Genomic DNA, 121,896 nt, shown 5'->3' on the forward strand with positions numbered 1-121,896 from the left:
GGATAACTGCACTGAGTAAAACCCATGAAGCAGGATTGTTGAGTTAGCTGGATAACTGCACTGAGTAAAACTCATGAAGCAGGATCGCTGAGTTAGCTGGATAACTGCACTGAGTAAAACTCATGAAGCAGGATCGCTGAGTTAGCTGGATAACTGCACTGAGTAAAACCTATGAAGCAGGATCGCTGAGTTAGCTGGATAACTGCACTGAGTAAAACCCATGAAGCAGGATTGTTGAGTTAGCTGGATAACTGCACCGAGAAAAACCCATGAAGCAGGATCGCTGAGTTAGCTGGATAACTGCGCTGATTAAAACCTGGAATCTTCCTAAATCTTGAACACGGACTGATAAAATGTGTCCGGGACCGGCCTCTCTCAGGCATGTGTCGTTTGCCATTGTTGGCTGTAACTGCATGTCTTTCTGGCTCGTGTCCATCCTGAAATGTTGCAGGCTAGCTTTGAATATGCGCCTTGTTGATATTTTTGGACCGAAGAAGAGTTTGTCAAGTTATGACCAACGATAGGAGGTAACCTGAGGACAAGAAGAGGAGCGAGAACTAGAGCTCAAGAGCAGAGACGTCTAAGCAGCAGAGAATACCAGAGACCATCATTGGATCATCAGTCAATAATAATCAAAATAAATTGTTCAAAGTGGAGAAATGTAAACTTTTTTTATTTCGCTTCAAAATCTCAATATATGTGACATGGGACAAAGGGTCAAAAATGCTGTGTAGTGCAATGTAAAGCAGGACCTGGTCACTCTAGCAATAGTATTGCTAGGGGAGAGCTTACAACATCTTCAAGGACATCAACTGACCAGCAGCAGGAACAGCTCCTTACCCCCATTGCTGACAGCAGAAGCAATGTTGGCAATGTGGCTTGTGTGCAGTATCAGTACAGCTCAATACTCCTTTATACACCTTCTGCCCTTGCACTGCTGTCTAGAATAAATCCACTGGATTTCAATTCTTCACTGTTGTGATAACAGCTCAGTCAGCTGCAGCTAGCAAGGACTTGCGTGAAGGACTTAAAGCCAGGACTTGAATTCACTTAAAATTCAGTGTGGTACTTCATATGTCATATGTTGCAGTTTATAGCTGTTGGAAATAGCAGATTTTTTTATTTATTTTTGTGCAAGATAAGCACATACTGTACAAGAACTGTGAGTATTGGAGAAGCATATGGCGTTTACCAAATGCACTTAGAGGGCAAAAACTATTTCTCAGTTAATAAGACTGGATCTTTATGTGCTTCCCCACCAAAAAAATAGATATAGAAACAAAATTCAGTGAAAATAAATACTGTAATTGGCCCTTTAAGGCTGTTCATACTCGTTACATCACCGCCAGCGAAATGTGGAGGGGAAACGGATGCAGAGATAAATAAATAAACACATCCAAACCCTTTCCCACTTATCTGCCATCTGGTTTTAGGGAACTGTTCCACATTATCAGGGTAAATCCATGGGGCCTGTGTTCAACACACTCCTGGCCTGTAGACCAGCTTCTTCATTTCATTTTCACACCATATAGTCCTCCCTGTATTTCATTTTTTATTCACAGTTTATTTTTCACTCAATTGCCAGTCAATATGTCATATTGATACAATATGCTATAATGTATTATGTTCACATGAAACTGGAGGATATATTCTAGAAGATAATTTGACTATGTAGCATACTTGAAATTGTATCAAACATAATGTCATTATTTTGTGTGTGGAAAATTAGGTCAGATTTGTTTACTATGTGTTAACCTGCTCTTGGATGTTCTACGATACCTGTGGAATGGAGTATACATTTACATATAAATGTAAATTTGTTAAACTCAACTATGTTCTCCTGTTGCCTCAGGGGCAGTGTGGAGAATCAATGTTTAGAAGTAGAGAGCCAATCCCACCCTTTGACAAATTGGCCTTGGCCAGGTCCATGTGGACCATCAGATTCATCTCTACATTGAGAACATGTTGCAAACTTCAACTGGCACACGTGTAGAAAAGAAAACATCCTGACCACAATGCCACAGACCAGACTGAAACAGTGCCCTTGTTCACATGGACTGCACTGTTTGTATGTTGTGCCTTAGATTCATTCATCATTTCCCATTTGTGCAATCGTGGAGAGCGGGAAACACTGACCGCAAAATCTGCCTCTAGCTAAGCTATTAATCTGGCACACACCGATCTAGAACATAGCTTAGAGAGCTAAGCCTATGGCTTTGTGTGTATCGCGTGAATGAGCGCAATGCAGTGCCTGACTACTGAACAACTTCTCAGGCAAAAGACCAGCCTGTCGCGTGTCACTTTACGATAATTCACAACGAGGGCATCCACGCTCCAGTTGTTGTGTACAGTAACATTTCACTGTCAACAATGTAGTAGGTCTGTGCGAAGTATAGCTTAATATTGCCACTAGGTTTTTCAGGTCACATAGGTTTTTGGTTTTAAAAACCTCATTAGAGCTCCAGTCTGAATACAGTAAGTTGCTGTTTTTGTTCAGTGAAGTCATGAGACAAGTTAAGTCACATGATCATATTTTCATGCAAAATGTGGGGAACTCTGGGGTGGGGAGTAACCATTTCTCAACATTTTTATTAATCTCCTTAAACATCAATTAATTCTACCTTTGAGGAAGGAGAATGTGCAGGCAAGGGATAAGAAAATATATTTAAATATCAAAATTATTCTAAAATACTAAATAATAAGCATATTATTTTTCCTGAACATGAAACATGAACAGAGAAATTATAGTACTCTCATTTTGTGCACAAGAAATCCCTGTCACTGTATCTGCCAGTTCTTCAGTGAAAACCAGAGTTGAAGTTGAACATGAAAGGTCAGCTGATTATTTGCAATCCTCTGACTTAACTGTGCCTGCAGTTGCTTCTTGTTACATAAAACAGTAATAGGGTGGTTTCCTGTGTTCTACCTACTTGATTGGGGGGGTTAAATGTCGGCCATTGTACAATATAACAGGAAAAGCTCCCCAATTCTCCCTTGGGCACTTCTCTGAGAGAATTTGCTTTCCACAGCACTAGGCTCAGGACAGCTAGAACACTTTGACACCTCATTGTGTTTGCACATATCCAGGCCTGCTGCTTGTGAGAAATAGACCACACTGTGTCAGATAGCACAACCCAAGTCCCCTGGGATGCTAGAATAATAACAAAATATGCATGTGGTGGGTTATATACATCTGCCAAGTTTAGAAACTGGCAAGGGATTAATACAATTCCACAGCAGTTTAAGTGTTTGAATTTGGGCGTGCTGGTGTGTATATGTGTCTGTGTGTGCATGCTTTCATTTGAGTGATGAGAGAAGGGAGTTATTTTGTCAAATAAGATGAATTGGATTATTAACACTATCCATCAACTGTCCTTCCAGAATTCAAATAAATATTTTGTTAGCCTCTTTAATTTTAGGCCAGCTATAACAGATTAGTTGTCTCTGGTAAATTGCCACAAACCACATTTTAAGCCGCATTGCCTGACAACACTCAACGCAAAGTTTCACGAACATTACCACGGCCTGTGTCTACAGTAAGAGGATGAACGCACACCCTTCTGTACAGTTCTGTGTAATGAGGGCACATAATTGCTCCCTTCGTTATGAAGCAGTGGCCGGGCAATGTCTTCCAGGGGTGGGCTCCTTTTATCGTCATTACTCACTTGTGAGGCTAAATTGCTCAAGCGCTCAGTGAATGACTGAATGTCTGTCTTGTTTGAAGATGAGTGGAACCTAAGGAAACAGTTCAGCGATGGATTAAACTAATTTGGCATGGGAAGTAAGTGTAAACAGTACAAATGTTTTGTTACACTTTAAAATAAGGTTCCATGAATTGGCATGAAATAATCTAGTTGTTAACTGACGACTACTGATAAGTTAATCTGTACAGCTCTGTTTATGCATTTGTACATCATTAATTCATGTTAAGAACTACATTGGTTATTGCCAATTCACATTGATTAAAAGTGAATTGCATGAAAGGTTAATTGCATGCTCAATTAATGTATTTGTCATCATTAATTCAAAATGTTAACAAGTACATTAGTGAATGCCAATTCATAATTATCATTATCATTATCAATCATTATTGTATAGTGTAACCAAATGTTCTCTAATAACAAAGATAAATACTGCGAGCATGCATTTACTCATTCATTATATTCATCAATACATTTTAATTCATTTATACATAGTATATTGTCTGTGTGTGTGTGTGTGTCTGTGTGTGTGTGCAGGGGGGGGTTGGTTAAGAGCCCAACAGCAGCACCCGCAAGCTCAAGTCAACGTGCACTTGTCAATTCGATGAACATGGATGTGTCTTCAATTAGAGAGCATATTTAGCATAAGCATGTTTAGGTTCATCTGAACCCTGGCGTTCACGTGCGGCAGGTTCAGCATTGATCTTCAGGTGCAGGCCGACAGCCACTCATCTCATGAGGGGAAAAAGGATTGCTTGTTCAGTCCACCGTTTCAAAAGACATTCGCAGAATGGCGTCTGCGCGCACCGCAGTCACAGCCCGTGTTAAGGAACACACGGGGGCTTCAGTGTTGATTTAAAAGTGTGAGGGCATCGCTCCTTTCAGTGGGAACCCACGCCGTCGACCGGCGCAGGAACACGGTGTGAAAACCCGGGCTCTCCAACACCTAATCCCACTGATTTTTGCGACTTTGACAAATTGCACCCTGCTAATGAATTGCCAAGGTGATCCTTTGTTGTAATGAATACGCGTTTAATGTGCCAGTCGATGCAGCCGTCATTGACTGAGACAGATGGTGGAGAGCGTCAGGGAAGCACACACATGCAGCGGGGTGGTTTTTAAAGATTCAGCCCGATGACAGCTGATATCTCTGCTCGGAATGCAGGACCCCACAGGCTCCTGGCACGCTGTGAGTAAGGACAAGGTTGTTATTGTTTCTAGATTTAGATTATACCCATAGTAACCTAAATACTGTGTTAATCAGCCAGCGTGCTTCATTTTTTTCTTTGCCCCAGCATATTTGATAGAATCCGAGTATTAACGTTATTACGTGTGTACTTAGTGTAGACAAGACCGTCTTTAATGGCTCAACTTCCCAACGGAAACAACATGTTCAATCCAACTGCAATTTTTCTTGGTGCACAGGGAAATTGGCTTGTCAGCAGCTTGGACAGTACCCCTTATATTGATGACTTCACACTAAGCCATTCCTGATGTTACAGCAGTGATAATTGCTGTGGCAGCAGAGTTCCTGACAAACTGTCCCAAAGCTGAATGTTGACAGCCATGTAAACCCCCGTAATCCCTCATTGGACCGTGATACAGTACCGCTGCTTGAGTGTAGGTTTATAAACAGCACACCAAACTCTCCCCTTTCCCAAATCAGTGGTGTATGTCTGAACTGCAGAGCACAATCTCAGGGTTTTACCATGGGTCACGAAAACAGTCATTCTGTATTTGTCAGAGGGTATTCTATATTACATTCCAACAATAAACAAAAGTCTCCCTGTCACCATGGGAGTGTGGTGACCACTGCATTTGACTGCCACCATCTGCTTTGTAGGGAAATCAGTGTTTAGAGTGACATTGACAAGCCCTGCTCCCATTGACTGATGGAAAGGGTATGTGGATGTTTTTCTTACCAAGTAAGCCCTGCGAAAGAAGGTCAAACAGAACAGGTCTCGACAGTGATCTTTGAAGAAGTATTTTCACTTATCCATCACATCTCCATCTCTTGTTTTCTACACCAAGAGACATACACACCTGGTGCCTCCCTGCCAATATTGGGTCATTGACAGGTTAGTATTTCCTGGTACAGTGGCTATGGAATGTCCCTAGTAAGCAGGGTCCTGGGAATGTTGGAGTACAGAGAGGCATGTCAAATTGAGTTGTCTCTTGCTGATATGAATCACATTCTTTTATTTTTTTCATAGGCTCATGCAGTGATTTGTTTGATGTACTGCATTTAGACATTTTCAGCTGTAAAAAAGCTGTAATGAACCTGCATGTGAGAAATACACAATGCAGTATCATTAAACAGTAGACTTTCCTAAAATACAGCCATACATAAAGACACATTGCTCAAATTGCTCTTTTTACAAGCAAAATCATTATATTACATTATCTGAATGGAAGACAGCAACTTCATTTAAGCATCTGCAGTTTATGCAGATGACTGTACCTAATCACACCCAGGCTTAAGCAATGCCACTACAAGGGCTTTAATGGCAAATGGCAAAAGGATTAAATTCCACTACAAATCTTACGGATACATTACAGTTCATGCATTCATTTGGAAGGCTGAAGGTTTTCGTTTCACCCAAAGCAGTAGAATGGATCTCTGTACTGAGAACAAAGGGCTGAAGCTTAACTGATTTCAGTCCTATGACACAGGCACCAGGAAGATCTAACCTACGAATAGATGGTAGGTTGTTTTTACCCCCATATCATTCTCACATCAGCTCTAGCTGTGTGAAATGACATCTGCAGGTTTTCTGTTCTCGCCTTCACACACCGTCGTTTTAGCTTTTGGGTAAACCACAGCTGCTTGTTACTTCTTCTGATGGAAGTGTGTTTTTTTTGTTTTGTTTTCGGGAGCTACAGAGGACATTTCGTTGGAACGGAATGAGGCAGGAGCTGACATTCTTCTCTCCTGGCACATACAGAACAAGATGTCCTAGTGCCACTGACCCGCGTAGATAGCAGCGTGCAGAACCTTGCAGACACAGGATCTCTGAAACGCACCCGCTTCCATTCTACTAAGCTGCACATGCCATCATATCATTCTCCTACCAACGCATTTTCTGCCAATAACTAAAAATAAGCAATAAATATTGCCTTCCAAATGTGCAGACACAAAGTGCCCCATGACAAACATTTAAACAAATAATAAAAAGTAATGGCTTCAGTAAAGAAGTCAGAATGCACACAATTAGAGTGCTTCTCTCAAATGAGTGACTATAAATGCATATACAAATTAAAACAATAAATGCATGGGTGTACGGTGTACAAAAAAACTAAAAGATCTCTTTAACAAAAGAATAGCACAGAACTGTTCTGATGGGATGCAACAGGTGAGTAGATGAGTGAGTGAGATTCCTCCGCATTAGTCAAAATAGACTGCCGAAGAACATTCAGTTCAGAGTCTGTTCCTTGGCAGGCAAAGCTGCATATGCACACTGACTTGTGTTTCGTACGAGGGGGAGAGAGCGAGAGAGGAGGAGGGGGAGAGCAGTGTGGTGTGTGAGAGATGGAAATGGTGTGGATCTGAGCCAGTGTGTTGAAGTGTGTGGTCACAGTGGAGGTGATAGTGGTGGGGATGCACAGAGCAGCTGAATCCAGCTTTATTTACTTTGCGTCTTTTATCTGACAGATACTCAGAACGCCCTGTACTGGGAAACAAAGGTTTTTTTCTTAGGGATGATTTCAGCTGTTGCTTGACACAGCCCCTTGCACAGCGCTAGCTATGTCTTGTTCAGTGTAGATCTGTACAACTATATAAATGCGGTCAGAACATTTGTGTACAAAATATTGATTTACTGCATTATTCAAATACATGGAACTTTTTGATTGACTGGAATTTTTTATGTTACTGTTGTCTTTAACCTATAGGGTTTTCCTAACAGCAACAATAATAATGGACAAAAAAAAAATACTACACTTACAGAATACAATACCCATACAGTGGGTGACAACATTGTAATTCGTGCATGTCATCATGTTGTTAATTTCAATATTTTCCAGACACATGGAAATCCCAGCTCTGAACTCTGACCCGAATACTCTGATACCTAATAGTCGGATATAATATGAGTGATAAGCCCCAAAATGTATTTTCTTAAACTAGAGAATTATATATGGTTTGTTCAAATGGTACGTTATTGCCATTGACGCCATTTACACATGGTAGATTATGCCGACACATTTCACAAATCTGCAGTATCATCATCATTGCCAAAAATATAATTGGAATTTAATTGTGCTTCAAACTGTAAAACAATTTGTTGAAAGGTTGTAACTGAAAATCTAAAATAGCAGGCTAAAGATCAACAGAGCAGAGATTCACCAAAACAGTACCTGTTCCATGTGACCCCACTAGTATGCAGGAATGCGTTAAATACACATAGGTGGGTGTGGCGTGGTAAGAGGATTAGGAAATGATCTTCTGGTTTCCTAACCTCCCTACATGATCCCGTCATTCCGTCATTCCCAAGGTTTTGGAGCACTAACGTGTTCATGCATTTGAAAGGTCATGAGGTCATGAGGAGCAGGTCATACTACTTACCACCAGCCAGTTAACTGGCTACATATAACAATATTTTCACTATTTCACTATTGAAGGATTGTATTAAAGTGATACATGTACACTCACTGCACACTTTTAGGTATTTATTAGACTTCTTTTTTTTACTTTTTAGTCTTCGTCTGTGTGTACAGAGATGCTCTTCTGCATATCACTGTCGTAATGCGTGATTATTTGCGTTACTGTCACCTTTGACCAGTCTGACCCTTCTCCTCTGACCTCGTTCATTAACAATTTTGCTTTTGCCCACAGAACTTCTGCTTACTGGATGTTTTTTGTTTTTCACACCATTCCCCGCCAACTCTAGAGACTGATTGGCGTGAAAATTCCAGGAGATCAGCAGTTTCTGAGATACTCAAACCACCCTTTCGGGTACCAATAATTTTTCCACGGTCAAAGTCACCTAGATCACATTATCTTCTGATATTTGGCCTGAAAAACAGCGGGACCCTTTGACAGTGTCTGCGTGCTTTTATGCATTTAGTTGCTGCCACATGATTTGCCGATTAAATATTTGCATTAACAAGCTGGTCTACCTAATAAAGTGTTCACTGAGTATATATTGATGCGGCAGGGATGGTGCAGTGGGTAGCACTGCCGCCTCACAGCAAGGAGGTCCTGGGTTCGAATCCCTGTCGGCCGGGGCCTCTCTGTGTGGAGTTTGCATGTTCTCCCCGTGTTCGCGTGGGTTTCCTCCAGGTACTCCGGTTTCCTCCCACAGTCCAAAGACATGCAGGTTAGGCTGATTGGAGAGTCTAAATTGCCCATAGCTATGAGTGTGTGAGTGAATGGTGTGTGTGCCCTGCGATGGACTGGCGACCTGTCCGGGGTGTATTCCTGCCTTTCGCCCAATGTATGCTGGGATAGGCTCCAGCCCCCCTGCGACCCTGTTCAGGATAAGCAGGATAGGATAATGAATGAATGAATGAATGAGTATATATTTGAGTAGCCTTCCTCCAATTGACAGGAGAAAGTATTCCACTTAAGTCCACAGGTTGATGAAGAAAAGCATGTGCACAACTGTGAATCTTCAACGTCAAACAAAATTTCAGCCTAATGTTTGAGTTTACACAAATAACAACGCCTCATATGGCCATTCATATAATGTGAAAACATGTGTAATAACTGAATATGACGTTCCACAATATCACAGGCTGTCTGTCTGTGGGCATTGACAGTAATGGAGAAAATGACAGTGAAGCAACTGACAATGACTACGGGCACCATTAATAGTGTTCCTGCCAGTAAACAACTATCACAGTTGAGTTTAAACATGCCCAGGATGCCTAGGAGAAAAGATGAATTCTATTTTGAGGTTACAGTGAGCCTTTCCTCCCACAGGATGGAAGTGAAGCATGAATTCCCGTGTCCTGATTTAGCGTATCTCCATGATCTGGAAGATGAGCACTCGATTTGGGAGAAGTACTCCGCGGCTTCTCCACAGTCAGAGGCAGCGCTGGCTGGGCACGCTGCCTTCTTCTGTACACACTCCGTGAACAGCCTGGGCGTGGATCAGTTGCTGCCAAGCAAGCTTGCATACAGGGGCAAACAGCCGTGCAGTTTGGAGATGGGTCTTGCGGAGGCGTTGCTAACTGGCATGCTCCCTTGCCCAAAATCAACAACCCACATTTAAAGCTTGAGGACTAGGATGGCAATGTTCTGTCTTTGACCTTAAATACACCTTTACGATCTCTCTGGGTGTGTGCGCATTCAATTTCAACATGGCTGCTTTCTACGCAAAAGAGGGGCTGAGATGGTGCTTTACTTTGTGAATTCAGATGGCAGGGCTGTTCCTACCTCAGTTACGATCACACAGGTAATACAATAAGGTTCAATGAATTTGCATGAACTAATGTAGTTGTTAACTAACTACTACTGAGGAGATCTGTAGAGCTCTGTTAATGTATTTGGACATCATTAATATATGTTAGCAACTACATTACTTATTGGCAATTCATATTGGAATTAAATACTCAGTTAATGTATTTGTTAATGGTTGACCAATTATAGTTCATCCTATCATTTGCTAATGTATAAATATCATGTAACATATGTTGGTCGATAAGAAATGCATTAATTAATGGAAAGTTAATTTCATGCTTAATTAATGTATTTGTCCATTATTAATTCATGTTAACAACCACATTAACTAATGCCAATTAATGAACCTTATTGAAAAGTGTGACCATCACACATATATCACAGATAGTATCCATTACCCTGCTTAATTTAATTAATGTTGCTGTGTATTTGCCAGGCAATGCAATGATGGCAGTCTCTCTCAAGTTACTCTCTCACTCTCTCCCTCAAACACAAACATGGAAAGCATGCACTGAAGCGTGCACACACATGCACACACAACACACACATGCACACACCCCAACACAGTACACCCCCGCATCCACAGACGCACTCCCGCACACAGTGTGAGAGGACCGAATGGGTGTTCTGCTCCTTGGACGCACTGCCTCAGTGGTCTCTGGTCTCACAGCTGGCTGCTGTTACTACAAACATATCCTATGAGTGGGAACATTTCTTGGGACTGAAAGTGCTCCAGGCCGGTCCCTGGTACAAACATTTACTTCGAAAATCAAGGCTATTGCTGCCTAGTGCCCCACAGCAGAGTGGGTCTGACATTTTCTGCACACAAAAGCAGTGTGTAGCAGTCCCAGCAGCCAGCATGAGCTTTCCACAGAAACATGATTGAAACATAATTTTTTCCAGAACAATGAGACATGAACTTGATGAACGTTTTCTGATCAGGTAAATGGGCCTCTGATGAACCACACAAAATACAATTATCCTTAATATATACTGTGAAGTCGGGCTTGGGGTGGCCACTGGTGATGAGGTGGGCGGACCAGACGAAACCAAAAAGACTGGTTGGGCGAACTGCCGTATACATAACAAAAATAGAGCAAATGCTTCTTTAATCACATAAAGCCCAACCTGGCGACGCAAATGCAGTATAACATTAAATTCAATCAAAAAAGAACAAATTATGTCCTTACAAAAATTGAAGATTCATGCCAACCTCAGCCCAAGTGTCTCTCCCCAGGACTGAAAACCAGGCCTCTTTTATAGCCCGATAATACGGTAACTGGGCACAGCTACAATGATTACAATCAATCACAGCTGTGGCCATACTCGTCTGTAGGGCTGGTGCTGCCACCTGGTGGACAGCACCGTAATATTCCCATCCTGGTGCCACAATACACAGGCACATGCAATGAGGAAAGCACTTAAAGTACTGTACATTACCCTTATGTTGTGTCTGTTTCTATCTGATATCATGAGTAATAGGTGGTAGGTACCATTGCTTCACAGCAAGAAGGTTCGGGATTCCACTGGGTACATCCCACAAAGGACATGCAGGGGCAGCATGTAGCCCCATGTTTGACCATCCCCCCTCATCCCCCCCTCATCCCCCCCTCACAAGCACAGGCAGGCCCCAGCCCTGGGGCCAGGGTGTGAGCCAAACACCACCTGTGACCTCCTTTGACAACTATGCATTCACGGTATCTTTTGCAGGATCTGTGTTCTTTTTATCTGATGACGAACAGTCATTCCAGGTCAGGGGTCTGCAATCCTCATGGTCCTGGTCAGGATCTTCATTCATGATATTTGCATTACAAAGTTAACTGGCTCACCTTGTCACTTGGGTCTGAATTGAGTGCTGGGTTTAAGGTGAAAACTAAGATAAGTCCCAAACCCCTGTTCTAGCCAATGAGGCATTGGGCATTAATGAATACAGACCCTATTAATCTGCCCAATCACACTAAAGGAGTGAGGACCAGATATGACCCGGTACCTTGAACTGCAGGACTATGTATCAAATATGTCTTTATATTTTAAATTAAAAACACAGGCAGCACCAAGATTAATAGATGCACTTCCACTCAAATGGAATCGTGCACCAAGCATCTGCCAAACAACTTTATGAGAGCCTCCCTGTCCTGTTATATAGGAACACATTGCAGCCCTGCTGAAATTAAATCAAGCACAATATCTAGGACTTTGGAGACATTCAGCGACCTTCAAATGAAGTGTTTGGAACTACAGTGTAAATGTCCCTTGTATAAAGCGTTCAGTACTACAGGCAAATTTTTTAAACGTGATGAAACTGCATAATTACATAAGCATATGAAGCCATCTGTCCACAGGATGAGCAGCATCCAAAATATGAATTGTGCGGTTTGTTATCCCACCCCCTACATCTGCAACCCTGAGCCCCTTGGGAGGACAAACAGTCAGGCCTTCTTGGAAAAAGAAGCGGGAGCGTTTTACACGTGCCAGCAGTCCCGTGTACCAGCGCCAACTGAGGAAAAGGACACAGCAGTTGCACAAGGAACACTGCTTCAACAGTGTCCAAGGGTTCATAGCACTACCATAAACCTTAGACACATGCAGTTAAGACAGGACTAACAGTAAAAAAAATTAAATCGAATGCTTTCTGGCATGGAACACTACTTTATATTTATTTTAACCTAAAATGCAATTCTGTGTCACATAATGTAATGCAAAACTATATATTTCTGAATCTATGAAACTCACATATATGCATGGGCGTATGTGAACAGGTAAATCAAAGACTTCAAGGCATATTTTTGTCCAGCACCGAGGGCAGGTTGGTCCTCTACATCTTGACCTGAACACTTCAGTTGCCTTTATCTCAGTCCGGAGTCAAAGAATTCAGGACAAAAGGCCCCATTGCAGAATCCACACCTTCAGGGCTTGTTAGGAACTCAAGGAGGTGTGGATAGCTTGTGATAATGCTAAGCTCTTGAAAATAACCTACATTTGTTAGAAAGGTTCTTCTGAATGCAGAAAAGAAGCAAGCAATTGCATGGCCTTAATTTGGTCAGCTTGACACAGGTAACAGCCGTTATGACTAGTGCTCATTGTTCCTGACATTGCAGGTCCACCCACCCACCCAGATATCAACCTAGTTATGGACAAAACGCTCCCACACAGTCCTGAAATAACCCATACAGAATCAGATTCTGTGATGGTGCACTTTGGTTATTAATTACCTGTACTGCGGCTTCACAAGTAACATTATGGGTACAAATACTGTATTTTCAGAATGTAATGGACACATAGTGGTTAAATCATTGAAATACAAAAAAGACCCAATCTTTCATCTGCTTTTCTCCAAATTAATTCTGTCTGTGTACAGACGTTAGGAAGAAGGGCTGGCAAGCAACTGCATAGTAATTTTAAATAAAAGACTTGAAAGAGGCTTAAAGTAGATATAGAAGTAGAATCTTGTGGTATTGTATGATATCCAGGACTACCGTGGTTTTCACTAATGCCCTGTAACGTGCTACACTAACAGATGCAATGTAATGACTTCAGCTTCCCAGCACCTCTGAGGACCCACTGCAGATCTGTGAACACACTGTCCTCATCTGACACAGACTTCAGCTGAAAACCCAGCGGTGAAAGAATCAACATTTGTCTTGGCTCTCGGAGGTTAGAGTGCAGACAGTTCCTCTTTCTGAAGCAAGTTTCCACAAAAGCTGTTCTTTCTGCACTTTAGTGCAATTTCACATTGACTCCGTTACATTACATGAATTTCGCAGATGCGCTTCTCCAGAGGGATTTGTAGGCCATAAGCCCATTCACCTGATTTATACGAGCAGTTTGAGAAATTCAGGATCGAATTCCACTGCAGCTCTGCTGTAATGTAAAAGTGTGCTTCCCTTTATAATAAAGGCCGGTCAAAGGTGCAGGAAATGATGCCAGGTTGGAGGACCACATTTTACATTTACACGTTCATATCCAAGGTGACTTACAGCCTACAACCTTTCCATACAATTGTTTCATATGTTATCTATGTGAACCCCAGTGGCCTGTCCTAGTGATTATGCTACCAGTGGCAGTTGGTGAGCTGAAAATTGGTGGGACATGAAACTGGTCATTGATCTCAAAGTGTTTTTATTCATTTTCCTTGATTAACAAGGGTGCCAACAATATGCCTGTTTAATGGGAAATTCACACTGCTTCTTCATGTCATGTTTGGGAGATGTTTTTTGATCACTAAGTAGGCTACTCAGTAACCCACTGTGTTGGCTTTCAGTACAACCAGCAATAATGATACCTCCACTTTATGATTTGTTTAAAATGTGAGCATTGTAGATCTTTTCCATGAATATTCTCAGAGTGTGTATGAGGGGGAAGGAAGAAATCGACATGCATCCACAGACAATGTTGATGAAATGTGCACAATCTTGCTAAGCAAATAAAAAATAATTGTAGACTATTCCTCACTAAATGGCCTAATTGAGGGGCGCTGGCTGTACTTCATGGTATTGAGTGTTTTGTGATTTAATCACTGGATTTATGATCAAGAAAAATGACTTAACTAGTTGAGACCAATAATCTGTTTAAATGGAAAATTTTGTAGCCCACCAATTGCCAGCTCACCCAGCCACTGTATGTTACACTATCAACTACCTCACAGAAAAACAGGTTCATAAGTTCTGCTAATGCTTATGAAATGCGGTTAGATCTGTTCTCTGAATAATCAAGTTCAAATGAATGTTGTTTTCTGGAAAAGCCCACTTGCTTTGGCAACCCCGAGGAGAGACATACTAGATGTAAACAAAACACTGAGAACCAATGGCTCCTTAAAAACTGAATGATATATTCTCGGGATTTGCAACTATACACACCACTGTGTGTCCAAATGATGTAATGGCCCAGAGAAAGCACTGAGAACAGATTAGCGAGCAAGCTAAACTAAAGTCTAAACTCAGACTTCAACTGCTTCTGCTAATCTTTTCGGCAAAATGGAGAATCCTTCACCCATGTGATTTACAGCAGTCTGACTGTGCTCTCCAGCCCTGGACGTTGATTCATGCCGACTGCTCAGAGACTGCTTCAGACAATGAGGACAGGTCAGACACGAGACACGCACCGCTCTCCTTTCAAAGAGCGCACCCGAGAGTTTGTTCTGGTCTTTGTGCTGCGTGCGGGTCCCTGTGTAAACATCACGCACTCTCATCTGTTGTTAGGAAAGCACAGAGTAAAAAGACGGATACAGGAACACAAAAATGTCGCCTCCCTGGCGTCAAAGCTACCCCACCCAGCATTCTGTGGCCGATTCTGGGAATCTGGGGCTCACAATGCCCAGAAAATGATCACAGATTCCTCATCAAATACAATGTGCCCCATCTCAACATTGCCTTTCTAAATCCATTTATAATGCTGCTTCTCTCATACTCCTTTGAAAGAAGGTCATAATACCAATTAAATATTTCAATGAATGTGTATTATTCCAAATTATTTATTTGGGAAGGTTTCTTTTATTTATTTATTTTTAAGTCCATGCCAGATGTTACTGTGAAATAAATGTATGTTCAAAATACCACTTGTGATTTCAGACACTCACACATTGGACATTTCCATATATCTTGAAATATTACAGCATTTGGAAATATTACAGCATTTGGCTATTGTTATGTGGCGTTTATCATGGTCTTTGATTAACTCAGAGCGAATCATTCCCTATTTTAAACAGAAAAGCAGTAGTGGCGGAGGTCATCGGAAGTTCTATGGAGCACAGTACAGTGTTATAGCATTCAAATATTTATCTTCAAATAAAATAATTGTTACTTGCCATTACAGATGCATTCTTAACTGGAAATGCATTCTTTAGAGAGATCTGTATCTCTAAGCGAGGAATTTATTTATATTACATTTTGTTACATTTAGCAATTAAATCACTGAAAAAATTTGTAAAAAACTTGGCTTTGAGAACACGCAAACATGCATTGGCCAACTAACCATAAAACTGGTTCCTGTGTCCTTGCTTGTGCAAGCATTCAACTGCATGAGTTAATCATCATTATGCTCTAACATTCGGGCTATTTCCATCTGGTCAACATATTTGTAAGGATTATACAAATCCTTCCTGTCATTTCTCTTTAGCAGAATTTTGATCTACTGCCTCAGAAACTGAATCAAAATTAGGCCAGCATGATGTGCTCTCCATGATTAACTCGAGGTACCCTTTCGAAATGTGTTAAGAAAAGTTCGATGAGAATAAAAGCTATAACTGAATAGCTGTGCAAAATGGTCATAATATAACTAGCATATACAATATGTGATATACAGTACGTCACATTAAGAGGTTGCCCTGACTTGGGGACTCTATAATGGAAAAATGCTTAGAATATATTCATGCCAATTAGTTTAATTATACCAGCAATCAATAAAAAGCACACCTTTCCTCATAAAACTAGGGGAAATTGCATACCCACATCTACAGTCGATATTTAGGTCAGAGAACACTGGTAACAGGATTTAAGAAAAACAGTGGGTTGTTCACCCTCAGACAGTGGGTCATAGACCTATTTTTAAAATCTGCTGTTAAGCATGTGCGACACAGACAAAGAAAGTTCTCTTCACCATATATAGCATAAAACACACATTAACAAGGAACATTTTACTATAGAGGAAGATAAAATAAACCTGGGTTGTTTCCTTGTGTCTTAATGAGGCACGAGGATATATAATATATTGATACATAAAATGCATCACAGTCAAGCCAAATAACTGTATCTGGTGTTGCCTTTTCATTTGTGATATTTTAAGACCACTTTTGGGGGTCATGTGCAAGTTAAAAGGAGTCATAAATGTCCGTTTTATTTGAGGTTATGAAGCAGAGATTGTTTCGGACTGGGGAAACTACTTTTTCATGTGAAGGAATCGTGCCTGGAAGACATGTATACATTGCGTCTCTCTCTCCGCTTGCACTGGATTTCGAGAGAATGAATTGGTGTCAACATCTTTCTTTTTTTCCCACTGAAAATTCCTTAGCCCTATTCCATACCCCAGCCATAGCAGTGACAGTAATATATAGCCACAGACTACAGTGCTGAACATTGAGTACAACTACATTATAATTTGTGGGTCAGATTTATAAAGTAAACGTTTTTCAAGGAATTCTTTCTCCGCTATTTCTTGGAAGTTCCTTCCTGATTGTACAACACATAAGCAACCACATCTGGACCACAGCAAATGATCACATAAAACGGATGATTCTGTTTTACGTTGTGTTAGATAATGTTAAGTAAGGCAATTAAAGTTAGGAACAAACCAAACTTGGGGCTACCCACCAATAAAAATGAACATCTGCTGTTGATCAGGCATGGGCTTGAGCCTTTTCAATGGTTCTAGATGCGGATTTGCAAGTTGTAACCCATCAGCAGTGGAGAATTGATTTCCAGCCAAAAAGTCCAATGTGTTGAACACTTCTAAGCTATGGATGGACAAATGCACAAACATGCAGACATCTTGCACTTCCGTGTTCTGCGTCTTTGTTTGTGGAGTCTTGGGAAGACTGCCTGTTCCAGTTTTTCATTGTTCCATTGCTCATTACAGCCCAGCAGGTGTGCCCCAAACCAACCCAGAAAAGCACACGTGTTATCTCAGTCAAGTGGCATGCAGTTTGCAGTCAACAGAAAGAGTGTTTGGGATTAAGTGTTATAACATTTCATGCCCCAGTTTCCTCATTCCCACTTCTGGCTCCTGTTTGTAGGTGTTCAGGCAATATTTATTTGCACTGTATTGATTGATTGACTTTATATGGGCCTTTTATGTACATTTTCCAAGCCTGTATTGTAAATCAAAGTTTCTATTACTACTGTTGAATATGGGGCAGATATGAAAACAGATTACGTTTGTATTTATATTTTCATTCACCCGTGTAGAATTTCTGGTATGTAAGAGGAAGCAGCAGAGAGGCACGTTAGCAGCGTGGACTGTGGGCTGGAGATTATTTCAACATCACCCCCTGCCATGGCTCAGCTCTGCTGTACACACTGTTCCAGGCTGTGCGTGCAGCAGCCATGCACGGCTCCTGGAACAAAAAAACAACGGGTACAGGAACGATATAACTACTCTAATGCTACTAGTATTACAAATACTAAATGCTACTAATAATAATCATCATAAACATAATAAATCATAGATTCCCACACTTCCCAGAGATGGCCCCTGCAATGAGGGAATCCTGTCGAATAAGAAAAAAAGTTAGGATCTGAGTATTCTCGAATTCCAGGTCAAACAAAAATTTAATTCACAATTTATATATGTTCAAAAACTCAAAAGGCAATCATGATTACATTTCAGCAGTTAGACCTTCACCAGATCGTCAGAGCCTATGACGTGATGGCCTTTGAGTTCTTATCAAACAAAATAAATTCCTTCATATTAGCAAGTCTGTACAATGAGTAATATTGCTTCTCTTTTGAGATATGTGTGTCTTTTGTGGATAAACTGTCCCCTTGCCTAACATGCTGCCCTGGCCTCCTTCGGTGTCCACTTCCCAAAAGCAGCGAGTGGCCAAGTCCCCATTCAAACGAGTGCAACGCAGGCCAGATTTGTGCCCGAGTGTGGCAATCTCAGAGCCCTGAGGGAGCTGGCATGATGAAGAAAGTCTACCCCCCTCAACCCCGGGATGTTGCCAAGTAAACAATATGTTAGTAAAGCATAAGTTCTGCTGGCATGGTTTTCTCATGGGCTAGATTCATAGTTCAGACTGTCATTTACACTGAGGGAGAGAGGGAGAGAGGGAGGGGGTGTTCTTTTGTGAGGCCAGTGTACAGTGCTTTTGTTGTAGAAAGGGGGAGTTTCAAAACTATTGTTCCGAGAAGAAAACTAAAAAAGTATTTCATCAGCAGCCAAAGATTCGTTTTTTTTATCCAGCCTTTTTGAGATAAATTTACAATAGGACTGAGGAATGCGGGCCACCAGACATTAGGTCATTCCTGCTGGTGCATATCTGAGGCATTTCAGGTGACCCTCTTCAAAAGATTCCTCTCAACCTTCTTGTCTTCATACAGGGCAAGTTGAACAAGCCTTACGCCTGGTAGCAGGTACATTTAGGTATCTTTAGCTTTGACCCTGGCAGAGCCAGTTCACACATCTGATTTGTTTCCCTACAGAAATGGTTTCTTATAACCTTTAAACTTTGAGACTTCCACCAAATATGGTCTACCCTTCCAAAAAAGAAAGGAAAACAAAACGCATAAAAATCACATGTGAACACCCAACATGTGAAGAGTACAATTGTGAACTGTAAAAAATGATTCCACTGAACAGATGAGAACAAATTCTGGGAGATGTAGTGCGATGTGTGCAATGTGCGGTGATGCAACACTACAACTAAGAGTGTGGGAATTAAATTTTCGATTTCGAATTTGGGCATCATGCACAGCTGAAACATGATAAGGTGAAACGCATGTCCGATATTTAACAACAAACCTCGAAACTTAAATTCTAATAGTGATCTTAACTCTAGTTTGGCTTGGGAAGACTTAATCGAAGCAGTCCCAACAATTGCATCTTTCTACATTTGGTTGATGTACAATGTCGGCAGTTTCTGTATATGTGTTGCTACCCGCAGCATCTATTGAGAGCAGGACCTCATCTTTCCTCTCAGCATACTCTGCCCCGCAAAAGTGGTGGAAAGAGCTCCCAACAAAACTCAGAGCAGGCAAGTCAGTGTCCATTTTCCACCACAGATTGAAAACTCAGCTGTTCAAATGGCCCGAAAACTCTTTTTCCATTTATCCTGGGTCGAATACTCTTATAAATGCATTTAATACCGCATCCTCAAGTTAGCTACTGACAATACTATATCCTGCATCTATTATGACACATTTACTCCTGTGTCTACTACGTTCTGACTTTATTATTTTACTTTTCTATGGTTTAAATCTGGATTGTGATGCATCATGTGCTATTTGCATGAAAGGTTCTGTATCAATAGTCTTGTTTTTTACTGATATGTTGAAGATTATGAAATGGTTCCCACTATCAGTTGTGACAATGTTTTCATGCACACCTTTAAGTTGCTTTGGAGCGCCTGCTAAAAAATTTAATGTCAATGCAGTTCTGACATTTTGCCTAACCTTTTTGCATGAGCAAAAAAGTCAGTTATTCTGGTATAATATGGTCTGCTAAATAACTAAATATTAATTCAACCATATAACTACATAATTACTACATGATGACAAAATACGTGACATTGCAGTCCTAAAGAACATCCAAAAACAACAGAAATGTCGCCTGAGGACAGGCGGTTACCATAAACCCTCCTCAGTTACCGTAATTGCAGTTGACCTCAATCACGTTTTACTCTCGCGAGGAAATTTTTCTTGGAAAGGACTATTTCCCATACAGGGAACAAATATTGTTTGATAAGGTCCCTGTGGTCCTCCTGCTTCCTCTGAATGTCCCCAGATGTACAGTGAGCTAAATACCCACAGTACGTGTCACAGATCACCTTGGGAAGGACTGAACAAGCGTGTCCGGGCTCAACCCTGCCATTCTTACAGGATCAAACACAACTTCTTCATGACTCACTACGTGCGTTTCTGGTGGGATCTTCCACTCCATAGTGGAACAGCAGTGTGGGAAGTTCTGAGTCAGCTGACACACTGAAGCGGCTCCACCAATGAGGCTAGGCTGGGCTTTAAATCTTCCTGGTTAATCAGTGGCCATGGTCAGTGTGAGTCAGGGCAGTCCAATCTGCTGGACCCATGTTCTGAGGTCATTCTGTCACAATGACTACATCACCATAAGACCCATTCCTCCTCCTGCCAAGGCTGGCTTAGTGCCAGTGATTTGATATCATTTAAATAAGTCAACGAGACCTAAAATAGTGTAATAACTAGGAGGAATCATTAAACAAAGTCTAATAGGGCAGAAATGATTACAATAAAACATATGTATTTTGGAAACAAATTGAAATGAGTACTTGTAATCTTAATGGTTAAAAAAAGAAGCTGCATTTGTAATTATAAAATTGTGCAGTGTTTGCATTGTTTCACAACTGCTGGAGTTCAGCCCTATGGTATGCTAAAACTTGGAAGGAAGTATCTGTTGAGCATGTCAAGTGATTTCAACAGAATAAAGCTGCATGAGGCTGTATCTTTAGTAGTGTAGGACTTCCCTTTCCCAGGAAAAGATCAAAGTAGTGTTACCCTTGGAAATATCTTCTCCAAAAACTACATGGTGCTGATCTGCCTAATGCCTCATAGGCCTAATGAATACTGCAAGCTCAGGGCACATGCAAATACTATCCAAGCAGACACCAACTCCAGAGCACGTACACACACACACACACACACACACACACACACACACACGCACACACACACACACGCAATGGGGATAATTTGTTTCAGCATGTTAATAATGCATTTTATCTGTGGTAGGAAGGACCTGAATGAAATTATACAAAAGGGACATCAGCAAACTAATAATTGTCATTATTATTATTGGTATTATTATTATTATCATTATTATTATAAGTAGTAGTAGTAGTAGTAGTAGTAGTAGTAGTAGTAGTAGTAGTAGTAGTAGTAGTAGTAGTAGTAGTAGTAGTAGTAGTAGTAGTAGTAGTAGTAGTAGTAGTAGTAGTAGTAGTAGTAGTAGTAGTAGTAGTACGTATATTTACATTTTGTGATTTCTAACACCCAGTCTGTTAGTGAACCCTGAAGTACTATAGTTTTAGTCTCCAAGACCAAAATAGCAAAGCCATGATGTCAATATTTCTCAAGTGGGCTGTAGTCCTGACCACGGTCTCACAATGAATTGAATCTCTAGCGTGTGCATTTGCCAACAGTACACCAACTGTTTGGACTGCACTTGGCTCTTGAGCAACTGTCAAACACACCATCCCTGAATTTGTTCCTCAATGTAAACCAAGTAAAGCCCAGCCAGTGCGATGTGTAATGTTAAAAGCCAGGAATTCTATTTAAACACTGTGGAAAAAAGAGTTATCATTTACTGCATCCCCTGAAGTTTACTTTTCAAATGCTGTAATTTAATTTCCTGTCTGAACAGATTATGCACAAAGCAATTAGGCCTTTCTCTGCTGTGTTGCAACCAGGGGGATCTCTGAGTTTATTACAGGTCACATCCATTCTCAGAAAGAGCCGTAAGGCCTGCTTCCAGACTCCACAGATCTGAAAAATACAGAGGGGGTCAGCTCGGGTGAATCCTCTCACTCCCATTGCTCTCAACAGCAGGAGCAAATGTGCAGCTCCCCCCCTCCAACCATCGTACACCCACCCAACCCACCCCACAGGCTGATGGGAGGAGAATCCATTTTCAATCTGAATGAGGAAAGTATCTGTTGATTTATTGGCACATTGACACCATGATCACAGTAACCGCCCGCCCCAGTGGGCCAGTACCAGTGCAGCAGTGGAAATGCTGTTGCATAAATGCAGGCTATTATCAAGAGCTCAATTATAGTCGAATCTGCATATTCCGAGCAATGAAAAGCTATTTAATTGTGTAGCCATTGACAACAGTGCTTTCAATTCATTTATATGGTTCAGCTGTAAAAGCACAGCTGAATTTAAACAAGGTTCTCAATTTGTCAGGATAATTGTTTTGGTAAATTTCTCCCACATCAAGAGATTAGTCCCTTGACAAAAAAACTGTTTAGTGTTGAATCCACTCTGTACAGATGGGATCTCAATTTTTTCGGTGCGTTTCAACACTTGAAGAGCCTAATTCCGGCCTGATGAATTTAAGTGCTTTTCACACCTACCTAATTACACAGAACAAATGCACATCAGATATCTGACCTGGGTCAATTACATAGTTATTGTTGATTCAAATACTTTTCCACACTTTACTGAGCTTGTCTAGTGTATTGGAGCCTAGGAAATACTTTCAAAAAGTGTAAATCCTGCTTCCTGGTCCTCTAGATTGTCTCAATTGCACCAGGCAAGGTCAATCGCACACAAAAAAGTATTTGAATCAAAACAATGACATATTCCAACCCAGGTCTGTGAGAGATAAAATCAGTATCACTTGGACAAACACACCATGCTGAACTGTGCTGAACAGAACGGCTCGTCCTAACCCAGGCCCGGAGATGGACAGCGCTTCGTATGAAATCAGTACATCTGTTGCAGATTTACCGCTGCTTTACTGATCAAGCTAGGTGGCCACACACTTCCACATTCCTGCTTGCATTGCCCATGGGAACGGTTGACATTGACACGCAGTTCATGGTGAAACCCATTTCATGTAATATATAGTGACGGTAAATCCTGGGTCTTAAAAGCTGCCAAATACACAGTTTATTGGACATTTTCATGTGGTGGAGTAGTATTTCAGCTAACGGACTTTAAGCCACCTAGTATGGAGACGTAAACAGCCCATGATCGTATTGTTAGCTCTTGAGACAGAAATGTATGGATTAAACCAGTCACGGAAGACACCTAAACTTCCATAAGATACATAAGACACAGCAATTAAACATATCCTCCCATACATACCGTTTATTGGGCCTTTTAGGTTGCACAATTATTAGCACGCAGTCTGTGTTCATCATTACTGGAAAATAAACATTTTAAAACCTGTAACTGAACCAGAAAAAGAATCAAAAACAACAAAAACCATTAAGGGTTTCATACAATATGCCTGCTATGCACCCTAGATAGGGCTCATAAAAATATGTTTACAAGGTTGAAATAAATCAGACCATTATAACCATTAAACTACCATTCATTGGGTAAGCAGGGTTTACTTTAAGCATGCAGCAATAAAGGCTTCACACAGCTCCGTTTCGCTTCTGGGGTCTTGTGGATCATGGGAAATGAACAGACCTACCACTTTTGTTCATTTGGTACATTCCTTGGCCACATCTGTTATGCTTACTACTTTAGCTCGTCTTGGAAGAAAACACGGGCTGCCATCTGACCCGCCAACCCCACCCCCACCCCCACGTTATCCTCCAGAATACAGTGCACATCTCGTGCCCTCTTGTCCTCCCATGAATTCCTGCGAGATTCCCTTCCCCTGTTCCTACAAGTTCAAAAGATCCTCTCAAGTTTAATTGGCTGGTTGAATAAATCCTTCAAATTCACAGCCATGATAGATTGTCAAGAGTAAATCTCAAGAATTGTTATAACACCCACTGGCTGTATCGCCTGGCATATGTCATATGATGCTAACCGTCGAATAGTTTGAATTTTATAAATCCTCAATAGATTGTCCTGTTTTAGGTCTCATAGAAAGGGCTGTATGATGTTGAACAATATGGGTGCATTTTGAAAAAACATGACATCACATATAAAACACCACTTCCATCTGCTGGTGATACATGTGTACTACATAGGATACAAACTGGTACCCACAAACACAAAGCAGGCAATCACTGTATGATGGCCACTGTCAAGTTTAAACTGTTGTTGTCCTTGATATGGGCACAAACACACAAATTTTTGCTCTGAATATGGAATGATCAATTTTCTTCATTAGCCCATCATATCAGCACAACTCTCGGTATTTTGAGAGCACAGAAACACAGTATACTGCCCCACATTACTTGTTTTAATTTTGCAGTCCACCAGCTGAGCTGCGCAGTCAATATATGACAGGAAGACACTAATGCACAGCTTCTGTGGACCCCTAGGTCCCAAAGGTGATTTTTGGTGTGCTAAAATGACAAACAGTCCTGCCAATAGAACCCAGCAACACTACATCCAATTAAAATGAATTGAGCTACTGAGCCACTTCGGACAAACGACACTTTTCACAAATGCATTACATATATCCTAGGAAAAAGCACACCAAATATTCAATTGGGTTTATGAACCTGTTGTATTAGGCCAGAATTTTAATCAATTTAGCAATGTATTTAAAGCAGCAGTTAATTACCAATCATTATAAAAGGACAACCAAGTTTGGCATTCGAAAATCTATCAAAAATATGTAATGGTTAGCCCATCAGCTAATTCTGGTGCATTTACCTTGATGTGGAAACAGAAAATGTTGATTAATGTGCACTGTCCCTGATAAATAAGTAAATAAACGGTCTGACTCCTGGCCTTCCAGGCTACAGGTAGCAATGGCGTAATCAGTATTACAGCTTTTTAGAGTGATAACTACATATTTACAATGTAAATGACAAGATGGATTATAGGGAGACAGACCAAACAGACTTTGACTTAGACAAAATAAAGAAACCATGTTGCTCGATATATATATATATATACTACAACAAATCCCTTGGCCAAAATGTACAGTATGTAAAAGGGTGGCTAAAATTCTTCCACAGATATCTAATTACGGGAAGTGTTTGGTTGCAATTACATTACATTACATTACATTACATTATTGGCATTTGGCAGACGCTCTTATCCAGAGCAACGTACATTTGATTAGACTAAGCAGGAGACAATCCTCCTCAATTATTACTGCTAAATGTGCTGCAACCAGTTACGTTTAAGGGGCAAATACTTTCACTGGGGTGATTTGGGTTGCTTCATAACTTTAATTAAACAAATGGTATTTAAAAACTGTTTTGTGTTTGCTTAAGTTATTTTGTCTAATATTGTACTTTGTAATATGAAATAGAGGAAATCAGTAAGGGAATAAATACTTTTTCACAGCACTGTTTTTGCCATACACACTCAGTGATCACTTCATTGGGTAGACCTGTACACCAGCTTGTTAATGCAAATAACAATCGTGTGGCAGAAACTAAATGCATAAAAGTATGTAAATGTGGTCAAGAGCTTCAGCTGTGGTTCAGACCAAATGTGACTGACAGTGGAATGATTGTTGGTGCCAGAGAGCTTGGTTTGAGTATTTCAGAAACTGGTGATCTCCTGGGATTTCCATGCACAACAGTCTCTAGAGTTGGCAGAGAATGGTGTGAAAAACAAAAAAACATCCAGTGAGCAGCAGTTCTGCAGGCAGAAACGTGTTGTTAATGAGAGAGGTCAGAGGAGAAGGGCCAGACTGGTTGAAGCTGACAGGAAGGTGACAGTCACACAAATAGCCACACATTACCACAGTGGTATGTAGAAGAATCTCTGAACATACAACACGTCAAACCTCTAAATGGATAGGCTACAGCAGCAGAAGACTTAAGTCTAAAAAATAAGTGTAATAAATACATAAGTGCTCACTGAGTGCATATTATATGGTTGCCATTTACCTGTACTAGATCACATTTAACCATGAAAATATTTTTTGTGAAGCTATTTTTGTAAATCTTATCTGTGAAAAAAAAAGAATTAAAAACAAGATTTCTTTGCAGAAGATCATTGATGTTTTGAACTGACACTAAAAAAATATTTAATCTGTGTCCACCGTATTCATATAAACAATATAGGCAAAAGACAACACATTATACAATGATGAACAACAAATTGAAAAAAATAATTAACAAAATTGGTTTAGTCACGGTTTGTTTGTTTTTTTTGTTTTTTTAATGCATCTCTCAAAAGTGTCATTCGTCTTTTTTTTACAAAAAGTTTAAAAAGGGTGTGTGAAAGATAGCCATGTACCATTTTATAAACTGCCAAACCATTACTGCTTGCTCAGGTGACACACTTATGCAAGAGTCTAAATGAAAGAGAGCAGTACAGCATGTATTTTTAGGATTAACGTTAATTGGTACTCCTACTGCTGCTTCTTCACTTAAGTCACAGACATTTATTAATTTCATTTCAAAGTAAAGTTAAATGTTTTAATGGTAACTCGGAATTCGAGCTGATCCAGGACAGAAGTCATGGACGTGGTTACTCGACCTTGTTCGTCCCTTTCCGTAGTTAGCAGCTGACTAATACAAGGGTGTACTGCTGGTCGTTTCCCAGGGAACGGGTTGGTCAGGGAAACGGAGAAGATGGGGAAACTATGGGTTGTCATCACAGAATGTCACTATCCTAGCTGCCGTTAGCTAGCTAAGTGTAACTAAATGGACCATAAGCTTTTCAAAATGAGGTAGGTAGGTAACAAGTCATAAGAAATTACAATTACAGCTACTTTTCAGCACTGTATACATAAAAACTAATTTAGCTTCTTTCCGAAATCGGAAAAACCGAATTACTGAGTGTATGCTGCTTGTAGCTAACGTTAACTAACGTTGGCTGACATTGTACTAGCCTAACGTTAATGTAAAATATGCCGCGTTTAACAGTTTTATTTAGCCTAACGTAGCTGTATGAAACGATGGCAAGTGGGCGAAATGAGTCGGCTGGCTAACGTTAGCTAGTTGTGCTTGCTGGTTGAAATCTTATTTCAGCTTGGCTAGCTAAGAAGCTACGCTACCTAGCTTTCAGTAAATTTAGCGATTAGCCTGCTATGATATCCATTCTAAGGATCCCCGTTAAGTAACGTTTACTGCCGATCGGTACTGTAACAATCGGCAACCTGGCCAGTGCTAGTATAGCATGCCATTTACGGAATGGTGTTGCGTAACATTGGTTAGACTAGCGGTATTGTTGCTTGCTAGCTAATTGAAACCAATAACGCATATTTGTAGTAATGTTTAGCTGAGAGATATTACACCCGCAAAGCCCCATCGGCGCTAACGTTAACATTAACTGAGCCGACTAGCCACCAGCTAACGAATTAGCAAGATATCTAATTAGCTAGCTAAATAATGAGCCGTCTTTCTGTCCATTCGTTTATAATTTTGCTTTCCCATTAAATAATATGAAATATGAATGAATTAAGATAGACTATGCGAAATACTCGCTATCTTGCACAGTAGAACAATTAACGTTAGCTTGGCTAGGCTACATAGCAGTCAGATAAGCGTACTATAGCTCCACATACAGAGCTCCGAAAAGTGCAGCGGACATAACCAGAGTTATCGTTACCTTTGCTAGCTAGCTCCGTGGTGAGAATAACCATGAAAGGAGCCACACTCCAGATAAAAGCAGCTAGCTAGCAAATCAGGCCAGTGACAGCCGTCTGTCTCCAGATTTTGACATGCCGGTGTGGAAAAGAATGGGCACGCCATATGGTCATCTCCCCTTTCAGCTCTGAGGAGGTAAGTTGAAGTTCAGTTTACACTTTGCACGTTTGTCTGTGAAACGCGTGCATATTGGCGACCATACCCCGTCTCCTCATTGGTGGGCCATCGCTAGCCATTACGGTGGCCAGCTTAATGGTCTGGATTTTCAGCGACGTGAGGTGTTGAAATGTATTAATCGACCCACCACGCCACTGTACATTCAGTTTTTATATTAGCCTCTGATTATAATTGAACTGTTCTTTCCCTGTATAACGTTAGTTATGCGCGACGTTTACCCCTTAGCTATATAACGGTATATTCGGCTATCTATGTACTCCCATCACTTGGGAATTTCTTTTTGTGCCTGTTATAAACTGAGGTCAACACTTTTGCAAGGTGCATGTCCACATACAATGGAGATAACGTTAATGGAATAAATAAATACGGGTTAAAATATGGTTCAATCTTCGCAGTGGACTGTAATATAACCACATTTTAATCTTATCACGAGCGTTATTTATTGATAAAGCCCATGGTTAAATTACAGTTGTGTATCTTCTGTGTTGATACGCTACAAAAGCTTTTAAAAGCAATTGACCGTTTATCAGGTCCTTACAAAGTTTGTTAAAATGACACTCGGCGTAGATCAGTGATATGTGATTGTTTTGAATGTGACTCCCTCTAGATGGATGTCTGCAATCAGAACCCTAACCGCACAGCCCCTGAGACGATGGGTGGACCCCAGAGGGCGGAGCTGCCCCTATGCTCTCGCACGAATGGCTGGAGCTGGCCGCCACATCCCTTTCAATTCCTGGCCTGGCTCCTCTATCTCTACTTCGCCATCATTGGTTTTGGAGTCTTTGTGCCACTGCTACCCTCTCATTGGATCCCTGCCGGATATATTGTATCTTTTCATTGCTGCTTTTGGCTTTTGATGCTTTTTCTTGTACTCAAAACCCTTGTCCCTACAGAGGCCATTCCTAACTTGATCTTAGGGACTTTATAACTCAATTCTCCAATTGTTTAAAGTGGTTTTGTCTACTCTTCTGCTGATTGTTGTTACCCATGTAGTTTGCATTTGGTGTAAGTTGTGTATCCTAAGAGAATTTGGAGACTACGAAATAGATACGTTGAAATAACACAATTATTTACATCAACCAGATCATTTTTGACTGGACACAGCTATGTTGAATGGGAATGGGTAATTACAGTACCATTTAACCCAGTTTCTACTTGAAGCCTTGATGTCTCTTTTGGAATCACTGGGTCAATCTGATGTACTGATACTGTATATTTGGGTAAATAAAGCTGCTAGTAGACTACTACTTCAGCTCATGTATTATCCTACAATATCAGTTGCATGGTTTTGGCAAAATGGAGAGGGTCATTTTGGGCTGTGGATTGTATTGTATGTATAGAATGATACTAAAGTGATCATTTTGCCCTCGGGATCTGGACTCTTGGTGTCCTGAAATGAAAACTCATTGTGTTCTGTGTAAAAGGCTGGATGAGTTTACTGAAAGCTGTTGAATACGGTGCTCGTTTATGTCCATCCTTGACTGACAAGTGCACCGGCGTCATGTTTGTATGTCATCTGTTTGTCCACCTGACCGCCGTCTCCATCGACCCTGCGGATTACAACGTCCGAGCCAAGAGCTACAAGGGCCCTGTGCCCGTGTTTGACCGCAGCAAGCACGCCCACGTGATTGAGAACTGCCACTGCTACCTGTGTGAGGTGGATGTGTGAGTATCACAGTGTGAGGTGCATGTGTGAGTCCCTCTGTGGCAGCCACAGCTCCTCAGACACTCTTAAGTGTTATCTGATGTGTAGATTCAGGTTACACCGTCTCCACAAGAGAGAAACAAGGAAAGAAAACCATCTACCCAGTGGATATCCCCTGTTATTTCAACAGTAACAGAGTTAGTCCAATACGGACCATATTTACTCTACAGTTGAATTAACACTGAATACTTTTCTGTGTAGTGTGCATATAATCATTTTTGTTGTTTGGTTTTGCTGTCATCATCATGCAATCATAATTCTAGCAAGCAGAAGAATGTTGCAAGAGCATGTTTTGTTAATTCGATATTTTTACCGTTTTGTTACAAAAGCACTTTGTTTCATGAGGCTCACTCACACGGTTGTCAGACACTTCTATGTAACAATGGCGAGAGCACATGATCGCCGCTTTAGTAACCTTACTCCCGCTCTGCGGAGAGCTCTTTTCTTAATTTATTGAGCCTGTATCTGTTTGGGTTTCAGCACAACTGAGCCTTAATTAAATCAGTCGGCTGTGTAATTGGATTGAGATCTGTGCTCCGACACTTCTCCTGGCTCTGGAAAAGGTCTGAAATAAAGAGGCCAGACCTGAAGAACTGCAGCCCTTGAGGACTGGGACATAATAGCCCTTCTGTCGTGAATAGAGATGTGATGGGCCCACAAAGCACAGCAGAGCAGTGCACAGGCTCTCTTTGCCGAAAACAGAAGAGTCAGTTGTCTTTCTTTGTTCCACTGGAGAGTGCTCATCTTCCACACATTCATTGTTAATGAGTTTTAATTTGTTTGGGGGGGGGGTCATACACATCAAACGCTTGTCAGAATTTGTGATGTTATTGTTTGGAGCCCAGTCAGGATGCTCGTGTCATATGCTAATGTTTGGCTTTTAAAATTTTATTCTTCTTTAAAGGAGTCCCAAATCGAAGCACTGCAGCGCGTGTAACAAGTGTGTGGCCAGCTTTGACCACCACTGCAGATGGCTCAACAACTGTGTGGGCAGCAGGAATTACTGGTGAGATCACCTGGCCTCCTCACTAACAGAGCAGATGTATCACACCATGTACACACGGATGGCTTGTGGAAGGTCTCTGTTTGTGGTAATAATGTGTTAGGGCTTGTGCGTTTTGTTATTGAGCGTTTTGAAAATGAAATGAGGTGAGGTATGGAGATCTGTGAGATTATGTGGTTGTGCTGTCTCATCATACCATTTTATGTCCTTATAAAGATGTACCACAGATCAAGTCAAGCACACAAAGAGCACATTGTTGTAATAGTAATGAAAACATAAACATCAAATGTAGGCTGCAAGCTGCAAGTGTGTTGTGTTTTGTCATGTTCTGTTAATCCACAGGTTATTCAGAAAACTGTCTTGTAGTGACAGACCAAGCTTTTGGAACCATGATAAATGTGCTTCTGCAAATTGTACTGTATATTTAATCACAGTTAACCAAAACAACGGGATATTGGAGCAATTTAGCAGACTGGTAAACAAGTCCATACAGCAGTGCTGAAATAAACAAGCACACATTAGTTCTCATATGGATGTCTTCTCCTGTACCTGTGGGATCATAGAAAATGATATTTAATGAGAGTTAAGGATTTTGAGAATACACACGTCCGCTGTGCAGTCTGTTAGCGGTTTAAAATAAGCCTGTCTGTAGGCATGTGTGTGGGTGCAGCAGAGCCTGCTCTCAGGGGTGGATTACACATCTGTTTGGCCTGCTCGTGATCTGGAACTGGGTTTATTTTCCCTGGGTGTGCGATCCCAGCCCACTGCTTTTCCCATTCTGAGCCCCAATGACCCACACACCAGGCCCCTGAGAAGCCCCCGAGGCATGTGTCCGGAAAGCCAGCTTTTTCCTGGGATACGGATCCGTTTGTTACAAGTGAGAGAGTGCGAGTCCTGACTGCTGGTTGAACTCCAGGCGACTTCAGTGTAGGACTAGGTTTAGGCCAGTTGTAAGTGCTCATGTTGACTGTGCTCTTTAATTTGTGTTTTCCATTGCAGGCTTTTTCTCAATAGTGTGATTTCTGCACTGCTTGGGATATGCCTCGTTGTTGTCATCGCCAGTTACATCTTCATTGAGTTTTTTGTGGATCCTTCAAAGCTTCGGACTGACAAGCACTTTCAAGGTAAGCTGGTGTGACTGCCGTATGCTTCTTCTTGGTCTTCTGGGTTCACTCTCTGTGTGTATACTTTTATATTACACTTAAGAGTTATTTCTAGAGGGTACTCTTCAGTCAATGTCACCGTTGTCGCTGTACGGTCTGTGTTTCCCGCAGTGAAGAACGAGTCGGTGGTGTGGTTCGTGTTCCTGCCAGTGGCTCCTGTGAGCACCTCTGGCCCCGCCATCCCCGCGCTGGCTGGCATCACCATCGCCCTGGGGCTGCTGTCGGCCGTGCTGCTCGCACACCTGCTGTGTTTCCACATGTACCTCAGTGAGTGTCTGTAGCTGCTGTGTTTCCACATGTACCTCAGTGAGTCTCTGTAGCTCCTGTTTCCACATGTACCTCAGTGAGTCTCTGTAGCTCCTGTTTCCACATGTACCTCAGTGAGTCTCTGTAGCTCCTGTGTTTCCACATGTACCTCAGTGAGTCTCTGTAGCTCCTGTTTCCACATGTACCTCAGTGAGTGTCTGTAGCTCCTGTGTTTCCACATGTACCTCAGTGAGTCTCTGTAGCTCCTGTTTCCACATGTACCTCAGTGAGTCTCTGTAGCTCCTGTTTCCACATGTACCTCAGTGAGTCTCTGTAGCTCCTGTGTTTCCACATGTACCTCAGTGAGTCTCTGTAGCTCCTGTTTCCACATGTACCTCAGTGAGTGTCTGTAGCTCCTGTGTTTCCACATGTACCTCAGTGAGTCTCTGTAGCTCCTGTTTCCACATGTACCTCAGTGAGTCTCTGTAGCTCCTGTTTCCACATGTACCTCAGTGAGTCTCTGTAGCTCCTGTTTCCACATGTACCTCAGTGAGTCTCTGTAGCTCCTGTTTCCACATGTACCTCAGTGAGTCTCTGTAGCTCCTGTTTTTTCACATGTACCTCAGTGAGTCTCTGTAGCTCCTGTTTCCACATGTACCTCAGTGAGTCTCTGTAGCTCCTGTTTCCACATGTACCTCAGTGAGTGTGTCTGCACCTCCTGTGTTTCCACATGTACCTCAGTGAGTCTCTGTTGCTCCTGTTTCCACATGCACCTCAGTGAGTGTGTCTGCACCTCCTGTGTTTCCACATGTACCTCAGTGAGTGTCTGTAGCTCCTGTTTTTCCACATGTACCTCAGTGAGTGTGTCTGCACCTCCTGTGTTTCCACATGTACCTCAGTGAGTGTCTGTAGCTCCTGTTTTTCCACATGTACCTCAGTGAGTGTGTCTGCACCTCCTGTGTTTCCACATGTACCTCAGTGAGTCTCTGTAGCTCCTGTTTCCACATGTACCTCAGTGAGTCTCTGTAGCTCCTGTTTCCACATGTACCTCAGTGAGTGTGTCTGCACCTCCTGTGTTTCCACATTTACCTCAGTGAGTCTCTGTAGCTCCTGTTTCCACATGTACCTCAGCGAGTGTCTGTAGCTCCTGTTTCCACATGTACCTCAGTGAGTCTCTGTAGGGCTGCACCTGCGTCTGTCAGAGCGGGACAGAAAATAAACTCCCCCGTTGTTGGGTCAGAGGACCGAGTGTTTACTATGCTAAATACCATTGGGCTGAGAGAACTGGCCAATCATTGGCCTGCACAGGTTCTCATGGCTACGAAATAAAGCACACAGAATATAATGTGGCTGAGAGGGTCACTAGTGAAGCTACTAGTCTCCACAAGGGGGCAGCAGAGATGCAGTTGAAAAGGTTAATCTGATTCCCATGAAAAATCCACTTCATCAACTGTGATGAATCCAGTATATGGTTTAGATAAATATTTTGGGTCTTTTGTCTGTCTGTTTTGCTTTTACTAAGAGCATATACTGTAGCTATATTGTGCAAAATAACACACACACGCATTAAAATATTGCCTTGATCATTGAGTTGAATTTAGTAGTGTGCATTTTCCTTGTCAAAAATTGTCTTGCTTGGCAGACTCATTTGGCAGAACATTCCCTGGTTACTTCACCACCATTCTATCACCACCCCAACGCATAAATATTTATGGTATCCAAGGTCACCATTTGCACATTAAAAGCTTGCTTGTGTAAATCATTATATTTTGCCAGTCATTCTAAGTGTCCTTGAAATATGTCAGATGGTACACAACAAATGTGTGAGAAGCTAGTTTTTCTCAGAAGAATTCCATACTTACCATGCAAGTCTTGAACTACTGAAAAACATGTTGGAAGCATCTATTGTCATTAACGCGGTCAAAAGCATCTTCTTTTCTCAACAGCTGTGCCCAGATGAAGCACTCACTTCTGATCATATTAAGCTGTTGTGAAATGAACCCGGTTAGGTCCTGATTCCCTGTATTGCTCCTCTTGTGTTCATGCAGTGTGGAAGAGGCTAAGCACCTATGAGTACATTGTGCGTCAGCGACATCGTCAGGATGCCAGGGATTCCACCAAAGCCCCTACTGGACCCGAATCTGTGCCTCCAAACATGAGTCTTGTGAAGGTATGGCCCCTTCCAGCATACAGCCCCTGGGACAGACTGTCTGCTCTTTTTAATCAAGAGTTTTACTCATATTCAGTGTTTTAGTGTTGTCTTTCATTTTTAATGTAATACGACTGTCGCAAGCTTCATGTCAGGCAAATTAACATTTCTTGGGCAAAGGAATATTAACATTTCTTGGGCAAAGGAATATTACCATTTTGGTGTATATTGAATATCTGTTCATGTTTTGCCCAGATATTTCAGATGATAATTGATGCGCAAGGATGAGATTTCTTATTGTTTTTATATATTAAATATTTGTGCTTATATATTACATATTTGTCACATTCAAATGTTGTTTTCTGTCTCTGCAAGTCCATGCAGGTCATATCAGATATATTTCGTACAAATAAATGAGGCTTCATTCTCAAAGGATTTTGTTAACATGCCTCACTCATGTGTGGAAATTGATAATCCATCTGAAGGTATGTCTGTTAATGTTCATAGGAATACATCCGTAGTCATGACGGCAGCGACTGGAGGCATTACACACCCTCTCACTCCTACAAGCACTCACTGACCCCTTCTTGTTGGGGCTTGTCACGTAGACGCTGACATGCATCCTCTGACAGATGAGTTTTGTTGATTTGTTTGCTGATTTGACAGATCGTGTCCAGGGCCTAATCTCAAACGGAAGGGCACGTGATACCGAAGTTCACAGGTTGTTACTGCAAGCAGACTCACACACATCACAGGCACATCACACATCCTCACCCAACAGTGCTATAGCGTATTTAGAGGCACACTTCAGCGAAGATGGAATATGTAATGGTTTTTCCCATGGTAGTGGTTATCCCTGTTAAACATTTCGGTTTTGTTTTTGACCACTTAATACACATTAATGCCATTGTCAGTTGGCTAGCTATGTGACACAAAGTAGTTTTGGCTGAGTAAGTTTGCCTTTTAAATGCAACAGTGCGCATACAGGCACAGTGAGGCACAGACAGTTTTACAGCGTACAGAGGAGCTGTGGAATTGTATACTTTCGGCTAAAATGTTTAGCATTGCAATATCCAAATTCAGCTGTAATGACTTTGTGTTCAGGAAGAAATCAAATCCATGGCAAAGTTTTGTATCAAATGCTCAGTGATCAGTCCTACAACAGGGGTAGAGAATGACTGATTATCATTTATCCATACCTAGCAAGCTGTAATATTAGAAACAGCACAGTAAATGTATATTGGTGACAGGGCTTTGAGCATTGCATTTTGATCAGGTGTAGTGTGAATGGTTCACTAAAAAAGGTCATCTCTTTCAGCTGGTGAATGTGTGATGTGGTGGTGTTGGTGTCCCCCCCGTCCCAGGCTCGTGAGATGGGCGATGTTGCTCATGGTGTGATCAGTGACGGATGGGGGAAATGTCCCAGCATGCACAGAGCCAGAGCGCAGTTGCTGGAGTGTTTTTGGAACGCTGCATGTGTGCGTCCCCACGAGAAGGGCCTCTAATGTGCGTGATAATGAGGATGAATGGGCTTCAGCTCCGTGCAGGCGAGTGCTATAAAAACACGCTCAGGAAGCCTTCGCATGCAGCTGGAGCACGCACGCCCCGCCGCGTAAACAATCACATGATGTCATTTCCTCTTCCTCAAGAGCATGTCGGTCACCTGTCTCACAATGACCTGAGCCTTTGGTGTTCTGGTCTGGGTACAATGGATGGTTACATCTGGGGGCGTTTAAAAAAAGAAAGAAATAAATATTCTTTCTCAGTGTTTGCAAAGACCGCATTGAATGCCAACACTTGAAGGTGTCACAGCATGGAATTTAACAGGTGAGCTTCAATAAAAGGCGTTTCTGTGTTTAACGTAGGGCTCTACACTAACAATTCTTTCCCGAGAGCACATGTGCTCTTATGTTGAAATATCTTGGAGCACAATAATGTGCCCAGTTGTTAGAGGTGCTCCCATTGCTTAGCGTTTATCCAGTTTGTCAGGTTTGAGGAGCAGATGCTCCTTAAATTGGATTACTGTAGAGCCCAGGTTTAAGGTGCTCTTCAACTGTACTAAACATTTGTGTTTTTTTTTTACTCAAACTTAAAACAGAAAATCTCACTGAATTTTACAGCCCTCGCAATCCCTTTTAAACCATTGCGTGATGAAAATCGCAGGATTAAATATTCGAGTGGTTTTTAATCCATCTGCATTAGTGTGTTTTAAAGCAGCTGTTATTTTATTTGGGACTCAGTTGCTCTGTATTGAGAGTTTGGCTGGTGCTGCACTTGGTTACATGGGCCAGGTCCACACTGTACCGGACTTGTGGGGTGTTTGCAAGACTCCGGTGAGTGACCTCACCCCCACCCACCCCTTATAGCCATCTCAGTGGTCAGTCTGGAGTAACTATGGCAACTCACATTTCAGCCTGGCACCAGCAGTAGGTTCCACAGAAGCACCTGTGCTTGGCACCAACACAGAAGATCTGACTTTTCAATACAGACTTCACCAGGGTACCATTATTAACTATGCTTACTGTGTTTAAATGCATGCCATTATGGAATTCAGAAAAGAAAATTGTCTGTATAAACTCCAACAGATGGCTTCCTTATGAACATGAGCAGTGTGCTATATGGAGCCACAACTTTCAACATTAAAATTGTCTGGCAAATGAAAGTAGGTACGAACTGGAAAAATTCTACGATGTTATTGGATTCCGATTTTATTCCATTTTCCTTTTTCATTTCATCCACACAACAAATTAACTAAAGCTTGAAATATGTTATTTGGCTGTTTATGAACAACAGTAATCGTGCATTTTCTATTGTATGTGAAGATTATACCATTAGGGCTAACATTCAGACGCTGTGAACTGACCACATCCTGTAAAGCAGCTCTGCATGTGTGCACTGGGTTCTCCTGGAGCTGGGTGCGGAGAGCGCTGTGTCTATGGAGGAGGAGGTGTTTGTACTGAGGTTCTCCTGGAGCTGGGTGTGGAGAGCACTGTGTCTATGGAGGAGGAGGTGTTTGTACTGAGGTTCTCCTGGAGCTGGGTGTGGAGAGCACTGTGTCTATGGAGGAGGAGGTGTTTGTACTGAGGTTCTCCTGGAGCTGGGTGTTGAGAGCACTGTGTCTATGGAGGAGGTGTTTGTACTGAGGTTCTCCTGGAGCTGGGTGTTGAGAGCACTGTGTCTATGGAGGAGGTGTTTGTACTGAGGTTCTCCTGGAGCTGGGTGTTGAGAGCACTGTGTCTATGGAGGAGGTGTTTGTACTGAGGTTCTCCTGGAGCTGGGTGGGAGAGCACTGTGTCTATGGAGGAGGTGTTTGTACTGAGGTTCTCCTGGAGCTGGGTGTTGAGAGCACTGTGTCTATGGAGGAGGTGTTTGTACTGAGGTTCTCCTGGAGCTGGGTGGGAGAGCGCTGTGTCTATGGAGGAGGAGGTGTTTGTACTGAAGGTTCTCCTGGAGCTGGGTTTGGAGAGCGCTGTGTCTGTGGAGGAGGAGGTGTTTGTACTGAGGTTCTCCTGGAGCTGGGTGGGAGAGCGCTGTGTCTATGGAGGAGGAGGTGTTTGTACTGAGGTTCTCCTGTAGCTGGGTGTGGAGAGCACTGTGTCTATGGAAGAGGAGGTGTTTGTACTGAGGTTCTCCTGGAGCTGGGTGTGGAGAGCGCTGTGTCTATGGAGGAGGAGGTGTTTGTACTGAGGTTCTCCTGTAGCTGGGTGAGGAGAGCACTGTGTCTATGGAGGAGGAGGTGTTCGTACTGAGGTTCTCCTGGAGCTGGGTGTGGAGAGCGCTGTGTCTATGGAGGAGGAGGTGTTTGTAATGAAGTTTCTCCCCCTGTCCCCCTCTCAGGACGGGAGCTATGCAGGTACGCTGGGCTACACCAACCCTGAGATGGAGGTGGAGGTGGAGGAGCCCACCGCAGCGACCGCACGGGCAGGACGAGAGTAAGCCGCACGCAGGGAACATTTTCACATATGGCCACCCGTTTACTGGCAGGTTTTACAGGGTGGTGAAAGCCAGGGATGGAAATATGGATCATGCTGCAAAGCACTTTGAGCCACTTGGCTTTTACAGGGGGCTGAACTCATATACAGTCTATGCTGAAGTCACCATAATCAAATCTGTATGCACATCTAGTCAAACAGTCATGCAGTGCGGTTCTTCAAAATGGCACTTTTATGCATCGATTCAGATATTACCATGGCATCTGCTATTGTGGGTACTCATGCAGATTCAAAGATTATGCTATTGTGCACTCGCTTGTGGGCAGTGTGTTTTACATTTCATGTTCTTTGGTTGTAGTAACATGAGTATTTATTGTTACACAAGAGTGGGTTTCACCATTAATTTAGGGGTCATTCTATATTTGTTCAGCAGATTGAGATGATCTACTGTACACAATCAGTCTAGGCCAGTTTGTACTCGTTTTATTACGTATAGCAAATTATAAATACTATGTACATACATTTAGCGTTGACAATTACTTTAGAACAGTGATGACAGAGGAAGCTGCCCTTTGTTGCTATAGAGGCCATCTGTGCAACAACAAAATGCATGAAATCAAAGCGCCTTCAAGTTACTCAAATGCGATTAAAAAATAAATAAATAAAAGGTAACCCATGACAGTGTACAGGCTAAACTGGAACAGCCATTCTGTACTCTGATAGAAGTGTGATAGAACGAGAGGGACATGCCGGAGAAGCGTCTGCTCACTGGAGAAATGAGGACAGTGAGGAATCACCAGGCCCACTTGTGGAGACTGTTTTAACAGCCACAGTTGCTCCTGTCAGTCTGGAGTTGTGAAGTGGGTGGTGTGGGAAATGTAAGGAGGTATCGGTTTGTTCTCTGAACTGTTGTGGCACTTGAGCTAAATCCATGTTGGGCTGTAGAGACCGCACAATCTCCAGGGTAGTTGCCTTGACTCCCAGGTCTGCAAGTTTGTTTTGTATAGCTGGTAAGATTCTCCAGCCATTGACTTGCATACGTACATTATAAATGGTGGTTTATCAAAAAAATAGTAGGTTCACGATTCAATGAACACTGAAGAGTGCTTTGTGCTTTCGGCAAATTGTATTATATTTCGAGAAAGTCTCATTTAATAATGCTGTTGGGCATTTGTAATGTTCTCTCAAAACTGCCAATGAAAATATTATTATTATCTGATAGTCAGCTTGCTTCTAGTCTGGCTTCCATGACCTGCAGCATGTGTAATGTTCTCCTTATGATCAGTAATTTTCATGTGGCTTAGATTTGGACTCCATATTACACTCAGTGACTCATATCCTGGGGTTACTCCTCAGCTGTTTCCATACCTTAGTTTCTGTTTTGTGCCCACAGAATTAGATCTTGAGCGTTTCCTTCACGCCAACATTCCTGATTAGCATTGGAACAGATTTCCCAATATGAAGCGTGTCGTGATTCCTCCAGCTGTAATTCCATCGGTGACAGCGCTGGGAGGCTTTGCCGTGAACCTGTCCTCCTCAGTGTGTGCCCTGTTCTCACTGTTCCCCCTGTCCTGTGCATTGGGACCAGGTTCTATGGCAATGGCAGTGTGCAAAACTCATCGCTGAGGATGGCTGACGAGGAGCCCCTCCCCGCCGTGTCCGCAGAGCACACGCCGGTCCCCCACTCACACAAACGCACACAGGTAAGACCGCGCCCACACTTCACCAGGCCTTTCAAAGGGGAGAAGGACCTCCCTGTTAAAGGTATCAGACAGAGCCCTTGTTAATCAGCAATGGAGTTCCTCTACTCAGTCTGTCAAATCCAAATCCAGCCCTGGTTTTCTTTCCTCCCAGGTAATTAACTGAGCCATTAGTGCTGTTGATTTGCCGAACTGTCTTCACACATGACTCCCAGGTAAAGGGAGGATGTAGGTGTCGGTCCTCCAGGACCGTGATTTGAATAACAGGGCTGGCATTGACACGCCAGTCTGTGTGCAGTTCAGCCCAGCTCTCACCTGCCACAGTACACTGCACTAATCTTACCTGGAGGGAGTGATAAACCTTTGCAGCAAAAGCCAGGAAGCTCTGTCACCCGAAATGGAGTCGAGTCTGTGGTCACAAAGTGTCCCCCGGGCAGCTGTGTGTGTGAGTGCACTATCCGGTCAGGTAGCCATGAGGTTTTTCATTGTAATTCATGTGTTAATGTAATGCTTCAGCCTTTAATTCATTGGATAAGGTGCCTGATTTTCTCTGATGTCTCCGTCTCCTGTTTGACAGAAGAAAAAGAAGAAGAAGAAACTGCACAGACTTCCTGAAGAGGCGACCAATGAGAGATCTGCAGAGAGCAGCTCCAGCAGACGGCTTCCTCCGAGACCTGCAGAGCCCGGTGAGATATGCTCACACATGCACGCACACACATGCACGCAGGCAAGCACACACACGCATATACACGCAAGCAAGCACACACACGCACACCTATGATCCCTGGTTGTGATCTGTTCATTGTCTTCATTATTATATACTTTTAGGCCTAATTCTAGATAGCTACATATAGTACGCAGGGGTCTGGCCTACCCGTTCTCAATGGAATTATGGCCACAAAATTGCTAATTACGAGCAGTAATCTTGGAGTCCCTTGTTATTCACCCAACTGTAACTGTCTCCTTGCTACTATACAGTTTGCTTCAGCACTTTGCATTATTGCAGTATACAGTACAATAAGATTTCAGTATCTGACTCCGTGAGATATCAGGCACTTCACTGTGTACATGGGGTTGTGTAGCTCTTCCCTTTCCTGTAAAGTGCCCTGCAAGGTGTCCCTCACTTTAGCTGTGACTTCACTGAATCTCGTGAGATGATTGGCAGGCAGGGAGCTGGAGTACTGCTGTCAGGCATCAGATAATCTCACATGTGCTGCTCGTTTAAGAGAGGCTTGTGTACCGAAGTGAATGAGTTCGTATGAGGTCAACGATGAGGTAAAGTGAGAGGAACCGCATATTGCTGTATTTCTGTCCAGAAATATGGTGTTGCTGTTTAGATTTGTTCCCGTTATTCTGTCTTGTGAAGGATGGGACACTGGAGTCCCCAAACAGCAGGGTCTCTCAGTACTGAGGCATGAAGTCAGTCATTCTAAAAATCCAGCTGTCCGATACATTCCATAACTGCATACTTTTGTCTCATTAAAAGACATCAAATTCAATCATTCTTTCAAAGGAAAAAATATCTGTAATGTAGAACTGCCACATTTGTGAATCTTGTTAATGCCCCCAAGCATGTGATTTTAGTAACATATGTCACTCCGGATGCCTTAAAATATGAACTGTATGTATATGTATTGTTGATGGTAAAATAAAGACTATGATATGACTATGTATAATATGAATATTATGCACATGCACATATAGTCCCTATGTGAAGGGTAATGACTACATGGGTGCGTATAATATTGACAGTGGTATTCATGAGCAGTTATTTTGTTAAGTGGTGAAACCTCCTCCCTGCTTGTGTGTGGCAGTGGCTGAACACCTCCTTGTGTGTCCCGCTCTGCTCTCCCATAGACCCCAGTGTGAGTGCGGCTACTGTGGTGGCCTCCCTGAGCCAGCGCCTCCCCTTCCCAGCATTCCCTCTGCGGGCGTCCCTCCCCCCCCTGGCCCCCGTGCGGGCGACGGCCCCCCCGGCTGAGTACCACTCTGACTCTGCAGAGTCGCTGGAGGAGATCCCCGTGGCCCTGGCGCAGCTGGGCAGTGCGGCCCCCGCGGGGCCCCGGGAGCCGGGGGCCTCCTCGTCCCTGCAGGCCCTGCGGCCCGTCCTGCCGCCCCTGCCCTCGCCCCAGCCCCGGACCAAGAGGAAGGCCCCCTCCCGACACCCCGGGGAGCAGCGCTTCGAGATGCTGCCCCCCGTGGTGTTCGTCAGCAGGTCCAGCGGAGACCCGCCCGACCACAGAGACTACCCTGCCCCCGAGGACCCCCGCAATGCCCTGGGGAGGCGCAAACAGACCAGCAAGAGGAGCCTGGAGGAGCCGGGCCCCAGGACAGGAACTCTGCTGCCTTAGAGCCGGCCAGAGTAGGGAATGGGGCCTTCGAGCCGGCAGGAGCAGGGAACACCGCCTTAGAGCCGCTCTGTTGAGCGCTAACGTTAGCGCGTCTCTGGTCTGCCGCTAACCCTGCCGTTCTGGACTGCGGTCGATAAAAGACAGTTGAAGGTGAAGACCTGGGTTTGGACCCTGCCTATGCAAACACTTCAAAACAGGAGAAAATGTATCCGGAGCATTTTCTCTACCTCTCGATTTCCAATTAGGGAAAGCCGTTTTTAAAAAGCTGACAGTTAACCACTACTTCAGTTTCTCATGACACATTTTTAAATTACTTTCACTTGCACGTAGTTCACTGTAGCATCACACCGTGATATATTTTCTTAGCGAATGTTTATTTTAAATGATTTTTAAAAATATATTTATTCAAATATGTTAAATGCCAAAGGATATAAGTACATTATTTTAAATAATGAAGAACCTATGTTGTTACCAGAAACCTTAATTTTTTATTATTGTTTTTATTTTCCATGGAGATGATGCAAATTTTGTGTACTTGTTATGTCTGTGTTCTGTACTGTAGTTTCGTATTCCTTGTTCTGTTCTTACGGGGCTTTGGCCTGGGGCAGTGCTACACGCTGTGAGCTGTTCATTTAAAAATCAGTGGTTCACCATCTGACAGGACCTATAATGGAGCCCAGCAGGGCCCAAACACACACAGGCTTCTCACACGGGATAACAAACACACTGCAGGTTATGAGCCAGGCTCTCCGATGAATATCGTTTTATGGTAATGAGCCAATCTCCCTTCTGCATATAATGTGCATTAAGGAGAAGTCGGGGATATATTTCAGAATGAGGCACTGTGTCGTCCTCTTCTGTCCTCCCCGGCATATCAAGCTTTCTCCATAATGACATTTATCTGCCAGTGAGCGGCTTTGGAGATAATCAGATAAGCACAGCACACGCAAGCAAACAAAACGCTGATGGTAACTGTCCAAACAATATATGATATATGCCTTTTGGTAAATAAACAATGAAGCATTTTGGATTCAGTTGTGTGTGTACCTAGACCTCACACGGAAGAAACAAGGTGAGCCATCACTGCCAAATCTCCTTAAACTAACCATAACTAAAAATAACCAAGCTAAGAGCCTGCATCATCTGACCTGAACTGACCCCCGCAGACCACAGCCTGTCATTGAAAACAACTGGGCCACAGCGTGTAGAGCACCCCTCTCTGGTCATGTCCTTCAGTAAGAGAACCCGCGTTTGATCCGAGGTAACCAAGTCAGCTAGCTTCATTGTTTTTGAAAGCAAAATGATACTTGTCCTAAAGTTCAAAGCAGATTGTGTCTTGTGAAGGACTTAACCTCATCTCAATTTGAGTCCAGTCATAAACTATTTTATTTATTGAAACTGTCTGTTGTACTTAACATTTCACGTAAATACTTTCAACCACTTTATTTTCTACGGTTTACCACTTGCACATTTTGGTAACACTAATAATAAATTTGACCTGGTCGTAGCATGTTGATGGTGCTGTTTATTATATCACTTGCACAAACCGATATGTTTCCTGTTCGTTCCACTTTCAGTCTGATTGGTGCACATATTCACATTTATTCTAAAAATTGTCTTTTCACTCAGTATGGTTGTACATTGCATCGTTTCAAAGTTAATGCATTGAAATGTAAATGACACCGGTGATGATTTGAAGATTCAGTGGTGAATATACAGCACACAGTGCTTAATCAGCCTTGACATGTCTGTCATTTAACAGATTTACTCTCCCTATAATCATAGACATCCTGTCCGAATGGCTGTTGACTGATCAGACGTATGCTGTGTATTTAGACATGGTAAGTTAACTTGGATGTTGCATGGGGATTTTAATGTCTGGGCCATTTAGCATTTTAAGAGAGCTACTGTGCTGAAAAAAGCTGAAAGTTATACCGCGTAATAAAACATCTGGACTGACGTCCTGGAGCAGGTCAGACCCCAGCCCTCTTGGCTCATGGATGGATGCGTTCAGTGCTTTTCAAGATCCGCCACTGGTGGAAAACCACAGGTCTGATCCAGACTTGTGTTTCGGTTACTATAGAAATCAGTCTTCCACAAACTCGTTCAAACCTCTCATCAGAATGAGTTAGGTCCGCTTGGGTTCTGTCCCTTCCCCCAGCCCGTTGGCTGAAGGGCTCTAGAAGGAGCTACTACTAATCTACATTTTGCACACATTTTATGTTGTCTGCTATACTCTACTATAAGTAGTAGGCATGATGCTACAGGAATATCTGACTCCCATGGAAGTGAACATTTCTAGCCTTTGGTTTGATCATACATAATCTGTACACATTTTATATATGGAAAGTCGACGTGTGTTGACGTTATTCGAAAGTTCGGTGTCCTTACATCACATTATTTCCATTGTGTGCATTTCTTAAAAAATAAATAATAAATTGACATTTTTGACGTGATTGTGACGCACTGTTAACTACATCCACATATTTTTGTTTATTTATATTTTGTGGGATAATTGTGTGCTGAACAACTTGGCAGAAGAGACGTGCTGGAACCGGACCTCTTTAGTAGGCGTTTCCCTCCCGTGGGGACAGAAGGCCAGGCCACTAGACACTGTTTATAATGGGAGCCATTTTGTTTGGGCCCATTCTTCCTGACGCTGTTGCCCTTTCGGTACCCTGCGGCACAGAAAAGAGCGGGGGTTTCCATGACAATGGAATATTCGGACATCATATCCATTTCAATTTCATTTAATATAAAGCGTAGGGTAACCATTGTTTCTTGAGAGAGAAACAAGATTACTGAAAGAACACTGAAGGAATAATTCCCTAAACATTCTCTGGGCAGTTTATCCTTAAATGATCCATCATAAATGTGACTGTCAATGATTTATTTTGGCTTTGTAATGCTGAATATTTAATTTTGCATTTCAATTCAAATTTGCAGTATACCATTTGTTGTACAATTATTGTTGAATTACTATTGAAATGGTGCGATTTTATGTCTTATGTTAACTTCAAACTGTCAAACTTTTATCCTGTACCATTCAAAACGAGCAGCTTGGTATTCAGAGATCAAAGTGTTGTGATCTTGGGTTTTTAAGAGGTTTTCATGTCAGAAGATCCATCAAAGACTACAAAGGCAGCTTGTGTCACCTTACGCAATTGTGTGTGTGTTCAAATCTTGGAAGGCCCCATCCATATTCTTTACAGGCTCAAGATATATGTACGGACAGTATATTGTAGGATATTGTCTGAGATTAAAGCAATGTTTTCAGGCCAGATAGGTCCACGTGCTGCGGTAACTCAGTGGTTTCCTTCAGAACAGCACTTTCACATCTCCTTTTTAGAAAACAGCCCAGAGTTGTCATCTTCATAGCAACAGTGTAAAAACAAAGGTGATCATTTGCAGCTATTTTCGCCTCAGAGTGCACGGTTTGTGCAGCAGTGCGTCTCTGCCGGCGACTGCTGAATGGGTTTCTGTGAGGACAGACAACTGTGTTACGTGATCATAATATTGTCAATCTTTCCTCACAACAGTGGTGGTCCAGGGCCTGTATTCCTAACTGTTGTTCTCCTGAAAACCTCAGGAGGTGAACATCTGTTTCCTTTCATTGCCTCGTCTCCATCAGGCTTGTGATGAGCTAATAATGACCAGTGATGAATATTCTTTACAGAGAGAAGGCTGCAGGACAAGGGCCAATCATTTCAAGCCAATGGCAAGGGCATCTCTCATATGGCACAGTGAAGCTCAGTGAATATACTGCATACGCTACTTTATAAAAGCACGCTATAGCACCAGACAAACGTTATCTACTGATTCAACATTAACCAGCAGTCTCAACTTAAACTAAATAAAAAGGGTTTATGCGTAATAACTTAGAGAAATACAGCAGCCAGCCTTCTCAGTTCTGCGGGCTGGACTTTCCATGACAGAGCTCCCAGTCCCATGAGCCTCCTGTGATTTTGATGACAAAACCAAGATGTTGGTATGACAACACCTCAGTGAAAAAACACACCCATTAGCTAGTCTGGAGGCTTTGGCTACCAGCAGTCAAAAAGTACTGTCTGTTTTTGTTATAGAGACAACATATACTGTAGAACGTTTTTGAGCTGAAAGTTTGTTGAATATGACTATTTTCAGTGAAAGTGTTACACTGAATGAACTCTTATGTTGGAGGACAGGCATCATTGTAATAAATGCACACATTCATGTATGATATAATTTTATTGCATGTCTGTTGGTTGTAAACCATATTGGGGCTATCTAATAGTTAACATTGGAGCAACATTTTCTTCTGCCACACTAAAAACATTGAACTAATTAAAATGGTCTACACTTTTCAAACTTTTTTTTCTTACTACGAAAAAATTAAAAGAAATAGTATTCCACCTTCTACATTTAAACAAATCCATATAATCAAAATGGATGCAGTCCAATATGTTTGTCGGTTGAATTTGTCCTCAAAGAGAAATACACAAAAGGTCTGTCAGTGGTAATTGTGCAATTACGATGTTTAAATACCTTTACAGAACTGCATACAGCTACACAGGCCAGCACCAGCATTAATGCAATGTCATGCATCGTCATGGTTACAGAGCAGCACCAATCATGCTAAAGGGAGTCATGCCATGATGTCATTAGGATTTACATTGACTCGCTACATTTTACATTCATCCTGTAGCAGCATAGATGTGGTCCATGGCCGAGGTCTATCAGAGTCCATTTTATTTAATTGTGATCTTGATATTTAGTATTTAGATTCATATTGATCTGTATTTTTGCCCTGGAATACTCTTTCATCACTCCGTTGGGCAATCTACATGCAAATACAAGATGGTTTAGCTTTTACCCGATCAATACGGATTATGGGGCTCAGTGCTTTATCAGCATTTGAACCCACTCCACTTTTCTTGGACCAAATCACTTATACTGCCTGATTCTGTGATAGATTGAGAGATTATACTCTCTCAATACTGCCAGCCCTTTTCTTCTTTGCAGGAAGTAGGGTACTGTTGCTGCGTGCAGCACATTGTGGCTAATGAGGCACCACTGGAAGTTATTACATGAGGGCAGCGTTATTTTTGTGTTATTTTTCTGCAGACGGCGCTTCTGTTGGCAAGAATATTCTCAGCTGTTAAAACAGAAGTGATCCGGTGGAGGCCATATGTTGTGGCAGATCTTTCAGGGCAGTGCCTAGCTACACCATCTAAACTAGAGAAACTTTCTTAGAGAAGTACTGATTGTCCTGACTCGGCAGTCTCGATCGCTTGGTGTTTTCACCAAAAATAATCAGAGGATAAATTTTTTTTTTAAGTTTTCAGAGGCTAAAAAAAGCCCTGCATTCGTCATCACATAAAGAAATGCTAAAACAATGCTGGATAAGACCCACTAAAAAAGGAAGCCGTTTTGCAAAAAGAGTTGTGTAACACATCATATAAAAATGTTAAAATAGCAGTGGTTCAGTATAAAGGAAGCTGTGAAAACAATCTAAGCGGGGGTGTCACAGAGCAGGACAAATGCTTTTGTCCTACACGAGTCGACCGGGCCTAAGTCAGCCAAGGCCCTACAGAGAACGCCCCCAAGCTCCTCATCATTCACATATGTATGAGTAATCTTTGAGAGTTGTGCGTACGGTAGTTTAAGGCCATTGAATGCACCCTGTTTTGCAGTCGACAGACTCAGTGTTGGTAAGACAGTTTCTCCTCTGCCTCGACAGTGCTCATACTGTAGAGAATAGGGTGTGTGTTGCAGTCAGTGACTTCATCTGCGTGCTTTGATCCGGAATACGGGCATCGCAGACAGATTTTACACACAGTAACTGACAGAGCACGCCAGGGCACATCAAGCTCTCTATTCAGGGCATTTACGCCTGCTTCACGTATCACCTTACGCCATCCACCACAGTACATAAACACCCAACTCGCATACAGTATGCCAGTATTTTCTCATAAGAAAGTTTTACAGATATCCAGCTTCCCTGTGTTATGGAGAGCATATCAGCAGGCATTCAAAGCGTTTAAGAGATTACCAGAACATGGATTTTTTTGACATGCAAATGTCTCAGGGCTGAAATCACCAAAAATTCTAATTAATCAATGTCGGAAAGGGACAATATATTAAAACAACTGTAATTCATAGAATGGCACGTTCCGCTCTCCTTTTGAATTTCAGCCTAGTAGCAGCTAAATGACAAAGCTGACATTTTAACACATTGTACAATTCCGCTCAACACCAACACACAATGTTAAAAGGAATAGAATAATATATTTGGAGACCAAAACATGAAGCTGACTTAATAATGGAAATGTACCATTTCATTTTTATTTTTATATATTTTTTTAATGGAGTGTGAGAATGTAGATGCTGCAATAGTGGAGCCCCTGGAGGTGAGAAAATCTGACTAAATTTTTCCTTCAACCTTTGAAAAATGCAGCTGTTAGAGAACCAAAAAAAAGTGAGCATAATATCCAGGATTAGTTTATAATATCACAGCAGGCCCTTCATTCACAGGAAGGATTCCCATTCTTCTGCAAAAATGATAAACGATCCACAAAACCTAAAGTAGATCCAGGTATAATTAGAAATACACGTCTCTATTACATCAGATGCACGAGGTCACACTTGGCTTGGGGTTGTTGTTATGGTCCGTGCCCGCGCGTTTGAACAGTGCTGGTCCTTGCTCTGTCTAAAGCAGGGGGTTGGGCTGGAAAATCTAACACCATGATGACATGAACGGTGCCAGGCAGCAGCACTAGATCGAGGGCTGACCACATCAGCAAGCCACAGCGTGGAGACAAGGGCACCTCACATAGACAGACAGAGACAAGGGCACCTCACAGACAGACAGAGAGACAAGGGCACCTCACATAGACCGAAAGAGAGACGTGAGACCTGGTAAGTTCCCCCACTGGACACCAGTGACACCATTTTCTACCCTTCAAGGCTCCAATACCTGCAGATTAGAATTATGATACACTGTACATAATACAGTGATATCGGATATCCTTGCATTTTATATTTTTTGCATTCTACTTTGTAATCAGATTTTTCTTAATGGGCATAAAGTATGTGTAGAAAGAATGTATTGAGGAATAATTATTAGACTACTTGACAGGTCTTATGTCTCTACAAGCGAGATCAACTGAATATTGCCATCATTTTCTTTGTTTGCATCTGGCAAGTGTTCAGACAATTATACCAAAGAGCAATGAACCAATTCACAGCACCAGTCGAAGGGAAGCACATTCTTTTTTCGAACACAAGAATGTGGTTCTGATAATGAAACATTTCATCAAGAATCCGAAATCAAAATTGACATTTATTCCGTCCGTCTGACTGTGGCAGAAGATAACCTGAATGTGGGAGCCTGCGCACATCTCCCTGTGCTCCCTGTCTATGCACAACAGCACGTCTGAATCCTGCAGCGTCATGCACATAGGCACAGCCATACTGCAGCTCCCAGGCTCCTCCCATCCATTAGACATTATTGTTAGAGCACAATCCACACTCATTCGTTATTTCACTAAAGAGCTGCCTGCTGGGCTCTGATAAATGACCCAGTGGTCAGCTGGAGAGATAGATTTCCCTCTCTTGTTCTCTCTCTCTCTCTCTCTCTCTGCCCCGCCCTCCCTCCATCTCTCTCTCTCTCTCTCTCTTTTTATTGCACTCCCTTGATGTTAAACAGGATGTCTCTATGGATACAGGCGTAAACAGAAGATAACAAGCCTTCGGCCTTTAAAGCACGTTTTCTGTTGTGGGGGGACGCAGGCTAGGCGAGGCAGGCAGACCCAGCGCACACGGCTCTGCAGAGGTAAGAGTCCGACTGCGTCCCCGCTCTCTGCTGTCCGCTCTGGGCTGTGCCCTCCGCACTGCCTGGCAGACAAAAGCACGCAGGCTAGCTACAGCAGCAGCTGGCTGCAGGGTTACAGAGCATGCATGTCGCGCTCCATTAGAACAAGCCTTTTTGATGGGGTGTTGTTGGCTTTGTGCATGTACCTTGTTAATGCTATTTGTAGACCAGAAATAAGAGGTAGCTTGTCTGACATTGTCCTTTTGTACCCCAATCATTGTTCAGCGGCTATTGCTGTTTGAGGAGAGCGATAACCCTTCTCTCCCCCATAGGGTTTTTAGATGTGCTTCTTGATGGCAGCACATACGGTTATATGATGTTGCCTAGTTGTAGCTCCAGTGCCATTTGCTTACCATAATAAATGCCTGCTTGCAAGTTGCCTTAGCATCTGTGATGATTAAATTGTGAATTGTATTCTAATTATGAGGGGATTTGTACGTGAAAGGTTCTGAAGATTTGCTTTATTCTTAGTTCTGGTCCAGTGAGGACAATGATACATTTACACTTGTGTAGGTGTGAATGTTATGCATGAAGGTTAGTCTCTCTGTTTCTTTTTACCCCTTTTCATGAGAGTACAGTATACCAAACAAAACAATGTTGCATCTAGAGCAGTCGTGGCAAGAATGGTAGTTAAAAGGTTTTGCCCTTAACCATTCCATGCCTAAAATATTCATATTTTACTGACATTCCTGTCAATACCACGGTGAGAGCAATTGGGCTTCTGCTGATAAATACTGAACTGGGAACGCGTACAATAACGATGTCTAGTGTTGGAGACGGGGCCGTAATGCATCTGATCATTAATATTTCACACATTAAATTGCAGCGGAGCAGTGTGGTGCAGGCTGGGCGCTGGCCCAGTCGTAAGCTGTACATCAACCCGCCCGTTTGGGTGGGGCATCGATCCCCTGCCACTTTCTGCACTGAGCCACCAGTTCTCTGAATAAAGAAAAAGAAAAAGAAACCCTGTCTAAACCAGGTTCAGATGAAGCAGAGAATATGAATGGTTGTATTTAAGAAATGCATGTTTTAGCCACACAGCATTTCTTTTTCTGGATGAGCAAGAAAAGCTAGAAAATCCTGATCCAAACTGTGTCAACAGCATTCACCAGACCGCAGACTTAAAACAAGGCAGCAGCAGAGACTGCTACATAATGACAAATGACCTGAGATTCAGCCCAAATGTAAAACTAAAAATTGTAGCGTAAAAACTCTCTGAACTCAAAAAAGAAAAGAAAAGAAACTGGGAAGTTCAGGCCTCCCCGCAATGGGAAGGCGGACCTGAATTATTCCCAACCTGCCTACAAACAGCTAAAACACAACAAACCAAAACAAAACCGAAAACTGCAAGTCTTATGGCCAGCAAACTGGCCTCGTGAAGGGAGGAGGAATGAAGATTTATGGGCTACAGAAGTCCATCTAAGGGCTGTTTCCAATTAGCCCAGGTGGAGGTGTTTTCCCAATTAGCCCAGGTGTGGATAGTTCCTCATCAGCACAGGAGAAAGGGGAAAGATACCTACAAACTCATGGACACTTCTGGAGGAGGGGAGAAAAAAGCGGAAAAAACGATAAAGCGAAGTACACAACTATATATATATATATATATATATATATATATATATATATATATATATATATATAGTGACCACTTTATTCGGCAGACCTGTTGGCCAGCTTGTTAATGCAAATATCAGCCAATCATCTGCAGCCACTCAGTGCATAAAATAAATAAGTTACCTCAGTTACCTAAAGAAATAAAAAATACCTAATAAAATGGTTGCTGAACGTGTATGGGTATGCATACTGCAGCTGTAATGGCAGGATGCAGTTTATAATGATGGATATTGACACTTACTGCTGACTCTTAAGCTGTAGGTAGTTGCCAGACCAATCAGGATGTTGTTACTCATACCCAGTCTGTCATGGATCAATAGAATTTTGATTAATTTCCTGACTACTCCAAATCCTTGACTACTCCAAACTACATCGAAATGAAACAATTAAGGGCCATAATGATCATATTCTGCACTGGGAAATACATGAGCCAAACAAGCCAATCTACATTAGAGCAAGGAGTGCAATTAGACACAGCCATTGCATTAGTTACAGGTCTGACTGGCTCAATCAGGGAATTATCACTGTCCCTGTAGATATTCCTCTTGGCTTGTAACATTGCTTTCTTTATTGTTCTTACTCAGACATTGCTCATTATTTAGACTGGAGTGCATATGGGTTAAATCCAAGCACAAATCCCATTAACATTGTCATTTCATACTCCTAATGTTCGGGGGGGTTCTCGTCCCCATAACATTTCCATTGTTCTTCTGTGCCGGCATCCAGTGCTGCAGACTCAAATGTCCCAGTGAACGACAACTGTAGGATGAAGTGCAGATGGTTTCATTCACAAGTAATCATACAAGTAGAACTGAATAATCCAATAACCCAGGGCCACCCACTCTCTGTGTGTTCACCTCTCATAAACTGAACCAAAATCCAACAGTTTAGAGCGTTTTAAAGAGCTAGTGTTTGTTTATGCACTACTTTGGAAAATTTTACCCATATGATATTTTACCCAGATACAAATACACCATTCCTACTGGCACTGCCGTTACTTCTGATTTGTACTGATGCCAATGCAAATTGTATTAGTGCGCTCTTCTGTGCCGTTTGGACGTAATGAGATTAGGAGTGAGTAAAGTGCTGTCCTAGCAGAGGCCTGGTTTCCATGGCGATGGGGGAGCGCGGTGGGAGTTTCTGGAAGGGTTCAGCCTTCCTGTGCTTCAGTGTGGGTGTGGGATGCAGAGTGGATAAGGTCATGTCTCACGCCCTAACACGCATCACTCCACAATTACAGAACAGTAAACACTACAATTTTCAGACTGGCCCTGCCTTTTGTGCAAGTCAAACTCATATCACTGGTAAATATACATTATTATGACAAGTCAAATTAGTGTTAGAGTTATGGCTGATTTTTAATCGCAGTCAGGTGTTTTTAGACATTCGCAGACAGGTTTTCCAGCCAAAGTTTTTCTTCTCTTGACGGGGGCAGCCATTTTGTATTGACTGAATGAAACGCTGTAATCTGTTGAGGCCCAGATTATGAGGCTACTTTTCAGGAATGCTCCTGCAGTAGCCAACCTCCTCCATCACCTACCTTGTTGTACCACATAATTGTATTGTAAAAGAAACACAACAAAAAAAATCCACAAATTATATTTTGCACAGGTTCATGCTTAAAAATATTATGCTACAAGCAAGTCTATTCATAGATTCAAGAATCATGTCATCAGCAAACTAATGTTTTTACAAACTAATGCATTTTAGGGAATGGTACACTATTTATGTTTACATCATGACATAAATATTCTTACTCTAGGATTATTGAAAAAATTTCAATAATTTAAGAATGACTCATTCTTTAAAATATTAGAATATAAGCAATAGCCTAAACTGCTGTGTATCGCTGCAACTTGTTCATTATATTAATAAATACCAATCGACCACCCTTGTGCACTCTTTCTTACAGCTGCAGAAAACGATAAATATATTTGCCAGGATTTGTCAGGATGGCGGAAAGTGCGGACACAGAGCAGCTCCTGGACTCCTTTAAGAAGTTTGCTATCCACGGAGACACCAAGGCCTCCGGGAAGGAGATGAACGGGAAGAACTGGGCCAAGCTCTGCAAAGACTGCAAGGTCATCGACGGGAAGAACGTCACCGGCACCGACGTGGACATCGTCTTCACCAAAGTCAAGTAAGATGGAACGATGATGCGGAATCTTCACTGGGGCAGCCAGGATGCACTGAGGGATCACTCTGTCCTTCACTGTCTTCTGCCCCATGCTTGAGATCAGACCTGGCTCAAATACAGAGCTTGTCTGGTGCCAATGGAATGCTCTAAAAAACGACAAACCCTGGCCATGTCTCATGTACTCGTGCACTTGTGTTCTTATAAGCAACTTATAAGTGCACCAACAAGTGAACTATTTAGAATGCAAGAACATAAAATCTGTTAATTTGAGACGCACTTGTACTATCAGGTCATGACTCTTACCGTGACCGTAACAAGAAACATCCCATGCAGGTTACATAGCAGTTTCTGTGACAGTGTGACAAGTGACAGTTAGCTAGCTAGCTAGCTAGCTATGATATACCAGAAAAAAACATGGTGAACATATGTTGGCATGGTACTCCCAAGTACAACAAAAGAACTTCCAGGGAATCTGATGTGTACTTGCCAGTTTGGGAAGCGCTTGATCACATCACTGTTATCTTCTGAACTTGATTTACACACTGATTGTCCACAAATATTCCATTTGAGACACGGCCCCTATTTTCTGGTTCTCCTGCCTGGCTTAATTGCATCAGACAAATTCAATGAAGCACAGAAAAGTATTGCAATCCAAAACAGTTACATTTCACCCAGATCTGCTTTTAATTCAGTGACACAATCTGTATGCTGAACACACACAGTTTATGCCGAAAGGCTTTGTTGCTCTAAAATGTGACGTAACATAATGTAATGTAAAATATTCATTTATTTATTTTGCTTCTTTGTATGTACAGAGCAAAGACGTCCCGGGTCATCACGTACGAGGAGTTCCAGAAGGCTCTGGAGGAGCTGGCATCAAAGAGGTTCAAAGGCCAGAGCAAGGAGGAAGCCCTGCAGTCCATCTACAAGCTGATCGAGGGCAAGGAGCCTGCCAACATGGGCGTGACGGTGAGAGAAATGCACTTATAATGAGCAGCACCACAGCTTTTCCTAAAGTACACATTACTGTCAGATAGGTAGCATTACAGGGGCATAACACATTACATTACATTATTGCCATTTGGCAGACGCTCTTATCCAGAGCGATGTACAACAAAGTGCATACCCATAACCAGGGATAAGTTCGCTGAAAGACCCTAGAGGGAAGTACAATTTCAACTGTTGAAATAACATCACTTACTCCAATAAAAACATAATGAAAACACAATATACAGTATGTATGTATGTATGTATGTATGTATATTTAAACACAGGGTTAAAATCTACAATGTTTTTTCTTGTCTTGCTGTTAAATGGGTATGCACACTCAATTTTCATCTGAGAAACTCTTCCTCTACCTGTCTATTTCACTACTGCTTATATTGAGCCTATATTCCGGAAATTCTACTTTTAACATTTAATACTTGACTTGTTTAAACTCCAAAGGCAATATCTTATGTTAAATCAGTTTAATTAATTTACTGTTCAGATCTTACAATGTGTTGTGGTGTATTGAAGGCCTGTGCTTTATGTTCTGTTAAAGGGATCATTTACCTTCTGGGTTTTCAAAATATAATTTCATATTTTTATGTTTTCAATTGGCCTTTACAGTTGCAATAAAGGATATTTTATGTATTTGAAAAAGATTTTTACAACCTAAAATATACTTTATCACACCAAAAAATGAGAAAGTATCTCTTTAAATATTTCCATTCCTGTGGACGTCACTGTGTGAGGTAAACCCTTACATCAGCTCTGCCGTATGGTTCATTCCTCTTCCCTTCTACGCGCTTTCATCCCTCTTTATTGTTCTAAATTGCACCTTGCTTCCTGCTCATGTTACAGTCCTAACATAGTTATAGCTGTGACACTCGTTCACAGGGGAGGTGGCCACTGAGAAACCAAGGCCAGTGTGAAGTGTCTGGAATGTGTGCGATGGATATAATAGTGGGAGCCTGGCAATGAAAAAGAGCACTGAATGAAGCGCAGCCGATTTCCCGTGTGGGTGTGAAGTGCATTACAGGAGTGAAGCTGAAATCTGAGACATTTCAGAGCAGTGCAGGGATGACAGGGACCCAGTGCTCCTGCACGTACAGCTCACCTTACACTGCAGCACTATTCTTTAGTTTCTCTCCTCGTCATGGCTGTCACATGTACCATTCCAAGCACACAACCGGAGCGGCCCTGGTCTTTACAGGATACTTATCATCAGTGTCCTCTGAGAACAGCAAGTGTAAAGTCAGACCAAACACAGAATCCTGATATCCAATCTTAAGCCTATTTAATTCATTGTCAACATACTGGTAATATAACATTCACATTCGATATAACAACATGATTTGTTCGTTAATGTACCGTTTGCCTTTCAGAAAGTAGCCAAGACTGCTGCTGTGGACAGACTGACGGACACGACCAAGTACACGGGCTCCCACAAGGAGCGCTTCGACGAGAGCGGCAAGGGCAGGGGTAAGGGCGGCCGGGAGGAGCTGGTGGAGAACACCGGCTACGTGGGCGCGTACAAGGAGGCCGGCACGTACGACGAGAAGACCAAGGCCAAGTAACACTCCACGAAGTCCAGCCCGCAGAGTACTGAGGTGCACTGCTCACTCCCCCGAAGTACAGCCCGGCTCCTTACCCCAGGGCTGGCGTCCGTGCGGAACGGGACTCCGGGGAAAAGCTACCTTCTGACCCATGCCAGGAGTCCGGCTGACGGGTTTCTCTGTATTAATCACAACCATTTCTTAACCAATTAGGAACGCCTAAAAAGAACAAGCAGCATCTGATAGGACACCGGAGTCATTCCGCTAATAATGGCCACAGTTGCTTTCTTGCTATAAAGGTTAAATATAATTATTAATGCAAGGACTATACCTCATTTATTCACATTATGTAAAGTTCACTCTCATTGTTTCAGACATTAATTGTAACTGGAAGTTAAGTTAATCAGTACATTTGAGTTCAGGAGGTGTATAAATAGCATAAATTTGTAAAATTGAAATAGTTATCATTCCCTGAACATTCCCTGAATAGTGTAACCAGCCATGCAACAGACACCTTCAGGGACCTCTCCTTGATTTAGTTCCCATTATGAATGATGTAATTCTACATTCATAAGTTTACAAACTCAAATATATATCAGAAGATGAAAATATTCTTGTTTCGCTCTCTGGAATGTTCTGTTGGTCTCATTTACATTTCAGAATTGTTGCATATTTCAGTTTTGTATTTTCTCTTAATTTGCATTGTAGTGGTGATTAAGCTAAAAATTTAACTGGACTAAAATGTATTTACACTGAAATTGCTGAAGTAATAAAGCAGTATTAAACCTATTAAAAATAATCTGGGTCATGTTTAAACAAATTACATATCACTGTCTTTCACTGTTGTTTATTTCTAATGATCACTGTCAATGGAATTGTGAAGCAATAAGAATGAACACTGCAGTCATGTCTGATTACTAGACATTTACATATAATAATTATATACGTTCAGGATATTTAACCCACTGCCTTAGCCGGGAATTTGGCTGCAGGAGTTCACAGATTGTGGAAATCAGCTTCCTTCCCTTTCCTCTGATTCTTGGTGGTTTGACATTGATGAGAATTAAAACAAAGACCTGGCAGACCTCCACAATGACGCACACACACATACACACACACACACACACACACACACACACACACACACACACACATACATTCACTGTGGACGCATTAATATGAAGATTTCTATATAGAGCACATGTGATTTCTTTGAACGCCTTGAATATCTCTCACACAGAGTTGCTACTTCACCGAAATTTCACAAGGAGTCCCAGTTGCAGCCTGATTCTCTCCCCGATTTTGTCCCCCTCTGCAATTCCCCACAACATTAGTAGCACAGTTAGTGAGCTAATCACAGTCCTTTTCCTTAATGAAGCGGTTTATGAGTCCAGCGTGAGGAGCTGCCTGCGTGCTCTGTTTCGGGGCAGGGGGATCAAATGTTTCCCCAGAAAGGTCCAGCACAGAGGACACACAGTGGGACCTGCTGCCTCCATCCCTCCAACGCACGCCCGGGCGGGGAGCAGGGAGCCAATGTGGGTCCCTCGTTGCTATGGCAGCCGCAGCGTACACAAAAAAACACTCCGGCACCTGGCTCCAGCACTTGGGTCTCCCCACGGTGTTTGTAACCAAACACACGAGTTCATGGCAACGCTTGTTTGGGACATTTCCTTGGAAGCTCTAATCAAAAGCATATCTATCAGAGAGAGGCAGGCCCTTCTGCAGGGATACGGTTGCCCACGGCAAAGGGCTTGATAAATTATATTGCATGCAGGTCAGAAGTGCTCTTACGAGCTCTGTACCCAGGCCTCGCCGGGGCTGCGAGCTGCGATAACTCGGCTGGCTAATGATTTATTAGGTCTGCGGGGCTGGATGCGGACTGACAGGTCTGCAGACATGCAGTAACCAGCTCCACATGTCATATGAGACCACAGCAGGATCGCATTTTACGGGCATTACAGAAGCAGCCATCCGGCACCGCTCCCTCTGCCCACTGCCTGCGGATGCCAGGAGAGTGGAGGCACAGTGCTGTTCAGTATCACTGTTCCCCCCTGTGTGCGGATGCCAGGAGAGTGGAGGCACAGTGCTGTTCAGTATCACTGTTCCCCCCTGTGTGCGGATGCCAGGAGAGTGGAGGCACAGTGCTGTTCAGTATCACTGTTCCCCCCTGTGTGCGGATGCCAGGAGAGTGGAGGCACAGTGCTCTTCAGTATCACTGTTCCCCCCTGTGTGCGGATGCCAGGAGAGTGGAGGCACAGTGCTGTTCAGTATCACTGTTCCCCCCTGTGTGCGGATGCCAGGAGAGTGGAGGCACAGTGCTCTTCAGTATCACTGTTCCCCCCTGTGTGCGGATGCCAGGAGAGTGGAGGCACAGTGCTGTTCAGTATCACTGTTCCCCCCTGTGTGCGGATGCCAGGAGAGTGGAGGCACAGTGCTCTTCAGTATCACTGTTCCCCCCTGTGTGCGGATGCCAGGAGAGTGGAGGCACAGTGCTGTTCAGTATCACTGTTCCCCCCTGTGTGCGGATGCCAGGAGAGTGGAGGCACAGTGCTCTTCAGTATCACTGTTCCCCCCTGTGTGCGGATGCCAGGAGAGTGGAGGCACAGGGATGTTCAGCATCACTGTTCCCTCCTGTGTGTCTCACCATGCAGCAAGCATGGCTACTGTGGGAAACAGCAGGCTGTGTCCAGTGTTGGTCTTAGTAGTGTGTTTGGGCATTACACTGAAAAACTTGGCCATGTTTTCTGCATATAACTGGATACAACGTTTTTATTGTACTTTTTTTTATCTTATCTGACATGAATGGCCTTCACCTAATTACCTTTCACATCCTGTCCTTCAGACACATTAATACACAACATAATAGTCTGTGTGCTACACCTGAGTGTTCAGACCCCTCTACCTCTGTTATTCATAAAGGAGGTCCTATACGAGATACTGGCAGGTAAGGAAATTAAGGAAGATGGAACATTCTGCTTGCACAGATAAATCTGATAGTCACAGAGAAAAATGACTATTTTAAATTTACTGTCACGCACCCCAGACCAGGACAGAACATATGTACAACGCAGGGAAGGGAGGTGCAATAATTCCAGATTAAATGTGAGAGTCAACAAAACCAGTGGTTCCCAAACTCGGTCCTGGGGGCCCCTGTGTATGCTGCTCTTTGTTCCAAGCCTAATTGCAATCTCAGAATTTTAACATTCAGTTCATTTGGCTTAATTTGGTGATTCGTGTTTCGAGGGATTGTGTAAGCCACATTTTGTCAGATATAGCTATGCAGTATAACATTCTCAAGTTCATATTGCGCTATATTGCAAACAATTACATGAACATAAATATATTTTTTGATCGAATGAAAGACTGAGGTTGATCAATATGCTCCTATTTAAGTTATTGTTTTATTTCATTAATAAGTAACACCATACAGGTTGGCTCTTCATCATTTTCTTGGATTTTTAAAATTATCTTCCTGATGGTTAGTTTTAGTAGCCAGGTGTCCACACATTCACCAATTAGGAGCATATTGATTCACCTCAGGCGTTAATTTGATCATTAAACAATTTACTTATTTTTATGCAGTTGTTTGCAATATTGCACAATAAGCACAAAACGAACTTGGAAATTTGATTCTTTATGGCATGCATAGCTATATCTGACATAATGTGGCTAACATGACCCCTCTAAACATGAAGCACCTTGTAAAGCCAAATTAACTGCTTGTTAAAATTGCAATTATGCTTAGAACGAAAACCAGCTTACACAGGGGCCCCCAGAACCACTGGACAAAACCATACCATTCACTCTCACAAAAATGAACTAAAACCAAATGAGAGATTTTGGGCGGTGCTTTCAGTCACCCTCTCCAGTCAGATAACAAACACACGTTTAGGTCCTGGGGCTGATGAGCTAATGCAGGCCAGGTGTGTGTTCCCACTGAACTAGCAGGCGTGGCCAAAAACTACCCCAAAATCCTTCTCCCAAACAAAGCACCCGGACAGTAACCGTGATGTTTTATATGCGCCAATATTTTTTTCAGTGATCTAAACAACAACGAACAAAAAAAAAGCAAGAAAGCAATTTAGATGAATGATATTGATTAGAGATGCACTCAAGTAGTACTCATAGATTCCTATTATCGTACTGAATTCATAGTAAACTTGCCAATCCATTAATAAAAGGGGAGATTTGAAAATGAGCAAAATCCATTTTCTCAACTTGCAGCAAGGCTGTAACATCAGCTCAAATGAAATGGGAAAAACATGCAAAGCTCTGCAGTAGCTGACATCACTTCTCACTTTCCAGGTGCAAAAGATGCTAAAACAAGGTGTTACACAACTCAAAAACATGGAGACTGTTTTATTTTACACTTCTATCGTGGCATAGGAAGTCCTCTCAATGTGAGAGAGCTTTGGAGCTACTTGATCAATTAATTTGCAGCTATTTAAAGTTATTCACTGAATACCATCACCATGCCAACACTTGCCTTTTTTTTCTTTTGGTCATAAGATTAAATAATAATTCTGTACCTGTATGTTAACTCACATTTGGTGTCCAAACTTATACCAAAAGGGTCAATGTGCATCAGGATTTTGTTTTAGCCCAGCACTTGTTGATACTTGATTCAACTAATTAACTAATCTTGGTCTTCAATCAAGATGTTAAGTAGAATCATATGTCTTAGTGATGGGCTAAGCTTCTAAAAACCTATACCCACAGTGGCCCTTTTTTGGTAATGTTGAACATCTTCTAAATAATTATGGAATAATTATTCTTTCTGCGACTTCCCCTGGCCGAAATGTTGACATCATAGAGAGCAAAGTCTATTTCAGCCACTAGAGGGCAGGTTTGTAAAAAAAATGAAATGTGTCTGTGGCGTCATTATCCTTAAAAACCAAAAATAAATCCTCAACATCCAGTAAGCACATTCACATTCAAAATCCTCACACCATTTCACATTCTCGATTTATGCAGTGATAAAATTCGGCAGTTAACACACATTCTCTCACTAACGTATATGCGGCTACCACCGAGAAGTGTTTTTTCACTACCTCTTAAGACGGTAGAGAGACTAACAAGTTGGTGTTAGTGTTATTACATGTAAATCCATTTTAAATTTCAGAAACTCGAACAATATGAAAACGTGGATATCATATTAATGAACATCCAAGCATTCGCATGTAGGCATTCATTCAAACAAAGATCTAGGGATCAAGCTTGATGCTAACCAGTTTATTTTGTTATGTGAGAAAAGTACATAAACAAAATCCAATCATTGATTTGATACCACAAAATAACTTCCTGAACAAAGGTCAAACCTACTTCATAAATATACAGGAGGTAGTGCCATATCGCCCATAATTGATTCCCACAAAATCGATTTACTTTAGCAATTTCACCAGAATAGTTCCACGGTACAATCACTATAACTTCAAAGTATGACTGTTGTCTGTGAGTATAATAGCTCTTTAGTGAGAAGACAAGAAAAGTTATAAGGATTACATTTTAACCAGGATGACACTACCTCTACATAGTTGCCAGAAAACAAAGGATGTTGACTCTCTCGATACTGCCTACTTCTCTCCACAACGAACAGCATCGAAAGCTCATACGCTCTCTTTAGCTCCCTCTGCTGGTCCAGTGAACAAAGAACCAGCACTACATCGATGAACATCATGCATTACGTACAGTATATTGATGGGCAATCAAACTTTGGAATTGGCCCAATGAGGGCAACGGAAGTCAAGATCTCAAAGGTTTACAATAATCTCCTTATATCTTAATGTATAACATAAAACATGGACGTTCACAGCATTACATGTGTGAAGCTGAACAAACTATCAATATAAAAAACATTTACTTTTTCCTATTATGCGTACATTTGTTACACAGTTAAGTACCAGGACTCAACAGTTCAGAGATTATATAGCCATCACACATCAAATAAATCAGCAATCCAATGAACTGCTCATAATACCTCATACTAGTGGCTGCAATTAAATTGGTACAGAATAAATGAGCAACAGTGAATTTTAAGTGAGTTTCAGGGGATTAGCAATGCTTAAACCACTACAGATCGTGTTTGTATCTTAACTTATTTCGTATAATACAGTACTGTACTATATACATTAATAACTGAGTATGCAAGACAGTATCTACCACCAAGGAGGCCTTGTAGGACTACTTCAATGCTGTAGGAATGCCTACCTTGGTGAGCTACATACTTTGAAAAACATTGTATAAATATGATGAAAGGAACAGTGTGTCTCTTTGATTTCTCCCACAGTTAAATCATCTGCATACATGTGTCCAAACCCACACAGGTATTCTTCTTTCTGAAAGGCATTTGTCTTCAGCTACTCTATGATCTAAGTACAAAACTATTTGCTTTGATATGACTGAACTCCTTAAGGTGTCTCTCAAGAGCTCACTTTTCTGTTTATGCTGATTCCATTTTTTACATTACATTTATCTTTTATCCAAAGTGACATGCAAATAGCGCATACTGAAGGTCGTTGGAATAACTATAGAACATAGGCCAGATAAGGTACAATTCCTGTAAAGTTGAATTAATGAATGAACCCCGATGAATGTAATGCATCTGAAGGATGAACATTCATTACCTACTGAAGATCTGTCACATACAAAGAGCTGCATAAGTCTTTGGGACAAAGACATAATTATTCTTGATTTGGCTCTGTACTCCTCAATTCTGGATTTGTCATCAAACAGTTCACATTGGCATTTGTCAACACGATCAGAGTTGTGCCAGTGAAAGTCAAGGAAGCCATTAGGCTGAACAGAAAGAAAAAAAATAGTCAGAGTCAGAGACATAGGCCAAACAGTAGGCTTACCAAAATAAACTGTTTATAAAAGAAAAGGGTACTGGCAGAGCCACAGAGCGCGGGTCAGCCTGGGTAAGGGCCTGCAGCCTGAGCAGGCACCAGATCAGCTGTGTTCTCACAGCTGGGGTCTCTGACAGCACAATCCCCCAGGACCCAGCAGGGAAGGAGCGCTGGGCTCAGAGGAACACTCCGGGAGCCTCTGAGAGGTCATAAATTACAGCCGTCGGGCCGCTTTATTAGAGCTGTGTTTTTGCCATCTGACGGCCAATAAAACGCTTCAGGTTTCAACCGGAAACGAGCGAGTTTAAAGAAGAGACAAAAACAGATTTATATTGGATTTTAAGCAAGTGGGACGGAACACATTTTATGTTTTTATGCACAATAAAGATATTACGCAACATTTTTAAACATTTCCCTGAAAAAGAGTCCAAGGTGAGCAGCAGAAATAACAGCAGGCTTCACTGAGGCTGCTGGCCTGGGACGTGTCGTGGTGATCCAGCTGTGCTTTCTGCTCTTACAGGAGAGGACAGGAAGCTGCGGTTTAACCCCTGACCTCGGGAGGGTGAGATTTACACTGACAGCCCTGCACAGGTGACAACTCCCTCAGCTCTTCTTCTATCTTCTGAACTCTTCCTGCAGGAAGGGGGTGCCTTGGGATACTTCATCCTCCAGGTGTAACACTGATCTTGGAACAGATTTATGGAGTGACTGAAAAATAGGGCAGTGCTCAATTTGAAACATTAACTATGAAATTTAAAAGCAACCTATGGGAACCTATGAGAGGAATTCTTCTTCTTGTCGACCTTGCATGGGTGGGTGACTTCTCCTGAGATGCTACTTTGTTGAAATTATGAAAAGCTTGGTTTTCCTCAACTCGTACTCCATATTGCTTGGGAAAAGAAGGTTATACTTGATAATCTATTACAACAAATATTACAAGATACCTTTGAGCTCTGTGAAATTCCATTCCAAGTCTGTTGGAACATTGTTTCAGTATAGTCTGAGATTTATTCAAAAACTGAAAAGTTGTTAAACGCTGTCAGTTTTTTAGGTCTGTTTCCCCCCATGATGTCAGAGGTGGCACAGATCACCAGCAGCATGCAGTCATTTCTGAAATTCAGCCATGAAGATTTGTGAATTTATATCTTAGTAACAAAACCCACCAAAACAGGATCACTGAGGTTTTAGATGATTGCTCCCTGGCATGAGAAAGGTTAACGAAGTCGAAGAAGTCGCATTGCGAGTCTGAAGCCTGCTGGTTTTCATTTCAAAGCTGGATTTGAGGTTACCCCTTTGATTTACATGACATAGTGGAAACTATAACTTTAGAAGGCTTTTGTATATTTCCTGTGGGCTAAACAGCTCAAGCTCATATTGTACATTCCAGATTTTCCATCGACTTTCGAGTATGCAGGAAATGCTGTGATTCCAGGACTGTACCTTTGGAATCTCTAAGACAGCATTTCTCAGCCTTCTCCTTGCGTGGCACTTTCCAAATGGACAGATCTCACGGCACACCACTCAAGAGCGAGCGACGTACTGACGCTATGTGTCAACAGTGGGTCTAAATGTTCTTTTGGTGTTTTAATTAAGCAATATGAATTTGAATGATTTGAATGACTTCTGTGAAAAGGATTTGTTCAAGTGTTTAAAATTCACATGGCACACCAGAGTGTCACAGCACACTGGTTGGGACACACTGACCTAAGAGACCAACTTTAAAGTTAAGTTTAATGGAGTCTAGTCTATAAAACAAATGCCCAGTTTCTCAAAAGGTGCCCTATGATTAATACTTTACATTTTTAATGTTCCAATTCTTGGTGCACAGTTGAACATTTGTTAAACACATTGGTTTAAAAAAGAATACCAAGCACAACAGGTGACAGTACTGACACGCTCACGTTTTCTCCAGTAAAACCAGAGCATACCATCTACACCCAACTAATCCCTCTCATTTTCCAAAACTGCACTTACTGCTTCTGTTTCTCTGGCCGTGAATGTTTTACCTCACATGCACTGTCCCAGAGTAATTATCCACAATATCCCTTATAAATATATCATCTGTATGGCAGGTTACCCCCAGTGTTAAGGCCATATCTACAATTCAAACATTTCTCTTCTCCATTTTGAAGAGCATGCTTTGTTAAAAAGGTGGAGAGATGAATATTCCTGGTTGTGCAGTAGAATTCTGACAGTGCTGTTGTGCTCTTCAGCTTCATGGGTTCAGTGTTGCTGTGGAACGACAGCAACAGCAGTTCCCTGGGTAAAGCTGTGTAATGTTTATACAGTAAAAAAACAAACCTTTCATTCATCGGTAAATATCCATCCAATAAAGAAACAAACAATGAAATAAAACTTGATTCAAAGAAATTCATCTTTATTAAATACTTGTGAACCTGTTAGGATTAAGAAATCTGTCAGATGAGTACAGTCATGCTGCCCCAGCTATGAATGCAGTTTTTACATGTTAAGAATTGCACTTCAGGACTCCCTGCCTTGCTGGTTAATACAGACATGTATAAAGTTATTCCCAACTAAAACCACAGAGCACCACTGGTGCTAAATATTTACAAAATAATGTACATTTTTCTGTTTTTAAATGCTTTCTTTTTAACATTGCTTATAAACTGAAAGTCAAACACCTGCCCCTTATCCGATCTGGTCCCTTTTGAAAAGGTAATATGATTCATGTACGATTTCCGAAACATACGGAGCATATTTGTAATATACAGAATGCATCAGAGTTTAGCTATTGGCACTTTCTGCTTCACAGGCCAGTGTACACATTGCTGAATAGATCAGACCACCACAATATGTCATTTTCCCCTGCATTCTACGATACAAAGACAAACAGGAAGTGGGAATGAATACAGCATTTGTGTCTGAAAAACGTTCTCCCCAAATTTCAGATTTTACATTTTAACAGTCACAGTCTGTTTGGAGAGGGGTCACTCCATTCCCAGTGTTTCCCCAGCTGTTAAGGGTGGAGCTGAGGTCACATGGGGCTTATCTGCCGCCTCCCACACTACCTGACAGGCTCAAACTGGATCGAAGCGGCGTGTACGATCACACCACGGAAGCACAGGGGTAAGGTGGCTTTTTCAACGGTATGGCCGCAGCGCAACAACATAAAAATAAAACAGCTTACTGACGGAAGTCTGACCACAGGTCAATTTAACGGGAAGGAGAGACCTTATGTAGAGGCAACGTAAGAGTCATGCAAATTCTGCCTTTTCTTGTCAAAACAAAAAGAAAGAAAAAAAAAGCAAGTTGCTTTCGAACGTTGGAGAGTACAACTGCACTCTTCCTTCAGTTTAACGTTATACCTTTTCATAGTAAGGTAGAGCTTTGCTATTTTAATTGCAGTCTACAGCAAAGTGGTCAACGAGAACAGAACAAAAACAGTTCATAACTGTATTGTAAACTATTACAATAATTATTTACAATTTTCAACATAGTACAGAGCACTACTACACTGGCACATGGAAAAAAGATAAATAGAAGAATATTTAAACAGTTGTTTAAACCGTATAAAAGCTATGCTCAAAAGTGGCTTCTTAGCAGTGCTTCCTCCAGCCCTTACAGTGTTGGTCTGAGATGAGAGGTGTTGGTGAAACAAGGAAAAATAAATACTTGGTGTTTTCTTCCTCGTGTGGCGAAACCTGGTGATGAGAGCTGATGGACTTTAAACCTGAGAAATGAAACACGACAGAATTACGGCACTGCCAATCCCTAGGAAAACAAACAGAACAGCACAAAGCCACATGTTCCTACAGGTCCGACCAGCTTCCAGGTGACATTATACCAGGAAAATTGTTTATACAGCAGGAGTGTACATTTAGATCAATTATCCAATTGATCTAATTAACCCAGAGGACCTGGTTACATTACATAAAATACATTAATGACATTTGGCAGAAGCTCTTATCCAGACTGACGTACAGTTGATTAGACTAAGCAGGAGACAATCCTCCCCTGGAGCAATGCAGGGTTAAGGGCCTTGCTCAAGGGCCCAACGGCTGTGTGGATCTTATTGTGGCTACACAATGCGGGTCCCAGTCATGCACCTTAACCACTACGCTACAGGGCGCCCCGGTTGAAATGCAAGCTAATGGTGCAGTGTGAGTTGATGATGAGATGGAGGGAGGATGGAGAAGCTCCGGCACACTTACGTAAAGCAGGGGGAGAGCGCTCACACTACTGTGGATGGGGTTAGGATTTGGCCTGCTTTCTGCAGATGAAGGGAAATGAACACTCATCACGGATGGGTCATGGGAATGGCGGGACATGCAGACAGACGACAACCCCCATCAACCATACAACCTCACTATCTCTACACACCGTGTCATACCTTCACAGTTTTTAATCAAGAGCTCTAGTTTCCTTTTGAAAAAAAAAAAAAGAAAAAAAAAGGATTATAACTGCAAGGTTAGAGGAGCAACGTGGTGAATGGCTGCATTCTTAAGGGAACTTTTTTAGAAGCTGTGGTCTCTGGCCAGGCAGCGCTGGCGGGGCCCGCGGAAAGCACCGGAGTCTGGCAGCAGGGAAAACCTCGCTGTCCGGGAAACCACATAAAACCTCCACCTTTCACTCATTTCTCCTTCAGCGAAAGGCAGCGGGCTCCGTCTAGACAGGAGCGCGGCTCTGAAAGCCGAGCCCTCCGCGCACGCGGGACTCACCGCTGAAATGTACTGGCTGTTGAAACAGGGCTTGCCCGCCATGGGGGAGCTGACGCCGGGGTAGCAGGGCGGCTCGCAGGGGGAGCCCGGCTCCTCGGACAGGGCCTCCGGGAGGTGGCTGGAGACGCAGCCGCTGTCCGACCCGCTGGAGCCGCTGCCCGACAGGCAGTGGGACGACTCTGAGCTCTCCGTCGCTGTCAGCCAAACACACAGAGCACGCGTGAACCAAGGTAGGACCTGTTATTAGAGTCTCAGTGTACAACTGACTAAGCTCCATGCTGCACTACGCAACAATAATCACTCTAAAAGTCATCAATAATCACTCTAAAAGGCCTGTACACCATTCAGAATAGATCCAACACTGTTTGACGGAGGACTGTAATGTGCAGTGTTAGCATTAGCGTAATCATAGGGCTGGCAATAAGGTGTTAGCATTAGCCTACACACATACACAGAGGGCTGGCTGTAAGGTGTTAGCATTAGCATGCACATTAAGCGCTGGCTGTAAGGTCTTAGCGTTAGCCCAAACATAGAGGGCTGGCTGTATGGTGTTAGCGCACACATAGTGGGCTGGCTATAAGGTGTTAGCATTAGCATACACATAGAGGGCTGACAGCTAGTTCTTAGCGTTAGTGTACACAGAGGGCTGGCTAAAATGTGTTAGCATTAGCATAGTCATAGAGGGCTAGCTGTAAGGTGCTAGCATTAGCGTACTCATAGGTGACTGGCTGTATGGTGCAGTGTTAGTGCACATGTAGAGCGCTAGCTGTAAGGTGCAAACATTAGCGTACTCATAGGTGACTGGCTGTACGGTGCAGTGTTAGCGTTAGCGCACACATTTAGGGCCTGCTATAAGGCGTTAGCATTAGCGTACTCATAGAGGGCTGGCTGCTGGTCTCGTGCTCCATCTCGTCCTCCTCGATGCAGGGGCTGATGAAGGAGCGCTCGCCCCCAGGCAGCAGGGCCTGGTTGTAGTAGTGCAGGTTGAGGGGCCCCAGGAAGGAGGACGAGGAGGGCCCTCCTGCTGACAGGGCCCCTGTGACGGAGGAGTTCACCTTGGTGTGGTCGAAGAGAGACACGGCTATCGACGCCCGTGTCCTGGCTCCTGAGAAAAGGGAGAGCGATCGCTTATCTTAACAAATACACAAGACATTTACATGAAATTTAAGTTCACATAACTGAACTGGGTGACTACAATTCCAGTTTTGCTTTCTTTGTCAGAGTGCACAATCGGCAGAGTTGTACGAATACGAATGCAGCCTTTTAAGAGCATGAACATTACCTCTTCCCTTCATGATGTAGTCGATGGCCCTGTCATTGATAGCAGCGTCGCTGGGCTTAATATCCAGGAAAGGTTTGTTTCCCACTCCCATTGATACCATCTCCTGCATTCGCAGCTCTGTAGGAAAACAGCACACGTGTACTCTTAACACTCCAACTCAACATGCACATTAACGAGCATTACAATCACCGTGTAAAAGGCATTCAGCAGAGAGTACACATGACAATGTACTATAACTTGAGGGTACAGGTCTGATGCTTAGAAACAAAGCAATCAATGTGCCGATTTCTTATGTGACTGAGTTATTTGGACAACCTTTTAAAACGTTGTGGATGAATCAGACACAGTTTGCGTCACTATCTCACAAGCTTAGCGGACCACCCGCGCTTGGCCGAACTTATGCCCATATAAGGGTCCCCTTTTCGCTAATCCGCAGTCTCTGGCTCCAATTTATGTGACACAGCAGGACTAAACCTGAACCTCCCGTTTCTCGGTTTCAAAGCGCTTTTCACCAGCCCATGTAAAGTCAACATGTATTATTTGTATGCTTTCTACAGTCTGTTATAAACGCATTCCTGCTGGAGAAGGGCACCGGCGTGATATAAATAACCCCACAGATGTGCAGCACCAGGCTCAGAGACAGGGCGAGGGGGCACTCAGCACGGAGCTCCTCTGGTTCACCTTTGTTCCTGGTGGCCTGCTGCCAGAGGATGCGGGCGATGTCCGAGGTCCAGGCGTGTTTGATCTCACTGCTGGCTGCCTGCAGGATGTACGTGTGGTTCTTGGAGGTTCTCCTCCTGAACCAGATCTCGAAGCGCTGAGCGTTCTCCCCGGACGTCTCGGTCATCCCCAGATCTGCGGTCTGAGAGAGACGAACCCACGTCAACGTGCGAAAACACACCACCGCCAGGGCTCCCACAAAACCAGTCTTTCATCTTACAATTACAAATCATTTTAGATCTAACTGAAGCTTGTGAAAATGAACCCCCAGCACATTTTCCTGCGCAATGAAAGTCCCCCAGCCTGCATGACCCGCTCTGCTGTGATAAACTGCTGAGTGCTCACAAAGTAGTTCAACAGAAGATATCATCGCAGATGATCTAAGCCACAGGACATTCTGGCGCACCAGGGCGATTTACTGCTGGTGCAACACGGGAGGTCCCAAACTGCTGAACTTTGGAGGCCCAAACCTTGAATGAATGCTTGTAAATGTAGACGTCCAGGCCCCCTTCGATCCTCTTGGGCTTGCTGAAGAGCACCAGGTCCTCGAACAGGAAGACGTGTCGCTGGCACCTCTTCCTCCCGGACCAGATGGTGAACTCGTCCTGCCTCACCAGCTGACCCTGCTCCTTCAGGTTCACCTGCAGTCGGGGAGGGGGAACGGACAGGACCACTGAGTACATCTTCTCTGCTGATGGGACAGGACCACTGAGTACGTCTGCCCTGCCGACCCCAATCCTAACCCCATCCCTAACCCTAACCCTAACCCCAACCCCAACCCTACCCATAACAGTGCAAGCGCGTGTACAGTATGACATTTACATTACATTTTACATTTAAGTCATTTAGCAGACGCTTTTAATCCAAAGCGACTTACAAGTGCACAGGTTCTATGCCTCGGTATGAGCGCATGCACAGAGTGAGCGTGTGCGAGCGCTCCCGGCCGTGACTCACGTCGCAGTCGCGGATGGCGTCCATGGCCAGCAGGTCGTTGCCGTGGCGGAGCTGGAACTTGACGATCTCTGCGGCGGCCCTCAGGCAGGTCAGCTCCTGCTCCTGGGCCTCGCTCACCTCCTTGATCAGGTCCTTCAGCAGCAGGGCGTACTTGCTCATGCGCTGGATGGGCTTCAGCAGGTAGGAGGCCAGGTCCATCTTATCCTCCAGCTCCACCTGTTTGTTCTGTGGGGGAGACGGACGGTCAGGCTCCGGCCGTATAGCGCCACCTAGCTGTCCCGCGTTTTATCTCATATTCAACGGCCTATTCATTTCACTGCAGCAGCGTACCCAGGACAAACGCAGCTGCAAACAATTCTCAAGTGTGTAATATTGCATCGTGGGTAAAGAGGGCTAAAATAAGCCGGTTAAAATTCAGTTTACACAGGTTGTGCCTCAATATTTATTTTATCATAAACCATGAACTAACAAACAATGCCGCCTGATTAAACCTGGTAGAAATGTGAAACAACTAACATACTTGCGTGGTTAGAAAATACGCTAACAAAAAAAACATGTTTGGCTGTGTTTTCAAACAGAGTAAAGGGCTGCGGTCGCCATGTTGAGAAGCCATTGCGATGACTCACCCTGAAGAAGGTATTCCCATGACTGGCGAGCAGTGCATCAGACTTTGGTTTATTCTTGCTGTACAGGGCGTACAGCTCAAACTGGTCTTTCTGTAATTTCAGCAACAACAAAAGAAAAAGTGCTTTAAATATTTCAAAGTCATTCAATCGCCACCCAGTCGCCTTCCCCTTTTCTGAGTAAGAAAAACAACAGAACTATTCAAACCATGTCATCTTTAGCTTTAGCTTTTAAGACCAGTTCTTTTTTTTTGCATTCAAGCAAAATGTGTGATCATTGGGCAGTTAGTATTTTACAAGATTGTCCAATGCCAAGAATATATTTAAAAAATACAAATTATTTTAAATTTATGCAAAATGACAGGTCTGCAGTCATACTTAAGCAAACTTTTCCTTCTCTTAATGTTTCTGAAGTGGAAACTACAGTTCCTGCTGATTAAAATCTCTTAAATTAGGTCTGTAAAAAGGCCAGCAGCCTGACTGAGTGGCCATATACTACTAGTTCAGTATAGACCAAGCTGTCATTCCACTATTTTCCATCAGTAGATTTGCATATTAAGTAAAGATTTATCCAAGTGCTTTGCCAGGAGAAATGTATGGATGCTGCCAACATCTAACCTAACAAGCATGGCAGAATCCCAGGTCCACACTATGTGTGCTTTGTACATCCTATTAAATATCTTCAGATCCCCTCTGTCATAAAAACACATTAGTTTTCTAGTTTTAGTTTTCTATTTAGTCTAGTTTTCTATGTAATCATGTGGGCTGATCATTTTGAGGGAAAGCACTATTTTAAAGCTCTTAGTGAAGATGTTAAGCTGGGGGGTGGGGGGGGGGGTGGCTGAGAGTTGATGCCTCTGTGGGATGGGGAGGGTCAGGGTTAGGGGGCAGTGGTGGTGGAGGCAGTAGGGTTAGGGGTAGGGAGCAGTGGTGGTGGAGGCAGTAGGGTTAGGGGTAGGGAGCAGTGGTGGTGGAGGCAGTAGGGTTAGGGGTAGGGAGCAGTGCTGGAGGCTGTAGGGTTAGGGTTAGGGAGCAGTGGCTGAGGAAGCAGTAGGGTTAGGGGTAGGGAGCAGTGGTGGTGGAGGCAGTAGGGTTAGGGGTAGGGAGCAGTGCTGGAGGCAGTAGGGTTAGGGTTAGGGAGCAGTGGTGGTGGAGGCAGTAGGGTTAGGGTTAGGGAGCAGTGGTGGTGGGGGCAGTAGGGTTAGGGAGCAGTGGTGGTGGAGGCAGTAGGGTTAGGGTTAGGGAGCAGTGGTGGTGGGGGCAGTAGGGTTAGGGAGCAGTGGTGGTGGAGGCAGTAGGGTTAGGGGTAGGGAGCAGTGCTGGAGGCAGTAGGGTTAGGGGTAGGGAGCAGTGCTGGAGGCAGTAGGGTTAGGGGTAGGGAGCAGTGCTGGAGGCAGTAGGGTTAGGGTTAGGGAGCAGTGGCTGAGGAAGCAGTAGGGTTAGGGTTAAGGAGCAGTGGCAGAGGCCTTACGTGGCGGAGGAAGCAGTAGCTGACGCGCAGAGGGTGGTTGGAGCAGCTCTCCAGCTCCTGGAGGAAGTACTGGCTGTGGAAGTCCAGCAGCTTCTCCAGGTTCCCGAAGATGACGCTGCGCTTGCCCCGCAGGTCCTGGGGCAGGTCCAGCCGCTCCATCTCGGGGAAGTAGTGCTCGATGATGTAGCGCACGGAGCGCACGTACTCCCGCTCGGTCGTCACCATCTCGTCCACGATGTGATGCAGCTTACTGCGAAAGAAGCGCACAGAACCGCTCACAAACAGGGTACACCACAACCAGCCCTCACCTTCAGTCACTGCAAGTCACCCGTTTACTCTTATTCTGAACACTCAAACAGCAGAGCCAGAGCACTCAATAAACCAGGCCTCACCTTAAATCAGTAAAGGCCAGTTTATAGTCCAGCAACAGTGTCACTCGATTTAAATCGCAGAACATTCCTTAAAGTACCTTTGTCACCCGAAATAGACTGTTCCTTAGCAAAAATATATAAATGCACTCCAGTCGCCCGGAGTATAAACCTCATTCTGACACTCAAACACTACACCAGGGTACACTACAACTACGCCTTACCTTTAATAACTGCAAAAGTATACTCAGCCCAGCCATTGAATCATTAAACATTCATACTGAGTGCTCGCCAAGTAATTAGTGTCAAAAACATGGTCCAATGTTAAAAAAAGCACGGCAGCCTTGTTGACTGATTTAGGACATGGGTGCCTTCACAGTGAAAAGAGCTCATAAACGAGGGCAGGACAATTATTTCTTTTTTTTTACCACACCCTTAAAAGCAGTGTGGCACAGAAAAGGCCAGGAACACGCCATGCAGGCTGCACATGCCACGACTCGTCACCTTTGTCTGAAACCACCTGTAGCGAGGGCTCGGAGCGAACACAGCGGCCATTGTGCAAACAGCATCTCCCGCTCCACAAACCTGATTAAGGGATTAATGAAGAAATCCGCGTACTGACACCAGGCAGTAAAACAAAAACCTGCCTTCTGTGTCTGCCTATTGGTGTGTCTTCAGTGTGACAGGGTGGGACTGACAGGGCAGTGACTATGAGTCTAAGGAATATTCTACGAGTCTAACGAATATAGGTTTAGAAAAATATGTTTTTATTTTGTTGCTATAGCTGCCACTTAGTGGCTTTCGGCCAGCTACAAACCTCCCCGTGATTGCCTAACTCTGACCTGCGGGTGATCTGATCTGATCCCTGGTACCTGCCCGTGCAGAGGTCGATGGGGCAATAATCTGGCAATGGGTCACAATACGGAAACTGTAGGCAGTGCCCTCTGGCATGCTGTGCTATACTTTATTTGGAGTTCTATAAAATGATGTTAGGCTGAGGAGCTAATCCTGTTTATCACTGTACTGCTCACATGCAACAGAGCCACACTGAGAGAAATCCACTCAAAAACAGATACAGACACAAAACACACAAGCACACAGACACACACACACACACACACAATGAGCAGAATGATGTCAGTGTCACTGATCACATACAGAGCCCCTCAAACAGCTGCCCCCCCGCCCCCTACCCCCCCAGTGGGTCTAACTACACACATTTTCCCCAAACCAGAGCCCTTTCACACTCCCTACTCCCGCTGCAGGAAGGGGGGAGGGGGCACTACCCCTCCCTGTGAGCCCAAAATCCTAACGACTGCTTTCCATTCACAGCCATGAATCTGTGGCTCCAGATCAGGTCTGCCTAGGGCAGTCAGGCTGGGACAAATACAATGTTATTCTTATTAAACAAAATGGAGGGACAAGTGCAGTAAATCCCTCACAGTTTAATGTAAAATCTGCTTCATGTTGACAGCAGAGGAAAACGTCCGTAGGCTCAAATACACTCTCAGGACATGCACTGCTGTTTCCTGACAGAAACCATCCCTTTCTTTCTTAGAGAGCTACCATTCATGCTTCTGAGTACAGCTACCTCCTACTGGGAACGCTAGCCGGCACGCAGGACTGCTGATATACACACTCTGCTGAACAACCTGTCAGAAAAATGTAGGAAACTAAAATCCCCCCTAAAATTATTCTACATTCCAGAGTCCTGATCAACCTGGTTTTGCCATTACAGCAAAAACGTGCACCTCCCCGTGATAAACTACACATCAAAGGGGGGCTCATGTGCTTTCCTAATCAACAGCTACAGGCCTTTTCCCAGGGGGTCAAAGGGGAAAGACGCCATTACCGCTGAACCTAGTGGAAAAGCCATTACTGCCCTGTCAGAATGACCGGCCAACAGCCGTGAGAGAGCTTAAAAAAAAACACTCCTGCACCTCATTTTTCATTTGTCCATTGTGAGCGTAAAGACATGTGAGATGGCTTTATGCGCCTTTATCCCATCCAAAATCCCAAATATCAGGGCCGGGGAAAAAAAGAAAAGAAACGGGAAGGAATATTTCTGTGAGTCTTGGCCGAGAGGTAGACAGGGAACGCTTGCGCTTTGTTATTTTGGAATTGGGTTTCTCCGGACTGTTGGCAGGAGAACACGGCTGGCATGGACTAATCGGCATGACTGGATTCACACTGAAAAGGCGGGACACAGCGGCCCGTGTGTACTTGTGAATGTGATAGGTGTTGTTTCGGCGGCGGGGGTCGCGGTGCGTACCTGCGCTTGGCCCTGGGCTCCGGGGCGGGCGTGCTGTTCCTCAGGCCGTCCGAGGGGCTCCAGCCGTGGGTGGGCAGACGCGAGCCGTAGGCGCGGTCGGCCACCTCGGTGCTGCTGACCTCCAGGCCCTTGATGAAGACGCCGGTGTTGCCACGGCGAGCCGGGTCGCTCAGCGTGCGCTGGCAGCAGCCGTAGCGCGGCGACTCCGGCATGGCGGCGGCCGGGGCGTCGAAGCTGTGCGTCTTACGCAGCACGCGCCGGCCGGCCTCGCTCACCGACAGCGCCGAGCAGGAGGAGGAGGAGGACCACGCCTGCGCCTCCAGGAGGGCCCGCTGAGGGGACTCCTCCGGGGAGCTCCTCCGGGGCAGGCAGTGGGGGTTCGGCGGGGTGCAGGGGCCCGACAGGCTTGGGGTGGAGCCCTTGAGGGACGCGGCGTCCCCCATGGAGAGGGCGGGCCGGGCCCCGAAGGCCCCGAAGGCCTTGCGGCAGGAGAAGGACAGGCTGCTGCTGCGGCCCTGCAGGGTCTCCGCGCCGTCGGAGTGGCGTCTGGGCGAGGCCTCCGCCCCGCCCTTCTTCTTCTTCTCCCCCGCATCCGCGGGCAGCGCCCGCCTCGTGCGCAGGGCCGCCTCCAGCTTCTTCTCGAACATCTGCTTGGTCTCCTGGCACTTGGCCCAGGCGAACTTCCACTGCTTCAGGCCGCCGTCGGTCCGCAGGTCCCCGGCCAGCTCGTTCATCTCCTGGAAGCGCGCGTCGGGGATCTCCGGGTGCTGCCGCCGGTAGCTCTCCAGGCACTGGATGACGGTCTGGCACTTCTCGGGCGTGGCGCAGTCCTCCATGCTGAGGGAGGCCAGGTGGCGCATGCCCTCCAGAGCCCACTTGTACGCCTGCGGGCACACACACCAGAGAGAGGGTCAACTTTAAACCGCCGCAGAAACTAGAGGGTCAACATTAAACCGCCAGCAGAATTGAGAGAGGGTCAACTTTAAACCGCCAGCAGAATTGAGAGAGGGTCAACTTTAAACCACCAGCAGAATTGAGAGAGGGTCAACTTTAAACCGCCAGCAGAAATGAGAGAGGGTCAACTTTAAACTGGCAGCAGAACCACACTTTTGGCAAAGACTCTGGGTCACAACAGGACTTTCTATGGCCATGGGTAAGCACATAAGGGCAGCTCTATGAGGGTGACGCTTTCCCACACGGCGATCTGGCGGAAGGACAGCTCTTCACTGAGGAAGCACAGAGCTGCGTGGGGGAGCCCTCTCAGAGCTGCCCTCTTTTCATCTCAAAAGGGAGGAAACTAAAAAGGCCATGAGAGATCTCAGCACTCAGGAGTTTATATGCAAATCGTCAAGCCGAGGCAATGGCTTCAGTGCTTAAGAACAGCACTCCTCATGCAAGTCAAAAGCTTACCCAGATCTCTGGCAACTCTGCAATGGAGATGCTAATGAAAAGCACCAAACGTGCACTTAGCGGATAACAAAAAACTGCCTTGGGAATACAGCCAGAGATACTTGAGTCTCGATTGCAGGTTGTCTGATCAAGTTTTTTTTTTTTTTATCCGGAACTAAAGCTCACAATTGCAAAACCACCTGGGTACATTTGCTAGACGCCTACAGGAGGTGTTACAAACATCTCTTCTCCTAACATATGTCTTTGGTTAGGATGCTGCATAATTTCTTCAGAAAGCCAAATGTTCTATCAAAATGTTACTTGTTGTTGGGGAAAAATCTGCAGTGCTGAGTGAACAGTCTGAGATCAGGTAAGTCTCTAACACGTAGCCCTGAGGTGAGGTGGACCTGCAGACATTCCAGCGATTTTCCTGGGGACATAATTCCTCTTCCCAAGGGAAGGGAAGGGCTTCTCCCACTTCCTACAGTCCAGAGGTGGCATTTCTAACCTCACTGTCCCCACACATCAAACATGACCTCCAGGGAGGGGGACAGGATGAGCGCATACCAGCGCTTCAGTGCGACCAGGCAGGGTTACTGGAGTCACCCAGAGGAGTATAGGTCACCTAGCATCAACAATGGCAGCTACAAATGTGTGACAGCACTGAAACCAAAGACAGAGACAGGCGGAATAAAGGCTGAGGAGAAATAATGGATGATGACAGAAATTTCAAAACACGTTGTGGGGGGGGCGTATTATATAACTGCTGCTGTATTTCTCTGGTATTTCTGTTTCCTTGATGTGGTCCAGGTCTTTGTGCAATATTCCACAAAACCCTTGGCACATTGTTGTCTTATTTTGGCAGCTTAAAACTTATCACTGCAACTTTTGGCAATAAAAACATGCACATTATATTATTTCAACGACAGTGCAAATATTATCAACAGACACTCTTCTTCGTGGGAACTGACCTAAGCAAGCCAAAACCATAACTTGCTCAAGAGAGCTACAACTGTGCTACGACTCAGTTCAGTTTCTTTCCCCCAAAGATGAAGACGCGCTCCAGGACCAGCTGACACTTTACTGCCTCCAGGAATAAACCATTCTAATCCCTCCGGCTGTTAAGGAGAAAAGAAAAAGGCCAAAAAGAAAGTCCTTTATGGAGTTCTACCCATTGTACACACACACACACAAAAAAAAACGTTCATTTAATTCGCACTTCTGGGATAACTTGGCTTTCATTGGAAAACTAGGCTGGCCATGTTAGCGATGACATCATCCTTGAAATCATTAGCAGCCTAAATGCTTTGAAGTTCTGAATAAATTCTGGTGAAAAGCACGTTTGAATGGCAGGCCTGAAGCTGTGCTCAGATAAAGCTAATGGGGTATGGGGTGGGGTGGGGGGGGTGGTGTGTGGTTCTGAGGCACTACAATGTTGCCTCAGGTTTGGCAGTCCACAAAGAAGCCCGCATGGCTCTCAGTGTGTGGGTAAAGTGGGTGAGGGGGGGCTGTGCCATAAAAGGCCAGGAAGAGAAGGGCCCTCACAGGGCCGGCCATAAGCTGTATAAATTAGAACTTCCACATCCCGCTCCCTTACATTAAACCTTCCCCAGAGTGCTCTTCAAGAAAGCAGTTCAACTGCTGATCTAATCTCTGAGTTATTTCAAAAATCTTCTTCATTAAAACGCTTGCCAAGTCAAGTTACATAGGGTGACTTTAAATTCCTCGCGACTACTAAATCAATAGTACAAATTGGGACGCCCTCCTAAAAGTCAAACAATAAAAAGAATCTTAAATAACAGATTGGAATGGGCGCGGAAGAATGGAAAAACACTGGGGGCGTTTCACAGAACCTGGAGAGCTCTGACAAAGAGTCACACATCCAATTGGACAAGCGCATGAACCTTATAGCCGAGGGCTGGGATTTAGCCCTGAGGAACATGGGATCTAGGCTGATGTCACCTCAGCACTCAGAACTGGGATAAAGGTGAGCACAGAGATGAAATAAATGAATATGGATGATTGAAACGGAAATTAAATAAATTAACGTGGATGTTTAGACACAGGAACAGTAACAGCTGGAGTGTTAGCGGTGTGTTCTCACACATTCTGCCTGATCTTCTGTTTGAGTGGGAAACAGGAGCGGGGTGCGTTAGGCCGTGTTTGCATATGTGCAACTGACTTTATCTCTGGAAAGAAAAGTGGAATGGCAGTTCCTTAAATGCATCCACACCAAACGTAATGAAACCAGCCAGAAAGTTTCGTACCGATCTTGCAACACCGTCTTCGCCCTTATGACCGAGTATAAGCGCCCTATTGTTCACCCACGGGAGGCGAGGCGCCTTGTGGTTTTTTTGTTTTGCCGTTATTGTCGCGAATGCCATCGGTCTGACATAAACGTATGCACGTGTCCACTTGTCTGAACGCGCCGCTCCGATTGGCTGGTGTCGCATGAATGTGAATGTAAACATCGCCCAGGGAGTCTGCCACCATGAGTGTTCTGCTCCGGTGCACGTGGGTAACGTAGTGTGCGGGGGGTGTCCGGGGACAGATGCGCTGGGACGGTAATCTCATTGGACATGCAGACACGTCTGAGGGAGGCAGGAGAGGAGGAGCAGCTGCTCCAGCGCTAGCACATCCCCGCCAGAGGAAGACGGGCGTCTGCTAAGCCGAGCCCAAAGTGTGCCTGGCCTTTCTTTCACTGCCCGATCCCTCCATCCCTCCCCTCCTCCCTCTCACAATGGGATAGCTATCGCTCCTGAATGACAATTCAACAGCTCAACGTTTTTCTTCCTCTTTTTTTCTCATGGTTGTTTACATTGTTTCCCTTCCACTCTGTAGACCCCCCCAAAGAAGTTCTACTTGCCAACCTTTCTGGAAATGATACAAAAATACTTTATCTTGTAAGGGTAAAAGAGTCGAAAAATTGGTGCCTATTTAAAAAATAAAAAAATAAAAAAATAAAAAAATAAAAGGCTGCTTCTCATTCAAAATATTTCATGGACTGCGGCTAAAACGAACTTGAAAACTGAAGAAGGGAGATATCAAATTGCACTTCCAGTGTGTCACTTCTCATACTCGTCACGGACGTATTCAATTCATTTGATTCCAAATGGATTTTTCCTCTGTATTAATGCGTCTATGAGCCAGAATGAGCATTAAGGGGCTCCTGACAAGAAATAGGCACTTTGAAAAAAAGTTTAGGCACTTTATTCAATTATTTGAATTGAAATTCAACATTTTCTGAAATGTAACTGCTTACTTTAAATATATTACAAAGCAGTAAAGCACTAGGACCCCGCTACAAATATACTGCAGGTTCAAGCCGCATCTTTGGTTTACAGCGCAAACGACCTTTAACCTCACGGTCACGTACGGAGTTTCACTTCCTTCCACATCCTCTCGGCAGCAGAGGTGACCTGCGGCTGCCTTCACCGACCGCAAAACGAACTCTCAGTGAACCAGGTAATGCAACCGCCCGCGGCGCTCTCAGTAACCACTTCTAGTTGCAGCAGTTTACCCCGTACTGCCAGAGACGACCGCTGACTCACTGACGGCCGTTTCCTCTGCTACACAAAGGACTCAGACTCACTGAGGAAGACACGCCGGTGACTCACTTTCATCTCACTGCTCCTGGAGTTCAGGGCACTCCCAAAATCATGGATGTGTGTGTGTGTACGTGTGTGTAAGACAGTCATTTAGCGGGGGTGAGAAACGAGTTTTGACGAGCAGGGTCACTGCGCTGCTGATCTCTACTGACAAACTATGGAAACTAATGCACGATCACGTGAACCTCCATCCCCCACTCACAACTACTGTGTGGAACTTCTCGATACTCCAAAGTCTGTACTCTACAGCTCAGAGATATGGACACACAAACACTGCTTACATTACTTTGTTGGCTTTCAGATATTCATCAAATATGGGCCTTGCTGTCCTACACAAACATACTTATCAAATTCAACATGCACTGCTCACAATCCATAGCGTACATCAGAATAAACAACTCTGTGAATGCTAGATTGAACTAGCCAAAGTGAAAGCTGTAACGGTTGGATTTATCATGCACCTTAAAGTGCTCATTTTTTACCCTCTAATTTCTGCTACCTAATTAGCTGTATGCTTTTAACAGCCCAGGTTTCACGGTTAGTCACATGATGTTTATGTCCTTGTCCTTCTAACAAATAACATGAAGCTCCTACAAGTTGTTCTGGATAAAAGTGCCTGATATTGCCATTTCAGTGTAGCCCTTCTAAGGTGAGTTTTGTTTCTCAGTTTTGTTTCTTCAGAGTTGAGGGCTGTGTGTTTGGGAATGTTTGCTCTCCTGTAGACACCAGGCAGGGCCGGTATGAAAGGGGCTGGGTGGGGGCTGCCTTATTCTCCTCAGGAATTCCTCCCCGGCCTGTCGGCCCCCATTATCATACGGCCAGGGGACACGGCCAGCGGACACGGCCCTTCAGCGACTCCAACACAGACCCCATCCCTCCACAGCGCGTTGCCTCTGTCTCAGCACCCCCGTGCAGGGCACACACGTGATGAATACACGCGTGTCCGTGGTTCTATTGTTCCTCCTGGTTCCTCTGGGCTGATTGAAGGGGCTCGTTCTGTCTGGGACCCCCCCCCCCCCCCCGTTCTGAGCTCGCAACAAAGCGTGAGACACCCCCTAACCTCTGAGAGGGGAGCAGCTGCACCTCCCGCAGCAAACAGGAGCTCCGTCAGGGGGGTTACAGCGCAACAGGACGGTAAACACACGGCCGGCTCTACTCCACAGGTCCGCTGCTCAAACACGCTGGATAACGCACCACTCGACAGCAAAATGAGTCCTTTATACTTCGGCCTAAGTTTTTTAAGATATATTTTTTAAAAAAACATTACATTTGAGATTATTAATGTGGCTTCATTATTTTAAACCCATTGCATTATGTCTGAAAGATGAGTGGCGGACCCAGTCTGCGCTGCTTTTCACTGCTCTGCGCTGAAAATGCATCTCACTCTCACAGTGCACTGCACCCCCGCGGCTGCAGGCTACACATCCCAGCATGCACAAAATGCACAACACGCATTTTAACAGTTCGAAAGTGCTCTGCACTGGTGCATGAGCAGGGAAGTCACATATCCGGAGAGACCGACGACCTCCCATGCAAACCACTGCGACCACGTACACTGACCATTCCACCGTTTAAACCGCGAACACGGAAACGCAGTGAAACGAGGAGCACGGGAGCACACGGGACGGGAGAAGAGAGGGAGAAACACGCGCGGGCGTCCTACCTGGCCGTGGCTCTCTGGGAAGCAGGAGGTAATTCCCTGTGTGCTGCACGGAGCTACTGTGGTCATCCTGCGCTGGGAGCACACTGAGCCTGTGGCGTCCGCCGCCTCCCTCTATTCACAGGCAAATGCTAGTCTGAATACCAGATGGGCTAGCCCCAGTGACGGGGCGGGGGAGGGCTGCCGGGCGGGGAGGGGGGCGGCTGTCTGTCGCCGACACTACAAAGCCCCCGCAGTGTGGAGAGAGATCTGCCACTGCAGCGCGACCTGAGCTCAGTCACTCTGCTGACGGAGCCCGGGGGACGTGGGGGACGTGGTTAGTGGGGGATGTGGTTAGCAGTGGACAAGGTTAACGGGAGACAGGGTTAGTAGGGAATGGGGTCAGCAGGGCACAGCGTTAGCGGGGGACGTGGTTAGCAGTGGACAGGGTTAGCGGAGTACCAGGTGCGCGGGGGGACAGGGTTAGCGAGGAACACAGTTAGACCAGTTTAACGGGGGACCAGGTTGGCAGGGGACAGGGTTAGCAAGGGACAGGGTTAGCGGGCAAAAGTGTTAGCGGGGGACGCTGTTAGCGAGGGATAGGGTTAGCAGAAGAAAGGGTTAGCGGTGGACACTGTTAGCGAGGGACGGGGTTAGTGGGGAACGCGGCTAGCGGAAGACAGGGTTAGCAGAAGACAGGGTTAGCGGGGAACAGGGTTAGCAGAAGACAGGGTTAGCGGGGGACGGGGTTAGCGGGTTTCGCGGGTCAAGCTTAGCTTTGTGTCCCGTGCGCGGTTCCAGCCTGACGAATGAGCCGCATGAAAAATTCAGCCTCCCAGCACACCAAAGCAGCCCCTCAACACGAGCTGTGTGACGCTCAGATAGGTGTGCGTGGCTGCTTTATTCCACCGTTACATTTCTGACGCCTAATCGCGCTGCCCTTTCCCTTTCCTACACCATTGTTCCTTAACTACTCGCTTAGCATTCACATGCAAATGGACCCCGATATTCAATTTAGGGGTACGTGTGTCAGCAGCTCCTCGGAGAGCAGAGCTCTACAGAGGCGTTTAGTATTGATGTCCAGATCAATTCACAGCAGGGCAAACCCAATAATCCACCGCTCCTGACATCAATAGGGGCGTTTACAAAGGGGAACATTATGAAAATGTCTCAAGCCATCTGTGTTCTGCGACAACCCTAAAGAAAAATAAAACAAAACAAATATCTATCCAAACTTTCTCATTAGTTATGCTTGACTAGTTCCACTTCCTCTGGGTAAATAATAACCTTTAACCTCTCATCTGAAACCTATCATAGCAAGCCCCAGTGAGGTGATTTAACCCGTTAATAGCCTGGCTTCACTGGTGAGAGGTTTTTAAGTGAAAGTTTAACTGCTTTTGAAATGAGCTCATCAGACGGAAACACGGAGGTGTCACTTCCCCCTGGATCGCTCTCCACCGCACAGTAACGCAGATGTCCGACAGTATTCAGTCAGAGCGGTTAAACATGAAGCCAAAGCAAACACGGCTTCCTCCGACAGCTAGGACTTCACCACACACAAGGAGGCCGACTCTCTGAAGTAACGCGATTGCAATAATCCCATTATTTCTCATACAAAGCCATTAGAAATGCAACATTCAATTCACTAATGGACCACTTAGGCTTTCTGTAAACCCGGCGCAACAATATTGAAATGAATGGGTTCCATTAAAAAAATAAACGGACTAAATACAGGACAGAGACAAACATGAACAATATGCAAAATAAAGGGATCAATCTTGGCCTGCACAGTATTTATGGAAGTCAGCGCGACAGATTAACACACACTGAAATCTTTACTGAGAGCTCAGAGTAGCAATGTTTAACAGTAAACGAAAGAGCCAACCTTATCTGTGTATTATATCATATCCACCATTTCACACATCTGTCTCAAAAGCCTGGCATTCACCACACCGTCAACCACTTAAAAGGGAGCAAGAAAACCACCACAAATATCAAGTTACGCAGAACGTGTTTGTGCACGAAAGATTCATTTCAAAACCTCCGTATTTATCTTTGGTGACTGGGCCACTGGCGGCTCGTTCAGGTGTTTCTCCAGGCCCTGAACTCCCTGTGTCATCTCCCTTTGTTAACAAACCCATGTGACCGATTCCCGCTCTGCTCTGGCCCCGCCCATCTGCCGTGGCCCGGGGCCAGTCCGCAGGAAACCCGGCCGTAATCAGCAGCCCGGCCCTCCTCAGAGCCAATACAAAGCCACGTGCTCCCATTCTCAGCACGGCAGTGCACCAGGATGCCCGGGACAATGCGAGCGCTGTAAAATGCGTCAGAAGGAGTCTGGGTCCGGTGCCGGGCCTCCTGCGCACGTGTGCCAAGTCACGTTCAGACCCGAAACACGCGGATAAATGTGGGCTCTCAACTTAGCAACTCTGTCAATAAACCTCTCCTCCGTCCGGCACCAAGGGAGCCCCCTCCCTCTTATGCCAACACATGACTCACTGCAAGTGTACCTTTCAGTCACACATTCATAAATAAGGTCCGTTTGTCATCTATCTTCACGTCGCGTTTCACACCACTCGCACAATAGACGCTTTTATTCTGAAGGACTTTATCATAGCGCGGCACGGTCACCGGGCATGACGTGGAGACGGCTGTGTTCTAGATCCATAATGGGTAGTCCCCGCAGTAGTGACAAATTAACAGGGGACAGGCTGTCCGCCATAGGGCCTGCTGTTCAGTGACTGTAGACACTGTGTAGAGTCAGAATGTATATAAAAGCTGTACATGGGAGAGTTTGAGCAGCGTTGTTCTGTAGAAAGGACTTACTAGAATATTCCCCATGTTCACTATTAGTTGTGAAATATTACAAGTCAAAGAGGAAAAGAAGAAACATATAAATTCTCCTCATCCCACAGACACATGATACCTAGAATAAATGTTCTTTCATTCCACTTCAATCGTCAAAAAAAACTTTCCAGGCAAAAGTCACATGCGTTAGAGGGGGGAATTCTATTCTCGCAAACCGTGTGCAAAAATTTAGTGTCCAGCACAAATGCAGTATGTGCTTAGGGGCAAACACATGCTACCAATAAGATAGGCCCTTTTGTGTTATTTGAAGAGAGCTATCCAGGATTAACACAGCAGTTCAATATGCCAACATATGGCTGATGGCCCTCAGTACAGAATGCATTTAAGGTTAGAGGAAACAACTGCCTGCCAGGGGAGGAGAACAATTATGCTAATCTGTAAATCTGATAGCGGTGGACCTCTCTGACAGCTGCCAGGGTCGTCAATACACGGGGAAGGCCGTCTGTCGGGGGAAAGGGCAGCGCTGTGCAGCTAACGCAGTCCACACATCACACAAACACATCAGCGCCTAGCACAGTTTTGAGAGTCCCAGGCTCTCAGCGCGTAGAGCAGTTGCAGTGTGAAGCGTGACGTCGCTCCCGGGCCTGGGTCTGCCCTCAGCCCGGAGCTGAAACACCCTGCTGCTTGGCCCAGGGCTCTGAATCCTGGCCACCAGGAAGCGGCTGCCAAACTGCCGAGATCTCGCGGACTCAAACAGCAGCCTCTTTATGTCGGCCGTTTTCCGCCGCTAACAATGGCGGTCCTCATCTCCGTTCGTCTCCATTAATCACTGAGGATGGTTTTAAAAAGCCTGGAGAGCCCCTTTAAAGAGCAGTATTAAACATTCCACAGAAGCCAAAAAAAAAAAAAAAGAATTCATTCAACCCCATTAAAAGTATTTTGAAGGCAAATCTTTAAAAACAAGCCATTTTACATACAAAAAATTTTTACAGAATCAATATCCTATCATAAAAAGCTAATTCCAGGGCGACTCTTGCACTGCTTTGTCCTTGTCCTGTCTGCAGAACTCTGTAATCGAGCGGAATCCATTCATCACTACTGCTACTGCATCACCATGGAGACAGCAGTAGTACAAAATTCTAGACTCAAATTAGACATCTTACACACCATTAGGAGATTAGCATCACACTAAAAGAAAAATCCTTTCAATAAACAAAACTGTGACCCTCTCCACTATCACCATTTAAATAAAACCGGCTTTCATCTGCCCATTGTTATGAAATGCCAATAAGGCGTCGTCTATAAGAAGTACCTCTCTAATATTAAACCCATATCAAACACAGTTAAGATTCTTAAGTGCTGTAAAGCACGGCGGATTGAAGTCCTGGCCCAGCCACACAGCAAGGTAAGCCTCTCTCACACAGCACTCTGACTCACTCACGGTCCACAGAACTAGCCGTAATCAGTCCGCTTTAGAGATCCAAGTCCTTTAATCCCAATAAAAGACTCATCTCCTAAGGTTGGGTCTGAGATATGCTACATTCCCTTGAAGTGCACACAGCGTAGTCTCCTTGTCAAAGCCACAGGACTCTTAAGCCCTTCCATTATGTAACTGCGTAGCGCTGCAGTGTAATAATACCGCTCTTAACATTTGCCACATCCGCGCACAAAACCCATTCTTTGGGAAAACAGCTTCCCTTAATAAAATGGGCGAACGCCTCATCGGAACGCTGCGGGCTGGAATGGCCGAACGAGGGGTCCCTCGGCGCTCACCCTGTCGAAGAACTCGTAGAGCTTGACGGCCTTGTCGATGTTGCGCTTGGTCTCCTCCACCCTCTGGGAGAAGTCCCTGAGGAGCACGCAGAAGGAGCGGGCCTTCACCGCGTACACCTGCAGGTCCTCCGACGACACGTCCTCCCACCGATCCAGCCTCCGCAGCAGGGCCTCCCCCGTCTTACAGCGCTCCTGTAACCATGGCAAACAGTCAGTAACCACGGACAACCGCTATTTGCCCTGCTCTCCAGTGCATAGAGATTAAATGAAATGGAAAATTCAGAGCCGGCTGGATTTCGCTCGGGGGGCAGTTGGGCCAGACTGCTGCCTGTGTTTCTAAGAGTTTTATTACTGGGCCGGGAGCCCTCGCTTCTGACCCATAGCTTGCAAAGCAGGTGAACCTCGGAAGACGTACATAAGCAGTGGTGTAGAAGTCCTTGAACTGGGACTGCTTTACAAGCTGCTGCTTGAGGGAATCTTCCAGAACTTCCAGGGACTTCAGCTGACTCTCTCCAACCTCCTCGATCCAGCTGCTCACCTGTCCACCACACGCGCACACACATAGACACAGACACACACACATAGACACACACACACAGATACACACACATAGACACACAGACACAGACACAGACACACACACATAGACACAGACAGACACACACAGACACAGACACACACACACACACACACACACACACAAAGACATATGCTCCATATGAATTAACAGGAAATAAAGACCATCTCAACCAGCACTGATTTAAGAGTTCCCTCATTACCGAGGGCACAATGGGCACTATTCACAATGACTTTAACATGCAGCTCTTTCCTGAAGTGTGCATCGCCATTATGGGCAGGATAATGAATGCGGACCCTCTTAATCAGCCACAGTAGCACGCAGCGTATTTATACATTTGCCCCTTTGTCAGAGGTTAGTTATGGCCAATTTTGCTGCTTTTATGAATACAGCCCATCATTTTTAATCCTTTTTCTTGGAAATGAAAACCCAAATTCTCTCCATGCATGAAACCTTAATCACCGGCACCGCCGACCCAAAGGACTGGCTGTGGTTAGTGGCTGTAACCGTAGGCGGACCGCGGTCGGTAAGCACGGTCACTGACCTGGTCGAAGCCCTCCTCCAGGACCTTGAACTCCAGGATGAACTCCAGCTCCTGGGTGGACTTATTGGACAGCGTCACCAGCCGATGCACCAGCTCGTCCACCTGGTTGTACAGCCCGCTGACCTCCTCAATGGCATCCCTGGAAAATGGTGGCGAGACAAAACAAAGTCAGCCTTTTGTCTACATTAACCCCTGCTTTGTTTTTTTAGTTTTTGTCTGAAAGAGCAGACGACGTTTTTGGTACAGGTTAATAAATATTATTTATTATTACACTTGGGGTTAATTTGTTTTTTCGTTTTGGTATGAATGCAGAAAAGCACAACTTGGCTTCTTGGTTGAGAAAAGAAACATTTAAACAGTCTGCTCTCCAAATAACTTTAGACATAATAACAGCCTGTTGTGCTTTCTTTAGATGAATGCAGCGTAAAGAATTAGGCCGCAGTCAGTACTCAAGGCCCGCTGAAAATGTGTTTATCATTGAATATTAAAATCAGTATGAAAACAGAAACAGACATGCAGGAAAACAAACCTGCCAGTGGCTGGACTCGCGCACACACACACACACACACACACACAACACAGAAAATACACCATTGTTTCAGTGTTACCGAAACTGAGACAGTCAGGACAACCACAACTGGCTTTTCAAGACTATTTACAGCTTAACAGTACCACAGCGAGGTCACGCTGATCGACCTCCACTCCCCAGCAGCTCTGGACACAGAGCGCCCCCTGCTGACCATAACCATCGGACAGAAGCGCATACAGAAAAACTGTGTAGATTCTCTCCTCTTCCGCTCCCAACTTCCACCGACTGTTCTGTACTGCTCAGAAGAAACAGTACTTTACAGTACTCATTTTTAAAGAATTTAAAAGCGAACAACAAGTGTAGTTCCCAGCAACCTACAAGTGCATTTCAATTAACAAGTGACAGAACACAATGCACTCGGTCTCTTTGCTCCTTGAACCACTTTCAAGGCGTTTAGAAATGTGATGAGATGAGAAAATGTGCCCTTTCAATGAACAAAAAGCCTGACAAAGGAGAAATTAAGCATTCGGCACAAATCAACAAGCCAGTGAAATTTCATATCCGTGAAGCCAGCGCCACACGAACCACGGAGAACAACACGCCATTGATGGCCAGCCTTCTTATTTGATTATTATGCAAATTCCCGCGCACTAACGAGACTGCTCCTCCGAGCGGAGCCTTTGTTTTGAGCCGGTTTTGAGGCGGTCTCCAGCCTGCGGTGAAAGGTGCCAATATTGCGTTTTTCCCCCGAGCTCAGGGGCCAGCGCAGACGACACTGAACACCTCACGCTGCGTGGGGCCAGCTGAGGACCTGGAGACGGACGCATTCCCACACTGCTGCCAGCGACGGACAGCTCACTGTACACCAGCACCCGTACACTCGTTACTCACCCTCCCAGGGCCTTCCTCCCTGTGGGCGCCTGCCTTCTGCATGTTCATATTTGATCTGCATTCATGCACTGTTGCGCCAAGTCATGAGTCTCTCTTGCTTTTTTTTTTTTGAACAGGTAAGATATCATGAAGCAGCCGGGAGCATTGCAACAGCACACATCATGACTAGGCGTGATTCATTAATCCAGTATCTATTGTTAGCTAATAATTGCAAAAAAGGAAAATAAACATTCCAGCCCGATATAAAAACAGAAGGGAATTCGTCAGAGCTCGACGGCACAGCACACAAGGTATCATTGTCTTTCCCGTCAGTCCACCGATCCGAGTCTCTGGTCGGGCAGATTTCTGGTAGCAGTGATGGGCGGAGGTGTGGGCGGTGGCACGCCACGCCCTCTCACAATTAACTCGTCATCTCGATCAGTCATCATCCGCACCCTGCCCGAGCAGCCAGGCCCGTGCGCCCCCAGACGTTTCACAGGCATTCCTGCCCGGAGAGGGCATGACGAGACGTCCCGAACGCGGAGAGAGAGCCGGCCTGTCGGGACTCGGCTTCAGCGATGACTATCCAATCAGAGATTCAGCCTTCTGCAGCGATCGCCCCGTAGCTCGCTGGCTCTTATAGCTACCTGACGAAGGCGTATTTGTAGAAGGTGATAAACTGTGTGTGGCAAACACTGGGCTCTTCCTCTCCGCGGAAGTGAGTCACAGGTTCTAATGAAATAAACCAATCGAGCCCACGTCTCCAAGGGCTTCAGCTTATCTGGGGCTCAGCGTGAGAGCAGAAATCTGATCTCCATTTTAACAATAGCTGCGGCAAAGTGGCCGATAACTCAGCTCCTGGCATCGGGGGCCAAATATTGAAAGGAGAAACACTGCTCCGGCCGCTGACGCTCCACAGGGATGAGGAGAATTTGCAAAGGCCTCCGGGCGCAGTAGGCCAAAATGTTCGGGGATTGTGGGAACATGAGCCATCGGAAAAAGTGTTGCTTCCATCCTCAGGAAAATCCAAGGCAGGGCCCATGGCTTTTACATCAAAGTGAACAGAAGCTCAAAAATCTGTGCTTAATGCAGGGGTCATTAGACTGTCAGAAACGTGCGTGTTCTGCAGTGCTCCATACACCCTGTCACTCAGTTCCACCAGGCCGCTTAAAGACTAGAACTGGAAACAACTAAAAGAGGTGAAACCGTGTTATCAGCTTAGAGGTAATAACTCCAGCAGAGCTTAAAATCATATGATTGTACATCCACACAAAGCCCTTCTACTCCGTAGCCTAGAGGTCTCTCAAAAACAAGCGCTGGGTCCACACGAACACGAACACCCCAGACAGTTTAAACATGCCCTGTCACACCAGGAAAACGGGAGAGCCAAAGCAAAGTTTTCCCAGGGCTGGGGGAGATGGTTTTCTCACTGCTAAAGAATGGACCTGCCAGCCTTTTGTCAGACAGGCCAAAAAAAATTAAAGCCTGTAGTCAACTGCAGTTAGATAATGCGCATTCCTGGGTCTGTGCTGGAGAGGGTGGGGTGAGGGGGAGGGAAGGTGTCTGGGAAAACCCCTGACCTTCCTCATGAAAGAAACTAGAAAGTTCATCGATGATATGAAACCAAGAAACTTCATCGCTGTGAAGGCTTTTCTTTTGTTGATCACTTGAGTCACAGACATACCTGTACAAGCAGCCATTGTGCCACTGTCACTATAGAACACTTGCGTTCCTTCGCTTAAAATGGCTGACAATGAAGGCCAGACAGGAAGAGATAGGATTACCGCCGTGGTTCAGGTTTCTTAACTTCACCCGGCTGTGAGAAAAATGTTAAGGATGTTGTTTTCTCCGCCACGGAGCCGCGGAATGATTGATGCAACCTGGCGGGTCCTGCATCTGATCGCGTGCAACACTGCGGAGCTGACTGCAGCCCCATCAGTGAAGCCGGAAAAATGCACAGGGCTTATCATGGCAGTGTCTGAAGCATTACACACTTCTTGTTGTCCTTTTACAGTGGGATAAGAGGGCGGGCACAATGCCTCACAATCATAACGTCAACGTTTTGAGCTTTTTTTTTTTTTTTTTCAGTGTTTGGCCTTCTCCTTACCCTTGGTGTTATTATACCCAAGGTTCTCTAACCTTTACCCCTGAGGCAATATGATAAATAATGAACGGATAAAGGAACACAAAAAACAAATAGAGGAGTGAAGAAAAGTTCAAAAGTGCAAACACCTACAAGCCTTCTAGTGCGTTCCACGAGCCAAACAGGATGTGGCACTTGTGCACGGCAGGCTGTAAGGGCAAGTGCAATATCGGCCCAGCGCCTGATACGCCCAGAGGAAGTCATTAGCGAGGCCCGTCTCGTTAAAGAAGAAAGGGTTTTAGAGTGGGTAGGCCCCGCTCTGTATGGCCATTACCCTCGCTGGTCAAGAGATAAGAACGTTCCTCTCAATTTACACAGGGAAAAGACGCACTTTAGGAACGTTCTCACAGGAAAGGAAACCGGCGTAACTTGTCTCTGTCCAGTTCCTACTGAGACAGCTAATTAACTTCACAATGCATATCTCCTGTTTAAAATACTGCTCTTCTACCATCAGCTACCTGACTATATTTTTTTATAAATAAATTATCCCAGCTCACTTTTGGCTAAATATACTAACATTCACTTTATGGTAGATTCCATTGAGCATTGGCAACAGAACTGTAAAATAAATGGTATTAAATGTAATAACTTGATTTAGCAAGTTAAAAAAAACACCATTTATTTCTGGTAGAACGAAGCTTGGAGTTCTTAGGGAGTTTCAGAGCTTGAGAGAGCTTCCAGTCAACATGCACCAAATCCCTGCAGAGCAAACTGGAGGCAAAAACAAAAAATCAGACCAAAAGTCGTGTTGACAATTGGCTGAACCTAAGACTGTTTTTCACCAGGAATGGTCTGAGGGAGAAGGCACACTTACACTGTTTCCACTGCAAACACAGACCCGTTTTTACAGACTGCCGTTCTGACCCCCTATCGAAAACACTGCAGGCTCCTTCCAAAATATCTTTACTTTGGCAGCCTGCGCTTTTTATTTCTCTTCTTTAGAAACTGATTCCTCCAGCTAAAGGCCTTTACTGCAAATATGCTCCATAATTCAATGGAGACAAAACAAACGGACCGTGACTTAAAATGTGAAGCAATGAGAAGGAGCCTGGGGCGGAGGGAGAGAGGCAGTGAGAGGGAGCCTGGGGTGGAGTGAGAGGGGGTTTGGGGTTGGGGGCTGGGGTTGGGGGCTGGGAGTTGGGGGTTGGCGGTTTAGGGTTGGGGTTTGGGGTTTGGGGTTGGGGGCTTGGGTTGGGGGTTGGGGCCTACCTGTAGTCCTCGGTGAGGCTGACGCTGGACTCCTCCTTGCGTAGGCGCGACAGGGCGGCCCCGCCCTCCAGCTGCAGACGCACCAGACGGCTGTCCTGCAGAACGCTGTGCATCACCTCCCTGTATCTGCTCAGCAACCCCCGAGCCTCCTGGAGAGACACACGCAGCCGTCAGTCAAACCCAGGCCTTTCCTCCTGGGCAGGAATGTAACCTTTCAGAGACCGACAACACCGAAGAATGTACACTACACTACCATTTAAACAGGCAGGATGTGGCCTTAAGACCTTGATTGGTTGAACGGATACTGTTGCTTCACTTTCCCTGAGGTAGGAAGGTGCTGTCGGAAATTCCAAGAGGAGGAAATAAATGAAGTGCAACAGCAGTCCTCAGAATAATGGAAAATGACAATTATTCAATGACAGTTAGCGAGCGAGCTAGCCAATAACAATGAAGTTCAATATATACCCTGCAAAGGTCAAATCCTGTATCGACAAACAAGTTTCTCAAATAGGATTCTCAAACTGCAGTACACAGGTATAGACATGCGTGACATCGGTTTAATTACACCCTATACATACACATGGAGTTTGGCTAATGCTGAAAGACAAGCTATGAAGAGCAGCCAATTAGCTGCTTTAATTACATGTTTATGGCACCTGTCACTGTTCCCAGACTACGTACTGAATGTCACAGAAATCCGAGTAAACCGCTGAATCATTTAAGAACCTCAGGCTCCCAATTCTGTTCATGACTGGGGCAGGGCTGTTCTTTGGGGGCCCGGAGAGGAGCAGCAGTGTGCGCTGAAGGCACGGAGCCCTGTCTGAGGGGGCCTCCTGTGGACTGACAGCGTCTTCATCCACTGGGGGCAGCCCAATGAGCTCTGTTCAGCCAATCACAGCTTCTGAACAACTTCCGGAAAATGATAAAAGCGTTTCCGTGAAACGTATACAAGTCCATCTTCTGAACAGGTAGAAACCTCCATAAAAACATAAAAGCTCACCTTGTGACAGGTAAGAGCTTCCGTAGAAGGATAAAAGGTCACCTTCTGAAGAGGTAAAAGGCTCTGATAAGGGCTTGTCTTGCCATTCGGAAATCGATACCAGGTCAACAATCCTGTTTCCTTCTGCCAGACATCAAAGTGTGATTGTGAGAGCCTGGTGCCCTTAGTGATGGCTGCAGGGAGAGGCCTGTTCCCCTGGGAGTCTAAAACAAAGCGCTGCCTGTTATCTATCTATCCTCCGGAGGCTTCAGGTACTATCGGGCCGGCGGTGGCCCGTGCTGGCACCAAAACGTCAGCTGATATCGAACAAAAAAATGTTTGAAACTACGCTGAAGCGAGTCACTCACGTTTCTTTTATGGTAAACTCCGCGCTAGAGCTTGAAAGATTGCCAAACAGCAACTGCTTCCCTAGTGCACATTTCTGACACATTAATTTGCAGTTCATCGATGCCAGGCCCTTCTCAAGTTCGGTCATGTGTATGGCAGGGTTTTTGCTGCATCCACAATTGCAATACCAGAATTTGAACAAGCTGTTAATGAGGTGCTTTTCATGTTCATCACAGGATTATTTACCCGTTTAAGCCACATTATGTGAGAAATGTCTCTGCAGACCATGACGAAAAAAAGGCAATATTGGAAACAATTACATAAAAGGGGGTAAAAAAAAAAGAAAAGACTAATCCAATTAAAGACTGATGTGAATCAATACACTCCTAATCTGTGAACGTGTGAGCATACTGCCACTAAAACAAACCATCTGGTAGATAATGAGGAATTTACAGACAAAGGAAATGTTAATGAGCCAAACCTGCTTTGTGGTATTTAGTTTAAGAAAAACATTATACAAGAACATAAACACTTGTTCAGCAAGCTAATTAAGAGCATACTGAAGTGAAATTTGTTCCCTTTTTTACATATTTACAATATAGCACAATAGGCACATGGCGGTTTTATCCTTCATGGCATGCATAGCTATGTCTGACAGAATGTGGCTTAAGAGGGTTTAGAATCCCAATAAACATAAAGCAACATAATCAAGAAAAATTAACAACTCATTATTTTATTATTTGTTCATTGTCGCTGGAGTAAAAGGCAGCATACGCACGGTTCCCCCAGGAAGGAGTTTGGGAACCACTGAGCTAGGCCATTATAAACAGATGGCAAGTCTGGTCTTGCATCGGGTTTGTAAAACTATACTGAAACAAGGGTCCTACTGATAATGATTAACACTCCAACGTACACCTCTCATATCCGTGCAGTCTTCCCAGAGACTGAGAACAGCATAAAGTGACCTTTGACCTCAGGCATGTAAACATACCATAAAGATATGACACAGATGACACTCACATGACTAGAGAACTAGTGAGCTGGAACAATGTGTAAAGTAACTATCCTCCAGCTCCATTATACACAGACCAAAAACAACAGACATTGAGCCCCGGGGGAGCGGGTGTGGGCGGGTACAGGGTTTTTGGGGTTCAGATGTGTACTGTAGGAATACAGGAGGGGGTTATGAGCGGGTACAGGGTTTTTGGGGTTCAGGTGTGTACTGTAGGAATACAGGAGGGGGTTATGAGCGGGTACAGGGTTTTTGTGGTTCAGGTATGTACTGTAGGAATACAGGAGGGGGTTATGAGCGGGTACAGGGTTTTTGGGGTTCAGGTACTGTAGGAACACAGGAGGGGTGTGTGAGCGGTTACAGGGTTTTTGGGGTTCAGATGTGTACTGTAGGAACACAGGAGGGGTGTGTGAGCGGTTACAGGCTTTTTTTGGTTCAGGTATGTACTGTAGGAATACAGGAGGGGGTTATGAGCGGGTACAGGGTTTTTGGGGTTCAGGTTTGTACTGTAGGAACACGGGAGGGGGGTGTGAGCGGGTACAGGGTTTTTGGGGTTCAGGTGTGTACTGTAGGAACACGGGAGGTGGTTATGAGCGGGTACAGGGTTTTTGGGGTTCAGGTGTGTACTGTAGGAACACGGGAGGCGGGTGTGAGCGGGTACAGGGTTTTTGGCGAGCCCCAGTAGTTACCTCGGCAGTAGCAGGAAGTGACGTGGCCTCCAGGCCGGAGACGGTGCTCTTCAGCAGGCTGACGGCGTCCTTGCAGCTGCCAATCAGCTGCTCCACCCTCTGGGGGGACGGACGGACAAACGAACACGAGGACAGAAGAGACACAGGGAGGTGAGGGGACCCGTCTGCTCACCAATCACATCTACTCTATAATGCCCTCCAGCTCTTACACACCCTCCATGGTCCTATGTATTGTCCCACACAAGACAGGACGGCAGGTCATTTATCACAATGACAGACAGGGTAAATAACCATAGGCACTGGAATCAGTTTGACGGTTGAGGCAGTGTCGCAGGGAGAGATAATTCCCCAGCAGCCACTGCACAGACAAACATGCGACTCGTCCGTTTTCTTTTATTACACAGCAACACAGATTGTCCCTTCAGTCAAGGTGACCTTTCTCCAGATACAAACGAATCATGAGAACAATCACCTTGACGCAAATGTCAGTTTGTGTCATCCTGCGCTAAAAAGAGAACAGTCCAATCACGTGCGCTGGATGGAGGAGACGCGTGTTTAGTTGAAGTAATACCCCAGTAAAGGTCTGTGAGGACTGTAACAGTGGTATTCATTACCCACTACTTACGACAGCGATGATGCTAACGCTAACGCTCACCATTCGGAAACTAATCCAGCTGCTGTGGCAGAAGGGGAAGGTGCCATCAAACTCTGTCGGCAGTTGGGCGCCTTCCACGTGTTTGTGCAGAGACTTGAGGGAGGACAGGGGCTCAATCTGCAGGACACAGACACACAGAGAACCGGAGTTAGAGAGGGTGACCACAGTTAATTACACATCACAACTCCTCTAAAGCACACACAGCCATTAGCCAAAGTCTCTCTGTCTAACTGCACACTCACAACATGGGTGGTGTGTTGGCATGAAACTCAAACCCAGACAAAATAAAATGAACAGAACATGTCTATTTGTATTCTCTGGGCACACTTAGTTCGAGATCTCAAAGAGAGACGTGCCACTCAGACACAGTGTCCTTAAAATAACCTCTGACAAACTGTTTACAAATGAGAAATAATTCATCAGAAAAGAGAGATCCAATTCACGTTTACAAAGTTGATCTGAACTGAGTAACTGCTAAATTAACAAGATAAATAAGACACATCCTTTGTCCAGAGAGCAGGCGTCAAATTAAATGGAGGGTAATCTCTCCTTTTTTGGGAAAAGTGAAATGAGCTCTTCCTTTTTTCACTCAGGTGAGTGACAAACTGTCATTTACATGGACAGTAATACTTGCTATTTGACTACAGGTGACACTGAGACAAGCCAGGCGCCCTGCGTGCAGAAACAGCAATAAGCATTCTGCCTGGGGGCAAAAACAACAGATCGCTGAGATCCAGGGGTCAGGTCAGGCCAGCTGTGCCAGTAGCCCCTGGACCCAGCCTTCTCCTGAGGGCAATTCCTCACCACGCACCGCCTTATCCCAACAGAGCACCAGGATTATAGCTGCCACTGCTCTGCTCTAATACAGGAGCCCCTGTGAGTACATTACAGGAGTGTGTGTGAGCTGCTGTATGCATCACTCTGGTACAGGAGTGTGTGTGTGAGCTACTGTATGCATCACTCTGGTACAGGAGTGTGTGTGTGTTACTGTATGCATCACTCAGGTACAGGAGTGTGTGTGTTACTGTATGCATCACCCTGGTCCAGGAGTGTGTGTGTGAGCTACTGTATGCATCACTCTGGTCCAGGAGAGTGTGTGTGAGCTGCTGTATGCATCACTCTGGTACAGGAGAGTGTGTGTGAGCTGCTGTATGCATCACTCTGGTACAGGAGTGTGTGTGAGCCCCTGTAAGAACATCACTCTGGTACAGGAGTGTGTGTGTTACTGTATGCATCACTCTGGTACAGGAGTGTGTGTGAGCTACTGTATGCATCACTCTGGTACAGGAGTGTGTGTGTGTTACTGTATGCATCACTCTGGTACAGGAGTGTGTGTGTGAGCTACTGTATGCATCACTCTGGTACAGGAGTGTGTGTGAGCTACTGTATGCATCACTCTGGTACAGGAGTGTGTGTGAGCTACTGTATGCATCACTCTGGTACAGGAGTGTGTGTGTTACCTGGATGGCAGAGGACTTGTCCATACGAAAGGCCAGATCTCTGTCAGCCAGCAGCAGGACAGTGTGGATGCAGCCGGGCACCGTCTCCTGTAAGAGGATGAGACAAAATGTTTAACCACGTGGCCGTTACAACACTGCCTTTTCACATACACACACATAGACACACAAACACTCATAAACACACACACACACTCTCACAAACACATATTCTGACAAACACACACACACAGACACACTCTCACAAACACACCCACGTGCACACCCACCCACAAACACACACACACACACACTGACAAACACAAACACATGTATACACACTCACAGAAACACACACACACACACACACACGCACGCACACACGCACACACACGCACACACGCACGCACACGCACACACGCACGCACACACACACGCACACACACACGCACAGACACACACACGCACCCAGGTTTTATTAGCGCAGTACTGAGGGCGGACCTCGGTGGGTGAGTCGCGGTGCTTTGTCTGAGCACGGGGAGGGGTGATATGATCACAGGACCGCAGCCGTAATGGCCCTGGCTGTGACACTAAAGAATGCGTAATGTGACTAATTTCCTCTGGGGAAGAGAGCTTCGTTACCCCTGCCCGGTGTTCTGACAGCCCCTGTCTGGAGTGAGCTGTACGTCCACACACACACAGACTGTAAAAACACTCCACATAAAACCATCTTCAAATAAACACACGGCTCACATTCTCTCTTTCACTGCTTTTACGCTTTAACTGGCGGCCAATTTTAAACCACTCGGGATTGAGGCATTTATTAATTTTATGATCATTATCAAAAACCTTAGACCTGGATTTTTAATTAAAGTTCATTGCATATATAAATAAGAGACCAAATGTCAGGAAATAGCTGCTGTGTTTACAGTACATTTCAGCATTTAGCAGATGTTCTTTTTGAGCGCAGCTTACACAGATGATATTTTACCTACAGTACAATATATTTGTACAAGACGATATTTACTGAAGCTATTTCGGTTAAGTCATTGCTCAAGGGTACAGCAGCACCCAGAAAGACTAGTTTTACCATGAATGTGGGTATTCATCTCTCTCTCTCTCTCTCTCTCTCTCTCTCTCTCTCTCATATGTCATATGACCAACCGCAAAGAAACTATGTTCAGCAGCAGACAATGCTATTGATACTAATAAAAAAAGGCATTTTTGTCTCAGTTTACCATTGTATAGTTCACGTATTTTACATGGATCACCATACAAAAAATATTGTTTTCAACACTATGAATAAAAACGTAGAGGGTGTGAGTTTAACAGAGCAGAAATGCCGGATATTTAGATTTCCCAGACTCATCTTGTATAGCTCAAATAAATAAAAAACACGCCTTTAAATGAGGCAGATTATAACGCACAAAAGTCACCACTCCAATACAATATGCATCTCAGGAAGGACTTTGTCCACAGGCATTCCTGACCAAAATACATGGATATTACCAGCCATGTGTCACATTTCCTCCACTTCCACCCACATTATTAAAGTGACCAGAAACAAGGTTAAAGAAAGCAAACAATTTTTTGATTTTGTGTGGGATGATTTCATGGGTACAGTACATCCCATCAACATGCTACACACAAATATAAGACTATTAGACATGATGCCTAGTCAATCTTACGCTGCATAAAAGTTTACCGGAACATCCCTCACGTTGGAACTGCTTCAGTATACTGAGGTTGTGAGGCTTCATGGCCTGCCTACGAGTCATGGCGTTTCCACTAACAGTGCGGTGGGTGACTGAGGCTAAACCCTCACCGTCAGGCTCGTGTTAACCACACACCCTGGCCCTCAGCGCGTTCACCGTCAGCCATTTTCCAGTCTGACATGTTTTTGTCACTTTTAAGTAGCAGGGCTGGGTTTTTGCGGCACAGTTATTTGCGAGGGAGTATTTTTGACAATCACGCCAAATCCTCTTTTCAACAACAACCTCTTCTGCGCGAAGAACGACTGCCAGGACTGAAATTGCTCTGAATCGATTCCAAAACGGTGACTGGATCTAAAGATAGAGATTGAAACAGACGTCTTTTACAGGCGCTTAAGAGCATGATTCATGCCTTTCCCCTCCAACAAACCAGGCAACGCATCGCAACTGCAGAGGAGAATAAAATCAATTGGCGGAGAAGCCATACGTCAAGCTCATTAAATTGGATAAACAGGTCTGCGGAGGGCAGCCGTGTCAGTGGGAACCTCTTCTAATAAGATGATGTTATCTTCATCAATAGTGGCAGAGCGCACCAGAGCCTGGGGGTGCTCCAAATGAGATCACAACTGTGACGGTATTCATTAGAGAGAGGGGCCGCTCCACCACCTCTGTCATTGTTAGCGGTGACCCCGAGTGGAGTGAAGGGCATCCCAGCCCGACTCGGCCTTCCCAGCATGCCCTTCCCCAAAACTACATCTCATTTTTCAATAAGGCTGCCACTCAAACGGGGTAAATTATTAGCATCCCGTATAATGTATAAAATCCTGTTATGTGCTACTGAAGTGTTAACCCCAGGTTCTCTGCGCCGTCGTATTGGGATACGTGCACCTGATAACTTTGACTGAATCAAACGAACTCACAGAAACCCCAGACTTAAGATAAACCCTCAGAAATATAACGGTAATCCATATCTTGCAAAACACCGAATTTGAACTGCATTTAAATGCCCTCAAAATCACACCATAACTCCACATTCCACAAAAAATATCCTGTTAAAACACAATTTCATTATTTCAGTGCCCGATTCATAAACGATAACACGCGACAATGGTTACACTAAAGCTAGACACGTTTTCCGTCACAGAAGAACCAGGGTCACACATATGATCATTCTGGGCTGGGATTTCCCATCAACTAGCAGAGTGGCCTGTCCCATTATCACCCTGGCCTTTCACTGAGTAAGAGGAGGCTTGTGGTCTGTGCTGGAGGCTCAGCTCAATCTCCCGGCTGGGCTGGTAGGGAAATAAACACAGCCAAATAATGGGACAGGCCTGCCAGCCTCAGGGCAGCCAGCTAATCAAATACTGTACCACTGCTTAGCACCCGCTAACCATGACCAGCTGAGACATGTCCTGAGTGTTTATCCTGAGAGCTCTGCGCATTAATCAATCCACAAGCGCGTTCATATCTCCTGCCATACAAATCTCGCCATAGCCTGCATCCATTACTGCTAAAGGAATACATTACAGTCAGTACTTGACACTTGATGGTTGATAACATAATAATCGCATTCTGAGATTTAATGTTTTCTTTTGAACAGATGACAGGGAAAGATATGAAGAAAAATGATGCCATTAAATTATTAACCTTTCAATTGATGCTGCAAACAAAGCATCTTAGGAAATTAAAAGCGCCTCATTGTTTCACTGAGGACAACTCAGTTATAAATTACACATCCGCAAAGAAAGACAAACTACCACTTCATATTTGATAACATCTCATTTCACCGCTCACAAGTGGATCAGAGACATCACAGTTTGTTAAGAACAAACAGTGTCCTTACATACCTGTAGGATATTAAAGGCTTTGAAAAGGGCAGGAACAGGTGAACATCTGCGGGCATCCACCAGGACGGCTAGCCCCATGGAGCTCACCTCCTTCCTGCAGGAGACAAACAGGGACTGTGAGTTAAAAACAGCGCTCTCACCTCACTGAGACACGGCTAACAAGCCCAGCAGTGACACGTGACTCACCTGGTGATGGTGTGGAAGTACTCCAGGATCCTGGCGAGTTCGCTGCTGTTGCAATAGGGATTTAGCCAAGCTGTATTTCTCGTCGTCACAATCACAAGGGCACGCCCGCATTTGTCTCGTGTACCTACGGTCAAAAGAATGTTTTGAATAGAGATGTCAAAATCGCAAGAAGCAAGAACAATAGGTTCGCCTCAGACGTTCCCATTAATGCCTCTCCACCGAGGCCAGCACCAGGAGTTCATAAAAATGCCATTAGGAGAATTATCCAAAGAGAAAAAAGTAATTACAGAGCCAATTCCCCCAGAGTCTGTCATATTACCATGAGGGATGAGCCAAAAATCTTACACGCCCACCCACTCATTTCTCCCGAGCGTGATGCGTCTTGTCAATTAATCACAAAATGTCTGGTAAGGAGAAGGGACCCCAGGCACTTCCTGAGTGAATATGTGACTCAGTGAGAGAGAACTGTCTGTACCTACAATACACACAATCTCCTGCCAATTAAGCCATTTTATTAGACGAGCAGATAAGTCACAACACTTCAGTGTTGCGATTTCCAAAGCTGGAACCATAAAGTCTGCTGGCTTCATAAAGCCAGCTGTGCTGAGTTTATAACAGCATGGTGCACAAGTGGAGTTTATAACAGTATGGTGCACAGTCAGGGCTTATAACAGTATAGTGGTGGTGGCTAGGCAGAATACACTCTTATGCAGTACCATGTGGGGCCTCAGGTCCCGTAGAGGCTAAGGGGTGGACTCACCAGGCAGACAGAGCACTCCCGAGCCCAGCACCTCTCTGTTGATGCTGTGCGCTTTGGAGAGAACAGGCTGGGCCTTGGCCGGGACAGGAGAGAGGCACACTGAGTCCTGCTGCTGTAGGGTCATGGCGTCCTCCCGGCTGCCCACCACATCGACCGGCTTCCCCAGAGCAGAGGCCTCCCGGCTGGGCATGGGCACCTGTGCTTCCCCCTGACTGGAGTCTGCTAGAGAGACACAAAACAGCAGGTGGCTCAAGACACGTGAGCGCACGCACACACACACACACACAGACAACACACACACACAAACACACCCACCCACACACACACAGACATGCAAAAACACACACACACATACAACACACACACGCGCGCGCACACCCATACCCACCCACTCACACACACACACACACACACACACACACAGACATGCAAACACAGACACACATATATACAACACACACGTGCAAAACACACCCACCAACACACAGGGTGTATAGTCTACACAATGGAGATACACCAACAGAAGTCACACGCGATGATTGTTAAGGCGCTAAAAGACTATCGGGGTAATTATTATTATGGTATACGGCCCAGCTCCAGGTGGAAGGGTCTCATGCACGGTACAGCAGGGTTTCACACGCAACGCTCGGGCAGGCTAATCCGGCACATTCCGAGAACCCTGGGATAGGAGCTCCACAGCGCAAGGAAGCCTTAACTCAGGCTCCACATCGCCGGCAGACCCTAAAAAGCCATATCAGCTAAAACCCAGACAGAAAAGGCTTACGGAATCATAAATGTCATGTAGTCATATAACAAGGACCACAAAAACGGAAAACTAAGAGAAACGATCTTGCCGAGACATATTTTTAGGGGATTTTTTCTTTTTTCTTGTCAGAACACTAGAGGTAGTGTTCAAGGGAGTGGAGGTGTTGGGGGGGGGGTTAGGGGTTGTGGATTTATCTGGAATGTTATTACTTGTAGATAAGAGAGAAAAGAATTTGTCAAGTCGTGGCCTATTACAGGGTCTCCATTTCAGCCGCTTTCTAAGGCTCGCTGTTCCTGGGCTTGGCTGCCTCGGCCGGTTGTACACACTGCCCTCCTGCAGTAAGCCCCGCTCCAGAAACACAAACACTGTCAGCGTTTCCAGAACTCTCTGGGCGCCCGGTCCTGCCACTGGGGGGGGGGGGCGCAGAACCCTGCCCGAGACAGAAGCCCCACAGTCTGAGGTGCACTTTCTGCTGTGTCTGTTGCAGGACCTGCGCTGGCCTGGAGGCCTTCCTGACAGTCAGGGGAGAGGCCGGGTCACTCGGTCATGGCCTCTTTTAAACTGCAGGCGAGAGCAGGGCCAGTTTATGAGAGGCTGAGAGTGACCATTACTGCACTGCAGGCCCACTCAGCCTGTGTGAGAAGCATATGAATGAACGTCACCAGACTCTCAACCGCTGAGTTCCCATACAGCTCTTATTAAAAGACCCCTCCAGCAAACGGATGGAAAACGAAACGAAGCAAACTAAATATCATGGAAAGATATTTCCATGATTTTCTTAACATCTGGAATATGTGCATCTGTATGCACGAATGTGTGAGTGTATGCACATGTGTGCGATTGTGTGTATGTGTGTGAGATAGAATGACCCAACGATACATTTAACACAGAATTCTATCCAATTCATCTGCTGCCAAATTTCTGCAAATTAAAACAGGATGAAAACTCAACATACAGGCTCAAACCACAACGGCAATCTATGTAGGCTACAACCTCAGGAAGTCTTCCTTCGCTGCCTGCATAAACGCGCACAGATGTTACCTCAAGAGCACAGTGTTACCGAGCATGCATGTGCATCAGTGTTCACTGTTCTCCTCCTGAGTCAACACACCCTTGCTGGCTGCATATTATTTCTCCCTTCATGTATCTACTGAGATCCACACCACAGCAGCTGTGTATCTCCATTGCTGAGCTCAGTGAGCATGCGCACTATCGGATTACACTGCACACACCAGCTCACACATCCACAGCACCGCACGCCTCTATCGACGCCAAACTCAACTACGCCGAAACTGAATCCTGTTCGATGTTCCAGATACAGCTCCGACTGCAAGCCGCACAACGCCCAGAGCATGTGACCCAATATAAACGTGATTATTCTCCACCGTCTAAATACGACTCTAAAAGGACCAAAACAAAGTGTCTCCTGTTAATTTCAACACAAAGTGACTCTCCTGTTCAGTCCAAAAACAAAGTCAGTATCCTGTTCAGTTCAAAACAAAACAAGTCTCATGATCAGTCCAAAACTTAGTGACTCTGCTGTTCAGTCCAAAACAAAGTGACTCTCCTGTTCAGTCCAAAACAAAGGTGGAGCTCCTGTTCAGTGTTCTCCACACCCTGCTGCTGCAGCGTCTCCGAGGCACGCCTCGTCCCGATTCATCACGCGGGCCTACAGGCCTGCCAACCGACGAGGATTCCAGAAAAAACACTACAGCTATCTCCTGTGTCACGCTGAAGCTTTTTTCCTCTGTCCAAAGACGATAATAATACTGGAATGCCAACAGGCAGCTGTACTCAGACCAGGCATTTAGGAGACGTCCGTTCCCCCGTCGAGCGTCTGACGCCAAAGAGCCGAGAGCAGGGCAGACTACGATAGCCTCCGATAGCAAGCGGACAACAGTGAAGGACGCCGGGTAATCGTAAGGTAAATAAATCAATAGGACAGGGCTATTTATGGCTTCAATAGGCAGTGGAAAAATAAGTACGTTTGAAACATTTTAGCCGCAGGAACGGTCTTATCTATGGACTATCTGGGCCCTGTATCTGTTATTACATTACTTTGAAAAACATATGGAAACCATTTCTGAACAAGCTGGTTAGTTGGCGAACCCAGTTTTGCAAAGACTAAACGACTCCCAATGACACGTGAGATAGTGAAGAGAAAGTATAAACAGAGCACGGGTTGGGAATGAGATGTTGAGTCTGCTCACAGATGTGTGCGTGCTGTTTATACAGCAGCGGAGGGGAAAGATGAAGATGAAGAGGAGGGTGAAGAGGAGGGAGGCACCCGCAGGACTGATGGGAATGCCAGCAGCACTCGAATGATCAACACAATGAAGCTGTGTCCCAAGCAGCTCTAGTACATCAGCCAATAAAGCCGTCAGTATTAAGCCTCTAGATAAAGAGAGAAGAGTCAGGAGGGTATGGAGGCTTAGACTATGAGCAGAGTGGAGGAAAAGGGGGGTATTTTGACAGTACCTGGTTGATGAGACCCCTCTGGTTGTGTTTTGTCTCCTCCCGCAGGTGGTCCATGGTCCAGAGCCACATCAGGCGTAGCGGTGAGTGTCTGTGTGTCTGTTTCACGCACAGGCCCATCCTCTGTCCGTTCCTCCGCTCCCTGCACCTCCTGCGGAGCGACCGGGTCCTGCGGGGCGTCAGGCAAACCGCCGGACTCGTCGCCCTCACCCACCAGGAGCGCCGGTCCATGTGACGCCCCGGATTCAGGACCAGGAACGCCGCTGTCCTCTGGGATCTGCGCACGGTCCGTGGCTAATGCCACACGCTCATCCTCTGTCTGAGCTGGCCCTGGGCAATCCGAGACCCGGCCGTCTACATCCTCTCTCTCTTCCTCCTCTTTCTCCTCAGTGCCCTCTGACCCTGCCACCTTCTCTTCTGAAGCTACCCCTGTCTCACCGTCTTTACCAGGCGAGCTACCCTCCTGAGTGGAGAGGTGTTGGGGCGCGGGCTCTGACGTAGTCGTTTCTGTTCCGTCTGCCTGCTCCACCACAGCCTCACCCTCTCCTGCCCCCTCCAGCTCACCATCCGCCTTCTGCGTCTCTGTAATCTCACCTGTGTTCTCACCCTGTTCTGTACTCTCACCTGTACCCTCACCCTGTTCTATACTCTCAGCTGTATCCTCACTCTGTTCTGTACTCTCACCTGTACCCTCACCCTGTTCTGTACTCTCACCTGTACCCTCACCCTGTTCTATACTCTCAGCTGTATCCTCACTCTGTTCTGTACTCTCACCTGTACCCTCACTCTGTTCTGTACTCTCACCTGTACCCTCACTCTGTTCTGTACTGTCACCTGTACCCTCTATCTGTTCTGTACTGTCACCTGTACCCTCTATCTGTTCTGTACTCTCCCCTGTACCCTCACTCTGTTCCGTAATCTCAGCTATACCCTCCCTCTGTTCTGTACTCTCATCTGTACCCTCCCTCTGTTCTGTACTCTCATCTGTACCCTCACTCTGTTCTGTACTCTCCCCTGTACCCTCACTCTGTTCCGTAATCTCAGCTATACCCTCACCGTGTTCTGTACTCTTACCTGTACTCTCCCCTGTACCCTCACTCTGTTCCAAACCCTCAGCTGTATCCTGCTGCAGTTCCAAATACGCAGGTGTATCCTCACATGTACCCTGAGGCTGTTCTTTACCTTCAGGTGTACCCTCACACCGTTCCGTACCCTCACCTGTGACCTCATCAGTGCCCTGCTGCAGCTCCGAAACCTCACCTGTACCCTCACCTGTACCCTCTCCCTGTTCTGTCACAGAGTTGCAGCAGGACTGCTCAGTCTGTTGGGCAGAAGGGTCTGTGTCACTGAGGAAGGCTGATTCTGCTTCACTAGGGCCCGTTTTAAGACTGTTACCCACCCCTGTCTCAATAGACAGAGGGCTGTGCATGTTGGACAGGGGACTGTCCCCCTCTGACGGAGTGCCCGTGTGTGTGGAGGGGGAGAGGGTCGCCTGGTCGGACTCTTCCTGGGCGAGGCCCTCGCTGGCCTCCCTCGGTGAGTTGTCCTCCGCAGGGTGCGGCTCCAGACCCGTCGGTTTGTCGTCAGTGCTGTCGCTGGGGGAATCTTTGGTGCTGACCTCGACCACAGCCCCGCCCGGCACCTCCCCGCATTCCGACGGCGAATCTCTTAAATCTGCAGGTTCCTCCGCAGAGGCTGCGCCCGTCCCGTGACCCAATGGCGAATCTCTTAAATCCACAGGAAGGCCCGAGAAGTCAGGCTCTAAGCTCTGTAAGCTGACGACTGTAGAAATATCCGCCGCGGGAGTGTGAGGAGCACCCTCCAAGCGCTCGCCTCCCAGAAACCCCTCCTCACCCCCGTCCTCAGTCCGTGTGGGGGTCAGGATGACGGGACAGTCCGAGGGTTTCCGAGGTCTGACGTCCTCAATGAGTTCTGAGTGAGGCGTGCTCTGGGAGCAAGTGCTGTTTTTGAAAGCGGACTCTGGCGTTTGCTCGCTAGTCCTGGTTCTGTTTTGGTTTTTGTAGTTGAGGGAGACGGACTGGGTCAGGGAGCCCGTTTGGGGGGACAGGCGGGGCAGGGTGATGTCCAGCAGGTCCACGTACTCCCCCTCGGCCTCAGAGCCCCTGGCCCTGCGGTCCGGGCCCCTCCGGCAGGCCCTGCCGTCCGTGTGAAAGCGCCCATCGCCCCCGCCGCGCCGGGCCTGAGGCTCAGCGTCCTTCCCTTCGGGCCGGCCGTCCTGCACCCCGCCGGCGCCGCCGCCCTCCGTGGTTTTGGCCTTGTTGACGAACTCGGGGTGCACCACGTCCTCCCAGGGCACGCGGAAGATGTGCCCGTCCCCGCTCAGCAGGCAGTGCTCCAGCGGCGAGCCCATGCGCTCGCGGTTGATGGAGTCCAGCCAGTCCATGGTGAAGATGGAGGAGTGGGTCACTGCCGGCACCTCCAGCTCCTCCACATCCTGGCCGTCCCAGGACAGGCTCTTGAGCAGGACGCGCGGGGCCTTCTTGGGGCAGGGCGCGAGCTGCAGGTAGAAGTCTCCGGGCCTCAGCACGCGCCAGTCCAGGGAGCACAGCTGGACTATGACCTTGTCGTGAACACACAGCGGCCAGCCCTCGTGGCGGAACAGGAAGCCATTGTATGGAAACTGCGAAGGGCACAAGAGGAAAAAGTCATCAGAGCACGCCCTGTACCGAAATAACACCAAATAACATCTACAATTTCCCAAACTGAAGATACGAATACAAGTGAAACCTGGTAGCTTGTGTTCGGCATTTCATACGAGTATATGCTGTATACATACTGCAGACGTGGAGACCCATAGCAGGCCAATTCATTAAATCATTGTTACGACTCTTGTCAAACGTGAAAGTTACGATACAAGTGAACTGATGGCGAACTCCGTAAAAACATTCTTCTCCTTTCCTGGCCGATGCAGTACGCATTTGCACAACAACAGCCTTGTAACCGTACTGTACAGATAGCAGTCAACAATTACAGGCATCCTGTGGAATTATGGGCATGGCAAATAACAAGGATTTCATCAAAGGCTCAAACCGGGCCACAATTAACATTTCTGGGATGATATTCAGTTTATGCATTTTTATGAATAACCACATTAAGGGACATTAAGCGGTTTGTGCAAAGAGCACGCATTAGTGCGTGACTCAGTGAGAGAAGCCAGTTCAACCACTAGTTTCTGAATTATATTTAAACAGACAAAGGTATGCTTTCATTCCATAATTATTCTTTGAGAAGGAAATGCTTTCAGGGTTTTCTTTGTAAGCGGATGGGAGTGTGTCTTTAATAGAGTCCTACAGGGGATATGACTTTAAGAGAGACTTCCAGCCCGTCAAGCAGAATTTTTTTTTTTTTTTTTTTTTTTTTTTTTTTAGGCCTTTTTTTAGGCCTTTTTTTCTGCTTTATTAGACAGTATAGTATAGAGAGACAGGAAGAGTGGGAGCGAGAGAGAGGGAAAGACATGCGACAAATGTCAGACGGTCGGATTCGAACCGCCGACGTCACGGCTCGCAATGACCATGCAGTCAGTGCTCTACAGGCTGCGCCACCGACACACCCCAGAATTTTTAACTATTGTAACTGAAACAAACAAACAAACAAACAGTTTAATTCCCTGGCAGAACTTTTCCATAGCCTGGTACAGACCGCTCCAGTACTATGGTCTGCGCCTGTGGACCATCACGTGAGTGAGAGTGCCCATTCAACGAGTATCGCTCCCTCAAACTGTTTGAGTTCAGAGGTCACAGAGCTCCTACAGAAACTCAAATAGTTTAGACATGACAAGGTGTGGGGGAGGGGCCCCTGTGCTTTGGGAGGGGGGCTGACGCGAGGATGACCCGTGTCTGACCCAGCACCGATCTCCCGGGCCCAAATGTGACCCAGCGCTAAACCGACAGGTCCCGTGCACTCTGACGCTAACAATCCTCAAACAGTCCGCCATCCAGTGATCTCCTTTCAGCCGGGGCTGAACGGCGGCGCGGATCTAGGCCCCCCCACCCCGTCCGTGACTGGCGTGAGCTTGAAGGGGTCCGTAACGCATCCGATTCACATGACAGCTTCCCCCTGCCCTTTGTGTGCCGGATTCCCGTCACGGCGGATCAAAGCCGGAGATTACAGACCTGCCTTCAGCCTCTCCCGTCAGTCCGCCCTGGGTCACCGAGCCCTGTCTGTCACCCGCTACTCCACACAAAGCCCCCAGCCCCCAGAGTTAAAGCCGGGCTTAGTGCACTGCACGCCCAACAGACCTGTCCCCACAGCTCCAAAGCCAAACTCCACTTACACTGTCTTACAGCCTAAGAGGTTTACCCGGCACACCATTGTTAAACATCCCGATTCCCTTCTGACCATTCTATTCCTAATGAAGTCGGCCCAAGCCACACATAAGAAAACGTCCTTAAATCTGTGGAAACATAGTCATCAGCGGTGGAACGTTAGTTCAGCCCAGGCTCTTAGTTTGTGTGACAGATTGAGTGTTAAAAGAGGGAGGAAGGAGCCTCTCTCCCTGGCTTGCTCTAAACCCCAGGAGGGCATGCAGGGTGACACCCTCAGCAGCAGCGGGGGCCCACCGTAAACAGATAAGGTGTCGGGGGTGGTATTCCCCACCAGATGAGAAAGCCGTTGATGACAGCACCCATAGGTCTTCTGTCATGGCATGAGAAACCCACAGAATGAATTCTTTCTAGCCCATGTTTCAGCTTAGTAACACATAGGGAGGTTTCTGCTGTGGCCTCACTCTTGCAATGTAAACACGCATTAACCATCTCTGCTCCGGCTACTACAACTGCAGTCTATGGGCAAACCCTCTCACAGTCAAATGGCCAGTATACAAAGCTCCAGGTGGAGGGGGGGAGGGGGAGGTCACAATGACGAAAGTGTGGAGAACTGGGGGGTAGAGAGACATTTTAACTGACGATTTTACACCAGTATGGGATAACTTTCTTCAATAACTAAAATAAGAAGCGGTTTCAATTACACCAGGTCTGTTCTATTTCATTTATTTTTTAAATGTCAGTCTTGACATTGGACAAGGCCATGTTCCTGGCCTCGGTGCAGTACACTGTCGGGGGATGGGGGTCAGGGGTTGGGGCGGCTGGGGGTAGAGGGTGGGGGGTATGGGCAGTGGGGGGATGGGGGTTGAGGCGGTGGGGGGTAGAGGTTTGGGGCAGTAGGGGGTATGGGCAGTGGGGGGATGGGGGTTGAGGCGGTGGGGGGTAGAGGTTTGGGGCAGTAGGGGGTATGGGCAGTGGGGGGATGGGGGTTGGGGCGGTGGGGGGTAGAGGTTTGCAGCAGTAGGGGGTTGGGGGTAGTACTCACGCAGGCGTCCTGCTGAATGCACTGCAGGATGTGTTTGGACGGCACCAGGAAGTCGATGAGGTAGCGCAGCCCGTCCCCGTGGTATGCGCTCTCCACCACGTCCAGCACCTGGCAGAGCACGGTGGCAGCGGTGGCCTCGAAGGGCGGAAAGAGCGCTGCCAGGGCGTTCTGGATGCAGCTGTCCAGGGATTTAGAGTCCTGCGCGGGACGCACCAGAGAGAGAGAGCGCACGTCAGCACCGCCCCACACCCACGTCTCCCAAAACACAGCACGCACACACAGCGCAGACAAAATGGCCGCTCTCACAGAAGCAGGTCTAATTGGCTGGTGGCAGAAAGCCGGCCCCCTGTGTGAAACGCGACTCCACCGGGAGCAGCAGGAGCAGGAGTCTGAGGCCTGCTGGAGATATTAGCCCCGGCCGGGCCCAGGAACACAAGGCCAGGGCTTCACACAAGCCGCGCACCACGTACCCCCTCTGCCTTTGAATTAGGCCAGACTGCGAGGCGTGCGGTTACACTCTGCCCTAAATACAGGCCCTCCCCCGGGACGCTGCAGTAACCCAATGACAGGTTCAGCTGTCTGTGAGCATTCTCCAGCATGGCCCTCACAGGCCCTCCTGCAGACCGGCCAGATGCAGCCAAACAACCGCAGGAACAGCAGCGACTGAGAGTGCAAACCTTCACACATACAACACTCAATCACTGCTAGAAACATTACAGCACTCAAACAGGGTAACAAATATTACAGCACTGAAACACTGACAAATATTACAGCACTCAAACACTAACAGATATTACAGCACTCAACCACTGCTACAAACATTACAGCACTTAACCACTGCTACAAATTATTCTACTCAAACAGCAACAAAACATTATACTCAAACATGGCTACAGGACATTACTCCCTCTGCATCCGGTCTCTATACTGTCCCAGTGTATGCATATCAGTGCATCAAACACTGATATTTCTAGTGCTTCTTACATTGTGTGTATGTTCAAAAAATAAATAAAATAGTCTTAAAGCTCTGAATAATAAATATCTTGTTTCAGTATGGCATCTGTTATCCAAATTTTAAAACCGTGACCCCACACATACGGGGCTAGAATCAACATGCTGAACACCCACTTGATAATATCTGCAATTTATGTCGTCGTGTAGTTCAGCTACTAATCTAGCCAAAATTGAATGTAAACATTTAACAGGAAGGACTTTCCACAGTGGTAAAGCCTGAACGTGTCAAATGGCACACATTTACTATAAGTTATTGTATCTAATAAAGGAATAATGGGAATACAATACTGAAATGGAAATAGTTCCCCAATATAAATTTACTTTTCAATTAAGGTACGACAAGTGTCCTGTTTACACAAGTGTTCTGCTCAGCACAGGGCAGCATTGTAGCAGCCAGAATAGACTCTCACATACCGCTGTGAGGAAAATTCAGATCCATAAAAACATGAGAACCCAGTACATTTAAAAAATAAAAATACATGGATAGACCCCACAGAAACAGTTAAATAAAGAACAAAAGCCTTCATTGTCTTATCTGACGCTCACAGAACTAAATGAAAGTATGTTACAATCAATCACGGTTTTTTTTTGTATCGGAGATCAATCACAGCCTGCAGCAGAGCTCGTGTCAATAAACAGCCGTCAGTGGAAATCTCGGCTTAATTATAATAATGGCTAACACACACACACACACACACACACACACACACACACACACACACACACACACACACACACACACACACACACACACACACACACACACACACACACACACACACACACACACACACACACACACACACACACACACACACACACACACACACACACACACACACACACCAGATAGTAAGAATGGGCTCTCTGGCGCTGGGCAGAAAAGATGTTTTCTTTGTGTAATTGCAGGAAGTAGTTTAAGCCCGGTCAGCGCAGTGATCCAATATCACTTTTTTTCTTTTTCTTCCTTTTTTTTTTTTTTTTTTCAGAGGCTGCAATTTATCATTGGCCTGTATTATTTCAGATGGTGTACTATGAATGGGTGGGCTGCGGTCTGTTCCCAGGGAGACCAGGTTACAGACCCCGATACCACCGCTGCTTCCTCCTCCTGAGAGAGGAGGAGGAGGAGGAGGAGGAGGAGGAGGGGGAGGTGAAGAGAGAGAGAGCAGGAACAGACCGGCGCTTCTCCCGTGCAGGTGTGCCCCATGCAGACTCCGTGTTCCAGCACAGCGCCCCTGACTGCTCCACGACCCCTGGGCAAGCCCGCCCGCCCCCGCCCCCGCTCCCGCCCGCCCCCGCTCCCGTCCGTCTGCTCTTTGATGCTGCCAGGGGATCTCAGCACACTTTAATAAAGTTATTCCGGTCCACCTTTCACTTCCTCCCTCTCTCCCCATTCATGTCGTGCTGCTGCCATTGACATTTCAAGTCCAAGGACTGCTGCTCAGGACTGGAGACTGATCGGATGATACCCTTGATGGAAAAAGACACGAGGCTCCTATTGCCCTTGTGCACTGGCTGAACAGAGAGACTGATAAGAAATACCGTTTCATTTTCAAGATGGATGATAATACCAGTTCTTCCATTATTAAAGTAGCCTGCCATTTAACCACCAGGCTTTTACAAATGAATGTGATTAAAGAAGCCAGGAAAGATAAAAACATGGCTTATTCAGCAGGTATATAACTCTCTAGGAAAGTGCAGGCGTTCATCTTCCAGTGTGAAATGGCCAACAGCACCCTGGAGCGGCCCCTGGGGGGCCCAGTCTCACAATGTCCCCTGGGCCCTGACTGCTCCAAAGTGGGTGCCTACAAGGCATCCATCTCACTCAGAAGGGCCACACATGCAGACCACAGTCCTCCAGGGATTAGGTCTTATTTCCATCCTGACCGAAGAGAATGATCGTTAACGCTCGGTTCTAGCTAAAGAGACAGATCTGAAATGCTCGCCACAAGTCCTCGCTGAGCCAATCGATAAACACGTATACACAATATACTCGACACAAACAATGGACTAACTGCAGACGTATTTAAGGCTCTGTTCTCTCGTATTACCCAGGATTTTTTGTTTAAACTCGCATAATTACATTCACAAGCTGTTGTTATGAACAAATCCTTTAAAGATGTTTTTGTGTATTCCAGGCGATGGTACAATGACGTTGTCGATGAACAAATTAAACATTTTATTAAATATAGAACAAGTTTAACATTTTCATACGTTTAGAGACAAACCATTATGCAGATGTTGGTCTCTTAAAAATGCCACTCTCTGCAGCTCTAGAGCTGTAAAATCACTCGGTCCAGAAAAGGCCTTTCACCTTAATTGCACAGGAAAGAGAAATCAATACACTGTTTCTCATCCAAAATATTCAGTTGAGTAGAGGAGCAAAGCTGCCCAAGTTTCCCTTGATTATCCAAGGAACAATTTTAATATTTTCCAGAGCTGGTCATAACAAGGATATCTATGCTCAACGTCTGAATTTGATTCCGCTTAACTCACCTAATATCCACCAATTACTTGTAATATTGTCAGTTGACAACAGCGCGTTCAGATGAAGAATTGTAGCATTTCGCGTAGGCCTTTTGTGGGAGACATCCTGGTAAAGCCCAGGAGACCAGCCAGGCTGCCCTGGCCTTCTTACTCAAGAATACAGTACTTATAAATTCTGGGCAACGTCTACAATACCATCATCTAATAAAGAACTGTAGCCATGCCTACAGGGTAAACACAGCACTGCTGCTTATGAGAGAGTGAGTTGTGTGTCTTGCAAGACCTGTTTCGGCAGGCTGCTTCTCAAAGTGCCAAACAGCAGCACCAATGGCTACGTACGACCGCTTCTGGTGAGAAATGCTGTGCAGTGAGTCATATGCGTGTCCAATCTACAGGGCAAGCTGTAAATTACAAGATGTCCATTACATTAGATGGCTAATTCCATCTTTCCTGGTTACATTCAGTTCAATTGATAATCAATACAGGCCATCCTTTGGGTAACACATAAACAGGATTAGTAAAAAGCTTTTCATCATCACTGCAAGCAGTCTTTTGGCATCCATTTTCTTTACAACGCAGACGGTAACGTGTCGAGAGAAAGCGTTTACTACAGTGTGGAGGTGCCACAGCAGCAGATATTTCAGTCTATAACAGTGTAATGTATTTTACAGCATAGCCAGCGCATTAACCTTTAGACAATAACAATGATTCAATTCACACACACTAGGAACAGCCTTTCCAGACAATGTTTCAGGATAAAGATTTTATTATTTTACAGTAAATCAAGTCTCTGCTGCATATGTAAATATAGTGTTCCTGAAATGGAGGACCAGTAGATAAATGGAGCCTCTGTGCCTTACTTCATGCACTGAGACCTTACATTATTGGCATTTGGCAGACGCTCTCATCCAGAGCGACATACAGTTGATTAGACTAAGCAGGAGACAATCCTCCCCTGGAGCAATGCAGGCTTACAACGGCTGTACAGATCTTATTGTGGCTACACTGGGATTCAAACCTCTAACCCTGCCTGTCCCAGTCATTTACCTTAACCACTACGCTACAGACCTTCTGCTGGAAAACACCAGCAATGTCTAAATGCTGGCAGACCAGGAGGAAAGAGAGGATTGCAAACAACAGAGCCATGAGCACAATACTTGTTACACTATGATCTCGTGAGCACTACTGACCAGTCCAGTTCCTTTAACTGCATGACTAATGTTAGCCCCAACGAATGCCAGGGCAGTCAGCAAGCTGCCAGAGATTCCACCGATGCAACAAGCCACAGAGAATGGGTCTGGAGCCAGCAGTCATTCCCCATTCGCTCAAACTGAGTCCTGCTGGTAAGAACACCCAAACACTGTCCAAGCATTGCTTTCTGCACTGTTTACATCTCACATCGTACATGGACAACGTCCCGAACATGCTGGCAAGGGCTGTTTCCAGCGCACAAAGCAACGCATGCAAAGCCCCAGAGAAATGTCTCGTGTTGTCCAAATGTGAAATTCCCCAACGCTACACACTATGACTAAATCAGTAATGCGGTTTAACTGCACAGTCCCGCGACATGAAAAGACTCTGTCTCCGTAAACATAACTCAAAGATCATTGTCTTTATTTTGAAGAATATAAGTTGTAATTTAATTAACTATTTTATTTACTAATCTTACCGTAATTTCAGACTGAGTTCATTACGGATGATTACATGATCAAAGCTAATCAAAAAGTCGGCAGACTGATGTTAACTTGTTTACTACACTTTAGACAGAACCTCAGCTCGGCTATAATCAGAAACACACAACAGCAGAGACCCTCAACGCAACCGTCCCTGTCCTTTGTCAGCCCCATGAATGGTGATTGGTTAATCATTCATAGCAGCCATTGTTAAATACCCAGCAGCCTCTGCTCTTATCACACTGTGTGCACTGAATGCAGGTGCACAAATATATTAAGTGTGGTGGGTGTGGTCATGCTTTTGCATGTATTAAAGGAAAGAGCCTCCTCAGCAAACTGTAGCATACAGCCACCAACACCAACAGGAGCAGTCGGGGCCCAGGGGACATTGTGAGACCGGGCCCACAGGGGCCACTCCAGGGTACTCATGTCTCCAACTTGTCACTAATATTGTTTCTTGAAAGATGATGCAGATGTTGACCATCCATACCTCCAAAGTTTTAGCTTTTACAAAAGAAAAGTGATATTTCTACATCTTCCCCCTACGGACAAAAACCAGGTAACATTTAAATACAGAATACAGGTCAGGACAGGAGAAAATAACATCTGCATATCAGTATTCGCTAAAACACGTCATATTTCTCTGTGCAGAACCGTTTACAGGAACTGTTTAGCAACGCAGACAGGCAAATATATTAAAATGGACGCGTTTTGCATGGCGGTTTGCAGTCTGAAGTCGTGTACTCCACCAGGATGGGCTGGGATCAGGTTCCCAGTGCCGGAGTTTGAGACGCGCGCGTGAGGGGAGAGGGCTGAGAGACACAGCTCAGAGCACGCCGCTGGCCTAGCTGCTGTTACAGCTGTGGACACTTTGGTGAGTCAGACGCAGGGGGAAAATGGCTCCGGGATCCGTCTCCAGATCTGGCAGAGTTCAGCTGCATTTCCTCTGTAGACCCTGGCCAATTGTTCATTGTTAAACGAACTCCAAGTTAACCAATAAATACTGTTCACCTCCATCAGAAACGGCACAATAAAAATAAACGCAACACCGTCCAGACCAGCTGTGGGTAAAATGTAGATTGGGCACCCCAAAGAATCGTGTTTAAATACTTACATAATAAATAATGAATTCAGATTATTTAAAAGCACGGTTCACTCAATGTTACTTTCAAAAGAAGTAGGCCTGCTTTTTGTGTTGGAAATCCTCAGTCATAATAGAGATAAAATGACATGCACTGACAAGAAATAAGCTAAATGGCATGAATTCTCTGGTGAATAGAGATAACTAAAGATAGTGGGAAAATAGCCAATTCCTGGCAGGGTCACCTTCCCTGTCCTCTCCTGCCCTTCCATGCCTCTTTGTTCCCATTATTCCAGTAGCATTTCACACCATGTGGGAAACACTTAAAACACAACAGCCCCTGTAGAGCTCCCTGCTGATACCCAGGTGTCAGAGTGGTGTCAGTCAGCAGTCAGGACTATACGACCGCCGGTGTTTCCCTCTCTCTCCTACGCCACACGGCCAGGGAGGCAGGCTGCGGTCACATAAAACCATATCAAAAACAAAAGCGGCCATTTATCATACCCGTGCGGAGAAGAGAAGACCAGCGCAATGACCTTGAGTTTGGTGCCGCCTGATGAGTCTGCAAAGCAAAGCAAAGCAGTCTGCTTTGACTACCGCCATCTCTGGAAAAAGGTTCCTAGGCCGGTCGCAGGCGAAGACCGGTGAGATTAAGCAGGGCGTAGTTTCGTATCCAGGAATGATTGGCAGCCCTACTGTTCGGTGACCTTTTACATGTGCTCCCATTCATGACTGCCCAAACCAACATAATATTGTTTGAATTCCCAGGCTCTCTGTTCAGGGAAAAAGAGGGATTAGTTTCTGGTTAGTCTATCAATAATGGGGAGAACCCTACACCTTTTTTATGGTTCACAATGACCCCACACATTTCTTTGTGTCTTTCTCACACTACTGCAAGGTCAGACCCAGATCACCCAGCGACAGATCTCAGCCTGTGTTACTGCCATACCGGTCCAGCAGCTATCGATAAAAATGAGGCTATTTTTGAGCTATAATAAGGCTATCCTTATTTCCATAACTACGGTCATTCCGCTAAATTCAGTTACACTGCTGTTGTCACGGAAGAGAATGAAATGAAGTATAAAAATAAGCTAAAATTAGTTCAGAGAAGTATAGCAAAAAAAGTTCTAGGGCTAAAAAAAAAAAAAAGTTCTCTCTACCTGTCATAAGATAACAACTCTTATCTGTGGCTGCAGACGTGTTTTTTCACCCCTTTGAGAATAGTTTACAGATTTTAATGAGTCAGAGCAGAGGACTGAAATATGAGCCGTTTACAACCACTGAAGCAAAGGGCTGGGTGGGGTGTTCAGCCTCCATTTTACCTCTCCTTTGCCAATGGAGCACTCTGCTATTTAGAGAGCTGATTTCCTGCTGAAGCTTTCAGATTGGTATCTGCGCTAAAACAAGAGATCGAGAGGGACGGCGTAATGTACTTTTGATTATTCAGAAGAAAAACATTTTTAAGAATCCTATCCTATGAAGTAATCGATACTTAAGAATGACTGTATGCTGAAAAATCACAATATTGACCTCCCAAAAAAGATTTTATTGTTTTCATTTTGCAGTTGTTTTCCAGACATAATATTCTACTTTAAGCTGCACATTACCCTGGCTGCCAACGGAAGCGCACTTCTATAAACAGAATCTCCTCTGCCTATTTGGTGGCACTGGTACACAAGGGGGTTAGTGAGTCAGTGTGTTAGTGTGGCCGTTTGATGTGGTATGGTTAATTATACCTCCACTGCATCAAATGACGAGCACAATACAATAGACTTCCACTTCCATCCCACTTTCCCCAGTCTTGTGCGGTTTGAAGTGAGGGAGGGGATGTTGAGGTGTGAATCATGTTCTTTTTTTTCATTGTGTCGTTGGCTTGCATGTAAAACTTGAAGCATTAGTCTGCCGCAAAATGCAAATGGTTCAAAGCATAATTTAAAAATAATTCTGCGCACCAATTTTGTGCATTTAGAGCACTTATTTTAAACATTAAAAGGTGGAAATGAGGCATTCTTACAAAGTGGTGGCTCGCGTTAGTTTGCGCAACTGCACAGCAATGTTAAGTTTATAAGTTTAGACTTCAGTCTCCAAAGTGCTTAGTCTTATCTTTATTATGACCATGTGTGTGAACGCTCAATTATACTACATTACTGTTCCTGCTCCTGATCGCACCTGAGAGACGAACGGTACGTTACCGTGATTTTATGACCAAATACCATATTGCACAAAGAGAGATGCCAATTAGATCATATGAGTGCAATTAATGACGCACTGCTTGGCCTCTAGACTCTTGACAGATTGCTACCAAATGATAAGCAAGACCCATTTACTACCCATTGAGACCCATTGCTACACTAGTCAGCCTGGCTAAATCCCACGTATACGATAAGCATTAATCTGTCCTTAAGTTTAAGTGGTGAAGTGGCATGCTCCCCCCACCCCTCCACAGAAAACTTCAGCTTCATAATGAGACTTGATGATGAAAAATGTAAGAATGACTTAACTTGCATGATTTAAAGACTGCACAAATTGCTCCAGCCTATTCTGAATGCTGGGGGCAGCACGGCTTTGCCTCATGCGGTTTCCTAGCAGAAGGAATATTTTACCCTGTAGCCCCACATGCAGATGCAATTAAGCTTCACCTACAGCGCCGGTGGGTTCAGTCCACGCTCAGACAGTGAGTGTTTCTCTTCCCTCAACACAATAAACACCAGAGCGCTTCACTGTAAGACACACGTAGGCTTCACTGTCAGACACACGTAGGCTCCTGCAGAACAATCAAAACCTCTGCAGTGTAAACGGCGGGGAGATGTTAGGCCTGAACCGCAGTATTAATCCCCAACGATGCCTTGCCTGTGTGAGAAAACCGCGAGGTAACGTCAATACTCCACCGTCCTCCCTACACACGTAGACCAGCTGGGAGCACATCAGGAGTTAAAGTTTTACACGTTTTTCACATCACAAGATCAAACATGTGCACGGAGGAAATGTTTTTCCTATAATACCTTATCAAAGATAAAAGAGAAAAGGAGGAATTGAGCAAACGGCTGACAGATAACTACAGAGCTGGCAAAAAGCCCTGATCCCTCTATGTGGGGGTCACTGCCAAATTAGCTAGGCAAAGATCTTCCTACAGAAGAGAAATGTATAGGGATGACTGCACCGTGAGTAACAGGACCAGCTCTGAAAGAGAGGCCGCTTTCAGTTTGCCTCAGCATTTGTTTTGAGTTACCTTCAGTTCAGTCTGTTACAGATTCGAGACAATTGAGGCAGGCTCCAGGCTTTTAGATTAGACATATTTCTGACTTCCTCTGCTTGCAGTGAACACGCAGACAGATTTACATTTGCATAAAATGCAACCGACTTCTAAAATCTAATCTTTTCACCCCCCCCCTCAGTCCAGACCGAGAGCCAAATTAATGTGGCATATATTGAACCGAATATGCCGAATGTAAAAATGTAATGTATTCCAACCTTTATGCAGATGGACGTATCTGGATAAGAGCTCTTTCTGTCCTTCAACAGCAGTTTTACATTCCCGCAGTTCAGCGGAACAATCAAAGCCTCTCACGAGAGGAAAATGCCCATCTGTTTCTCTTAAACGGGAATGCTGGGTTTCTTCCGACTTTTTATCCGCACATAAATCGGGAAATGACTGTTCCCCGCACTTTGGGCAGCGCTGAGTTCCCGGCCGACGTGTTGGGCAGCGCTGAGGATCACACACACGCTCCCTGCGTCTGACCGTCTCTCCCAGAGGGGCCCAGAGCGTAACGCTATCCCCCAAACAGCTGCGTGAAAGAGGGCTCCTGGAGCAGGGTCCCCACCGGGGCCAGAGGACGAGGGCTAGACCCCCACGTCCCTGAACACACAGCCCTGCAGCTCAAACGCTGCCCTGCTTCCCTGTGTGTGCACGGACACTCACTCTCAAACTGCGTCCTGGGTGTTCTCTCACTGCCCGGACCGCGCTCTTAACTCTGAGAGACAACACCGCTGCTGGCCTCTCCCTACCGCCACCAGCGCTAAACACACAACCAGCAACACCTCAGCGCTGGGAGAGCCACCCCCACCCCCCGGCTCCCGTTGAGGTGAGTCCATTAACACCTCGTCCCAGAGAGGCGTGCGCTCCCCCGCAGGGACTCGGAAACTCAGCCCGGCCGCGGCGGGACTCACCATTGTGCGGTGTCCGAGCCCCAGTTCTGCGGCGGGTTCTCCCGGGCTGAAGCATTTTCCTCCCCGCTCGCCGTATTCCAGACTGCGCTCAGCCTCTCCTCACGCTGCAGGGCTCCGGTTTGGAGAGGGCATTGCTGAGTAACACTGCAGCACAGCTCACGAGGATGGCCCCACCCCCGGCCCGTCCCCCGTCCCTGCCCCGGCCCCGGGGCCCCTCCCTCTCCACATGCGGCTGGCCGGGGCCCCGGAAGGGGGGCCGCCGACGGACGAATCGAACGCGCCTCTGTCTGCGCATGGGAGGGAAACCGTGCGCAAAGGAAACTCGAGACTCCCCCCGGTGTGGCAGACTTTTTCATTTCAACATGTAAACACTACTTGCTCTCGTTATTTAAACTGCCACATGTAGTCACAGTTCAGTTTTCATTCGTAAAATTCTGAC

General features: G+C 45.2%; 3 protein-coding genes across 8 annotated transcripts; 2 read left to right on the top strand and 1 right to left on the bottom strand.

The window, feature by feature from the left end:
* The first annotated feature begins 26,934 nt into the window (after window positions 1-26,934).
* zdhhc1 (zinc finger DHHC-type containing 1) lies at window positions 26,935-43,906 on the top strand. 3 transcript variants are annotated; one of them, XM_061222159.1, is made up of 12 exons: window positions 26,935-27,054; window positions 28,040-28,108; window positions 28,758-28,976; window positions 29,640-29,815; window positions 30,760-30,861; window positions 31,858-31,982; window positions 32,133-32,288; window positions 34,316-34,437; window positions 38,254-38,348; window positions 39,937-40,051; window positions 40,626-40,734; window positions 41,906-43,906. In XM_061222159.1, the coding sequence occupies exons 2-12, from the start codon at window positions 28,079-28,081 to the stop codon at window positions 42,397-42,399; spliced, it is 1,743 nt and encodes a 580-aa protein (XP_061078143.1). In that variant the 5' UTR covers window positions 26,935-27,054; window positions 28,040-28,078; the 3' UTR covers window positions 42,400-43,906. The 3 variants fall into 3 exon arrangements, with proteins under 3 accessions (XP_061078143.1, XP_061078145.1, XP_061078146.1); XM_061222161.1 differs by having other exon boundaries at window positions 26,952-27,058; XM_061222162.1 differs by having other exon boundaries at window positions 26,956-28,108; window positions 40,629-40,734.
* A 6,061-nt stretch (window positions 43,907-49,967) lies between these two features.
* On the top strand, window positions 49,968-57,341 carry tppp3 (tubulin polymerization-promoting protein family member 3). The gene is made up of 4 exons (XM_061221070.1): window positions 49,968-50,212; window positions 53,778-54,005; window positions 54,818-54,971; window positions 56,372-57,341. The coding sequence occupies exons 2-4, from the start codon at window positions 53,818-53,820 to the stop codon at window positions 56,561-56,563; spliced, it is 534 nt and encodes a 177-aa protein (XP_061077054.1). The 5' UTR covers window positions 49,968-50,212; window positions 53,778-53,817; the 3' UTR covers window positions 56,564-57,341.
* An 8,401-nt stretch (window positions 57,342-65,742) lies between these two features.
* Window positions 65,743-121,575, bottom strand: LOC133111861 (puratrophin-1-like). Of its 4 annotated transcripts, none has more exons than XM_061222490.1 (25): window positions 121,458-121,575; window positions 111,036-111,233; window positions 106,782-108,348; window positions 105,711-106,469; window positions 102,467-102,688; window positions 101,707-101,830; window positions 101,521-101,614; window positions 97,986-98,072; window positions 96,526-96,642; window positions 95,871-95,969; window positions 92,843-92,991; window positions 88,092-88,230; window positions 87,386-87,508; window positions 86,971-87,162; window positions 75,757-76,640; window positions 73,117-73,366; window positions 71,649-71,738; window positions 71,023-71,247; window positions 70,539-70,709; window positions 70,030-70,210; window positions 69,349-69,465; window positions 68,941-69,171; window positions 68,067-68,260; window positions 67,560-67,618; window positions 65,743-67,078 (listed from the first exon to the last, which is right to left on the bottom strand). In XM_061222490.1, exons 1-24 carry the CDS (start codon window positions 121,458-121,460, stop codon window positions 67,580-67,582), a joined length of 6,255 nt encoding a protein of 2,084 aa, XP_061078474.1. In that variant the 5' UTR covers window positions 121,461-121,575; the 3' UTR covers window positions 65,743-67,078; window positions 67,560-67,579. The 4 variants fall into 4 exon arrangements, with proteins under 4 accessions (XP_061078474.1, XP_061078473.1, XP_061078471.1 ...); XM_061222489.1 differs by having other exon boundaries at window positions 105,711-106,709; XM_061222487.1 differs by having other exon boundaries at window positions 105,711-108,348.
* Window positions 121,576-121,896: the final 321 nt, after the last annotated feature.

Source organism: Conger conger, chromosome 15 (genome assembly GCF_963514075.1).
Source record: "Conger conger chromosome 15, fConCon1.1, whole genome shotgun sequence".
Classification (NCBI taxonomy): Eukaryota; Metazoa; Chordata; class Actinopteri; order Anguilliformes; family Congridae; genus Conger; species Conger conger.

What these genes read in the sequence shown, in the direction of transcription:
- zdhhc1 (XM_061222159.1), top strand. Translation starts at nt 28,079, where the DNA reads ATGGTCATCTCCCCTTTCAGCTCTGAGGAG. An exon ending in TACCTGTGTGAGGTGGATGT is followed by an intron (nt 29,816 to 30,759) that starts GTGAGTATCACA and finishes TCTTCTTTAAAG; the next exon opens with GAGTCCCAAATCGAAGCACT. An exon ending in ACTCACACAAACGCACACAG is followed by an intron (nt 40,052 to 40,625) that starts GTAAGACCGCGC and finishes CCTGTTTGACAG; the next exon opens with AAGAAAAAGAAGAAGAAGAA.
- tppp3 (XM_061221070.1), top strand. Translation starts at nt 53,818, where the DNA reads ATGGCGGAAAGTGCGGACACAGAGCAGCTCCTGGACTCCTTTAAGAAG. An exon ending in ATCGTCTTCACCAAAGTCAA is followed by an intron (nt 54,006 to 54,817) that starts GTAAGATGGAAC and finishes TTGTATGTACAG; the next exon opens with AGCAAAGACGTCCCGGGTCA. An exon ending in CTGCCAACATGGGCGTGACG is followed by an intron (nt 54,972 to 56,371) that starts GTGAGAGAAATG and finishes TTTGCCTTTCAG; the next exon opens with AAAGTAGCCAAGACTGCTGC.
- LOC133111861 (XM_061222487.1), bottom strand. An exon ending in GAGCCCAGGGCCAAGCGCAG is followed by an intron (nt 73,367 to 75,756) that starts GTACGCACCGCG and finishes CTTCTTTCGCAG; the next exon opens with TAAGCTGCATCACATCGTGG. An exon ending in ATGGGAATACCTTCTTCAGG is followed by an intron (nt 71,248 to 71,648) that starts GTGAGTCATCGC and finishes TCTCCCCCACAG; the next exon opens with AACAAACAGGTGGAGCTGGA.